At 45.8% G+C, this 143,084-nt stretch overlaps 4 protein-coding genes across 4 annotated transcripts in view; 1 reads left to right on the forward strand and 3 right to left on the reverse strand.

Annotated features, from left to right (window-relative positions):
• The first annotated feature begins 45,212 nt into the window (after positions 1 to 45,212).
• Positions 45,213 to 77,238, forward strand: PHGDH (phosphoglycerate dehydrogenase). Its single transcript, XM_044239020.1, has 12 exons — positions 45,213 to 45,460; positions 53,032 to 53,183; positions 54,853 to 54,918; positions 59,556 to 59,610; positions 59,711 to 59,809; positions 68,721 to 68,853; positions 69,298 to 69,446; positions 70,695 to 70,847; positions 73,675 to 73,807; positions 74,751 to 74,881; positions 75,799 to 76,036; positions 76,937 to 77,238. The coding sequence occupies exons 1-12, from the start codon at positions 45,323 to 45,325 to the stop codon at positions 77,089 to 77,091; spliced, it is 1,602 nt and encodes a 533-aa protein (XP_044094955.1). The 5' UTR covers positions 45,213 to 45,322; the 3' UTR covers positions 77,092 to 77,238.
• A 3,436-nt stretch (positions 77,239 to 80,674) lies between these two features.
• On the reverse strand, positions 80,675 to 101,663 carry HMGCS2 (3-hydroxy-3-methylglutaryl-CoA synthase 2). Its single transcript, XM_044239022.1, has 10 exons — positions 101,534 to 101,663; positions 97,104 to 97,558; positions 93,634 to 93,759; positions 92,901 to 93,065; positions 91,413 to 91,578; positions 89,380 to 89,550; positions 88,312 to 88,418; positions 84,948 to 85,073; positions 82,809 to 82,920; positions 80,675 to 80,991 (listed from the first exon to the last, which is right to left on the reverse strand). Exons 1-9 carry the CDS (start codon positions 101,635 to 101,637, stop codon positions 82,814 to 82,816), a joined length of 1,527 nt encoding a protein of 508 aa, XP_044094957.1. The 5' UTR covers positions 101,638 to 101,663; the 3' UTR covers positions 80,675 to 80,991; positions 82,809 to 82,813.
• LOC122900394 (heat shock protein HSP 90-beta-like) lies at positions 85,709 to 88,107 on the reverse strand. Its single transcript, XM_044239021.1, has one exon. It carries the CDS (start codon positions 88,091 to 88,093, stop codon positions 85,919 to 85,921), a length of 2,175 nt encoding a protein of 724 aa, XP_044094956.1. The 5' UTR covers positions 88,094 to 88,107; the 3' UTR covers positions 85,709 to 85,918.
• Positions 101,664 to 133,713: 32,050 nt separating the features above from the next.
• The window catches only part of REG4 (regenerating family member 4), an 11,869-nt gene continuing 2,498 nt past the window's right edge, over positions 133,714 to 143,084 (reverse strand). The window contains exons 2-5 of the mRNA XM_044236494.1: positions 142,716 to 142,813; positions 139,012 to 139,149; positions 137,321 to 137,426; positions 133,714 to 133,781 (exon numbers count right to left, since the gene is read on the reverse strand). Of these exons, the coding sequence (XP_044092429.1) occupies positions 133,714 to 133,781; positions 137,321 to 137,426; positions 139,012 to 139,149; positions 142,716 to 142,813 (410 nt within the window). The remainder of the gene's footprint in view (positions 133,782 to 137,320; positions 137,427 to 139,011; positions 139,150 to 142,715; positions 142,814 to 143,084) is intronic.

The following is a 143,084-nucleotide window of genomic DNA, read 5'->3' on the forward strand; positions in this document are numbered from 1 at the left end:
GCATTTGGTGGCCTGTCGCTGAGCTGTCGCGAGGTGCGGGAGGACTCCCGCGGTGAGAGCTGCCATTTCTTCGGATAGGGGGAAGTTTGGGGTGGGTTCTTTTTGAGTTGACTTGTTTTTTCAATAGATTTCTTTTTCTTTTTCCTTGTCTTTTTTAAACCGCCGGAATCCTGCTGGGGGCGGTATAAAGAACTTGACTGCTCACCAGGAATTCAGGTTCCTTAAGATGTGGGCGCTCATCCTTAAAACCGTAAGACCTGTTTTGTTTCCAGATCCTGACCCCGTGACATTGCTCTCTCCCATGTTGGCCTTGTCCCAGGCGTGTTTTCAAGAAAAGTAATGAAATTAAGAGATTGAAGACCAATTACATGAATTAACTCCAAGACACGTAAAACAACAACAACAACAACAACCTGTGCGGCAGACTTAGGAGCATGCTGGAATTTCTGTTCCTCTTTCTCTTGTTCGCCTTTAGGATTTGGTTTCGTCCGCCTTACAAACAGACGCGATGGCCACTGTATGGTCATCTGTATCAGGGGTTTAGGAACATTGGGCACTGGCTATAAGAGAGAACTCCACTTCCAGCCCAGGCTATCAGGAGTCCTCCACAAATTCCTGTCTAATTCTGGAATTGCATACCCAGGACACTCATGGGAAAAATCAGGGAAGGGCCACATGGAGACTTAGGAAAAGCAGTGCTCTCTCCTTAGGGAGGGTGATCAGAATGTAATGAATGGAGCTAGGAAAGGAAGAGTTCCAACATGCTCTAAAATGTGTTTGAAATGTAACCAGAGAGAGGGTCATAATGACCGTGGCTATCCATTCGGTCTCTCACATTTCAAATGCGCATGTGCACATTCAATGTGCACTTAAGAAAAGTGCATCCACGTTGCGGTTCTAGTTCTTTCTCTTGAGATACTTAACCACAGGGATAAGATGGGCTGGATCCATTTAAGGTGTAACGATGCTGAGAAGTGTGCAGATGTCATCAGCTACCTCCCCAAAGTTCCTATTACATGTCTCCCTGTTGACTGTCCACCTAAATTAATTTTTGTGTCATCTTAGCATTTGGGGGACCCTGCAAATCACTGCTTCCTAAGGGTTTGCAGTCTGGTAACATTCTTTTTTTTTTACATTTTTTTAAAAGATTTTATTTATTTATTTGGCAGACAGAGAACACAAGTAGGCAGAGAGACAGGCAGAGAGAGAGGGAAGCAGGCTCCCTGCTGAGCAGAGAGCCCAATGTGGGGCTCGATCTCAGGACCCTGGGATCATGACCTGAGCTTTAACCCACTGAGCCACCCAGGTGCCCCAGTCTGGTAACATTCTAATAAAACTGTCCCTCCCTCCACCACCACCAAGAAAAAAAAAAAAAAAAAAAAAGATAATTGATAATCATTTGGCAAACCCAGCGACCTCTTGTAATGTTCAGCTTGAAAAGAGGAAACACTTGCTATAGCATTTAACATGGCCTGCTATGCCCTCAGCAGAGCTATTTTCTGCCTTCCAATATAGCACACTCTTCTCATTCTCCTCCTACGTTTCTAAGTTAGCTCAATATGCCTAAAATTTCACTCACCTCCCTCCCATACCAAAACCGTCTCTCTCTCTTTTGTTGCCAACCCCGGTTAACTGGTGACTTCAGTAGGGATCTGTTTAACACTTACTACACTTAGTCACCATGCCCAGAGTAGACATATGTTAGCGTTCCACTGTAAGACATTCACTGACTAAGCTCTGTCTTAACCCTCAAGAAGTTCATACTCCTGGGCTCCATGCTGGGTGTAGAGCCTACTTTTAAAAAAAAAAGTTCATACTCCAGCTGACATCACACAGACAATTACCACATAACATTTAAGTGCTATAAAAGAACCGTACATAGAGGTTTGTGTTCTCAGAGGGTCTCACTCTTTGCATAAACTCTTTTGATCAGGCGAAATCAGGAATGGGAACAAGAGAGGCCGGGAAACACAAGTAGTAAATAGGGACACTCCGGGTGTGAAATTTGGTTGTGAAGGGGGTGGTAACTGGGAAGGAAATCGGGTCTAAGGGGAAGACTGTTTGCGGGCTTTCTGTTTGTTTAGTTTTTAAGATGAGAGCTCCTTGGGGATGCTTGAAAGCTGATGGGAAAGGTCTAGGAGAGAGGCAGAGGGTGAAGGCAGAGGAGAGAGAAAGGAGAAGAGATCAGGCATTCAACAAATACTTGTTGAATTAACTAATTCCTGTGACATATCATTGCTGAAGATGCTCAGATCGACATTAATAAATTGCACATTCCCAGCTAATATCGGCAGAGCCTGAGACCAGACAGAAATGACATTCCTTTCTTTCTCGTCATGCATCCTCCCCCGCCCTTCAAGCCCTCAGGGAGGGAGTAGGGAGTGAGGGGAGGGACACAAGGGCTCCCTGATGTTACAGGATGGAGGTCAAGTTTTCCAATTCTACAGCAGATTCCAAAGGCACAGAACAACTTCAGAAAAGTCTTAACTTCCCAGCCTATGTGTTTAATTTTTTAATTAAGTGAATATTTGGGATGCCTGGGTAGCTCAGTCAGTTAAGCAGCTGCCTTTGGCTCAGGTCATGATCCCATCGTCCTGGGATCCAGCCCCACACTGGGCTCCCTGCTCAGTGGGAAGCCTGCTTCTCTCTCTCCTGCTGCTCCCACTGCTTGTGCATGCTCTTTCTCTCTCTGTTAAATAAATAAATAAAATCTTTTTTTAAAAATAAGCAAATATTTTACCCTTGCCTTTTTTTCCCTTAACTTTGAGATAGAATAGGTAACTATACTCATCCTTACTTTTCAGAATGGGAATTGAACCTGGAGAGATTTGCCTCCATGTTTTAACAAGCATGAGGTGGACACCTGTTGTTTCCTTACCTATACAAGCATCCATCCTCCCCGCCCCGCCGCTTTTGTGGTAACAACACCTTTGGGGAAACAATCCCCTTTCCATCTTAGCCCTTACCGTTTTGAGAGGGGCTCTGCTTCAGTGGTGGATGCATAATCATCACCTACCAACTACCTTGTTCCATTGCTGTACAAAGGATCAGCTACTAAAAGAAGCAAAGTTGAGAAAGGTGGGCGTGTGCGCACACATACACGCACGCATGCACGCACATGCAACGTACAGACATACAGAGATGGAGATGGAGAACACAACGCACCAGCAAATCCTTAAGATACTGTTTGATCACTCCTGAAGGCAAGGTAACCCTAGATATTTTGTTAGATGAGCCAGAACATTCCCTTTTGGGCTTAAGCTATTTTGACTTCAGTTCCATCTCTTGCAGCCAAGAGGGTTCTCTACAGCGGAGTATGGGGTGTTACAGTGCAGATCCTTCAATGGGCAGCTAGTTAAGCTGAAGAAGGGTGAGAGGTGAAAGGATCCCTCTGTCCCAGGCTGGGGAATTAGAAATCTTTGTGATGCAGGTCATCAAAAACACCGAATAAAAGGTCTCCGGGTCCCAGCATTTCAAAGGTGGAGTTTTAGAGGTCTTGATGGACACACGTCAGCACTTGGACTGCTTGCAGTGTTTATAAATATTCCAAAGAAAGAGACATGCTCATGTTGAAACCGGCCTCTTCAGAAGCAGGAAGGAACAAATTACAGCCTGGCTAAAAGATGCTCCTTTTTGACTCTAGCCAGCAAACCCAAATGGTCAAGAGTCAGATATATTGAGCTATGCCAGGATGAAAAAAGGAAATTCTCTGCCCTTTCCAGAATAACAGCAAAGGCAGGAAGGTTAAAAAAAAACAAAAAAAAACAAAAAACCTCATCATGGAAAGACCGTCTCCAGGGTCTGCATCAGACTCCTGCTGTACCATCCCTGTCCGAGAAAGGGAAGAATTAACCCCATTTTAAGTAGGGTGACCATATAATTTATAATCCCAAATGGGACAATTTGGAGTGTGGGGAGGGGTGCTATTAATAATTACGCCCGAATGACAGCTCTAAAGCAGGTCACCCTAATTAAAAGAGCTCACCACTAGAATACAGCCTTGCATCAAGAGGCCAATCTGTCTGTCCTCCTCCATCCCAGTTCATCGTTCCGGTTGCCCCCAGGCAGAGGTCAGGATGGTGCCCATTAAACTGAAGACTGGAAAGGGAATCAACCATAAGGCTTTTCCTTAACAGACAGAAAGCTCCGGGCCAGGGTCTAGAGTGTAGATGAACCCCAGCACTGCTGAGTTACAAGAGCAAGTGGGTGGGAAAGCAGTTCAGTCCTGAGAACAGAAACCCTCCCCAGTCCCCACTGAGGTTGTGCTCAGCGATGAAAATAGTGAATAAGAATCTTTCTCAAGAGTTCAAGTGGAAACAGCTCCATTGGCTGTCATTGACAACTCAGTTCTTTTCACGGCGGGTAATTCTTGCTATTTCTAATTAGCAGAGTTGAACGCATCCTATAGGACAGCCTCGCGGCTGATTAGTTTCCCTTTCCTTTGCTACAAGTTGATTTGCCCTATTTTTTCTTCTACCACTTTACATGGACTGTGTGGGGGCATCACCAGATCTGTAGTTTAGCCATGAGCTATCAGAACAGAAGTCACTTAAAGGTCAAGGACCAGGAACTAGACCCAAAGTAAAGTTCTCTCCCCTTGGAGTGTGCGTGAGTAGCTTTTCATGTATGCATAGAATCATCACAGGCTATTAGGTGAGCACATTTTTAAAATCAAGTGTATGGAAGAAAGCGAGCCAAGAGATAGACTGTAGGACCCAGCTCTTATTTTTGGCTGGCTCAGCTTGCATTTCCCTTCTTAGAATAAATGCCCTAATTTTCCTTCAGAGAAACTGTCTGTCTCTCAGCTTTAGTCTTTGTGTAGAAGAGCCTTTCACCTTCCCCACCTCTACCTCTTAATCATGCAACTCCAGGGCTAGGTCTGTAACCCAGCCAGCCAGTCGGCACTCCCATAGACCAGGGAGGGATCCAAAAGGGGCAACTGACCCAGAAGCTAAGGTTAAAGAAACCCTTTTTTCTCTGTTGGAGGTGCTAATGGAAAAGACCGCAAAAACCTGAAGATGCTGGAGAAGGGAGGCTAGAGGTTGGAACCTGAATGCGGCATCAAAACAGAAAAGAGTGGAGAAGAGGGAAAGACAGAGAAAGAAAGAGAAGTTTATTTGAGGTCTTCAATTCACCCTATCCCTGTACTTGTCAGTTACATGAACGATTAAATATCCCTAACCATTACAGTGTTTATTTATCTATCTAATTGAATTGGATGTCTACCCACTTCAACAGAAACAGTTCTAACTCAAGTCCTCCGAGAATGTGTTTTGGTGTTCCTCATGGTGAAAATTCTCAGGCAAGGGGGAGGAGAGTGGGAGGCAAGAATGAGCTCACCTGGGCAGCTTATCAGTGAAATGTTCTTTTTCTCAGTAGACACCTGTACCGGCTCCCTAATTCCATCATCCAGGCTGGTTAGGACTGTGTGTGGGAAACTGACCGACCGCCTTCTAGGGTTGGATTGACACAGAACACAAGGATCAGTCAGTGCCCAACTGGGAAGAGACATGTTCTCATCCTTGTATTGATATGTTTGCTGAGAAATAAATAACAAAACAAAAGATTTTCAACCCTTGCAGTTATTGTGTAACTTGGTTTGTTTATTATTAGATAACATACAGCTCTGCTTTGTTTTGTTTTCTGGAGGCATTTATTTTCTTCTTCTCAAGCCCTAACTAAAACTTGCATTCCCACAGCCAGGCCTTTCTTTCCCCTCTGCCCAGAGCCGGCTGGATCTCCAGTGTCAGTCCCTATGTTTTTGTGGATAACTACTTCCCACCCTAACCCTAACTGTCCCTTCCTTATAGAGACCTTCTCAGACCACTCTGTCTACAGTGGACTCCCCTTCTTTCTCTCAGCCCTTTGTTTTCTTCATGTTTGAAACACTTTAATAAACTTTGTATTCCTGTGTTTTGTCTCTCTCCTGCAGCTAGCATGGAAACTCCCAGAGTTTCTGGTCTCTGTCTCTCTGATTCATACTTTTGTCCCAAGAGCCTAGCACAGTGCTCAGCTCCTACAATAGGAACTCAAAATGTATTTGGTGAATGCATTTAATGAAGAAATATTTTTTAAGCACCGGTGAGTAGCATTATTGTTCACTGTGGGCAACTTCTCTTAGATCCATTTATTTATTTATTTAAAAAGATTTTATCCATTTATTTGTCAGAGAGAGGGGGAGAGAGCACAAGTAGTGGGAGCAGCAGGCAGAGGAAGAAGCAGGCTCCCCAATGAATAGGGAGCTCAATGTGGGACTTGATCCCGGGACCCCAGGATCGTGATCTGAGCTGAAGGCAGGTTCTTAACCAACTGAGTCACCCAGGCATTCCCAGATCCACTTTTTTTAAAGTAAACTTTTTTTTTAAGAAGTGATTTTTTTTTATTTTTTTTTAAGATTTTATTTATTTATTTGACAGAGAGAAATCACAAGTAGATGGAGAGGCAGGCAGAGAGAGAGAGGGAAGCAGGCTCCCTGCTGAGCAGAGAGCCCAATGCGGGACTCGATCCCAGGACCCTGAGATCATGACCTGAGCCAAAGGCAGCGGCTTAACCCACTGAGCCACCCAGGCACCCTAAAGTAAACTTTTTAATAAAGTATAATGTATTAAAAAATGAAGAGTTCATTAAAGTATTCAGATATCAAAGACTATCTTATTTCCTAGAGCAGAATTTGGGGATGGGATAAGCGAAAGTATTTTCCATCTGATCAAAGGAAATAGAGGGAGGAGAAGGGGATGTTTTTGCTGGGATTTACTTGGCTGAGGGTTAGGTCTTGAACAATCTGCTTCCTACATATGTTTCTCCCAGCATGAGCCCAAGACTTTGTTTCTTTGCTGGGCTCCAAATAGCCTAGAACCTCTTACCCCTCATGGATGGGGAGATGAAGAAAATAAACTGTGAGTACTGGGAAAAATTAGGTTAAGGTAGGCTAAGGTATATCTTTCAGTCACCTCTGTACTTCAGAAACTAGAAAGTTATTTAGTTCACTAAGTTTTAAAAGATTTTTTAAAAAATTTATTTATTTGACAGACAGAGATCACAAGGAGGCAGAGAGGCAGGCAGAAGACTCCCTGCTGAGCAGAGAGCCTGATGCGGGGCTCAATCCCAGGGTCCTGGGATCATGACCTGAGCTGAAGGCAGAGGCTTTAACCCACTGAGCCACCTAGGCACCCCAAGTTCACTAAGTTCTTAAAACAAATCTGTATCTGATTTGATGGAGAAACTTTAGACACCCCCTCCCTAAGATTAGAAGCGGTATAAGAATGGACACTATCACTGCTACTCTTCAAAATGGTACTGGAAATCTATCCCAACGCAAATGACAAGAAAATCAAAGGCATAAACGTTAAAGAAGAAGCAGCAAAGCTGTTATTTGCAGATGATCTGATCATCTACATGGAATTCATCATAAACAAGGAACCATCTATTTATTTAACATTCACAAATAGGCTCTCTTTCACAAATAAGGAGGCTCCGGGTGGCTACATTAGACCGAGGTTATTCAGAAGTAAGCCTCAGAGGCTGAATTTAAGCCCAAGAGGCAAGCATGAGAACATCCAGTGTGGGATTGTAAAGGGCAGAGCCGGGAAGCTCCACCCAGCAGAGCTCCAGCCATGCCTGCGCCCTCTGTGCCCAGCGCTCCGCATCGGGGACACCAAAATGGCAGCCACAGGTAGTAATGGCGAATCTGGTGAAGGAACAATAACCACACGGGGAGAGAACTCTGTGACTGGGCTTACGTGGCAAGCAATCAGGGCCCAGAAGAAACTGGGCTTGTCAGGGGTTGGTTTCCCAGGGGTGACACCACCGCTGAGACTTGGAGAAGAGAAGTAGGTTTTGGGGGGGCGCTCCCAGCAAGGACAAACACCGAGGTGCCGTACTGGAGAGGGTGGGACAGGATGGTCCTGCAGGGAGTCAGAGGCTAGAGAATCAGGCACGGGCCCGGCTCCTGAATGTCACTGTGGGTCATGTGGAAGAGTGTGGACCGTGGACGCAGCACTGGGGTAATGAGACAAACTAAAAAAAGAAGCATCTCTAAGGGCAGACAGACTGGAAAGAACGTGGCTCAGCCCTCACAGGTTGAAGGAGGAAGTGGGGTTACTGTCTCTGCGTCTGCCAACTCCACAGCCAGCAATGATCACTTCCATTGTCATGTTCTTTTTCCAGTCCTTTACTACCAGTCACAGCTTTTTTTTTTTTTTTTGCAAACCATTCTTGTTTTATTTATTTATTTATTATTTTTTTTTCCAATTTATTTATTTTCAGAAAAACAGTATTCATTATTTTTTCACCACACCCAGTGCTCCATGCAAGCTGTGCCCTCTATAATACCCACCACCTGGTACCCCAACCTCCCACCCCCCCGCCACTTCAAACCCCTCAGATTGTTTTTCAGAGTCCATAGTCTCTCATGGTTCATCTCCCCTTCCAATTTACCCAAAAGCACATACCCTCCCCAATGTCCATAACCCTACCCGCCTTCTCCCAATCCCCCTCCCCCCAGCAACCCACAGTTTGTTTCGTGAGATTAAGAGTCACTTATGGTTTGTCTCCCTCCCTATCCCATCTTGTTTCATGGATTCTTCTCCCACCCACTTAAGCCCCCATGTTGCATCACCACTTCCTCATATCAGGGAGATCATATGATATTTGTCTTTCTCCGCTTGCCAGTCACAGCTTTTTAAAGGATGTTACCAAAACTTTATCCTATGCTGAATAAGGTTGCGTTAAGCCTCTGCCCACTTGGCTAGTACCCCCCCCCCACTCATCGGCTTTTCTCTTCAATCCTTGTGACTTCATCTCCAGTCAAGCAAGAGGGTCCCCCAATATAGCTTCAATGAAGCAGAAAAGAAAAATCCATTCATTCGACAAATGTTTATGGTGTGTTTATGGTGCAGGGATACCAAAGTAAATAAAATATGGTCTCTGCTCTGAAGGAGCTTATGGGCTTGAGTTGACCAAACAGATAATAACACCAAAATCAGAAAACATTATATGATACTCTGTGTCAACCTGTGTTCTCCCACACAGGAATCTGTCAGTCATTTAATTCTCTGGACAACACTATAAGGCAGGTTGTACGAGTTATCCCTGCCATCTTACCTGACTAGTGGGCTTGGGACACCCAATAGCATAGCTCTAGTGTCTGTGACTTCTCCCCTTCACTTTAACAGCTTAACAACAATCTAGTGTGATAAATGACATGATGTAGACATGTTGCATTAGAGAAGCATTCAGGGTACTACTGGTACCTAACCCAGCCTTTGGGGTCAGGAGCCATTTTCTGGAAAACTTTCCAGCCAAACCTGAAAGGGACAGTAGGAGCTAGCCAGGTGACAGAGAAAAGGAGGGAGGTGAGTCTGGGTCAAAGAAATCATAAGTGTAAAGTCTCAGGGTCCAGAAACAGCTTGGCACCCATCACAAAGCATCCTGAAAGGCCAAATGAGGCCTGGATGAAAGAGTGACAGTGGGGGCAAGGAGGAATAAAAGTTCAGTTGATTGACCTATATCTTAACATTTGGTGCTAGAAGAAAACATGTAGGCAAGACATCGGAACAGATTCTGGACAAGGTCCAGAAAATCCCGAGTTCAAATATCATATCCCTTTCAAGACAGGATGACTTTTTTTCGAAGCCAAAATTCGAATCATGTTTTTGGATTTGTGGATTCATTTAATGTCTTAGAAAAATATTTCTTGGGCGCCTGGGTGGTTCAGTGGGTTAAGCCGCTGCCTTCGGCTCAGGTCATGATCTCAGGGTCCTGGGATCGAGTCCCGCATAGGGCTCTCTGCTCGGCAGGGAGCCTGCTTCCCTCTCTCTCTCTCTCTCTCTCTCTGCCTGCCTCTCTGTCTACTTGTGATCTCTGTCTGTCAAATAAACAAATAAAATCTTAAAAAAAAAAAGAAAAATATTTCTTACTGACCACATGGAGTTCTATATTTAAACTTTCATCTTTGTTGAGAGGAATAGAATTGCATTAAAATACATGTAAAATTACCCCCTACAAGTCAGTTACTACCGTGACTGAACCATCATTCTTAAATTCAACATGAATTTATTGAGCACCTACTAGATGTCAGGCCTAGTATATAACACCAGAGGACACCTCAGTGAAGAAGACAGGTCCGTGACCTTGCACTATGCATACTTCAGCATATCATGAGTATCTTAGAAGTCTGGAACCATGGTTTTCATATTTGTAGAATATATAAAGTTTTTGGTCCAGGCATCTCATCTTACAGAAAAAGAAACTAAAGAGGTTAAGTGATTTACACACATTCATACAACTCAGTATAGTACAGTGTTGGGGACTTGACCCAGAATCACATACTTCCCAGTCAGTGCTCTTTCCAATAACACCCCACTCGCTTACGTCTCCTGAATCACGGGTTCAAGCAGAGTGTTTGTCGAGAAGCCTAGCGGAGCTGTAAGTCAGGATTCTCACTGGACCATTTCATGAGCAATCTAACATTCTCCCCCTCTCACGAGATAACAGCCTAGAAAAAGCCAACACTGTCCAATTTACAAAAATGTTTTCATGTTCATTATCTCATCCAAGCTTCAAGTGGCCCTATGAGGTAGACTCTGTAGATATTAATCTCCACACCAATGAGGAAATGGAGCTTTAGCATTTCCGTGACATGAGCATGGTGACAAACAGCCAGGAGGGCATGGCCAGTGGCCCCAGACACAATCCACAGAGGCACTGAAACTACCCGGGAATTAATCAGAGATTCCATGCCATTTAACTCAGATTTCCACCAACACTTTCAACACAAGTGATGAGATGTGAATGGTTTCTATTCTCACTCAAGGAGTAAGTGTCCTTGGATAAAAATATAAAAACACTCTCAGGTCTGTGGATATACCTTAGTGGAGATTTTCTGTGCTACACAGATGCATATTTCTTGGTGTAACTAGAGCCTTGTCCCAATCCCAAGAAAACCTGAGGCTGGCAGCTGAATTCTAAAGCCAGTGTATGACAAAGCATAGGGAATGAGAGCTTTTTTAAAGTATAAATTTAAATCCCTTCTTTATACCTCCCATGGAGTCATGTAATTGGAAATGGAAATGGAAGAGAAAACAAAGATTGCAGAAATGCGGTAAGTGTTTCATGAGTGTCAAAGCCAATGAATAAGTAATAGAAAGGAAATGTACAAAAATATGTTTGGGTTATAGATGATACAAGAGAAGTGTGAGTCCATCCTTGCTATTAAGGAATTAGAACAATAAGGTATTCAGATGAAAAATGAAAAGTCACTCTTCACATACCACGGGCGGTCTTGCTACTCCCACAGTGATTTGAGAAAAATATTTTTTTAGGAAATATATCTTGAACAAGACTGTGCAGTTATATCCAACTAAGATATCTCTGCCTTTGGTGAGTGTGAGTGACTAATGCTTTCCAGTTACGGGTGCTGGGAAAACTGCTCCACAAAAGATAATTCCAAACAAGTAAAATAGTCTGCTGTAGTTTGCACATATAATAAATCCCTTTATTTGAGCATAAAGAGAGATTTGGTTTTTCTTTTTTTTTTAAGTTTTATTTATTTCTTTATTTGACAGAGAAAGAGATCACAAGTAGGCAGAGAGGCAGGCAGAGAGAGAGAGGAGGAAGCAGGCTCCCTGCCGAGCAGAGAGCCCGATGCGGGACTCGATCCCAGGACACTGAGATCATGACCTGAGCTGAAGGCAGTGGCTTAACCCACTGAGCCACCCAGGTGCCCCGAGATTTGGTTTTTCTTAATGTAACTAACCATCAGGGTTCACCAGCCCGCCCTATTAAAGACTCCAAATTTGAAGGGATGCCAGTTAATCCAGTGTCTAGATCTGGCTTCCAGGCCTCAAGTCTGTAGGCTGAGGCTCCATTCTTTAACCCTCACCATCTGTCTTTTCCTTGAAATTCTTTGCTCCTTCCCTTCCCATATTTCCCACCCCAGATGCCCAGAGACCTGATAGACAGAGCCACAGAACACTCACGCTCTATGGCATTCAGATTTTTAAAGCTGAAATACAATCAATATACAATGTTATATTAGTTTCCGGTGTACAACATGTTGGTTCGACAATTCTGTACGTTACTCAAAGTCCACCTCGAGGAGTGCTGTCACCGTCTGTCACCATATGACACTATTACAAATTTTAGACTATGTTCCCAGGGCTGTACTCTTCATCCCTTCTTTTTATTTATTTATTTATTTAAAGATTTTATTTATTTATTTGACAGACAGAGATCACAAGTAGGCAAGAGAGGAGACAGAGAGAGAGAAGGAAGCAGGCTCCCTGCTGAGCAGAGAGCCCGATGCTGCGGGGCTTGATCCCAGGACCCTGGGATCATGACCTGAGCTGAAGGCAGAGGCTTTAACCCACTGAGCCACCCAGGTGCCCCCCCTTTTTTATTTATAACTGAAAGTTTGTACCTCTCAATCCACCCCACCCATTTTGCCTATCAGCCCACCCACTTCCCCTCCAGTAACAACCCGTTTGTTCTCTGTGTTTTAGACTCTGGATTTTTGTAGTTGTTGTTGTTCATTTGTTTCGCTTCTTAGGTGCCACGTATAAGTGAAATTATATGGTATTTGTCTTTCTCGGGCTGACGTATTTCACTGAGCCTCATACCCTCTAAGTCCATGCACGTTGTTGCCGCCTGCAAGCTCTCATTCCTTCTACGGCTGAGTGACATTCCAACGTGGGCACACATGCCGCATCTTGATTATCCATTCATCTACCGAGAGACTGCAGTCTATTTCTCGCTGTTTCCATTGGTTCATGAGATGTTTCGTGCAAGTTCTTGATTCTGTCTCCGCAGCGAGCCTCGAAGCTTCTTGGGGGAGGAGTCTCGCCTCGCCTCGTGCTTATCCTCACCTCCCTCCCCCCACTGAATGCCAGCGCTGCCCTGTGCGCAGAGTAGGTTCAGAAGCACAAGGAGTTGTGTAACCCTCCCCTCTCCCTTTCACAGAACTCAGAGTAACTGGTCAGCTGCGACGCGGACACCGCCCAGAGCAGATGGAGAGCTCATGTCTTCCCAGCATGGCAGTCAGTCTCGGTTGGCTCTCGGCCCTGTGGGCTCTCCTCTGTAAACTCACTCCTCTTTCCTGGTGCTGCTTCCCTAAGTAGACTTTCCTTGGTCTGATAGTCAGTACTCCAGCTTGCACTTAGTTCCTGGCTTAACTTTCTGGTCACTCTCAAGCCAGAAATCCTTTGTGCAGGACTTCAAAGACACTCTTCTCTCTTATTTCACTAACTTTGTTTCCTCTTCCTACTCCGGGATTCGCTGTATGACCTTCTGATTCTTCTGGCTGCTCCCGGAAGGCCCTTAATCTGTTAAGAATGGACTCTTGAATAGTTGCTTTAATCATTAACACTTATAATTATTTATACCAATTAGCCACACCAGCCCATGGGGAAGAATGGGAAATTCTTTCCTGGCATGGTTGTGCCTTACGTGTTTTGATTACACCTGTGTGTTCTCCTGCCTGGAAGAGAATCTGTAACTCTAGAGATAAAATAGTGCACTCCTCCACCCACCCTCCGTGAGATTTTTACTCATGGTCATTTGCTTTGGCTGTTGGATATAAACAAACCAGTTTAACAGCTCTAAAAGGTCAGCTGAAAAAGGGCGCAGTCCATCTGTGGACTCATTAAAAATGAATGGAAGAGTTATGGAGAGTTATTATATCTTATGTCAAGACCTTTTTTTTTTTTTTTTTTTGGAGGGCGAGTAGAAGGGAGTGCCAGGTGGGAGGTGGATAGTTCATTGGGATTGTGCCCTGAGACACTATCTGTTGGGATATTTGGGTTGATTCCATTTGGAGATGCCAGAAAATCAGAACAAGGGTGTGTGCCAGGCTGGGGTCTCAAAGTTAAGGATTATGTGAAAGATTTTGAAGGCACAGAAACCAGGGGAATAACTATTCTTTTTCGTTTTTTAAAGATTTTATTTCTTTATTTATTTGAGAGAGGGACAGAGACATAGAGAGAGGGAACACAAACAGGGGAAGTGGGAGAGGGAGAAGCAGTCTTCCTGCTGAGCAGGGAGCCCAATGTGGGGCTCGATTCCAGGACCCCAGGATCATGACCTGAAACAAGGCAGACACTTAACGACTGAGCCACCCAGGCACCCCGGGAATAACTATCTAAGAATTCAGACAGCTCCCTGTAGAACGCAGTCTTAACTAGAAGCAGGGATAAAACCTCACAGTCACCAGAAAACACCAGATGGTTCCAAGGACCATATTGAATTGTCTCACCAAATACAGAGGGAAAAGAGACAGGAGCTGTGAACCCAGAGTTCAGCGAACCAGCCTGGATTAAATGTCCATGGTTAATACCAGTAACTTCTCTATCTGTATGTTGTTCACATCAACCCAATTGCTCATCCTGCAGTAGAGTCAGTTTTTAAATCTGAAATCTCAAGTGTGTTCTGGACGGATGAAGAGCTGAGCAAGTATGGAGAAAAAAGGAATAGCTGGGAGGGACTAACCTCCAGCCCCAAGGTAACCACACCATAGATTAAAAATGAGCTGCGGATTCTCTTGGAGATAGCAGATGAAGGACCCTATTGTTACCCAAGAGAGTTTCCTACCCAAGAGACCCCAAGGCATTACACCAGCAGACTAGGACTCAGGATTGTTTCTCAACTCTGTCTCCAGTTTGAAACCACATGTCTGCTGTAAATGGTGTTTGGAGAGAAGGGAATGAGAAGAAATATCTGTTTTTTCTGCTTCATGCGTCGCTATTAAAATACAGGTACTGTGGGCAGGGTATCCATCATCTACTTTCTTGGTAACCCCTCAGATCACTGTGGGCCACTTTGTGGTATTGATGACACAGTCAGGAAGGATGGTTCATGCACAGCATGGGAGGACAGGGTCCAGTCAGTCCTAAATGTTTAGAGCTGGTGCCCTAAACATTTCCCTCTGGTACCTAGGGACAGAGCTTTGGAAAAATAATAGTTGGTGATTATTATGAGCTTCCTATTTGCCAGAGACTGAGCTAAGATGTATCTTTAAATGTATCTCCTCATTTACTCCTCACAACAAACCAACTAGGCATGACGACTTTTTCTATTGTAAATTTGAGGACACAGAAGCTCAGAGAGGCTCAGTAACTTGCCCAAGGTCACAGAGCTGGTAAGTGATAAAGTTAGATTTCGAAACTGGGTCTGACACTAGATCTCAGGCTGTTAATCACTGTGTTGTCCTAGGAAAAGCACCTGAAGGGAAATCTAATAATGCAGTCCTCGATTTAAAAAATAAGGGAAGGATGCTTATTTCTTTGCAACTTTTCCCCAGTTTTCTTCATCTGATCCCATTTTACACCCCATATCCAGATGGGCCAGGATTGTGCTTTCAGTGACATGCTGAGTTGTGGAGAAGGGTGAACAGAGTTTCTTTCCATGCAAGAATGCTCATCAGCCAAATGGACCTGCCATTACATAGTACCAACGTGGATGACACAGTCTCCCCGCGACCCTCCCTGGCGTGGAGCGAGGTGTGGACAGTCCTAGAGCTCAGAGCTCAGGTAGTTTATAACCTCCCATAGAAGATAAGACGTGCATATCTAAAAGATCGTCCAAGGCAGCATATGATAAATGCTAAATCAAGGAGAACTGCTCTCCAGGATGGGAGAGGGAGAGATCATGCCTGAATGTGCAGTCCAGCCAGGATTCCTGGAGACAGGAGCTGAAGGCGGGGGAGGGTATTTACCCGGAGGCAGTGGAATGAAACAAGAGGCCCGGAGTGAAGAAGCAAAGGGTGTGTTGGGAAGCAGTGGGAGCACCTGCTCCACTCCCGTGACACTCACCAGGGGAGGAGCAGGAGGGAGACAGGAATGGCAAGCTGAAATGAGATTGTGCAGTCCCAGAAACACTGAAAAGTAGTCTGGGTTTATGACAAGAAATAAGATCCACAAGATAAAACACCAAGCCCATGTGGGCACTGGATAAACTGGGAGGTTGTTGTACACTTAGGGCAGTAAAAGCAAGGGATCTGGAAAGAAAGTTGCCTCTGAGTCAAGGTCTAGGTGTGCCATTTACTAACAGGAGACTTTGGCTAGTTACTGAATTCTTCTGAGTTTCCATTTATTCATCAGTGAAATGCAAATAGTTCCCATCTCACATGGTTAGAGAGCAGGAGTCAGCAAACCCTTTCTGTTGTGAGCCAGACTGTAAATCCCTGAGACAACATATGCCATATGGTCACCACTGATGTCTGGTGAAGGCACATAGCAATACGTAGACAAATGACTGTAGCCATATTCCAGTAAAATTTTACTTACAAAAACAGTCAGTCAAATCTGACAAGTGGGTCATAGTTTGCCAGCCCGTTATTGAGGACAAGTGAAGTAATATCTGTAAAACATCTAGAACAAGATAGACTTTAAATAACCGTTCCCGCATCTACCAATGACTTTGCCCCCCAAAGTCTCTCTCCCCCCCATTACCACACTCTGATGTAGTTGATACATATGCATATATTCTTTACCATTTCTTTTTCTGCAGTGCTGACCATAAAATTTTCCCATAAAAATGGACTTCAAAACTAATCGATTATTTAGGGCATTATTTGCTAAGAGCATAAAGGAAAGGGATCTTTCTGGCCCTAATCATAAATGATAGCCATGTCCAGTCTCAAATCTGAGAGGGCATGAGGCAATACCCTCCCTTTTCTTGCCACTTAAGGCTAAGAAAAAAAGCACGGGACCTGCTGAACCCAGACTAGAACGGCATGAAGAATTTGGAATGAACGGGTGCCCCCTGGTGGAGATTTACAGAACTTGGTGGATTCTGTTTGACTATTCCAACTAGGATTAACCAAGATGAAAGTACTTTGTAAACTGTCTACTTTTTTTAAAAAAGGATTTTATTTATTTATTTGACAGAGAGAGATCACAAGTAGGCAGAGAGGCAGGCAGAGAGAGAGAGGGAGCAGGGTCCCCGCTGAGCAGAGAGCCCGATGCGGGGCTCAATTCCAGGACCCTGAGATCATGAGCTAAGCCAAAGGCAGAGGCTTAACCCACTGAGCCACCCAGGTGCCCCATAAAGTGTCTACTCTTAACATCTCCCCTCACATAGGACCTCATCTGATCAGCAACTGTGTTGTGGGATGATTGTGCTCTGGAGGAAACTGAAAACAAAAACAAACAAACAAAACAACAACAACAACAACAACAAAAAACGGTTAAGGACTGAGTTAAGGTCACACTCCATAAGGTGAAACAGTAGAGAGAGAAGATAGATGCTGCAGATGGACCCAGAAGAGGCTTACCAGAGCACAGAGTGGGAGATTTGCCCACCCCCACAGTTGACCCAACGGCCAACACCATGACAAATTAAACTACAGTTAGAAACCATCAGCCCACCTCGGTGAAGCCCATCCCACCGCAGAAGAGTTCAAATCAAGCTTGATAAGCTCTAGGCTAATGAGCCGTGCAGCTGATAAGCTCAACTACACCACGGGGATGACCTTGTGGTTCTTTACCTAAGTCATCGGAGTCAAGAGACACTCTTTTGCAGCTGGCTCATTATACCCTTCCCTCCTTGATGATAAGTCACTTGCTTAGTGGTGAATGAGTTTTGTTGACTATGGGACTAAGTCCAGGCATTGCAGAGTATACCTGGCCAGTCCCAAGTCTTCAGGTTGTCACCTAGGAAAGAACCAGAAGCACAAGGGGCAAGAAGTAAGCAGGACGATGCGAAAGGGAGAGAAACCAGCTCTGTTCCCTGCAGTAAAATCTCAACAAATTGCACATCTGATTCATCTTTAAACTTTTTGAATAACAGGATTTGCAAGGTAAATGAAGAGCATGACCAAGATCATGATAGGAAATGTTTAACTTAAGGGATCTGGAACAAAAACAAGAAAAAGATAACAGGTCTGAAGCAAGCTGAGTACAAATCCCAAAGAGTCTTTTTTTTTTTTTTTAAAGATTTTATTTATTTATTTGACAGAGAGATCACAAGTAGGCAGAGAGGCAGGCAGAGAGAGGGGGAAGCAGGCTCACTGCTGAGCAGAGAGCCTGATGCAGGGCTCGATCCCAGGACCCTGGGATCACGACCTGAGCCGAAGGCAGAGGCTTTAACCCACTGAGCCACCCAGGTGCCCCAACAGGAAGGTTTTTTGAACTGACTTTGAACCAAATGGTGTCATTTCCCCAGAAGAAGATTAATGGTAAAATTCTCGATTCTATCCATAAGTGTTTACCTTTCACTTATACTAGACTCTAGTATCAGCACAAAAGTATTCCAGGAGCAAATATTTCCTATGGCAGTATTTTATGTTTTTTGTTTGTTTTTATGGGGAGAGGGTGGTTTTTCACTGCTATTGGCTTTGTTTGTTTATTTTGGTGAAGAGTATTTTGACTTCAGGCTGTTCCTTATCTGGGTTTATTTAAGGATCGCTGCTTAAAATCAACATGCTCCCAGTGTGTTATCTGAGAACAATGAGCTAGTTACTGTTTTATTAATCTTTAGCTTTGTCTAATGACAAGGAGTCTCCCAGTTGAATGCACTTTAGCCAATTCAACCTCTTGTTTACTTCACCCTGCAGCTAATGGAAGGAGAATTTTCTCCGCTTCATTGATACCCGTTGTAAATTGGGTCTTCCATCTGATGCCAGGATCTTTCCCTATGGATCATCAGGAAGCTCAAGCTGTCCATAGCCAACGTCCAATCGCCTCTCTTTGGTGATGTCCTGTGGCTCACTTTCTGATCATCTGGATCACTTCCTGTGAGTCTTGCCTTTATGAATGTGACCTGGTATGGAAAGTCAACTGACTCCCTGGCTTTGGACTCTTCAAGAACTGGCTAGCTGTGTTTCCTGTTGGCCGGGAAGAATTAGGTCTGCCAGGTTTAGGACAGGCTCTTCAGTTGACTGTGGGTCCAAGTTTCTTTTAAGTCTCCATTTCTCAATTTTCTTGTCAAGCTGTAGCCAATAGGCTTGCTCCTAGTGATAAGCGAAGGTGTTCTCTAAAGGTCCTGTGTGTGCTCTGGGTGGATCATCTTCATAACTGCCATGGAAAATTGGGGAAAAATTAAAACAGATGTCCAGCTTTCTCTGGTGGAGCCTATTGTGGGTCCCTGAAGCCAGGTTGGTAGGGTGACCAATCATCCTGATTTGTCTGGGACTGAGGAGGCTTTGGGGACATGGGACTTTCTGTGCTAAAACTGGGAAAATCTTGGGCACATTGGGATGAGTTGGTTACCTTACCGGTTGGAAGGAACTGGAAGCTTGTCTGTAACTGGGGTTCAGAAACAAACACGCTATCTAGTGAACTGGAGAACCCTAATGGAGGCAGAACAGTAGGAACTCTCAACCAGCCCCTAGAGAACAAATGACCTAGAATAAGGAAGTATATCTAGGATAGGGTCTGAGCAGTAGCATCTGGAGTTAGAAGGAGCAGCTGTTCCATCCATCATGTAGCACAGTTATTTCTACCTCTCCTCCCAGTCCCTCATCATTCCCGGGTACCTGTGAGTCCTAGGAGGATGGACATGCTAGAGTGCAACTGTGGGGGTCTTCCTAAAAGGACTAGACGTGTGGATGTCCTGGCCAAAGAGACAAGAGCATAGAAGACTGGGAGAGAGAGACTCTGATGTCCAGAGAAGGACAGCAGTGGCAAGACCAGGACCCAGAGGTGATCAAAGTGACATTAGACAACAGAGGAGAGGGTTGGCAGGGGCTCTGATGATATATGAGGTGATGGTCTGACTTCTGGAGATCTCAGAGGGATCAGCCACCAAAACCTGGTGATTCCACTGAAGTTCTACATTTCTGGGGAATTCTCAGAAAGAGCTGGAGAAATGAACAGTGAGAAAAACAAAAGACTTCCAGCTAGTCAGCAGTGTGGGCATGAAGGATCAAGATTTTGATTATGATTATAAAGGGGACCATGGGCTATAATTACATAAAACTGCCTAATAAAGCTTGGAGGATAAAGACTATAATTACATTATATTTCTTTTTTTTAATATTTTATTTATTTATTTGACACAGAGAGAGAGCTCACAAGTAGGCAGAGAGGCAGGCAGAGAGAGAGAAGGGGGAAGCAGGCTTCCTGCTGAGCAGAGAGCTGGATGCGGGGCTCGATCCCAGGACCCTGAGATCATGACCTGAGCCGAAGGCAGAGGCTTAATCCACTGAGCCACCCAGGTGCCCCTTACATTATATTTCTTTTTAAAGTAAACTTTCCATTGAAGTGCACGTACTTACGGAAAACACGCTAATCACAGGGGTACAAGCCCTGTGAATTTTCCCAGAGAGAACACATCTGTGCAGTCAAAATCCAGATTCCAAACAAAGTGTTATTACCATCCCAGAAGCCCACTTGCGCCCCCTCCCGGTCACTGCCCCCTTCCTAAGAGTAATTGCCATCTTGGCTTCTAACACCATACATTAATTCTGTGTGTCCTTGAATGTTTTTGTAATTGGAAGTGCCCTTAACTCTCTGGTTTTCCTTCTTCCAACCAATGTTACATTTACGAAGTCCACCCATGTTTTGTGGAGGTTGTAATTTACTTATTGTCATTGCTGTGTAGAATTTCATTACCAATATACTGCTATTTATTTATCCATTCTACCTCTGTTGGGCATCTGGGTTATTCCCAGTTTGAGGCTGTTATGAATAGGGCTGCCATGGTCTTTCTACCTCATGCGTTTCGGTAAATACGTGATGCATTTCTCCTGAGCATTCACCTTAGAGGGGCTACTGGGTCATAGGGCGTATATGTACGCTCAGCCTTCCACAATAGTCTCAAAACAGTTTCCCAAAGTGGTCATACAACTGATACTCTCCCAAACAATGTTTGAGAGCTCTAGTCGGTTTATATACTTGGCCTCCCCCTATTTGTTCTTTCTTTTTGTTTTGTTTCATTTTGGCCATTCTAGTGGGTGTAAAATAAACATAAAACTCTTAGTTTCATTTTCAGATCTGGCAGGTTCCCTGGACTGCGCCTCCCAAGTATCAAGCTTTTTTTTCTGGAATTTGGCCAATTGGAGTCCTCGCTATAAATATCCAAATGAATCTCCGAGATAAATTCTCTTTCTGCATATGTTTGTAAGAAGATTTAGCTTGTAGGAAACGCACGCCCTTGTTTTGGTCTTTTCACTTTCTGAATGCGAGAGCAAAACCAGAAGAGAACAAAACTAAGGGCAGATGGAAAGGCGGTCTTGGAAGAACTTTTCCTGTTCTTCCTGAGCTGGTTTTTTAATAAGACAGCTGCAGGAAGACTCAATGCTAATACCTTCACTGGAGTACGCATCATCTTTTTAGATGTTTGGCTACTGTGACATAACATATGGGCCTTTCATTTAGTCTGCACATCTCAGAGAGGAGAAGGTTGCTGCTGGAGACCGACAGCCAGTATGAATAGAAGTGTTGCAAGGTTTTCCTTGTAACTGATCTTGAAAGGGAAGACTGTTTTTTCACAGACCTTTTCTCTAAGGGCAGCTGTGTTAATTTCAGTGGAACGCATCTGTTAGAACCAAATTACAGACAACAAAACAAGTCTGGGGCAGCCTGGGGGTTTCACGAGTCTCTACTTTAGAGATCAATACATAAAATGTGGATGTTTGGCTTTCTGTGTTTGTTTCCACCTTTGGCCTAGGGAGCTTGAATTCTGCCAAACAGTTTTCCCCTTTACATTAATCATTGACTGAGTTTGCTCTAAAATATTAGCGTACTTGGGCTTGTAGATCAGAGCATGGACAAGACTGAAAGGGAATGTGACCTAAAAATAACATGTTGGGTTTTTTAATAAACTGAAAACAGATTTATGCGTTTGTGCAAAACAGCCTTCACTCTTCCAGGCTAGTAACAGGGACAGTTAAGAAACTAAAAGCGAGGGGTGTCTGGGTGGCTCAGTGGGTTAAGTGGCTGACTCTTGATTTTGTCTCAGGCCATGATCTCTGGGTCATGAGATCGAGCCCGACATCAGGCCCCTGCCTGCTTAAGATTCTCTCTCTCTCTCTCTCTCTCTCCCTGTCCCTCCCCCGATTAAAAAAAAAAATGCAAGCAAGAATAAGTATTAGAGAGGATCTGGAGAAAGGGGAACCCTCTTGCACTTTTGGGAATGCAAATGGGTATTGAGGTTCCTCAAAAAGTTAAAAATAGATCTACCCTCTGCCGAGGGTAATTCCACTACCAGCAGGTTCACTACTAGGTGTTTACCCCAAAAATACAAAAACAGTAATTCAGAGGGATACAGGCGCCCTGATGTTTATAGCAGCATTATCTACAATAGCCAAATTCTGGAAGTGGCCCGAAGATCCATCCACAGATGACTGGATGAAGGAGATGTGGTATATATGCTCAATGCAATATTATTCGCCCCTTAAAAAAAATGAAATCTTGCCATTTGTAACAACATGGATGGAGCTAGAGAGTATAATGCTAAATGAAATAAGTCAGCCGGAGAAAAATAAATACTATATGATATTTCACTCATATGTGGAATTTAAGAAATAAAACTAACCAGCTAAGGGGGGAAAAAGAGAGAAAGGGACAAACCAAGACACAGACTCTTAACTCTAGAGAACATACAGAGGGTTATCAGCAGGGAGCCGGGGAGGAGGGATGGCTGAAGTCCATGATGGGGATGAAGGAGGACGCTTGTGATGAGCGCTGGGTGGGGCCTAGGAGCGGTGAATCACCATATTGTACACCTGGAACGAATACAGTGTTGTACATTAATATACTGGAATTAATTTTTTTAAAAAAGAAACTGTAAGCAAAAACCCATGAGCATTTAATGAGGAAGCACGGGAAATGACATGGGAAAGAGGTTAGCTGAAAAACATTTACGAGTTATGTTGTCTTGAGTATTTTCCTCAGGATCCCTTAGGTCTGTTGGGAAAGTCTGCGTTTGGCCGCAGGGAGCCAACTAGGGACACGGTTACGCCGTGGTCATCCGAGGGACAGCCTTTTCCCACCTGTTAATGTTACAGATTATGTATGATTGACCCCAGTCAGACTACATGCCTCTGGAAGGCAGGGATTCGTTATTCATTCAGAAAAACACACGAAGCACCTGCCAGACGCTGGGAATGGCAAGAGGCTTCGCACGGTCAGACCTTCGCAGGAACCCTTGTGGGGATACTTGACTAGTCTCATGCTCAGACCCCTCGCAACTCTTCTCCTTTGGAGACACCTTATACTTTCTGCTGAGGCCTCATGTTGTCCATCATGGATAGATGTGTGGGGTACACCCCCGGCGGTGGGGCACCAAGGAGTAGCTGATCAGTACTTCATGAGGTTAGGGGTAGGCAGGCAAGATTTCCAAGGGCAAGCGTTAGGTCTATTAGCTTTAACCAGACTTCTGCTCCTACAACAGTTCTTGACATTCTGTCCTGACCAGATTGTACATCTGGTCAGATCTCTGGCCATGGTGGGCCGAAGGGAGGGCAAATAGATATTACCTAAAGGTGCATCGGCCTCGTATCCCAGGGAATCCTAGGTCATGGTGTGTAATTATTCTTACATATTCTAGATTCAACTCGCTAGTATTTCATTGAGGGTTTTTGCGTCTAGATTCGTAAAGGATATTGGCCTCCAGTCTTTTTATGTCTTTGGTTTTGGTATTGGGGTATTATTACCCCATAGAAAGATGTGGGAAGTACTCCCTCCTCTCCCCTTGTCATTGTTATTATTGTTGTTGTTTTGGAAGAATTGTAAGTAATTGGTATCAATTCTTTTTTTTTTTTTTCAATGTTTGCCAGAACCATATTCTTTGAACCTGAAAGGGACAAACTAATTGTTCGTCAGAAAAAGAATTTTTTAATAGAAAGGAGACTGGCTCAAATTAAGAGTGGCTCAGATGTTTGAAAGGGCTTTTCATGATCTGATGAGACAGAACACAATAAAAATTTATAGTCCTATCCATTTTATGAACTTTCATATGAAAATCTTCACCCAAAATACCAATGAATCAAATGTGACAATTACCACTAATTGAAAAATCACAAGGACAAAACAGTTTAATTATCAAGGAGGTAAGGACAAAGTACTATAAAAAAGTCCATTAATATCAATAGTAAGTCAAAAATAAAAATCATACCAACTCAGTTGAGGCTAAAACAACATTTGATACAATGACCTTAAAGAAAGATGTCATTCAAAGGTGGTACAACAGCAGGAGTGAAGTTTAATGTTAACCAAGGACTTCGGGTGATAATGATGAGCCAGTGTAGGTCCAAAGATCGTAACCAATAATCCACTTTGGTGAGGGTTGTGGGATGTTGATAGTGGGAGAGGTTGTGTGTGCTGGGGGGCAGGATCTATGGGAACTCCTTGTACTTTCTGCTCAGTTTTTCTGTGACTCTAAAACTTTCATAAAAAATAAAATGTATTTCAAAAAGGAGCTACACATAAAAGAATGCTTCTTTAAAAACGATTTTTAAAAAATCTAACTTCAGACCAAAAGTCAACAATGTATTCCCTGGTGAATTACTGAAGGTCATCCCATTGTAATATCTACTATCTCCTGGATTACTGTCATCATTTTAAAGGTTCTGGCCAACACAGAACACAAAAATAAATTTCCTTTTAGAAAGGAGAACACAAAGAATTACTATTTACAAATGATAATATCCATTAAAGAACTCAGAGAAATAAACTGGAAAAAAAAGAAGTCAAAAAGAGTAAGAAAACAGAAAATACAAAGGCCAAACTTAAGGTAAATAGAATTTAATAATTTCTTTTGATAATAATCATAATACCTATATTAGGTGAATGCATGTTACATAGTAGGTACTGTGTAAGTGTTTCTCAATCTTCTTAAAACCCTTCAGCCATTAATTATTTACATCTCATAACAACTTTTATGAGGCATGTACTATGATTATCTTCATCGTATAGAGGAAGGAGCCAGGACTTAGAAAGCAAATTAACTTGCCCAAGGTCACAAATCTAGTCTGAAGCAAAGATACAATCAATCAGTATTGTTATTATGATGATTATTGAAGAATGTAAAAAATCAGATATTCCAAAATGGAAAGGTGACTAAGATTGTGCTTATTAATTTTTTTGTTTGTTTTAAAGATTTTATTTATTTATTTGACAGAGAGACAGCAAGAGAGGGAACACAAGCAGGGGGAGTGGGAGAGGGAGAAGCAGCCTTCCCCACCCCCTAGTAAGGAGACAGGCACAATCCAGGACCCTGGAGCATGACCTGAGTTGAAGGCAGACACTTCACGACTGAGGCACCCCGGCATCACTACCCACCCCTCTTTTTTTTTTTTTTCTTAAAGATTTTATTTATTTATTTGACAGAGAGAGATCACAAGTAGGCAGAGAAGCAGGCAGAGAGAGAGAGAGGAGGAAGCAGGCTCCCCGCTGAGCAGAGAGCCCGACGTGGGACTCGATCCCAGGATCCCGAGATCATGACCTGAGCTGAAGGCAGCGGCTTAACCCACTGAGCCACAAAAGCAAGTTGCATGGGGAGTTAGAGAGAAGGGAGTTGACGGAAATTGGAAGGAGAGGTGAACCATGAGAGACTATGGACTCTGAAAAACAATCTGAGGGTTTTGAAGGGGGTGTGTGTGGTTGGGGGAACCAGGTGGTGGGTATTGGAGAGGGCACGGATTGCATGGAGCACTGGGTGTGGTGCAAAAACAATGAATACTGCTACACTGAAAATAAATTTAAAAAATTAAAAAATAAAAGTAAAAAAATTTTAAAAAATTTAAAAATTGATATTTCTGCCAAAAAAAAAAAAAAAAGCAAGTTGCATGTATAGTAGGAAACCATGTTGCAATGACTGGATATATTTGGTGGGGGGTGGGATTCACTCCTGGCATCCAGTGGTTAGAAGCCAGCTGAATGTGCTACAATGCACAGAGCAATCCTCCAAAGAATTTCCTGGCCCCAAATACCAGTAGTGCCAAGGTTAAGAAACCCTGTTCTAGACGAATACATGCCAAACTCTTCACAGTGAGTATCTCCAAGAGTTTAATTATGTGTACTGGAATTATACCCTTTCTAAATCATTCATTTCTCTCTTTGCCTTTCTTTTAATGAACTTATTATCATCCGAAAAAGTGTTTTGAAAAGCTCTAAGCAGTTAGAATAGATGACATATTCAAAATATCAATATATTTAATCCAATGACACAGCAGATGAACAGCAAGGAACCAAGACCAGAACAGCTATGAGAAGAGAGACCTGGCTTGTTCCCAAAGGACGCTGCCGAACTGTTTAAAGAACTCAGGTAAGAAACAGCCTTCTATCCAAAAAGGAGGTGTTTGCGTCGGAAAGCACACCTCCCCGAAGGGGCAGTTCTCTCCTAAACTCACTTGGAAGGGCTCCCCTTTCAGAATAGGGTTGACAGGGCACCGGGCGGTGTGGGAGCTGGAGCTCCTCCCTGTCCAAACATCTCACCTAGAGTCCTGGAGGTTGGGGAAGGCCACAGCTGGAGATTTGATAAGATATAAGCGTACATGTGAAATAGAAGTCACGGTGCAATGTCCTTCCGCATGATACATTTTGCTCCTTCTCCCGCCCCCTACCCCGCCCATTCGCGTTGTGGTTTTTGTTACACTGGACTCTCCTGAGCGCCATCTGGTGGACAGATTTCTATTAACACGTCAAACGTGGCTCCCGTTTTCCCTACAAAGATTTCCAGTTCCATAAGCCACGGGTCTACACTTTAAGCTCCTCTCGCAATGGCACTATGTCTTATCTTCAATTCCTCAGCACCTTGCGCAACTGACAGATTATAGGCAACCAGAAATTGTTGAAAGAGTATATGCCGTTGCAGTATAAACTGAGAGTGGATACTGTAGTCAAATTGGAACCGTTGGTGAAAGAAGCAGCTGCAAATCAGGAAGGAGGCGTCTGGGTTGTAAAGGGTGAGTATGTTGCCTGCCACAGAGGAATAAGACAAACTCCAGGCCCGGGAGTCTCTGCGGCCCACACAGGGAGCCCAGCCGAGTTCTCAGGGACTCTAGGCAACTTCTGAGAGAGGGGACTCAGGCCCACCCCGTATAAGAGGTCACGAGGGGCTCAGCTGTACTGTGTGTGATTTAACTCACCCCTGCTTTTTCAGCTCTGCCCTGCCCCCCCCTCCAGACAGTGGGCCCCAGGGAAACCAATGAGCATGTTCCCTTGTATCAGGGACAGCTGCCAATAGTGGACCCAGGAGGTATGCATGGCCAGTGATGCAACATTTTCAGATTTCTCAAAAGAAATGCAAATCTTGATTATCACACGAAATCTCCGAATTGTCCAACACTGGCTCAAGTTACTTTTGAAACACGCCACGGACCAAAAAACAAACGTGTTTTTGACCAGTGTTAGTGACCCATCAACTAGAAGATCTCTAAGCTTCTCTCCACTCTTTTGACTCGCCGTGCCCACAGAGATGCATGGCTGGTTTTTAAATAGTGTCAGTTGATAATCCTAGCTCAGTGTGAACCTCAAGGTTAGGAGTGCTCTTTCTTTGAAGTCTCAGGACGATGAACTTCTCTTTAAGGAAAACAACAGGTCGTTTCTCTTTGGGTAGGATATTTCCCAGAGCAACCCTTCCTTACCCCTTAACCCCACCCTATCCAAACCCAGCTCTCTCTTGTGCTTCTTTCTGCTGCACATCTCTGCAATATGTTGTGCTGTGTATCTGAACTAGATCCAGCCTCTGCATTCTCATCTTTTTCCCAGGGTGCAGTCTTTCAAACTTTCTGTTTTCATTTACTTAGAAGCCTATGATGCTGTCAAATTAATCAAATTAATTTCAATCAAGCACTGTGTGCTAAGGCTATTGCATCATTTTGCCAGTTGGTCTTTAAAAAGAGCAGGGTTGGGCACCTGGGTGGGTCAGTGGGTTGGGCCTCAGCCTTCGGCCCAGGTCATGATCTCAGGGTCCCACGTGGGGCTGCTCAGTGGGGAGCCTGCTTCCCCCCTCTCTCTCTGCCTGCCTACTTGTGATCTCTCTCTCTCTGTGTGTCAAATAAATAAATAAATAAATAATCTTAAAAAAATGAAATAAAAAGAGCAGGGTTGAATGTAGACCCCAAGACACACACACACACACACACACACACTAATATAATACATGTATAATTATATATGCATGCACATTATAGATTACATGTAATGAATGTATATAATTGTTTATGTTTTACTTAAACTACATGCTTTCACCTTATTCACAGCTTGAAAGTTCTAGAGAACTCAATGTGGAAGGAAAAAGTTGATGAAAAATGTCTGACCCTGACCCCTAACTCACAATTACATTGCTGATAATTGTGGGAATGTTTCTTGAGTTTTCAGGCACAAGTCCCTAAGAGAATCTGACCAAAGCAACTGAGTCTTCTCTCAAAAAAAAAACAACACTCATAGGCATACATTTCCCAATGCCTGCACATAGATCACTAGGAATACATAGACCCCAGGTCAAGAACTCCAGCTAGATGAATGAGGAGTAAGGCAACTGCACAGAGCCTATAGATCTAATTTGAAACCTATTGACCATAAACTCTCCAAAAGTACATCCCACCTTCCAGCAAAATTGAAGCAGGATTCCAAGACACACTTTTTATACTGTCTTAAGAACTTGGGGTCCTGTACCATCCAAAGCTTCCCTGTGCCTTTATACCTATTAAGATCTTATCTGACCACTAAGAACTCCTATTTCTAACTTTATGCTTGGGTCCTATCTCCTCCAATTACTGTATCTCTCTTCCCTCCACTGGATTAGGATGGGGTTGGGTCAGAACCGGGGATCTGTTAGCATCAGTGTTGGGCTAACCATGAGAAGGCTGATACCCCCAAACCTGACCATTCTACCATGATGTGATAGGCTTCAGTAATAGGGTAACGTGAGGATATCCTGGAGCTAGTATCAGGAAAGTAACCAGGCAGGTGAGCGGTGCCTTGAGAAAGCCTGACAGGATATCTGGTGAGATCAGGAACCTAGCCAGGGAACGAAGGGTCTGGCCAGGACTATAATCTCTAGGATTTGGAGAAGAAAGACAGGAACTAGTATTCAAAGCTGGAGCCAAGGCAGAAAATTAGACACAGGGGAACAAAACAGACACCTAATTGCCGGTATTACACTAGAAAGTGGTGATTTAGAAATTAAGCACATTTTCCACAAACCAAAGGATAGATTCCCAGCAGGGCTAGCAGGAGACGGACTTGATTCTAAGTCAGTGAGCTTTGGTCTATAGTACCTTACATCCTTCCTAGGTATCAGTTCATCTCTGAGTTAAGGATGGGCCTGACTCTAAAAGTGGGGACCAAATGTACCTACTAGAGGGTCTCAAAGGTCTTGAGGAGACAGAGAGCCAGGCAAAAACCAAAGGACTATCACCAGCATTCCCACCTTTGGTAGTAATTTATGTAATAATCAGAGTGGGAAGTCAGCACGGAACATACCCTAAACCAGAAGTATTTAGGCTGGGGATTTTGTTTTGTTTTGTTTTATGTAATTTTTGTTTTCCATGAAGTAAGTAGAAAGATAGTAGTGTTGTGGTTATCAACATAAACTTTGGAGGTGGAATCCCTGACTTAAAACTCAACTCTGCCACGAGGTTAGTTGTGAGACATTGGCATGTGTTAAAAATCTCTAGATCCCTCATAGAGAGGTTAATAGAATCTCTATTATAGGATAGAAGGTAATATTAGTACCCGTCTCATGGCATTGTTATGAGTAATGGATGAATGTGCTTATAACAGTGTCTGGCACACAATAAATACAGGATATGTTGAAATATAATAAAGAAACTGAACACATTTATGACTCAGGCCCCCTCAATATGAATTCTGAGACTCAAATGAAATCTCTTGGACAAGGAGGTGCTCAAGAAATGGTCCACCATGGTTACAGTATTGGGTTGGATTTTGGTGGCAGACATAGGACTCCAGGGACCTACTGAGATTTGGCCCTAATATAGTTGGGTCTTGGTTTCTGGAATGTGAAGGGTCTGCCTAAGAATGAAGACTAAGAATTAATCCATCAAAGGGGAGAAGCAACTGGGAAAATTCACAAGGTAATGGAATAAAACATTATTTGCTCACACCATACAAACTCCTTGGACTTGTCAAATTTTAAGAAGGTTAAAAAAAGGAACACTTGGCTTCTCCAAATATTATTTAATCCCAGTTTGAGTTTTTCAACGTCAAGAGCCATGTTCAATTCTTGTTTGTATCCTTTGGTCAGCAATGTTGGGCAGTGCGGGGCTGGTTGGGGGGTTCTGCCCCACTTATTCACTAAAGACCCTGGGTGATGGGGCTTTACTATTGTCAACACATGACTTCCAAAGCCTCTCTGATCTCAGCTGGCAAATGAGTAGGGGAGAGAGGTTCATGTATCATAACATAAAATTCACACTCTAAATGATACATTTGGTGGAGCTTTCGGTAATTGTATACTGTCGTATAACCACTGCGATAATCAAAATATAGACATTTCCAACACTGAAAAGTTCCTGGTGCCCCTTTATATCTGGTCCCTTCTCCCAACCCTTAGCCCCAGGCAACTTTCTGCCAATAAAGATAAATTTTGCCCTTTCTTCGATTCCACATAAACGGAATACAACATGTAATATCTTGTGGCATGCTTCCTTTCCTCAGCATAACCCATGCTGAAGATTGGATTAGTTGTTCACTTCTTTCTATTACTGACAGTGTCTCGGTTTATGGATACACCATGATTTGCTAATCCATTCACACTGGATGGACATTTGAATGAGTTCCAATTTTTAGCTATTAGGAATAATGCTGCCATGATTTGCATACATCTTTATGTGTGCATATTATTTTCATTTCTCTTGTGTAAGTACCTCAGAGTGGGACCCACTGGGTCCCAGTAGTTTTGTAAGACATCGCTGTAGGGTTTACTAAAATGGCGGTGCCATCTTGCATTCCCACCAGTAATGTCTGAGACTCTAAGTTGTTCCACGTCCTTACCAATACTTGAAACTGTCAGTGTTTTTAATTCTAGCCATTCTAGTGAGTATGGAGTTTTCCAACAATCAAACAAAGACCACAATTGTTGCTAACAACTAGGGGCTGAGCATCCTTTCACAGGCTTTTTTAGTTTTTGTATGTTTTGTTTTGTTCAAATCTTTTGCCCATTTTTTAAAAAAAGATTTTATTTATTTATTTGACAGAGAGATCACAAGTAGGCAGAGAGACAGGCAGAAAGACAGAGAGGAGGAATCAGGCTCCTGGCCAAGCAGAGAGCCGGATGCAGGGCTCGATCCCAGGACGCTGAGATCATGACCATGACCAGGCAGAGCCTTAACCCATCAGGTTTCTCATTACCCTCATTGAGTTGTAGGAGTTCTTTATATATTCTGGATACAAGCTAAGAGTGCAGTCCTCATTATCCAGTACTTTCCAGTTTCTTCAGATAGCCGTGAAATGTTCAGACTTGATAGATGTTTTACGGGTGGGGGTGGGGGTGGGGGAGAGGTCCTGTAGCATCTTCATTTCTCGTTACAAGAAGTGGACCCTATGAAGGAGATTTTAAGGACCAGGACTGGAGTGGGGTCTCATAGATTCTGTTTGCCTTCTGTGCCTGGAATTCAGTCACGTGACAACGCCTAACTCCCATAAGGCTGGAAAATGTGGTCTGTCTGTGTACCTGTAGGATAGTGTGTCCTAGAGAAGAACAGTATTGATGATCAGCTAACAGGGCCTGCAACAGGGGACTGAGAAGGAACATGTAGTAGCAGGAATTCTATCTAGCCTAGGAGCATGGTTAAGTTTATTTCTAGATCCTTCCACAATAAATCATCATGCCATGTATCTACTATACACTAGACACTGGGCTATAATAACTGAGACTTTATTGGACACTTACTGAGTGCCAGACTTGTATGGCCTCTGTCAATGTTTCTTGATTGGTGAATGGACCTCACTTCCCTAGGGTGGCCTGAGGAATACTATCCTCAGCTTTCACTACTGCTATTGCGTGATGATGGTGTGTCTAACGATGCCTCCCCAGCTTGTCAGCCCCAGAAGAAGCAGGATTGTGAGTAATGAGGCTGCTTGCCAAGCACTCTAGTTCCCCCAAGGGGAAAGGATCACTGGAGAAACAGAGCATTATTAATATCCCCTGAACTTCAACAAGCTAGTTTTTCCACTCTCTGAGGTTAATTATTTGTGGGTTTCTGTTGACCCTCAGGGGTTTGGGTAAGCTTCCAGCTTACAAGCTGTCCCTTTGGTCTCTACTATATATCTGTATCAAACTCATGACTACCCATGGCACTCATTCTAGAACATTCACAGATCTATAGCTGCACTTTCAGAAAATTTCCTGTCCTGCCTCATGGTTTTGCCAGACTTACTTATAATACCCCTTTGATTTTTCAAATGGATTGGAGATGCTGCCTGTTATCATCTTTCTGTACAAAGTATCTAGACACAAAATATGTATAATAATGATAGCTAACCCTTGGTGGCCACTGTTGCTCACAAGCTGCTTCCATTTTATTCTATTCAGTCCACCCTCAGCACGAGTCATTTGGATGACCAGTGGTACAGCTACTCCCTTATTCACAGGCTTAATTTATCTTTTTCCTCACCCTACTCTCTTGTCCCGAAGGTTATCCACATTGAAATAGTCCAGAGACATTCAGTAACAACAGCCAGTGAGAGAAGCAAAAGCACCAGACAATACAAAGGTGATCTAAGACTCCATAATAATTCATACCTGAATGCTGTCCACACCCAGAGTCCCTCTTATATATTCCAGATAAAACCCACCACCAAATCAACTCTCTACCCCTTCCCTGCTTCCCTACCTCTTTTGGGATAATATGCACACTCCTTGATTGCAGGGCTATTCCTGACTTGGCCAGTGTCCATCCTCCTGGCTCATTACAAATCACTTTCCCCTCCCATCCTACGCTCCAATATTACAGATCTATTTGCCCTTTCCAGAACACGTCATGGTTTCTCACACACTCGTACTTTTAGGCATCCCATTCCCTCTGCATAAAGTGTGATGTATTTACTAGACTGCTCCTGTGGGCTTTCAGTGTGCAGCTCCACATCCCCAGCACCGGGACGTCCTCAGCCCGGCCTCACAACCCTGCCAGCTGATCTGGTTTCTACCAGTGCCTCTGAGATCTTGTTCACCAGAGCACTTCTCATGCTTTTCTGCAACAATGTCTCTGATTGCGGAGGCTGGGTGGCTCAGTAGGTTAAGCCTCTGCCTTTGGCTGGGGTCATGATCCCAGGGTCGGGGAGATTGAGTCCCACATCCCCACATTGGGCTCCCTGCTCAGTGGGGAGCCTGCTTCTCCCTTTCCCTCGACCCCTCCCCTCTGCTCCCATGCATGTGTGTGCACTCTCTCTCTCTCAAATAAATAAATAAGATCTTTTTTTTTTTTTTTAAAGAGTCACTGATTTACCCAACTGTGTGACCTACTCACTGCTAGCTCCTCAAAGCTACGGATTCTTTCATATTTTAATGGAGTCATAAATCTGAATAAACAAATATATGAATAATATTTACACCATATGCTTCAACTCTTTGGTTTGTTTGATTTGTAGTTGGGGTGACTTTTACAACTCTATACAGATGGGCAAGGCAAGAAGAGACACGGGATAAAGGAAAGAGCAATGAATAAAACGCTACGAGAAAAACAGTTTCAATGAAAACAGTTCCAGACTACAAGAAAATAAACAGTCACCTTTGAACACATTGGCCTTTTTTTTTTTTTTTAAATCAAGTATGTACTCTTCAAACACACCCAGTACAGTAGGGGTTGTATTTTCTCATCACGGAACAGTCATAACAAATAACACTTGGTTAGGATGCTTGCGTTCAAAGCATGTTCCCTTTATTTTTTTCAGGACCCGTTCACAACGACTGTTTTCAGATGACAACAATGAGCTGTGCAGAGGAGAAGTGATTTATCACAGATCCAATAGCCACTGTATGGCCAAACTGAAAGTCTATCAACTTTAATGATCAGATCGCTGATTATACCTTCTCTGCCTAGAAGAGAAGATAAAGAGTCTCTGTTTGCCTTCCAGAGAACACAAACGCATAAATGATTATGCACATAAATTAGACATTGTCTAATAACTTGCTATATAGATGGTTGGAGCAAATTGCTAATGAGCATATACTCGTGGACTTGACTCTAAAATTTACCAGTTAGCTTATCTTCTTTTCCTATCAATAGCCTGAATCCTGTGTCATTCTTTAAAAACCCCTCTGTGACATAAAAGGTTTTACCATGACCTCCTTTTCCAAATGAATCTCCTTTCTTTTCCAACAGAAAGCATTTGCTACAGGCAGACCAACCTCCGCCCTCTCCCCAACTTCACCTCCGCCAATCTCTAATGCCCATTGCTGCTTCCACATTTGTGCTTAGAACCCTCCAGAAAGGCTCACTCTGCTTCACTGCCCCTGCTATCCTATCCTATTCTATCTTATCCTATCTTACCCCTTTTTAAAGGCTCGGTCCACCATTCCATGAAGTCTTCCAGAAATGATAGTCCCCCGTTATCTAGTCCGCCTCTGAGCAAACCACCAAACATATGGTCCATAGTACTTAATAATAACAATAATAACACAATGTCTTACTAGTTTTCATATTGTCAGCGCTGACTACAGCTCATAACGAAGCCTCCAGTAAATCATTGTCCTATGAAAGAATAATGATTTTATTTAAGGCCACTGTGCTTTACCTGGTTTCCCCATTTATGCCCTGGCCTGGAATCTCTCTCCAGACAGTAAGCCGAGGCAACCATAAGGCTTTCATTATTGGCTTCTTAACTCTCAGAGATCACTGTCTTTTGTTCTAACATACATTGTTCCATGTATTTGTCTTTTGTTTTAGTTGTTTCAGGTAAGGGGTAAACCTGGACCCTGTTACTTCATGGTGGCCACCAGCAGAAGTCCTATGCAGCTTCTTTGAGCCTCAACTGTTTGTCTTTGAAATGGGGTTGATAATATCAGTTTGTTCTGCCTTATTGATTCATCACAGTTTTATGAACTACACAGTTCCTACATAAGTATATGATCTTGTTTGGAAAGATGAAATGTGCATACAGATAACTGTGAGAGAAGTAATATTAAGATTGTATCAGTCAGGGTGCCTGGGTGGCTCAGTGGGTTAAAGCCTCTGCCTTTGGCTCAGGTCATGATCCCAGGGTCCTGGGATCAAGCCCCATATCAGGCTCTCTGCTTAGCAGGGAGCCTGCTTCCTCCTCTCTCTCTCTCTCTCTCTGCCTGCCTCTCTGCCTATTTGTGATCTCTGTCAAATAAATAAATAAAATCTTAAAAAAAAGATTGTATCAGTCATTTGCACTTTAGTGAGAATGGTTAATCAGAGATTTTACTCAAACAGATTCAAAGTTGACACTAGCTTTAAAGATAGCAACCTGGTTTTTTTCCAGGCATTTATACTCTCTATAATACAAGATAAAGATTATATAGAAGAATAAGTCTAGATAAGAGTAAAGTAGTTAATGAATTATTCCAGATTACCCTAAAATACAACATTAAATATTTCTATGAGAAGGTAAAAGAACTGGACCTCAGTGGAAAAGAATACTACCTCTTTGAAGATTTGAGGACTTGGAGAGAGAGCAACTCTGGCCTGAAAATATCAGAAGATGACGTAAGAAGAGAGAAGAGTAATTCCAAGGTCAGGGTTATGAATGGGGAGTTTGCTGTCTGGAAGAGCAATGAAATGAAGAACCGGGAGAAAAGAAAGATTAATTTCTACAGTGCAGCCAATGCAAAGTGAATAAATGGAGACTCTGAATTTGTAACTTATGTCTCCCATATATATTTGGATTCTGAAATCCCCTGGGTGTTGTGCTGTAGAATGATCCTTGGGTTTGATAGCTGTTGAGGAAATCTGACCTTGGAGCCGATGTTTTTCGGGGGCGGGGGGGAGGGTTGTGCTAAGGTTTTGGTGCATGCTATAGACTGAATGTTTATGTCTTCCTAACAATCCATATATTGAAGTCCTAACCCCAGAGTAATGTTATTTGGAGATGGGGCCTTTGAAGGGGGTAGTTAGATTTTAATGAGGTCATGGGGACAGAGCCCCCATGTTGGGACTGATATTCTTATGAGGGGGTAAGGGATCAGATCATGCTCTCTGCTATGTGAGGACCAGCACAGAAATAGCCGTCTGTAAACTAGGAAGAGGGCTCTTACCAAGAACTCAGCCATAGTGGCATCCCGATCTTGCAAAACTTTGAGAAATAACTCTCGTTTCAACCATCCAGTCTGTAGTAGCCTGAGTTGACTGAGGCATTAACAGGAAAGTAGCTCTGTCCTCCACAGGTCTCCGATTCATTTGGATAATGACAGGAGGAAATGGGATGAAAGTTTCTGTCTGGTGTCTATTTAGAGATGCCTGTTTCGTCTTCAATGCCACTACCTGTGTGCATGGCAATCAACAAGAGTGATGGTGCCAGGGTCCTCTCCCCACCCAGGTCGGCCAAGACCCTAGTGGCATTGAGGGATCAAACTGCACCTTCTCTAGGCACTGGTCACAGTGCTTGAATCTTCAGAGGTGTGTCAGAAGACTGTCCTGAAAGCCCCAGAAGATTTCTATATTTAAATGTAGCTTCCAGGTCTTACATTACATTAAAATCTGAGAGGCTGAGTTTCCTGGTTCTTGCCCCCTTACCTCCCTTGGACTAGGCTGCTGGTGCTCACCATGATGATGCCAGAGTCTCTACCAGTGATGCAACCAAAGGTCTGGAAGGCACTGGAGGGACGCCTGACAGGCTCTGCTCTCCCATGGCTCACAACCAGCCCTGGAACTGGCTGGGGGATGGGCAGCACCTTGCCCTTCCTTCATATCCTCTTTTTTCTCTGGCCTCCGGCATCCTTTATCAGCTAACCAGGAAATAGATGTTTGAGGAGTGAGAGGAGGAGGTAGGAAATACCTCAAATCCCATCCACCCTGTCTCATTTAGGCTTAACTAGGACTACCTAGGAATTTTGTTTATTTGTTTGTTTTAATGTTACATGCCCTGGCTAATGAGAAACAAGATGGGGAGGGGTCCGCTATTGTTCCTTCTACCCTGTCTGTCTTCTAAAATTTCTTTGTGCTTCACTGCTTCTTCACTGCTACAGAGAGATGCTACTCCATCTCTCTGTCTGGATGAAATTTTGTTCTTTTCCTTCCTCGTGGTCTCCAAGTGTGCTAGTTTTCTGTTGTGCTTAACAAATCATCACAAAATCGGTGGCTTAAAACAACACACGTTTATTCTCTTGGAATTGTGGAATTCCGAAGGCAGAAATCAGTTTCCCAGGCCTGAAGGCAAGGTCTCAGCGGCGCTGGTTCCTCCCAGAAGCTCTAGGCTAGAACCCATGCCCTTGCCTTTTCCAGTTTCTAGAGGCCCCGCTGTGTATCTGGCTTGAGGCCCTTCCCCCATTTTCAAAGCACGTCATTCTAATCTCTGATTCCATCACCACACGGCTACTCTCTCCTGGGTCTCCCTGTGTCCCTCTGTGAGGACCCTTGTGATTCCATCACTCCACCCAGACAATCCATGATCATCTTCCCCCCACCCCAAACTCTGTAGCATAATCACATCTGCAAAGTCCTTTCTACCATATAAGGTAGTTTCCGGTTGTGGGCATTAGGGTGTGGCCATCTCTGGGGAGCCATCACAGACCAGCTTATCAGACCAAGATTCACGCTTCTCGGTAAATATCAACATCTCGGACAATTTCTCAGGCAACACAGAATCCTGATTTCTGCCTGTCGTCAATAGTTAATACCATTCGAGGGGCGCCTTGAAGAGGCCACTTTTGGGAAACAGGCTTGAGGAAAGACACCTGAGCAAGGCAGAAGGCCCCACTGTAACCACCAAGCTGAAGGCAAAGGGGTTCATTAAACGACGCACCTCAACATGGCCATTGAACCAATTACAACAGGCAGAGTTCCCAGAATTACTAAAAAAGTGGGAAATTCCCTATATCCCCATACTGTCTCACTCTGCCGTAGAGCAGTGGCCTCTCACCACGACCTGGCTGTAGATAGTCTCTCCTTAGCTCTCCTGCCCACTGCTCCCTTACAGCATATTCAATAAACTTTTTCTTTTGTTTTGCCTCAAGCGAATTCTGTCACCAATGGTCCTGCCAGCCCCAACCCAATTGGGATGCCCCACATTTGGTGATCCCCCCCATCCAATCAGAGTACCCCGCAAGGATGACTGGTTCAGTTGATAGAGCATGTGACTCTTGATCTTGGGGTCATGAGTTCAAGCCCCACATTAGAGTAGAGTTTACTTAAAAAAAAAAAAAATAGCGGGCGCCTGGGTGGCTCAGTGGGTTGGGCCGCTGCCTTCGGCTCAGGTCATGATCTCAGCTCCTGGGATCGAGTCCCGCATCGGGCTCTCCGCTCGGCGGGGAGCCTGCTTCCTCCTCTCTCTCTCTCTCTGCCTGCCTCTCTGCCTACTTGTGATCTCTGTCTGTCGAATAAATAAATAAAATCTTAAAAAAAAATAGCTACAACATGAAAGCCTATAGTATTGTTTCTTTTTTTTTTTTAAGATTTATTTATTTCTTTGAGACAGAGAGCACACAAGCATGGGGTGGGGAGGAGCAGAGGGAGAGGGAGAGAGAGAATCTTAAGGAGTCTCCACGCTGAGTGCAGGGACACACGCAGGGCTGGATCTCTTGACCTTGAGACCGAGCCAACACCTGACCTGAGCCAAAACCAAGAATCAGACACCTAACTGAATTTAGCACCCAGGCACACCGGTATTGTTATTTCTAAATTGAGTATACTATTTTAGAGAAAGGGGGACTTTTTTATTTTATTTTTAAAAACGTGAGGACAGCACAATTAGAAGTCTGACTAGAGATTTAAGGAAATGCTGTAATCATAACTTTACAAGCTATTGTCATGTAACTTTTGGTAAGTCATTTTACTTCTCTAAATTGTAAAGCTGGGCTAAATATGTGTCTCAGACTTACCAAAAAATAGTGGCACCTATACCATAGAATTGTGAAGGTTTCTTGAGTTATACTTAGCTAGCACTTTAAAATGATCAATAAATATTTGTATTATCACTATGACTATTTTTCACATTGCTACCATGCCTAATCCATGTAAATATGGGCATCTAACAAGAGTTTTGAGGGATCTTAGGAGGCCCAGGAGTAGGCTATAAAAGGTATGTGAATTCCAAAAACTGTATGCACAATTTAGAAGGTGAGTGGGTTTATAGCTTTCCTCAGCTTCTTATAGAGTTCAGTGACCTGAAGAGGTTTTGAGACATTGTAGTTAAAAGTATTGAGAAGAGAACCTGAGATCTCAGAGGGAAGCTAGTGCTATGTCGATCAGAGCTTTAGAGAATACCACTAGCCTAACTCACAAGAGACAAGAATATAAACCCAAATTCTCCTAGAGGGGAGGAAAATTTTTCATCTATTCCTCTAGATTGTTTTGGCTGGCCTAGTAATTAAATTCACATAAGACAGATTAACAGGAGAAAAAAATGTAATTATGTATGTGTCAAAGCCCTATTAGAATATGAGACCTAAGGTCAAATCATGTGATAGACTATGTACCCTCCTGAGCTAAGGAATAGGGTAGAGGCCTGAGCTTCAAAGGGGAGGAGGGTAATTCGCAGGATGGTAAGAAGAGCAAATGTTTTGTAATTTGTTGCTGTCCTGCCATGTGGATAGGTCTTTTAGATAAGAAGTCGTTTCTGCTAATAATCCTTTTTTCTTGAGACTGCTGGGCCCTGATTGCCTTTAGTTCCAAATAATCCACATGCCATAGTGCATGTTTTGGGGTCAAATACTTTGCTCCCCCTTACTCTTGTGTTCATGAACAGGGAGGTTGTGTATCTAGTGACTATGCCTAATTCCCTCAACCCTTGTTGCTTGACAGCATTCTCCTGCTGACAGGAGCCCTTTAAAACACAGCCTTTTGGGAAACCCTCCTACATTGTTGGCAGGAATGCAAGCTGGTGCAACCACTCTGGAAAACAGCATGGAGGTTCCTCAAAAAGTTGAAAATAGAGCTACCCTATGACCCAGCAATTGCACTACTAGGCATTTACCCTAAAGATACAAATGGAGTGATCCCAAGGGGCATGTGCACTCGAATGTTTATAGCAGCAATGTCCACAATAGTCAAACTATGGAAAGAACCTAGATGTCCATCAACAGATGAATGGATAAAGAATATGTGGTATATACATACAATGGAATGCTATGTAGCCATCAAAAGAAAGGAAATCTTGCAATTTGGGCCGATGTGGATGGAATTAGAGGGTATTATGCTGAGGAAAATAAGTCAACCAGAGAAAGACAATTATTATATGATCTTCCTGATATGAGGAAGTTGAGAGGCAACGTGGGGGGCTTGGGGGGGTAGGAAAAGAATAAATGAAACAAGATGGGGTCAGGAGGGAGGCAAACCATAAGAGACTCTTAATCTCACAAAACAAACTGAGGGTTGCTGGGGGGAAGGGGGTTGGGAGAAGGTGGTTGGGTTTTGGACTTTGGGGGGGGTATGTGCTATGGTGAGTGCTGTGAAGTGTGTAAACCTGGGGATTCACAGACCTGTATCCCTGGGACTAATAATACATTATATATTAATAAAAAATAAAAAAAAATTTAAAAAAAGAAAAAAAAAACAGCCTTTTGGCTTCTGCCTGTTTCTCCTTTTGCCACAGGACCTGACAATGAGATCTGGTGAGAAACAGATCCACTCAGCAATCCTTTACTGAAATCAAGGTATCTGGAAAATAAAATAGGTATTCAGAAGAACAGCAAAGGAAAGGAGTTGCAGAATCAGAAGGGATTTTTTTATACAAACTATGATAAAATCTGGAGAATTCTCCCTGTACCAAGTCAAAGTACACCTTGCTACTGACCACACCTGTCTGTCACATGCAGTCTCCCTCTCTTCTGGAACAGTGCTGGGTAAAAGCCAAGACTCACCTTGGACCATCTTTTTGAACACGCAGACCAGCCTTTCCATTAATATATTCTTCCTGCGGAAAAATTACAATACAATTCATTAGCTAAGAGGATTTTTTTTTTCTTTTTAATATTTGGTAGTATTTGGATGAAAGAGTATTTTTCTCTTAATTTTGATCTGGTTGTTCCCAAAACTTTTTCAGACATTTACCGGCTCTCAGGATGGGTTCCTTTCTCAGGAGGTTAACTTCATCCATTCATTGATTCCCGTTAGTTTCACTGTCCGAGAGCTGCCTTTTCAAATTCTGACTGTGTTTTACTGAGTTGTTCCAGGTGCCCAAAAAGGGACCCAACTCTCTGCTAATCGTTGTCATCATGTTTTTCACTGTCATCATTATCATAATGACAATCGAAACAGCACTGTAAAAAGGAGTCTTTTTGGTGTAAAATATAGAATGATCATTTTAAAACTTAATACTTCCCCTCCTTATAACTAAACTTCAGTGGTTTCCCATCCTACTTCAAATAAAATCTAACCTCCTCAGCCTGGTGGAGTGGTCAGCTGTGGGTGTCGCCAGCTGCCCTCCAATCCCCCCCATGAAGCTTCCTCAGGGGACCCACTTTCCTCTCAGTCTTTGCATATATTCCAGATGGAACTTTCCTCAGATGTGAAGTGGGTGCTTTCTTCAGGACTGACCAGTCAGCATATCCATTCCCCCGGCCTCAGGGATAGGTTCAGGGATGGAACCATGACCCCTGCTGACCCAGTGAGGATCAGGTATGAGAATATTGTGGCGGGCGCCTGGGTGGCTCAGTCATTAAGCGTCTGCCTTCAGCTCAGGTCATGATTCCAGGGTCCTGGGATCAAGCCCCGAGTCGGGCTCCCTGCTCCATGGGAAGCCTTCTTTTCCTTCTCCCACTCCCTCTGCTTATGTTCTCTCTCTCTCTCTCTCTCTCTCTGTCAAATAAATAAATAAAAATATTTAAAAAAAAAAGAAAGAAAGAAAACATTGTGGCAATTCTTAGAAAACGAGTACAATCTTCTAAGATTGCAAAACTGCTTAGAATTTTTGACTGAATCTTACAGTCTTTGTTAACTGGGGACATTCTTGCCACATCTTGCTTTTCTGGAAATGAAGCGAAGTCAGAGAAAACAGAGAAGGGGAGAGAGACAGATTGCCAATGACACCAGTCTGAGCTCATTTCTGTCTACATTTGATCTTCTCAGACACCTCGAACCAGTTTAAACTGAGTTTTTAATTCGTATCCACAGAAGTTCAGACTATTTACATGGCCCGAGTGCTCTGTCATCTCTTTTTAAGATTATTTATTTATTTATTTATTTGACAGAGAGAAATCACAAGTAGGCATAGAGGCAAGCAGAGAGAGAGAGAGGAGGAAGCAGGCTCCCTGCTGAGCAGAGACCCGATGCGGGACTCGATTTCAGGACCCTGAGATCATGACCCGAGCCGAAGGTAGCGGCTTAACCCACTGAGCCACCCAGGCGCCCCATGCTCTGTCATCTCTTGATCTCTGTCTCTCATCTCGTGCTTCATTCCCCCTTTCATCTCTGTGTGACAGATGATCTTTCCTACCCAAGTGACTTTATTCTCACTGTCCTTTTTCCCCCTGAATACTCTTCTAAATGTTCTCCCCTGGCTCTTCCTCCACCTTCAGATCTCAGCTTAAGTGCTGCCCTTCTCAGATATTTTCCTGACTGTCTGACTGGGCTGCACACAGCACATACACTCACGTGCTAGACCACAAGTCCCCGGAGGGCAGGCACCGAGTGTGACTTGTTCAGCATTGTTATCCCGGGCCGTGGCATTGCGCCTGGCACACAGTAAGTGCTACAGGAATATCTGGGAACAAGTTCCTTGAATGTGCCAGACTTGTTCTGCTTTACCCTCTGCCTAGAATTCTCTTTCCTCCACTCTTTGCAAAGTGACTTATTTCAGTGTCAGCAGAAGTATCTTTTTCTTGGAAAGACCCTTCCTGGTTGTAAAGTCTAACATGAATGCCCCCACATCCCAGCCTCTCTATCATGTCACTCCGTTTTGTATTCTTCATCATACTTTAACATCCTGAGGTTATCTTGTTCCATTTTTCACTTATTTATTTTCTGGCTCCAAGCAGAACATGAGAGCAGGGACCATGTTTGTCCCCTTCAAGGCTTCATTCCCAGGACCCTCAGCAGTGCCCGGCACATAATGGGCTCTCAATAAATATGTGTTGGTTGTCTGACTGACTGACTGACTGAATGAATGAATGAAAGCCAAGCATTACAGATTGAACTGATGTGAGTGCTTTGCATTTTGTCACAACAATCTTATGAAGTAAGCATTCTCCTATTAGCCCCATATTACAAAGAAGAAAACTAAGTCTAAGAGAAACCATGTAATTTGTCCAAGGTCACATAATCAGTAATTTCAGAAGCTGGGATTCAAAATCAGATGTGCCTGTTTTGCAGATGACAATACATTATCTACTTATCAAAACAGGTTTTATTACTCCTAATGTGACTTTGGAGATCACTGCCAGGCTCCAAGTAAAAAAATGGGATTCCTACCTCTCCCTTTTCCCTTTCTCCCATGGACCTTATCCTATAAAGACAGAGTAGCTGGACCGCTGTGGCTCCTGCCCCCTCAGATGTGTGTGGTGGGGCCTGGTGGGCTCACCACTACGCAAGGAAGCAGGGGAGGGCACATTGTTTGTGGGTTTCAGCTCCAAAAGACAGAGCTAAACAGGGGCTGGCCTGGGCTGCCCCTAGGACCTTTCTCCTAAACTCACTAATCAGAATGTCTCTCTACCCAAGGGGCTGGGGCTCAGGGAGGGGAAGGAGTGAGGGGTCTTAAAAGAATGGCAGAGTTATTTTCCTAATACTTCCAAGAAGGCCAAAGTTCCTATTTTATGGATGGAAGCCATAGCATGGGGTGGGGGAGATAATATTTCCTCTGCTTCTAGGCTGATTGTACAAGCAAAATTCTCCACTTACAGTTGATGTTGGAGGTAGGGGTGAACGGTGGGAATGGGGTGGAGGAAGGGGAGTGGTGCAGAGAGATATTATCTCCATTAGCAGTGCCAGGGTTCAGCTCAGCTAATGTAAGCAGATCCCACCTAAAAAGTCACTTGGGCCACTGTATTACTTTGGAGTGTGATTCAACTCCTCCCCAGGGCAAGGCCCCTGCTGGGCAGCCTGACCTTTCTGCACTAGGGGTTTCCGGGACCCCTAGGCATCTCCTTCAGCTAGTCTTCACGCCCTGGGCCTCTGTAAATGTCACTTCTTCTCTCCCTAGTTATTTCAAGATTAGACAATTGACAAAGAACAGCTTGAAGGCAGATAATATTTTACTTATCACCATCTCCTCAGGTCTTCTCAGAGTCCTGGCCTTCTAGGAGCATCAGAATGTCTTATGAAAGGCAGCGTTGCTGGAAGCCTTCTTGGTGCTCCCAGGCGAAGCTGGGTGTTTCTCAGGACCAGGGCGCACGCTGGCTGAGGATAGCTCACTGCTGGATAAACTGAATTCTCATTCACCTAGGAGCATGACTGCTTCTCCTCTGCTTCTGATCCTAGAGGGCCTTAAATAACCCCAAATGGATTCTCCCCCCCCCCCCCCCCCCCCGCCCCGCCAGTATTTCCAGAAAGAGGGGCATAGGATAGGCACGTTTTGTTGTGGGGTTTAAACATAAAGGAGTTAACAGCTGGGAAGTGTCTCCTTGGTCATATACAAATTAGATCAGACTGACATCATACATCCTTCTGTCTTTTCCTAATTAGAAATAAAGTGGAGGAAGAGGAGAATGGGGAACTTGAACGCAAATTCTGGCTGCTCTGAATGCATCCTGGTCCCTGTTCTCTTTCAAACTCATAATTCTCAAGGCATCGTTCATTTGTAATAAAGCACTGCTTTGTGAGGTCTCAGGAAGTTTCCTACTGGCTTTCGCTATGTAATTTTCCGGTCTGCCTTTGATACCCTCGGTGTCAGCCCACCAGAGGATGTCTCAGCCCCTTCAGTATCCAGGACGGTGCCTTGCACATAACAGATGCGTGCAGTAAACGCTTGTGAAGGAATTACTGAATACGTTCTTCGGCAGAAAGAAGTGAACCTGAAACATTTCTCTCAGGGTGAGATATGAATCAGCTAGTCAGCGCAAATTGTGTTTCCATGCTCACCAGGTGTAGGCAACGGCTTTCGCTGAGATTGAGAAATTCATCGCTGGAGAATAATAAAGTGGGCGGGGAACTGAAGGCTCGAGCCTCGAGGAGGAGGCGGAGTCTCCGAGAGTTAGAGTATTTTCGTCCAATCAGAAGGAGGCGGTAGGAGCAGAAGGGGGGGATAAAAGGGGAGCGGGAGATCAAGAATCCTGCCCACTTACACCAGCCCGGCAGCCGGAACTACAGCTTCTTAGGTGCTTCTGCCCCGCGAATAAGCGGCCGACTCCGAGGCCGACTCCAGCAATGGCCTTTGCAAATCTGCGGAAAGTGCTCATCAGTGATAGCCTGGACCCTTGCTGCCGGAAGATCCTGCAAGATGGAGGGCTGCAGGTGGTGGAGAAGCAGAACCTGAGCAAAGAGGAGCTGATAGCCGAGCTGCAGGTAGGACGAGCGGGAGAGAGACAAGGGTTCGTTGGCATCTCCTGCCGAAACCCGCCGGCCCGCACCGGGGCCAGCGCGCCCCGCCCCCACTCCCCGTCCCCGGTTCCAGTCTATCCTGGGGCCTTCCGAGATTGGGGGCTGGGGGAGGGAGAAGCAAACTGCGGCGAGCTGCAGGATGCAGACTTTGCGTTCAGTTTGCAACCGCGTGTTTCACGTTAGCTCGCCTCCCGCGAGCGCTGCAAAGTGCAGGCTGCTCCAGCTGGCCCCGCGGGCTGCCCGAGGGATGCCAGCGCGCCCCTCCCCGGAGCCTTCGCGCACAGTGGCCCTGGCAGCCCTGCACGGCGGGGGGAAGGGGCGCCAAAGGGGCTTCCGCGCGGGGAGCCCAGGGACCCGCGATCCTTCCCAGACTAAGTCCTGTTTAGTCTGGCCGAGTCCAGCTTTCCCGGGGGCCCCAGCCTGTCTCGTGGCCGCAAGGCGGCCGGGCTAGGGCAGCAAACGCCGTACCCGCTTTTCGTCTGATGCAAGACCGCCGCGCGTTTTCCCCGCCCCTCGGCCTCCAGGGAGTCGTCGGAGGAAGTGGGGGTAGGGGGCAGGCAAGGGGCGCCAGAGGTCCCCGGGCCGCCCACGCAGCACCCTCCCGCCCCCTCTCAGGGATTCGGGCTTAGTTCCTGCCCGCCTGCCGCACCGTTGGCCTCAGTCGCTGGTCAGGAATCAGACTCCGATCCCAAACGCCCCCAGGAAAATTCTGTTTCTTGGCAAATCGTTCTCAGGCATGTATCAGTTTGTCGTGCTGCATAGTTGCCTCCGTCTACTTCAGATCTTTCTCTCCCTGTTCTAAGGGTCCTGTTTGTAAGACTTGTGAGGTTTCTCTCCCATGTTTGTAAGGTGGTCTCGTGCAGGACATTTACTTTGTGAGCTCGTGACTCCAGTTCCCGTACCCAGCACGCCGGGGGCTGATGTCCCAGGTTCAGTGGATTCTCTCTCCCACAGCCCTGCTCTGCCGCCTACTACCAACCTCGCTCGACCCCGCCCACTTCCACCCCCTCCATTTTCTTCCCAGAGGGCCCCTTGAATGACACCACAGAGGCAGCTTTGCCGGAACCACGTGGAAACTGTGCTCCCTTATATCTGCTGCCGTGTTTCTCCACGATGCGGCCCCCACCCAGACCCCCTCCACCGTCATGGTGCTGTATCTGGGTACTTAAGACAGTAAGTCCTTTACTGTCCTCTACTTAGAGAAGCATCTGAGTCCCTGCCTTCAGGAGGCTTGTGGACTAGTTAGGGAGCCTGACCAACACCCCCAGGACACCCCAGGATTGAACAGGTGGCACAGTACTTGAGTACCAAGGGAGACCACCCAGCAGCCTAGCCCCTGCCTGCTGTTGCTCTGAAAGCAGAGAAAAGGGGATGATTAACCTAAATTGGGGGGGAAGACAGGGGTCACGACCTGACCCTTGGAGCAGGATGGGTGGGAGGCAGGCACCTTCTGCTTGTCCCCTCCTCTTTTGTATGCGTGTTGTCAGTGGCCTTGGCTCAGGGCAATGGCTAGAAGGCAGTGCCCCGGCCTCTAGAGCTGCCTGACCCTCACCTCCGCCAGATCGCCAGAGCACCAGGTTGGGAGAGTGGCTTCACTTGGGGCTTTGCAGCTTTCTTGTGGAAATTAGAAATCTGAATTTGTATGATTTCTAGGGGGGTGGGCAGGGGGGATAAAGGCAGAACTGAGAAGAAAGGGAGCCCTCTCCAGCAGTGGGTGGGGGGGTTCCATGAAGTTGGGAAGTTGGCTGGAGTCTGGCCTACAACTTGGAGGACATTTTAAAGGCACTGAAAACTCCAAGCAGGAGAGGAGGGAGGAATGTTTGTCTGCTGGCTGGTGTCATGGCTGGGCTGTGAAGGGAGCCCCTAGCCTTCGTCTGTCTTTGTAAAACATTCGCTTCAGTATGCAGGATAGCCTACCTGGGCAGCCTACTGGAGGGGCCACATGTCCACACTGTGTCTTTTCATTCTGGGTGGAGAGGTGTCCGCATTAGTGGCCCTTGCCTTTGCCCACTGAAATCTTTAATACCACTGGAGTCTTGAGCACACTGCCTGCCCAGGCCTGGCCTCTGTTCCCACACCTCGGTGTTCTGGGCAGACACGGTCTGCTCTCGCTCACTCTATGGTCTGGAAGTACAGTTACCACCTCCCCCACCCCCCACCCCCCACCCCCCCAGTTGAGAATGGTGCTTTTCGGACTCCAAGCGAGTCATCTCTCATTGGTGGATAGTGATGTTGGTTCACTGGGTCGTGATTAGCATTTTAAAAAACAAAATAAGAACTATCTGGAAGTGATGCAGATAGGCTCAGTAGGGTGCCTTGAAATTTGTTTCAGTTATGTGGGCAGTGGTGGTGCCTGTGTGGTTTGTTGAGTATAAAATCACGACTTAAACATATGTTTCTTACTATAAGTCTTAGTCAAAAAAGTTTGGAAAACACTGGCTTGGAACAGGGGAGCGTCGTGTTCAGAATTCACAAAACTCTTGGACTCTCAGCTGGAGGATTCTTTTTCTCCCTCTGCCCCTGCTCCTGCCCCAGTGTGCACACTCTCTTACTCTCCAAGCTAAAAATAAATGAATCTTTGAAAAAAATTTAGCAAGTTCTCAGCCCTTGCACTAGGGCTTAATTTGCAGAAGCTAAATAGACATTGACTAAATCAGAAACAAGCATATTGTACCAAACAGTTGCTTCCCACATTGCCTAGCTGGGTAACAATGACCTGGAGAATTTGGCTTTGCGTCTGATTTAAATTAGAGGCACCCGCCATGCTGGAGTCCCCCTCAGGGCCAAGTCTGTCGTCCTTGGGAAAGGAAGCATGTTTGAACTTGAGAGATGTGAAGGGCTTTCTACTACTGAGTTAGCATAGTTTTTCTGGAGCAACTATAGATCCAGCAGAAGAGTGGCCATTTTCCAGCTCTAAGGCAGCTGCGGAGAGCAGTGGAGAGCAGAATGGGTGAGGTTTTGAGAGGGGCCAAAATGGCCTGCAGGACCCGGGAAAAGAAAGTCGTAGTCATGGCAGACAGCACTGAGGATGTGGGAGGATGTGCAAAGGCCCACAGTTTGCATAAGTAGAGTAGAAGAGCAGGCAGCTTGGGGCCAAGCCTGGATGGATGCTGTGACCTGAGGAGGGTATGGTATGGGGGGAGGGGGAACGTGTTTTGAGGGGTCACCACTATGTGCTAATCGCATGTATCAGTTGGTGATGCAATTGAATGAACTGGGGGGTGGCAGAGTGTTAGGAGACCTTGAAAGCTAGTGTGTCCTGGCAGGTGGGATGTCGTGCTCCGTGTGGGTCCAGATCCACTGAAGGGGAGTCTCCAAAGGCAGATTCCCTGCTTGGGACAGGGGAGATCTGAATGAACATCTCTACTGGTCCCACTGGAGATTCTTCAGACTTCTGGCTTCAAAGTAAGCTTACTTCAGAGTAAGCGTCAAGGCTGGGCCTGTTCAAGGCTAGTCGTGATGTTTCTGTGCTTGTCCTAGGCCTGCGAGCTTGGGGTAGGGTCCTGGAGAACCTGCAGCTCCCACTTTGGAATACAGATTCCTAAGGTTTGGGGAGGGTGGTGGTGGCTTTTGGAGAAAGCATTCAAGGAGGCCAGATTCTTGGGGCCCCTCAGAAGAGGACTAGGGCCTCAGATTTAGGCTCAGGAACTTGATACTAGAGCACCAAGATGAGAAGATCGTGACCTTTTGGGTGGTCCTGCTCTAGGCCTGCTTCTTGTCAGTTGGCCCTTGGTCCCGCACTGATCTTTTTTTTTTTTTTAAGATTTTATTTATTTATTTGACAGAGAGAAATCACAAGTAGACGGAAAGGCAGGCAGAGAGAGAGAGAGAGAGGGAAGCAGGCTCCCTGCTGAGAAGAGAGCCTGATGCGAGGCTCGATCCCAGGACCCTGAGATCATGACCTGAGCCGAAGGCAGTGGCTTAACCCACTGAGCCACCCAGGCGCCCCCTGCACTGATCATTTTCAAGGAAGCTTGACATCCTCAGTGTGTTACCAGTGACCCGAGGTGCCAGAGCTGGCAGTGAAGGAATGCACCGTGAAAATGTGCTCGCACACCACCAAATTGCTCTCTCTGGGTTGTGCAATTTGTAATCCTTTTTCCCTGCACTCTCACCGACATTGACTATTACCATTTTTCATTTTGTCAATATGATGCCTGAAAAATCCCACGTTTTAAAATCTACATTTTATTATTTTTAAAAGATTTTATTTATTTATTTGAGAGAGAGACAGAGATAGCAAAAAAAACCCACCGTGACTGGGAAGGAGAAGGAGAAGTAGACTCCCCGCTGAGCAGGAAGCCTGATGCTGGGACTCGATCTCAAGACCCTGGGATCATGACCTGAGCCGAAGGCATACACTTCACCCGCTGAGCCACCCAGGTGCCCCCAAAATTTGTTATCTTGATATCTAGCAGTTTAAGTGTCTTTATAAATTACTGGCCGCTTTGTATTTTTCCTGTGAATTGCCTACTTGGACCTTCGCCTGTTTTTACACTGGGATCCTCAGCATTTAAAAAAATGATTTATAGGAAGCCTTGATTATTTTTGGTGATGAGTTTTGTTCTGTCATGTATAGTGCAAGGACTTTCCCCCATTTTAAGCCTATCACTTGTCTAACTTTGTTTATGGGATCTTTTCCAGGAGAAATTTACATTTGAAAATTGGTAGAGCATGCAACTCTTTTTTTTTCTTTTAAGATTTGATTTTATTTATTTGACACAGAGAGAGAGATCACAAGTAGGCAGAGAGGCAGGCAGACAGAGGGGGGAAGCAGGCTCCCCGCCGAGCAGAGAGCCCATGTGGGTGGGGCTTGATCCCAGGACCCTGAGATCATGACCTGAGCTGAAGGCAGAGGATTAACCCACTGAGCCACCCAGGCGCCCCTAGAGCATGCAACTCTTTGATCTTTGGGGGTCATGGGTCCTAGAGCTTACTTAAAAAAGAAAAAAAAAAGAACAATTGACATTTGAAAAGTTATCAGTATCAAATTTATCAGTATTTTCTTTAATGCTTTCTGGGATTTATGGCTTCCTTATGAAGCTTACCTATCCTGAGATCATAAAAATATACCCTTACATTTTCTACTAATGCTTATTACTTTAAAAAAATTCTTTAATTCTTCTGGACTTTTAAAAATCTGTAGAGAGGTTTTTTCCTAATACCTTTTATTGCATAGCTCTTCCTTTCCCCATCAGTTTGGCATATATGAGTCTGTTTGTCTGTCCCAGACATACATGGGTCTGTTTGTCAGGTGCCTATCTAGTTCTCTTGATCAATTTGTCAGTTTCAGAACATTTTTCTCCTGTCTCTCTCCTTATTCTTATGCTCATAAAACTCTTGAGTGCTGTCATATAGATCTGATGCCTCCTTATCACAGTCAAGAGAAGGTATTTCCCATGGTTGATTTTTTTTTATCATTTTTTTTTCCAATTTATTTATTTTCAGAAAAACAGTATTCATTATTTTTTCACCACACCCAGTGCTCCATGCAAGCTGTGCCCTCTATAATACCCACCACCTGGTATCCCAACCCACCCCCCCCGCCACTTCAAACCCCTCAGATTGTTTTTCAGAGTCCATAGTCTCTCATGGTTCATCTCCCCTTCCAATTTACCCAAAAGCACATACCCTCCCCAATGTCCATAACCCTACCCCCCTTCTCCCAACCCCCCTCCCCCCAGCAATCCCATGGTTGATTTTTGATCATGTTACGTGTTTGAATTATTTAGGGAATGAAGGTGGTGTGGGGAGAATGGTGAGGGTAGGTTTCCACCAGCCTCTCAAATCGCTGAATTCATGTATTCAGTGCAGTGTTTTAGCATCAGCTACAGAGATAATCCTGCTTTAGAGATATAAAATATAGATGAGGAGACCGAATTGGAGATCAGACACAGGACACCCAAACGTAAAAAACAGATGATTGAAAGGTCAGGGGAGGGTGCGATATTGAGTCCAGAGTTCTTGGTAAAGGTTTCATGGAAGAGAAGTTGACTGTGCCTTGCCAAGTTGGTAGTAGGTGGCCAGGCAGGGGGAGCCTTTTCTTTGGAGCCAAGTGCAGTGGACTTGAATGTGGGACAGTCAGCAGTGTCCCCGGCTGCCCAGGCATTGGCTGATGTTCAACTAGGCTGCTTTATAGGGAGGAATTCCAAGCACCCTCAAGATTTCCCTGGCCTTGGCCAGTGTTGGCAGTCAGCCCAGATGGGGTGGCTCCTGTTTGGTTGCTCTAACCTTTCCATGTCCGTGGCCTTGTATGTTCTGAAGTCACAGCATACGTGTGTACTTGTGAGTTTTGGGGTGTCTGGCACTGTGAGCCTCTTGAAGGGTAAGCTGTGACTTCTTCATCTTGGCTTGACAGAGTCTAGCATGATGCCGGATGCATACTGATCAGACACCTAGTAGATGGAAGGAGGGTGTGGGAAGGGCAGGAGGAGGGGACATGGGCATCCTTAATCTTGGTGGGCTTCAGTGTCTCATCTGTGAGATGGAGTCGGACCAGAGGCTTATCAGTGTTGTTTGGAGCATCACATTCTGAGGCTCTGTTTCCGAACTGCAGACCTGAAAGGGCTTGGGGAGACTGGGAGGGGTCCTGCATCTGGCTCTCTGTGGAAATTGCAGAGATGTTTACATCATTGGTGTCAGATCAGACGTGGGAATGACCCGAGGGTTCCAACCCTCTTATTTTATAAATGAAGACGAGGAGTGGGGGTGGAGTGACTTAGCACCGTGACCACAACCCCAGCGTCCTGGTCCCGTTTGCTGCTTTTGCAACAACACTTGCTTCCTTACCAACCTTGGACAGACATTTTGGGACAGATGTCCTTGCTTGCTCTGCATTTCTTGGGGACTCTCCTTGGGTGTTCAGGCCAACAACATCCTTATTCTGAGAAGATATCACTGGATTCTGGATTAGCCTAGGAAAGACTGTCTTGGGGGCTAGCTTAGCCCAAGAAAAGCAGCTATGATGAATCCGGAAAGTACTTATTTTTTGCATATGTATATTTTGAGTCCAAAATTGCTGGAGTATCTGAGCAGCTATAGACCAGTTTAATTGTTCTCCCTTCCTGCCCTTACTTCAGACTCTATTAAGTGTCTTTCTTTCAACAGTTTGTCTTTTGTTCATGTCTTAGTTATTCAGCCAGCCAGTACTTACTGAGTGCCTTCCGTGTGCTGGTCATTGGGGCTTTCAAAGTAGAGTTCAGTCCCACCTCGCCCCTTCAGCTTCACCGTGTCTGATGGCAGAGGTGCTGTCCACTGGGCATGAGGCAGAGAGCGCGTCTGGCTGTACCTGTCCTTTCTCATTTCCTCCTCACACAAGTGAGGAGACCTCGTCTCAGGGTCGTAGCTTATAGGGGATGGGGCTTGGATTTGACCCCAGGCCTGCCTGCTGGCATCCCTGCTGGGTGTGGTTGCCATCCGCTTCCTTTCTCGGAAGCTATCCACCCAGCCAGCATGCAGAAACACTCACTTTGGGCAAAGAGGGGCTAGGAGGTCTTGAGGACCCACTGTGGATCCAGATGTTTCTTTCGCCTCAGGACTGTGAAGGCCTCATCGTCCGCTCGGCCACGAAGGTGACTGCGGATGTCATCAACGCTGCGGAGAAGCTCCAAGTGGTGGGCAGGGCGGGCACGGGCGTGGACAATGTGGACTTGGAGGCTGCCACCAGGAAGGGTGTCCTGGTCATGAAGTAAGTCGTGGAGCTCGGCAGGGGTGAGGGTGGAGGCTCACCGTGCAGGGGGAGGGGAGCTCTTCGATTCAAGAAGGCGGGGTCATCCACAAGGATGCCTGGGCCAGGCTGAGTCTAGCGTGAGGTGGTCCGCGCTCACAGCATTGGGTTTCCCCAGGTTCTTGACAAGGAGGCTCCCTTTGTGATCTCAGATCCCTTCACAAACCTGCTCTGCAGACATTTGAACTGCAGCCTGGTTGGGAATCAGAAGAACGTTAGTGAATTTAGCTGCATTTCCTGCCCCAGCACTCTCTGTTTTTCTGGCTGGAGCCTGGTGTTCGTTAGCTCTGGCTTGCTTGGTCACCCGCCCCAGGCAGGTACACGGCGTTTGCCCTCTGAGTGGCTCTGCATTCTTTCCCTTCCTCATGGCCCCTCGCCCTTCGGCAACCAGGACCCCCATTTTTCTTTTCACACTCCGGTACCTAGAGGGAAAGGGTCCTCCCTAGAGCGGTTTTTGCAGAAACTCAGCGCAGAGGTTGTCACTTGCACGCCAGGCCTTACCCACACACGCTGCTTGTTCCCGTCTGGCACTTAGATGGTGTGGCAAGGTAACTGTAGCCCGCTTCTTCATCCCCAAGCCCATCCTCTTCCCTTGGGAGGCTCAGTGTCCTCAAAACCGTTCCCTCCCTTGCCTCCACTTCTCCTATAGCGTAGGAATTAATTGGTCATCGGGCTGAGGGGAATACCCAGCCGAGGGAAGGTGGAATGGCAGCCCTTCCTACCCTCTCGGGCTGGGTATGGAGGCAGCGCCCCCCAGCGCTGCAACCCCTCCTGCATCCCAGGACAGCCGGTTCGCAGGGTTAGTGAACTCTGAGAAGTCCATCTTGGACTTCTCTTTTCTTTTCTCTTGCCTTTTTTTATTTTTGGGGGGGAGGATAAGATCTCTTGACTTTTCCCTCCTTGTAGTCTTCATTTCCAGAGGTGAAAAGATCCAATAGAGGAAAAAGGAGGGTGAACATATATGTTAATAAATTATTCCAAAACAAGCAAACAAACAAAAGAGCCTTTGAGAAAGGGACAATAGTTTCATGGGTTTCAGCTCTATTCTCCTTTCTGTGAAGTGGGCCGAGTCAGCATGGCCCCGTGCGGTAAGGTGTTAGGAAGCTTTCTCGCTTCAGAACTTGCTGAGAGGTAGGAGGAGAAGTCAGACAGGTGGAGATAAAAATCCTAGCTTTGTTGCTGACAGAACCCAGGCTGGGCAGCTTGATGAACGTGTGTGGGCAGTGGGCTGACCTGAATTTGATAGGCTTGCTCACCCATCTGGGGCGCGGCCTCAGGACGAGTGATGGCTCGGAGCAGCGGGAATCTGTGTTCCCCATAGGCAGGTGGATCCTGAAACAGGAGGAAAACGAAATGCTGAGCCACACATGTATCTCCCAATCAAGTGAGGCACTTCTCTGCCTTGGGAGAAGTGAGCTTGGGGAGAGAGGCCGGCTGTTTTTCCCTAACTGGAGTCCCTCGGCGTGACAACATAAAGCCAGGGTGGGGGTTTTCCCTCCAGCCCTGGGATTAGGGCAGGTGTCCATCGGAGAGCCCAGGTGGGAGGCATAGGGTGGGGGTTTCTGTCCGGACAGGAATGGGAATGTGGGGTCTGGACCCACTGATGTCTCCTTCCTTCTTCCATCGTTAGCACCCCCAATGGGAACAGCCTCAGTGCTGCGGAGCTCACCTGCGGGATGATCATGTGCCTGGCCAGGTAAGTCCCCGTCTTCCCAGCAGAACCAGCCTCTGGTGCGTCCCTGTGTCCCCAAACAAAGTGACCTGGAGAAGGGTGGAAACACTTTGGCTGGGCACCGTGTGCACTATCAAGAACCTTCCAGGCCACCCGTCCTTTATGAAACACTTGATACCCTGTTCTGGCACACGAAGGTCAGGTGGCTTCTGGAGAAGGGGTCGGGTGGGGGAGGGGCGCTTGGCGTGGCTCTCCTTTGCGGTGTTGTCTTTCCTCCTCCTCAGCATGTTCTGCGGTCCACGCCATCCTCTGGCTTCTTGAACCTCTAAACCTTGAGCATGTGGTTTCTGCTTCCTGGAATATTCCTCCTCATCATCTTCCCCCCACCCCCAAGTCTTTCCAGTACTTTATTTTTATCATACTCATTATTAAAAATCCAACTTCACGTAGGTAGAAAACAGAAACAGCGCTCAACATATTTTATTTAGTTCGGAACATTTTTGAGTGAATTAATGCCAAAAGGTACCAGCCTCTGTACCTCAGAGACTTCTCATACCCCAGAGGTTCCCAGACTTTGCTGCACATTGATATCACCTGGGAGCTTAAAAAAATGCTAATGCCTGGCCTGCACCCCAGAAATGTGTATTTAGTTGGGATGGAGTGAAATATGGCATGGGGATTTTTTTAATAAACTTTTTTTGGGGGAGCTTTAGATGTAAAGAAAAGTTGTAAAGATAGTAGAAGGGCCCATACACCTCATACCCAGTCTTCCCTATTATTAATATCGGACATTAGTAGAGTAAATTGGTCCCAATCAATGAACTAACATTGAGATATTGATACATGATTTTTTTAACTTTTTTTTTTTAATTTTTTTTAATTTTTTAATTTTTTTTAAAGATTTTTATTTATTTATTTATTTGACAGAGAGAAATCACAAGCAGACGGAGAGGCAGGCAGAGAGAGAGAGAAGCAGGCTCCCTGCCCAGCAGAGAGCCTGATGCGGGACTCGATCCCAGGACCCTGAGATCATGACCCGAGCCGAAGGTAGCAGCTTAACCCACTGAGCCACCCAGGTGCCCCTGATACATGATTTTTAGCTACAGTCTTCCCCATCATCTTTATCCGAGTAACTCTTATTCTTTTTTTTTTTTTTTTTTTTAAGATTTTATTTATTTATTTGACAGAGAGATAGAGAGCACAAGTAGGCAGAGAGGCAGGCAGAGGCAGAGGGAAAAGCAGGCTCTCCGCTGAGCTGGGAGATCCCAGAACCCTGGGATCATGACCTGAGCTGGAGGCAGATGGTTAACCAGCTAAGCCACCCAGGCATCCCTGGGTAACTCTTATTCTTCAAGATTAAGCTCGACTGTTAGTTCATCTAGGAAGCTCTCTCTGGGTTCCCTGGCTGGGCCGTGTCCCTCACTGATTGCCCTGGCCTCCGGGGCTTACCTCTGTCGCTGGCTTTACATATCTTTATTGTGATAGAATGGAGTAAAAGCTGTACCTCCTGTGGATTCTTTTTTTTTTTTTAAGATTTTATTTATTTATTTGAGAGAGAGAGCGAGAGCATGAGAAGAGAGTGGTCAGCAGGAGAAGCAGACTCCCCGCTGAGCAGGGAGCCTGATGCGGGACTCTATCCTGGGACTCCAGGATCATGACCTGAACCGAAGGCAGTCGCTCAACCCACTGAGCCACCCAGGCGCCCGCCTACCTGTGGATTCTTAGCACAAGGGAATCCAGATGGTCAAATGTCTTGCTCTTGCAGCAGGAATTCTGGGGGTGTCGGCCTCGGCCTCTTGAGTAGAGGGGGACAGCCTAGGAACCACTGGGTATGGCACAGAATGGGCGTGAGTCTTCTCGTATTGGACAGTAGAATGACTGTATTGAGGACTGATGTTGAATAAACCATTCTGCTGTCCGTGGGGAGGGCAGGGAGTCTGCTAGGTCCCTTCACAGACCCTCAGTCCTGAAACGGAGGGACCCAGGCAACCAGGACTCTCCATCTCTACTTGGGCCTGAAACTTCTGGGGCTGAGAAATTACTCTTTCCCCCTCTCGAGACTTGTTCTCCCTCCTTCAGGGACAGGGTCTGCAGGAGTTGACCTGTGTTCTAACTCCTCCCCAAGATTTCTACCTGAGCTCCTAAGTATTCACTGCTACTCACCGGCCTGTGACGAGAAGAGGAAACTGGAGACAGGGAGGAGCAGGGCCAGTGTGCACTGTGGAAGGGACCAAGCCTGGAAGGGGCCCGTGAGCTGGCTGTCTGAATCTTCCAGAACATCTGGGCGGGATGGATTTCCTCTGGAGAAGCCTCAAGCTCTGGTTTCACTTGTGCTGTTAAATTCAGCGGTGTTTTTGTTTCTGTTTTTGAGTGACTGATCTGTAGCTCTCCATCTAATTAATTCTCTTACTCTTTTTCTGGCGATGGAAGGAAAGACTTGGGAGCCAGGAATGATTTTTGTCCTATTCCAGGACCAGCTTTATTTAAGAGAATAGGTAAAGGGCACACCTGGGTGGGTTAGTCGGTTAAGCATCTGCCTTTGGCTCAGGTCATGGTTTCAGGGTCCTGGGATCAAGTCCCTCATTGGGCTCCTTGCTTAGCAGGGAGTCTACTTCTGCCTGCTGCTCCCTCTGCTTGTGCTCTCTCTCTCTATATATGACAAATAAATAAATAAAATCTTAAGAAATAAAAATAAAGTGGAATGATTTCAAGGAAATGCCCCATTTCCAACCTCTTATCCAACAATTTCACTCATCAAAGATGCATCAAAATTAAGAACTAAGCACCTTATTAAGTAGGAATGGCCTCGGGGCATCTGGGTGGCTCAGTCAGTTAAGTATCTGCCTTCAGCTCAGGTCGTGACATGATCTCAGGAGTCCTGGGATCGAGCCCCGAGCCCCATGCCTGACTCCCTGCTCAGCAGGGAGCCTGCTTCTCCTTCCTCTGCTGCTCCCCCTACTTGTGCGCGCGCTCTCTGTCTGACAAATAAATAAAAGGAGGAATGGCCAGTCTGTCGTACCTTCTCGTGTGTCTGCTAGGACTGCTTTCCCAGCAGGGCAGTGACAGCAGAGTGGGCACTGTGGCTGGAAGCTTGAGAGCATTGAGCAATGTGGGTGGAGAGAGGGCCTGGATGGGCCTCACACTGGGGGACTTTGAACAGACGGCAGAAGCTCCTGGAGTGCAGGGGAACATCAGTGACACAGAAAGAGAGAGAAGGGAAGGCAACCTACATAGCTTTCATTTCACCCGCTTTACCTTCTCTTTCTGTTAAGTCAGGATGGCTACCACTGGGTTCTCGGTAAGCCCCTTGCCCACCTCATCGTCCTCCCCAGACGCCCGGTGAGCAGGCACCCTGAAGTGCTAAAGGCTGGAGAGGACCCACGACCAGCTGGAGGGAGCTGGGGATGTCCAGTGCCACCTGCCCTCTCAGATGGCACTGTGGACCCAGGAGGGCAGAGCGTGAGCCAGGCTTGGGAGGAGGCGGTTGGGCCCTTTCTCCCTTGGTCAGGGGCGGAGGAGCAGGCTCGCTTTGCTGAGCAGGGAGCACTTCCTCACGACAAGTCATTGCGCTTGGGACATGGCTGACACAAGGACCCTCTCCTGGGGCCTGATGGGCAGAGCAGCGGGATGGAGCTTCTTCCCCACGAGGCTCATCACTGAAGCTTTGGGAGTTTGCCTGTGAGATTGCAGGAGCACAGATCTCCCCTCAACCTGATCCTCAGATGGAAGCGTGTCCTGGCACTGTGTAGACATGAGAGAATGTTCTCTTATAAGATCTCAGTGAGATGGAGCATGGAAACAGTATGTTGGAGTCTCCCCGTCCTTACCACACGCACACGCGTACCTCCGTGTACACACGCCACTCTTGAGTTTGTGGCTGGGAGGAAGGATTGCTTTTAGGTACTTGGGAGGCTGACTGTGCCGGGGACGTGCTCGGCTCTGGGTCCATTCAGCTACTTCCGGAGGGATGGTGCCGTACAAGGGGTTGAAGCCCCAGTTGTCTCTCCGTGCAGCTAGGGTGAGCTTGACATGGGCTAAAGTGTGTCTAAGCGTTACTCATGGAGTGTCTGAAATAGAGCAGGCATTAGGACCCCCATGTTAACAAAGAGGAGGAGATGGGCTGGGGAGGGAGCTGCTTTGGGACAGGAGCTGCTATGGATTTGGGACTCATCCACCCACCCAGTCGGGCCTTAGATCACTGGGGCTTAAGAAACTCCCAAGGAAGAGTAAGTTCTCAGTTGTCCGCTGATACAGTGGAGGGTGTAGGTTGCAGCCTTGGATGGAAGAGCAAAGCGAAAATCCTTGGACTTCTGGAGCACCTGATGTTATCAGAGCCCCTCGGTACCCCCCCATTTCATTACCCCACGAGCCCTGGAGGGTTGGCTCTTTTTACCAGCCTGGAGTCACTCAGTGGTTGGGGTAGAATCAGAGGCTTGTCCCAGACCCCTGGGAGCTGGAGACAAAAATCCCAGGGCTTCCACATCAGGTCTTGCTGATGGGTTTCTCTCTTCTGAATTCCCTTGACCCTCCTCCGTGTCTCTGCCGCTGAGCTGCAGACCCAGCCTGAGCTTGGGGGAATGACCGTCAGAGAGGGGCGCTGTGCAGACCTCATGTCACAAGCCTCCTGCATGGGCCCACTGAGCCTGTGTCTGTCCTTGCAGGCAGATTCCCCAGGCGACGGCTTCCATGAAGGACGGCAAATGGGAACGGAAGAAGGTGAGTGGCCAGCCTTGCCTCGTCCCTCCCGGCTCAGCGGCCGAGGTCCCACTCATGGTACTTACTTCAGCCACTTTGCCTTTTGCTTCTCTGGTTGCAGTTCATGGGAACAGAGCTAAATGGAAAGATCCTGGGAATTCTTGGCCTGGGTAGAATTGGAAGAGAGGTGGCCACCCGGATGCAGTCCTTTGGGATGAAGGTAAGAGGTTGGTGAACCCCTCGGACGTGGAGCTTCCTCGGGAGGGGCAGCTTTGCTTGAGAGAAGGTGAAGGCTTTTTCCTCGGAGGCTCTGACCGTCCTTCAGAGTCCCTGATGAAGTCGGCGTGGGCGCTGGGGAGGGGAGTGTTGGCTGCCGTTCTGGACACCTGAACTCAAAGTCTGGGTGCGCTTGGGGGAGGTTCCTCAGCTCTGGGTCCCAGCAGAGCTATGGGGTCATGCAGCCTGCCCATCTTTTCCTCGCCTGCCACAAGGGCTCTTTGTTTGCCTGTGTCTGTTGCCTGTGATAATTCAGAGAAACAGGAGCAAATGTGCAGCCTTCTGGCCGAGCAGTCCTTCATCCATCTCCTAGCTCCGTGCCACGGTGATGGTGTGAATGCTGTGAGGTGGTGTTAAGGTGTGGTGACTTGATCACCTCACCTACTGCTCAGAAATCCTCCCTGACCCATTTCCTCCTAGGACCTGCTTTCATCCTGTTCTGGGAACTCCGTGGTTCTTTTGGTCGAGGGAGGGTTGTCACCGCCCTGAGGCCCATTCAGGAGACCTTGCAAAGGGGGAGGCCGTAGAGTCACAGGAGACAACCCGTTGGGGCCGGTGATTCGGTGGCCAGGAGTGCCTGTGGACATCTCCTTGTTCTCTCCTGGTTCACTGTTTGCTGTTGGGGGGATGGTGTGTTCCAACTGCGGCTGGGAAGGCTTTCGTGAAACAGAAAGGAGAACAGTTTTGACAGCCAGATCATTTCAAGGAAAGCTGACATAGAGCTGCAATGGCATTTTCCCTTTCTCCCCTTCTTCCTCCCTTTCTCCGTGTTGGCCCAGCTTCATAGAGTTCAAGGGAACCTTAGAGATTAATCCTTAATTTTATATTGACGTCTGCAGTTGGTCCGTTCTTGCACAGGCCTCCAGCAAATGGAAGGTAGACAAGAGCCCAGATAGGCTTCCTGTGATACCGCATTGAACATCTTCCTCCCCCTCCTGTCCTTGCTCCCCCACCACATTTATTTATGCTGGCCAGACCACTTTGCTCAGCCTCAGCACATTTTTCTAGATCCCTGGAAGAGGGGGAGGAAGCCCCGCAGGATCCACTGATCATGAGGACAAACCAAAGCCATGCCCTCCTGTGCAGGGCTGGCCAGGTGCCCTGCTCCACAAGGAGCGCTTTTCCTTCCTCTTTTGTGAGGGATTGAGGGAAAGGCTTAGCTCACAGAGAATTCTGATCCTCAAAAAGCAGTACACTCCGAGTGGAGTAGACAAACGGGAGGGCCTTGCTGAGGACACAGAGACTTGGGGAAAGACACGGCTCCCCTTTCTTTCCCCACGGCTTCTGCTGGCTCCCTGGGAGCCTTCGTTCTCAGGGACTTGAAACTTTGGGCCAGTGACTTACCCAGAAAGAAAGCCTTGCCTCATTTCCTGAGTTGTGGAGGTGACCGGTCACCTTCTTTGCTCATCTGGCCCCCTTCAGCAACTCTCAGCAGCTGCGGCGGGCTTCCGAGCGTCCCAAGGAGGGAGGCGCGTCCTCAGCCCTGGGGCATGTGTTCGATTCAGAGAGGTCTGGCGCCTGCTCCTGAATGTGAATCCTGGTGTCTGGGCAGACCAGGTTCCACCCAACCACATTCCCCGCGCGGCTTTGAGGGTGTGGGTGGTTTCCTCTGTCGCAGCACCTCGCCGCTCCCCTGCGGGTTCTTCTGTCCAGATGTCTCTGGGGGTTCACTGTAGGCTGTCTTGGTTCTGGGATGTGATCTTTGTAAAGCAGGGAAACATGCCTTGGAATGGTCACCACCCCCCCCTCCCACCCCCCGACCCTGCCAGCAGTCCTGGTCATTTCGGAGCGGCCCGGGTGGCCCTTTGACTGAGCTCCCTAACCTTTCTGGGTCCAGGTGAATTTTGCCTCGGGGCAGACAGATGACTAAATGACATCATCCAGAGCTCCTCCGTTGATATCTGAGCTGCTGGGGAAGAGCAAGGTTTTCTAAAGGGCAAGGGAGGAAGATTCTTGAACCATCTTGAAAGAGATGGTTTATGAGTGTCCAGGCTGGAAACAATGATAAGTGTTTGCTAAGCACAGGTTGTTTTAAATCGCCCTTATTCTCTCTTTGAAAACCAGTATTAAACTGATTGATCAGGGTCATCCTTAGGGCTCTTATAACTTCATAACTGGATGATTTAGGGCCCCTGCATGGCTCAGTTGGTTAAGCAACTGCCTTTGGCTCGGGTCATGATCCTGGAGTCGCAGGATCGAGTCCCGCATGAGGGTCCTAGCTCAGTGGGGAGTCTGCTTCTCCCTCTGATCTTACTCCCTCTTGTGTACTCTCTGAAATAAATAAAGTCTTTAAAATTGTATTTTAGTCATGTAAGATGTGAATAAATCCTCACAAAAATTGAAATATAGATTCTTATCTCCTTGATTACCACCCTAGTCCTGGTCTCACAGGTAACACCAGTTTGGTGTGTATCATCTTGGACTTTTTTCTCTGCGTTTACATGGAATGCATACAGTTCTTTGCCTCTAGAGGGATCCTATGCCTATAGAAAATAGAATATGGTACATGGTGTTAAGATAAAAATGTATGTCTTAGAACAAATAAATTTACCATATTTGTAAACTACTGCATGGAATTCTGTTGTGTGGACAAATTGCTTTTTATTTCGCCATTTCCTCAAGAATGGACATTTACATTGTTTGGAAATTTGGACTTGAGTAAGACATTGGTGAGATCTTTCATGATACCCTTGAGGTTAAGATGGAGACTATGAGCTTGGTGCTAAAGGTTTAGTAACTGACTGAAGGATAGCTCTGTCTCAATCTGGAGGGAGATGGTATAGGACGGTGCAGGACTCTGCCTTCTCCACTGTTTTCATCAACGGCCTGGGGGGCAGGAAGCAGGCAGAAGTGGGTAATTCTTAATAGTGTGGAATCAGATCCTAAGAGATAAGAAGGCTAGAATGATTGGCCATCCTAATAGGAAATTTAGCTAGAATCCCCATAAGTGCCCTAAAATGAGCCCCAACAGCAACTAAACACATATTGGATGTAGAGGTGTTGTTAAAAAGTTTTCCTAGGGCAGGAGACCTTTCATTGACAAAAATGCAGTGTGGTTAGTGGTGGCATGGCTGATAGAAAAGGTAATGTGACTTTTGGCCACATTAAAAGAAGTATGGCTTCCAGAACAAGGAAGGTGACCTTCCTCATGCTCTGTACATGTCAGACTCTCACATACTCTGTGAGACTGCAAGCTCCGGAGATGGAAGGTGGTGGTGAGAAGCTCATGTCTGTACTTCCTAAGGAAGGTTGAAGGCACTGGGGTCACTGAAGCCCCGTCGTGACTTGGGAGGCCATCAGATAGCTAACGGGCAGTCTGTAGAAGAGTCATGACGTCTGAGGAGTGGATCCAAGGAGGACCAGCAGGTATAAGCCAGAGGTGACAGAGCTGGGGACAGAGCTGCAGCCAGAGCTGGCCCCAGATGGAACGGAGAGAGTGAGTGTCCCACCCGAGCCTGGTTAAACACTTGGCCAGCATGTGAGGAAGAGCAGCGAGCATTGGCAGAGAGGAAGAAGCAGGTGGCTTGAAAGCTCTGATGTCTCCAAGCACGCATCATTGCCTATGGGCTACAGGTTTCTTTATCTGTGAAATGGTTTTTAGCAGAGAGTTCCCTGTGTGGCCATAGGAAATAGGGCAAAATTATTAAGGACTGTGGTTTATTACAGAAACTTGGGAGAACTCTGTAATTAAAGAGAGTGTGGACCCGGCGGCATAGGGAGCCCTGAGTAGTTCCGGCTCAGGGATCACTGCAAAGCACGTGAAGGTCATCTGTATTACCCCCTTCCCTCCGTGGCCCTGGGATCTTTCCCAGGCTGTCACCCAAGCTGTTAATCACTAATAAGGCTGTTAATGGGAGACTGACTGACCCCTTCCAGAGTGTCGTGATTTAAGAATGGACCCCTTTGTGCGACAGGAGTGATCGGCAGAGATGCTTTTGTGCTCAGATGTTGGGGATGGACTGCCCCCCGTCCTTTCTTTCTTTCTTTTAAGATTTTATTTATTTATTTGATAGAGATCACAAGTAGAGAAGCAGGCAGAAAGAAAGGGGGAAGCAGGCTCCCTGCTGAGCAGAGAACCCCATGTGGAGCTCAATCCCAGGACCCTGAGATCATGACCTGAGCTGAAGGCAGAGGCTTAACCCACTGAGCCCCACTGAGCCCAGGCGCCCACCCCCATTCTTTCTTTGTCTCTATCCAGTCCCTCAGGGAAGTAGGGATCCTAGGCCTTAGCTCTGATAGGGAGCTTAGCCACCCGGCTCCCCAGCGGTATCCGGGGTGTGTGGTGGGGTTGGTTGGAGGAGAGCCTACCGAGGCTGCCCCTCCCAACCGGCACAGGCCTGGAAAAGAATCTTCATGGGCCATCTGAGAGCACCTGCTGGTGTGCTCTGAGCCACATGGCCCAGATGTGGGTTTCAGGAGGATTCTGGCAGCCTGTGGCCTGCTGGTGGTCTGAGTCATCCGAGCCTGAGGCCGTATGGCGTTCCTTCTGCCTGAAGCTTTTTCTCAATCATGTTGCTGAAGAACAGGTTCTACACTTTGGAGACACAGCTCACGCAGGCTGGCATGGCCCCTAGAATGTGTTGGCCTAAGCTAACAGGCCCAAGCCAGCCAGGAGCTGAACCTTGTGTTCTCTTACGAAGGTCTTCTGTGAGGAGCAGGCCAGCATCTCTTACCAGTTTCTTGGAGGCCAGTGTTGTGATGAATCCAAAGTTAGCCCAGAGGGATGGACATTGAGCCCGAGATGCCAGGTGTCCCTGATTCTTTCAGGCCCAGCTAATGTTTACTGAGGTCTGCTCTGTCAGTTACTGTGCTCACAATGACCCTTGCGGGGTCAGTATCCTTACCCCAGGCTTACAGATAAGGAAACTGAGGCCCAGGACGCTTTTACGATAGGTTCAAGATAATAGGACTGGTAAATGATGGAATCCAGCTTAAAGTCCGAGTCTCCCCACCTCCAGTCTGGTACCCTTTGTCCTGCATCACCACCACCACCTTTGTTCCTGATCCATGTTGGTTAAAAGGTCACTGTGCTCAGCCTTACTCGGGATAGTAGCTCCCCAGGATGGCAGCTCCTAACACCTAGTCTGGTAACTAGAATTCCTGCTGCCCTAGAGTACTGATTTTTTTTTTTTTTTAAGTTCGTCCCAGAGCCTCAAGTTCTAGAAAGTACCTTAGGGACACAGCCAGGGAACCCTAGAGAAAGATAGTAGGTGATGGGGCTTCTGGGCCTTCACCTCTGCCTCTTTGGTCAGTTTTTAGATTGGGTTTCCATTTAAGATTTCATTGTGTGAAGGGGAGAGAGTTTGAATCCTAAGCCGAAAGACTTGACCAGAGGTAGTAAGAGGGTGTGCTAGTTAGGCTCCGTTGTTGGAGCCTCCTTACCATGAAGGCCCCCTCTTTCTCCGGCATCTACTGCCAAGCCAGAGGGCCCAGGGCAGCCGTGGTCAGCCTCTTAAGGCTGCCTTCTACGATTCCAACTAGGAGGTGGCTCTGGAGTACCTCTGGAAAAGCTAGGGTTCCCCGGCTGCCCAGCATCAGGAGTCTGTCCTGAGGCTGGAGTTCAAGTGGGGAACCCCTCCGTGGGTCTCCCTAAGGCTCCTCTGTAAGGATAGTCTTCCATGGTCCCTATCTGCAATTGTTCCACCTTCCGTGGATCGGGACTTCTGACCTTTCCCAGGACACGTCAGGACCCTACTCAGACACTGGTCTCCTGAGCCCAATGCTACTCTTTCCAGTCTCCACAACATGGTCTCCTGGTGTAAGAATCCCAGCTCCCGGCGGTGTTCGGCTCCCATCTGCTCAGGGTATCTCCAGTGAAAAATGAAAAGAGTTTTCTCAGTCGAATTCTTCCCTGCAGTTCTCTGCAGGTGAGCAAGAGAAAGCAAGCCGAGTCACAGCCTGTTGACCACTGTGGGAGACGCCTGTCTCCTTCTAGCTCATGTGCTCCCCATTAGCTGCAGGCACCCGCCACTGGGCCACCGGGCCTGGCTCGGCCCTCGGGACCCTTCCTCTCTGTGGCTCCATGTTGTTTCTTGGCTCCTGAGAGCCTGGAAAACCCAGAGTAGGGTGGACTCGCCTCCGTCGGGCTCGGCTTTGTGACCTCTGCTGGTATCTCCCCTCCTCTTCCCACTCACATGAACAAAGAACATCTGGATTAGAGATGAACGGGGCCATTGTTCCGGGCGGCCTCTGAGCCGGTGGCCAAAGACAACATGGAGGAGTCTGGGCAGGGGTCCTGGGATCCTCTCTCCTCTCCTGGACGCTTCATTGTCCCAGCTGAAATGAGTGGGTTACAGCTGAGGGGAACGGCCACGGGAACTGTGGTGGTCAGGAGCTTGAGATCCTACAGCCTCTCCCCCTATGGTCCAAAAGCTATACCTCATTCATAACCACATCCGTGTCCTCTCTGGAAGGGCTGAATTTTACATAGAAATACTCTTTGCCTTTATTTTCTAAGATGACTTTTCTCTTCCCCCACAAAGAGATTCAGGATGAGCAGGGGCAATGTTGCAAACCCCAGGAAAGCCTAAGGGAGAAAAAAAAAAAATGAATTCCACCACCCAGAGATGACCATGGTCAGAGTATCCTGCTTTCTGTGGGGTTGGTTTGTTCTTGTTCAATCCCTGGCCACCTCTGAACATTCTAGGATTCACCTGTAACCTTTTAGAGTTAAGGGAACTGCCTTTTCAAGGAACACTGAGTTGTTGAGTGTCAGAGCAGGGGATGACTCTGAAATCACTCAGCCAGCTCCTTTACTTTTCGCACTGAGGTCTCAGGTCTGGGCCTCCGGGTTCAGTTTCAGTGTCCGTACCTTGGCGCCTGTAGTTCTGTCCAGGTCAGTTGGCTGTCTTGCCTTCTTGAGGAGAGTGATGCCTTTGAGATTGTAATGGCTCCCCCACCTCTGTCCCCGCAGTCAGTGTGGCTGACGTGGACCCAGCTGATGGAGAGAGCCCTGGGGGGAGCCTCCCCCGTAGGCCACACAGAAAGTGAATTAAGTGTTTGCCGTAACGAGAGGTCCAGATACTTCCTGGCTGGTTATGGATTCTTCCCAGCTGCTGGTGTGGACGTGGTCATCTCTAATGCCTTGCCCTTGTTGGGGAGATGTGTGACCGGCACCCAAGACTGTTGCTATCTACTGCACCCCTGTTTTCTCAGGTGGGGCTGGGAGCCTCCTGACCTCGCCCCACATATGAGGGATGGGCACTCGGGGTGCAGGCTCTCGGAGCCAAACGGTGGTTCTTGTCCCCCCTTGACCATCTCCCAGCTTTGCCACCTTGGCTAAATCATTTCACCTCTCTGCCTTAGTTTCCTCAACTGTAAAACGGGGAAATCCTAGTGCTTAATCCATTGGGTCTGAGTTGAAAGCCCCTAACACACAGTAAACACTAAAGGAATGTTTACCATTAATAGCTACAACTACGTGACCTTCCTTCTGAGCTTTGGCTTTCCGACTTTCCTTCTTGCCCTTGCTTGTATCTGATGACCTTTGGCAAGTTTCGTGAGGCTGATGTAGTTTGTACCCCCCAGAGTTCCCTGCCTGCCTCCTTTGCTCCCTCCCTTCTCCGCAGCCTTAGAGAGGTCCCTCCTCCCCTGCCAGCCCAGAATAAGCTTCCTTCTGGGTCCTTCCCCATCCATGGTGCCTTTATGCCTCGCTTTTCCCTCTTCTTAATGTTTTTGCTCCCTGTCCCCGCCAAACCTGCTTTATTGAAAAGATCTATCCTGGGGCACCTGGGTGGATCAGTGGGTTAAAGCCTCTGCCTTCAGCTCAGGTCATGATCCCAGGGTCTTGGGATCGAGCCTCACATCAGGCTGTCTGCTCAATGGGGAGTCTGCTTCCCTTCCTCTCTCTCTCTGCCTGCTTCTCTGCCTACTTGTGATCTCTGTCTATCAAATAAATAAATAAAACCTTTAAAAAAAAAAAGAAAAAAGAAAAGATCTATCTTTAGTCCTTTAGACCTCCATATGGCTAGTCCCCAAGTTAGGCCTTCCAAGACTGGATGCATTTGAATGAAGCCTTTTTAAAAGGAACCTCAAGGGCGCCTGGGTGGCTCAGTGGGTTAAAGCCTCTGCCTTGGGCTCAGGTCACGATCTCAGGGTCCTGGGATCGAGCCCCACATTGGGCTCTCTGCTCAGCAGGGAGCCTGTTTCCTCCTCTCTCTCTGCCTACTTGTGATCTCTGTCTGTCAAATAAATAATTAAATAACATCTTTAAAAAAAAATTAAAAAAAAAATAAATAAAAGGAACGTCAAGAGGGGACCAGACTCTGCCTGCTGTTGTGTCAAAGTGCCCCCTCCCCAGCGACTGGGCTTGGTCTCCTTGATAACCCTGCTCTGCTCCCCTGCCCCCTCCTGCTTCTTTCTCATTCTGTGAAAAAAGTCAGGGGCCCTGCCTGCTTTTTGGCCCGAAGGGTCCTCAGCTGTGGCCAGCCTGTCCTCCCCCGTCTGGTCGTACCCTTTGAGCATGTCGCTGCTCCCCACGTGGCTGTCCTGCCTCTCCTGGGCTCCCTGCTTGCTAAGGGTTCCTGAGCTCCACCTTATCCAGCCACACACATGTACACACGCACACACGCGCACAATTGTTCCTCATGCGTCTGTTCGTGGTTAAGAGCTTAGAGGTAAACAAACCTCCCTTCGCACTCCGGGCCTGCCCCTCCTAATGTGTGAGCCCAACTTTTCTCATCTCTAAAGCAGAATGGTAGCAGCCCTTACTGTGAGCGGTAAGCTGAAATTCGGAAAGGCTTAGCAGTAGTGCTTGGTAGATGCTCAAATAATAGCCACCAGTATTAATAATACCAGTACTGATCAGGGACAGCGACATTCACTTGTGTCTTAGTCTCTCTCTCGCTTCCGGCCAGACCGTAGGGTACGACCCCATCATTGCGCCGGAGGTCTCGGCCTCCTTTGGTGTCCAGCAGCTGCCCCTGGAGGAGATCTGGCCTCTCTGTGACTTTATCACCGTGCACACGCCTCTCCTGCCCTCCACCACAGGTAGGTGTGTCCCCGTTTGTGGGTTGGCCACGGAAACCACTGCCCAGGTAAGGGTGGGCCCTCCGTCTGCGCCTTCCGCACACCCTAGGACGGACTAGGTCCGTCGAGCACGGAGGGATGCTTTGCTGGCTTTACCTGCCCCACACGGAGGAAAGATGAGCTAGCTGGAAACACATGAGCGGGCTGGATGTGCACGAACGGTGACCCCATGGTTTTTTCCTGGGGCCACTGCTTCCCTCCCTGGTTCCGGGATCTACTCAAAGCACTCACAGCTCAGGGACATTTAGGATGTTTCTAAACAGAGTTTGGTCTAAATCCAGAACAGGGACTCTGGCCCCAGAGCCAGCTGAGAAGGGAGAAGTGAGGCCAGAGAGGCTGTGGGCCCGTGGGGAAGGAGAAGAGGGAGGCACCCGGGGCCGCAGGAGAGCTCTTCCCTCCTTCCAGGCCTGCTGAACGACAGCACCTTCGCCCAGTGCAAGAAGGGCGTGCGCGTGGTGAACTGCGCTCGGGGAGGGATCGTGGACGAGGGGGCCCTGCTCCGGGCCCTGCAGTCTGGTCAGTGTGCTGGTGCCGCGCTGGACGTCTTTACAGAGGTGAGTGCCTGCAGGAGGGAGGGGAGCGCTGAGCAGAGGGGCCCAGGACCCAGAAGACCCAGTGTGCCCCTTTAAAGGGATCCGGCTTAAGGGCAATAGCATCCATAGCATACTGGAGAGGCAGCCATGTTGGCTTTCAGCAAAGCCAGATTTTAAATAGGACCCAGTTCCTGGTCTCAGGCTCCCTGGACTGCTGCCATGTGGGAATTCCACGGAGAAGGTGAAGCAAATCCGTTCTGAGGTTGAGGATTTGGGGCAGGATTTAATGTGTTGATACAGGTCTTTAACGAAATGAATCCTGTTGCCAAGAAGACATCCTACCCAGTTTCCGTTGGCTTTCCCTGCCTTCCTCTCTTGTGGGGAGGAAAGGCAGCCTGAGGACAATGGCTAGAAGCGTTCTCCTGTGTCCTGTGTGGACTGCTGTCCCTGCCTTTCTGTCGGAGCCAGAGATTCCGTCTTTGCTCACCTGTTTCCCTGCCTGCTCTTTTGCTTACCAAAGGGAATGATGGACAGTGCACGTCCACTCGAATCCTCTTGGCCTCTCTTCAAAGTCCTGCCACCAGCATCACAGATCCAGGGGAAAGAGTTCCCTGGTTCAGCCCCTCCCTTGCTGTCCCTGGCCTTCCTGTGGCCCATGGTACTGTGTGGACAGCACTCTTAGGCCCAGGTGGCCAGAGGAGGGGCCTGAGTGACCCCCTCAAGGGCAGTACGTGGTGCCCAGTAAGCAGAAGGGATGGAGAGGACACTGGAGGGTGGGCAGAGGTGCTCAGGGGGCCCACCTGTCGTGGTGAGAGCCAGGTTGGGACAGCTGTGCAGAGGGCCTGTGAAGTCTGACACCGTGAGGAGCTGTAAGTGCTGGCAGGATTCACGGGTGAAGGGAAACTCGAGGGAAAAACCAGTAGCAGAAACAGGAGCTTCCACTGGCTGAGAACCTTCTGTTCCTACACATATCACAGTGTGCACAAAGTGATACGAGATGAGTAGTATGAACCCATTTTATAGATGGGGAAGTCAAGGCAGAGAGAGGTGCAATTTACCCAAGGGCACATAGGTATAAGTGGGGACCCGAGAGGCGAATCTCGTCCCTAGCTCTGTCCACGGGGCTGTGGAGGGACACTGACGAGGAAGCCAGTCGCTCAAAACCCGTGACGTCTCTGGCAAAACCGAAATGGAAGGCGTCCTCCCCCTTGCCCGCATCCTCTCCAACGTCCCCTGGCAGCCAACGGAGAGGTGTCTCTTCCTGGGCAGGAGCCACCGCGGGACCGAGCCTTGGTGGACCACGAGAGCGTCATCAGCTGCCCCCACCTGGGCGCCAGCACCAAGGAGGCCCAGAGCCGCTGTGGGGAGGAGATCGCCATCCAGTTTGTGGACATGGTGAAGGGGAAATCTCTAGCGGGCGTGGTAAGTACGGCCAAGTGAGGCTGGGGCCCTGAGGGCAGAGGGAGGAGCAGGGGAGGGAAGGGCGTTTGGCTTTGGCAAACGGTGACAACTCTGGGAAGCAGTGGTGTGCTGACCAGATTCAGCGCTGGGAGCCAGAGATAAGCGCTCCTCTGGAGCCAGCCCTCTGTGGGTTGGCTAACAGAGGTGGCGGGTGGGGAGCAGCAGGGAGCGGCCTGGCCCTGCTATATTGTCGCTTTGCTGCCGAGATTGTGCTTTTCCCAGGGTCCAGGCTTCAGAGAAAGGCTCCTTTGTTCTCCATATGCCTTGGGAGTGAAGGAGTGTGGCTTGGGTGATGCCGGATGCCGTGGAGCGGCGGGTGGAGGGCTGGCCTCTGGAGAAGCCTGTCAGGGCCCTCTCTCACCTCCTAGGCTTGAACGTTCCTTTTACAGTATCCATCCTATAACTCTGGGCAGGGCGAGTCCCAGCCCCCACAGTGAACCCTCCAGGCCCCCTTGCTGTCCTCAGATCATGGCCTAATGTCCTTACTTTTTGTCTTAGCTCACACTGCACCCTTCCTGGCATGTTTCTCCCCCAAGCTTAACCTGACCTATACTTCCAGGCCTGTCTCCTCCATTCAGTCTTTGGATGTTCCTTAAGCTCCAGAGGGTACCAGATGCTGTCCTAGCCCTTCGGGGGACACAGATGAGTAAGGCAAGCATAGCTCTCCTTTAGGGGCTTGCCACCCCTTCACAAAGACTTGCTTGGTCTTCCCAGCCGCCTCCACCCTTTTGCAATGAACCACATTCTCTCTTGTTAAGATTTCCTAAGTTTGTGTCTTTAGATTCTGAATTCTCTGAGGTCAAAAAAAAGCCCAGGCTGTAAGCTTCTCTGCAGCTGTGTGGCTCTCTGGGAGAGAGGCGGGGAATGAGGCGGGGGCGGGGCTGAGACTGGTGAGTGAGCTTCCTGGCTGACCCTCCGCTGGGGATTTTCATTGCTGAGGACAGAACCATAGCAGGAGAGACACACACAGCATGCTTTGTTCAATCTGCCAGCCCTGGTGTGATGGCCCAGCTCCCCAGGCCTCCATGCCCTCTAAACACGCCCCCCCACCTCGCCCCCGGGAGAGTAAGGGAGCCAGCTCCTCCCCTGAAGGACCCCTCAGGGCCAGCCTGGTGGCAGCTGCAGGATGGTGGTCAATGACCATGACGACGATGATGCTTGGCCTGCCCATCTGTGTGCCTCTCCCCTCTCGGGTCCACGTCTCTTGGCTCCTCAGAGCATGGGACACTCTTTCATTCCCTTTGCCCGTATCACTTCTGAGCCACTCTCCCCAGGTGACGCGCTGAGACCAAGGCCAAGGCTTGGGTTGTGGCCAGTGCCAGCCAGTCAGGCCTTTGCCAGGCAGGCCTCTGCCCTCACTGTTGCAGCCCTTGGGAGTCACTGCGGTGGGTGGCATGTGAAGGGGATTCCTTGCCACCAAGCTCCGCCAGATGGAACTAGACTGTATCTATCCTCTAGCAGAGGTAAAATCTCGCAGTCAAAGTCATTAAGCTTGGGCAGATTTCAGTCTCTGGCCAAAGTGGCTGGTTGTCCTACAGTAGGCTTTTGGAAAGAAAGACATTTGTGTCACATGGGAAATCTCTCATTCTGTGTGTCAGAACCTTAGACGCAGATGAATGTAGGATCAAATGCGCTCAAGGGCGCCTGACTCTTGCAGCCCTTTGGCTGGCTTTCCAGACCTGCCGTGAGCATCCTGAGTGCAGGTTCCATGGGGGCTGTCTGGAGGTCATTTCCCTCCACCTGCTGTAGCCTCAGCCCAGCCCCCTGGCACTCAGGCCCGCCTCTCTGCTTCCAGCAGCTGGCCTGCCCTCATCCCACCTCCTGGTTCACTGCTGGTCTTTTCTGTGTCCTTCTGGAGAGGAGCAGGGGGAGACGCGCCGCGGGAGCCCTCAAGCAAGGCGGCTGGCCGCACAGAAGGGTCTGCTGGGAAGCCCTGCCCCCTTGACCGTTTTCAACACGGGCAGCCTGTTTGATTTGTATCAAACCCTGCGTTTAGAATTAAATCCTTCTTAGATCCTTAGGTTCTCTTTACACACTGACTCACAAAAGTGGTTAATGCTTAATTTGAAGCCAGACCATCATGAACCACAAGATGGAATTGCAGTTTTGACCTGCGACAAGCTGGCTTTGTTACCAAGCCCCTGGTGGGGATCCAGCTGTCTGGATCCTAGAGGTAACAACTTTAGAAGGACGTGTGGCTTTGGTCCCTGTCGGCAGCCCAGCATGCCTCCTGGTGGACTTCCCGTGGGCCAGTGTTTGAAGAGTGATAGGGTCGTTGAGGATATGTGAATCCAGCTTTATAAATTGTGCTATTTGGCCAAAGTAATTAATGACACTGTAAACACATACTCTCTTTTTTTAGTTGACATATAAATAAAAAGGAAGGCATCTTGGAGAGACCTAGCGTAGGTCCATTAGTCCGCGACTCAATATCCCTCTTATGTCAGAGACCCACCTTCATATTGTGCTGTCCAGACCTTTCCCAGCACAGGAAAAACCAGTCTTCTGTGGAGGGCATGAAGCAGGCACAGTTCAGTGGGTGAGAGAAATGCCTTTTTCCTGCTTCTGGCAATCTGGAATAGTCTTAGCCTTTTGTGTTCTTTCCTTGCTCTACAGCTCTCTCAAGCTAAAGGCACAAGTCATTGTCTTGTTTGTGCCTGATGGAAGTTGTCTCCACATTCGCCAATCCCAGCCACCGGGTACAAGGATGGCCCTGTGCCTTCTGCTCTCCAGGTGGAGCTGTGCCAGCCTCTTCCTGACCTCAGTTCTGTTCCCCTTTTCTGTGCAGGTGAATGCCCAGGCCCTCACGAGTGCCTTTTCTCCACATACCAAGCCTTGGATTGGTCTGGCAGAAGCTCTGGGGACCCTGATGCGAGCTTGGGCTGGATCCCCCAAAGGGACCATCCAGGTGGTAACACAGGGTGAGTTGGGGATGCTGCAGAGGGAGGGGTAGAGGGTTGTGTTTGCCGCAGGTCACTGTGAGGGGCTGGCAAGTGACTTGACCCTGGTCCTTGTGATTCCACGTCCCACATTCTGCCTATATGCGGTTCACTTGCTACCCAGTGGGGACACAGGGAAGGGTGCAGAAAATCACTGGGAAATATGTGATTTTCATAAGTCACATTTAAATAGTGTTTTGAGATAGACATGTGCTGGGTGCAAAAAGAAACTTCCACGAGAGACAGTTTTCATGGGAGAGGCAGCTGGTGGGTGGAGGGAGTCCCAGAAAAGCGATGAGACCTTTGGTGCTGGGTCTGACCCTGTTGCTTACCTGCCATGTGACTTCCCCTTCTCTGACTTTGGGCTCTTTGTGTCTAAAGTGAGAGTTGGGATGGCTGTCCTAGACCGACCGTGGGACAGTTCATACTCTGTGACATAGTGAGGCGGGTCCTCGGGCAGGTGGGTGGTCCTCGGGGGCCTCTGCTCAGCTGGTGAGCGGGAGTGAGGACAGCGCCCTAAATGTCTGACCTGAGGGTCTGGGTGAGCTCCCACCACTTTCACAGTGGTTCCAGCCTGTGCCGATGTAGTTGAGAGACTGGGGAAGGCTCTAGTTCCCGAAACCCTGTGGAGGCTTGTCCTCCCTGTGGTCCGTAGGGCATCTGAGCTCGGGGATGGTGAGACCCTGGGCATTGCCAGTGACAGGACAAGTCAGAGCTGGGGGATTCCCCAGAAGAAACAAGGCAGGGAATGGGGCACAATCACTGTCTGTCTGCCTTCCAGAGGGAAGCAGGACAGCCTCGGCCAGTTGGGCTTGGCACCCCCAAGGCAGTCAGGAGGCCGTGACCCGAAGCTAGGTGATGGTGATCTGCCGGCTCCAGCGTTGCTTAATCAACAGCGACCTCACGGTAGTTTCTCTGTCCCCAGGAACATCCCTGAAGAATGCTGGCAACTGCCTAAGCCCCGCGGTCATTGTCGGCCTCCTGAAAGACACTGCCGATCAGACGGATGTGAACTTGGTGAACGCCAAGCTGCTGGTGAAAGAGGCCGGCCTCAATGTGCGTGTCCCCCTACCCCCTTGCCTCTCCTGTTGGCGCTGTCCTTCTCTTCCTGCCTTTTCAGAGCGGGCTTCCAGCCCTGCTTGTGGACCGGGAGCCCTGGGCGCAGCTCCTGCTGTTGACATGGTCCGCCTGGGCCGGGCAGCTCGGATTTCTCCATCTGCCAAGCGGACGCATGGCCTTGCTCTGAGCCTTGCTAGAGTGAACTGAATGCTCGTGGAAGTGCTTTGTGCATAAGTGCCCCGCGCGTGCGAGGCGGTGGCAGCAGAGGCCCTTTATGGCTGGGGAGCGTGAGGAGCCGCGCTGTCTCTGGTGGGAAGCTGGGGGGTGGCCCAGCGGGCGGGGCCTGACCCCATGCAGGGCTCTGTTTCCCGCCGCCCCCAGGCCCCTGATCAGCTTGCTGCCTCGGAAGCCAGCAGTGTGTCCTCTTAGCATCTGCTGCCCTCACGCTGACCTTTCGGTGTCTTCCCCTCTGGTTCCCTTTTTGGATCACAGTCTGCATCCCTCAGCTTGTGGGAGCCGGCAGGAACTGTGGGCAGCAGAACCCTCCTGTCTCCCCTCTTCTGCTCCCCCCTCCACCAGGCCACTGACTCTGTGCAGGAAGCAGTGAGCTGGAGGGGCCCGGCTGCGTCGGCCTCTCGGACAGGGTGCCTCCTTTCCACCTCCTTCCCAGCTCCAAGCCCTCACCTGTACCTGGCAGATCCCTCCTGGCCTTCCCTTGAGAGAGGCCATGCACTGTCCCAGGAAGCTAATGCTCAGGACCACCAGGCTTGGCCCATTTGCCCTCTTCTCCGGCCCTGAATTGCTGAGCATGTTGGCCCGGCTGCAGCCCTACCAGTCGGCTGCTGGGTGGATGCAGAGGGTGGGGGCCATACAGCTGGGAGGACTGACCGTGGCTCCTTTCCTTCTCCCTGCAGGTAACCACCTCCCACAACCCTGTGGGGCCAGGGGAGCAGGGCTCTGGGGAAGGCCTCTTGACCGTGGCCCTGGCAGGTGCCCCCTACCAGGCTGTGGGCTTGGTCCAGGGTACCACGCCCGTGCTGCAGGCACTCAACGGAGCCGTCTTCAGACCGGAAGTGCCTCTCCGCAGGGGCCTGCCCCTGCTCCTGTTCCGGGCCCAGCCGTCTAACCCTGTGATGCTACCCACCATGATCGGTGAGGAGGGCTCTGTGGGGCTTGCCTGCGTCCCTGAAGAGGGGGCGAGTGTGCATGCGTGTGTGCGTGTGTGGGTGTGTGTGACAGAAGGGGTTCTCTCCTGGGATTGGACTCCATGGGCCTTGGCCTCCTTTAGCTCCATCTCCCGGTATTTCTGGATCTGCAGCATACAGAAGGTCTGTCAAGCCAGTTTCCAGAACCATCTGGGAAGGGGATACAGAGTGCAGAGGTAGCAGAGCCACGTGGCAGGGTAGAACCCCAGAGCCCCCGTTAACCATCCTGCTCACCGTCGTGAAGCTCACCGTGCAGACCTGCCTGCAGGGCTGTGTCCCAGGAACTCTGAGCCTTTGAGTGCAGATTTCCTTCTTCCGATCGCAGGCCCTGGGGGCCAGCCCGCCTGCCGCGTCAGGGCGTCCGCTCCAACAGTCTGCGGACATCGTGGACCTGCCCCAGGACCCTGGCTCTGGGGCCTTGGGCATTTTGGAGCACTTCCAGGTGTGGAAGAATGTGTCCACAGACCTCAAAAGGCCTAATTTCACCGTCCTTGCCAGTTGACCAGAGGAACCTTGCCCTGCTTTGCTCCTTTGCTCTTGGTCTGGATGAAATTGACGACTGGCGAGTCAGGAGATGGCTCTAACTCTAAGCAGTTTGTGGCTGGATCATTCTTTCCCTGCTGACCTGATGGTCAGGGTGCTCCTACAGAGTCTCTGAATAGTGAAAGAAGCTGGCCAGATGCCCTCTTGTTCCATCTCTTTGCTCTCTGATTCTGAGACCATCACTCCCCACCCCTCACTGCAACTTTGCTCACAGGGGTCCAAGGCTTCCGGCCCCGCTCCCAGCCTCTTGCTTCTCCTTCCCCTGTGCCCTCTGCCAACCAGCGGTTTTCCTCTCTACTTCCAGGCCTCCTGGCAGAGGCAGGCGTGCAGCTGCTGTCCTACCAGACCTCGGTGGTGTCAGATGGGGAGACTTGGCACGTCATGGGCATCTCCTCCCTGCTGCCCAGCCTGGACACGTGGAAGCAGCATGTGACTGAGGCTTTCCAGTTCCACTTCTAAGCTTTGGGGAGCTTTTCTGAAGAAACCTGCCCACTGTGATTGACAGAGCAGATCCACGTTCCTGAGGCTGACAGCTGCTTACTCTGCAGACCTTGGCTGACCTTCATAATGCAGCAATAACCACCCAATAAAGAGCCTGCCCCAAAAGTCCCTGCGTCTCTCTGTTATTACCCTGCAGATCCACCAGAGAGCAGCCGTGGGCTGTTGCAGCAGGTTCCCTGGCAGGAGGGTTGGGGATGTGGAGGGAGATAGGGGTGGGCAAAGAGCATGCCTAGGTGTGTGCTCAGAAGAGGGATCTCTCTCTTGCCTGTCTCAGGTTGTTCAGAGGCATCTTTATGGGAACCCAACTCAGTATCTCCGATTTGTGTGGTGTTTCGGATCCCTTCCTTCTGGGGGTATACACGCACGTTAATAAATGTATCAGCAAAGAGGCATAGCCCTTCATGCCAGACACTGGGCTGGGTTATTTGTCCCAGAGGAGGGTTAAAGCCCAGACCATTCCCAGTGAAGTCTCCGTCCGCTGGGAGGGACCGCACACAGAGGCCTCTGGGTGTGGTGGGGTGTGTGTGAATTCTGTTGAGTCCAGGGGAGTGATTTGAGCAGAGGATGGTGTCTGAGCTGTTGGGAAGGTTTCATAAGGGAGAGAAAGTGCATTAAGGTATGAAGCATGAGAATATTTGCCTATCTCACAAAGCCAGTTCCATATAGATTGGACAGTATATTACTTGACTTTAAAAAGAAATGTGATTTTTCTGAAACACGGCAGAATGGCACGCCTGAACCTAAGGGCATCAGCTTTAAGGGTCTCCCCTCCCCCCATTAGTAGGGGATGATCCATCCCCACCTTGGGCTGAATGGCATCTGCTTTTGAGGCTCCTGACTGGATGGAGAAGGTTGGACCAAGGCACCTGATGGGCATGGCGGGTGCAAACCCACCACTTTGGCCTCTTTGTGCTGCGATTGAGCAAAAGGTCCACGAGAACCACCAGGAATCAGCAGCTGCTCCGTGTCTGCAGTGCCGTTGGAGAAACGGGTGTGTTCTGGCCTGGCTGTAGCAGACCTGGAAGGGGCAGGGGGTGGCCTTCAAAGAATATTTAATTCTAAACCTTTGTTTCCTCTGTAAGAGGGATGGGGTGCCTCAGAGCTCCAGTGACAAAGGGATTAAAACGTTTCATCCCTTTGGGGGTGGACAGCAGGTCTCCCTCAGTCTCTCATTGAGTCCCTCGCACTAAGGAGACCTTCCCTTGAGGCCACTGATCCTATAACATTTGAGCTCAATATTCAGTCTCTTGGCCTCATTCTCCGAAATTCCCTGGACACACCATACTTGGGGCTCAGAGGTGGTCAGAACCAGTTCTGGGGGCTCAAATTACTTGAGCATCTCCAAACAGCCTCCTAGCTTTGGGTGGCACAGGCAGGCCCAGGACAGTTTCCTTGCATCCCTCCTGTCCTGTGGCTGGCTGTCCACATAACTCGGAGATCAAAAAGGGCAAGATTCTCACAATCCAGCTGGCGCCCCACAGAGGGGGCTGTTTCCTTGGTGTTGCTCTGTGGCTTCTGGCATTGCCTCCGTACCTCACTTTAGAGTGCCATGTCATTCCATGTACCTCGGCTAGGAAGCAGAGCTGTGACAGAAGTGGTGGGCTGGCCATTCTTCACGTCCAGTTTAATAGGACATGTGATACACTCTCTTTCGCGGCTCAGTGCCTTTAGCTGGTGATCGCTTCATCCTCTTCCCAGCCCCAAGTCAGCCAGGCAGGGCAATTTCTTGCCCCTGCAGGGAGGGTTTTTTGTTTGTTTGTTTGTTTGTTTTTTAACACTTTATTCATTTGAGAGAGAGAGAGAGAGAGAGAGCATGAGTGGAGTGAGGGGCTGAGGGAGAAGCAGACTCCCCGCTGAGCAGGACCCTGAGATCATAACCTGGCTCAAGGCAGACACTTAACCACTGACCCACCCAGACGCCCTTGCCGGGAGAGTCTTTGCCTGTCAGTGTTATCTGGACAAGGAAACAAATAGTAGGAGCAGGCCCGAGGGTGAGCATGGGACAGGGCGACTAGAAATCCTTCCCTCCTATGTTGACCTTACATGGAGGGGAGCGCTTTTGTTCAGCAGCCAGCAGGCATCCATTTCAATGAAGTGCTCCCAGAGCTGCCATAGGAAGGCCTAGGGCTCAGTACCAAAGCTGGTGAAGAATCGGACCCGAGGTGGCCCAGGAATCTCGGTCTGCGCGGTGGAGGCAAGGACCGATGGTGTTCTGAGTGCCTGGAGTTGAACCAGGGTTGATAATCACCTGGCGTACTTGGGGCACGGGCAGCATCCGTTCAACCCGTCAGCACCCTGACACCCTCATTGTCAGATATTCTCAGTCCCACATCGTGTCCAAAGGACTCCTGAGTGGAGGCACCGGGTGACATGAAGGGCCTGGTTGCTAAGGCCGATGGAGGCAGTTTCAGCACCAAGATCCCCCAGTGAGCTCCGTATGGATAGACGGCAAGGCCCAGAGACTTTTATCGTGAGTAGGGGCTTTTGCCCGTGACTCCGACACCACGCCAGAGAGCTTAGGGAAGGCATATGCTGTCTTGTGGGAATGCCATCTAGACTAAGGGCCTCCAGGCAGCTCGCAGGGGAGGAGCTACGGCTGGCAGAGGGGGCAGCTGGTGGAACAGGAGGCGTTCAGCACACACCTGGAGAGAGGGCTGGGGAAGTCAGCTGAACTCCTCCTGAGTTCTGAACTCAGATCGGGTTTATCTTGTATTTCCTGGTGCGTGTGGGGATGTGAACAGCCTTGGGCCAGCCGTGAAGTGGGCGGGCTCAGCATCTCGTTCCCTTCTGCCCTGTGCCCCCTTATCTCTGGCAACCCCCCTCCTAGCCAGCCCTGTTTCCCACCAAAGGAAGCCAGCTTCTCTTCTACAAAACGGGGCAGCTGAGGAAGCTTTTTAAAAGACCTGGTATCCTTCCTCCCCCTCCCCAGCTCAATTCCCACTGCCATGGACCCTTGCTACTTTATAAGAGGGTGCTGGAATAAGCAGTGACCTAACCCAAGGGAGACAAAGCAATCTCTAGCAGAAGAATTCCCTGCTAGGTATCAAAATGCAAATTTTTTTTGGCTGGGGGAGTCAAGAGCATGCCACATTAACCTCTGCTTGGTGTGTATTTGCCCAGAGACACTGGCAAGGCCTGGGCAAGGAGCTGCAGCCGCCCTTGAGGGCATTTCTGGCCTGGTCGACAGGTGGCGTCTTTAGAACAGGGAAGGAAGCTGGGCGCAGAGGCCGTGTGTCCCCACCTTTGTCCTCCTGTGCTTCTTGGAGAATGGAATGGGATGGGGACGGGGTGTGTGAGGTGAGCACTCAGTGGTGGGGGCAGGTGGGGGTCACGGAGAGTGTGGCCCTCAGAGCCGGGGGTTCTGGCAGTCTCCTGGGCATGTTAGCTGGTACCTGTTTTGAGCCCTGGTTTTCCCAAGCAATGCAGTGAGGGACTGCCTCCTTCTCTAACTTTTGGGTTGTGTTGTATGGGCTTAGTACCAGCTGCAACATCTAGAAACTGATGGAAAAACTTAAGAAATGAGTAAAGATACAACAGCACAGAAACCTAGTAATGATAATAATGGCCACAAGGGAACATGACAGGCAAAGTTATCTGGATTGTTTCCCCAGTTCCAGAGGGCAAGATTTCTGGGCTAGGTTTTCTTTGCATCCCCTCTTCCATAGAGGACCCCATGTGCCACCATTAGCCCTGAGAAAGGCAGAAAAGACTGCTAAGGACGGCCCCTCACTCCCCAAAGCTGCTGCTTCTGGGGACTCTGGTGTCCAATCCAATTCATTTCCATCTAAGAGTGGGCTTTTTAAAAGTAGGATCCATGAGCACAAACTCTGCTACTGTAGATTTTCCAGGAACCGTGGTCTGTAGAAATTAAAGAGACAAAAGAAAGACATTCAGTGTGAGCCTCATCCCAGGCATCCCTCCGGCCGTGCTCCCAGTACCTGTGTCTTGTCTGAGGTAAGACTATGCTGAGGGAGCTCCTGCCTGCATCATGAGGTCTGGGGGGCTCTGCTGCCAGCCCAGCTCCATGCTTGGATGCCTGAGCCACCTGTGTCCAACGTCACAGGAGCCAAGGGGCAGGGACCCTGTGATACATTCTGCCTAATGGAAGAGAGGGTTGGATAGGCTGGACGGTGAAGAGACACCTCCACAGAGTGGCACACTGACAGAAAACCTTTCATTCGCTTAAGATTTCATTGTTGTGAGGTCCTTGCTTGTGTGAGCCATCAGCACGAGACAAGGACCGGAGTCCCAACTTTCCTCCTCAGAGGTACAATGCTTGAGGACCATGAGAGGGAGGGAGCCTGATTTAGAAACTTGCCCTTGAAAATCCCAAATTTCTCTCTCTCTCCTGATGACTGAACCACCCATTGACACATCTAATTGCCTCCTCTTTGCCATTGACTTGCCCTTAAGAATCCTATTACAAGCCAGCAGGCACACAAATGACTTAGGGGCGGTGTCCAAGTCTGTAGCCCTGGATACTGAGCTTGGAATCCGACCACATCTGCAGCCCTGGCCTGTCAGGCCCCTTGTCCACCCTGCTGAGCACTTAACATCACATTAGAGGAGGCTGAGGGCATCCAGCCTATCCCGTGGTTTTCTTGCTTTGTCTGGGTATCTCCTTTTCCTGGTGGACTTCCTCCTCCTCCCCAGCTCCATATCCCACCCTCTGCAAACCTTCTTCTACCCTTTACCTACCCAGAGAAGGGAAACAATAAACACACACACATAAAGGAAGTATTTGGGGACTGTAATTAAGATTTACAGGTTGTTGAAGAAATGGCTTCTCACGCCTCCATTCTGCTTGTTTTAGCAACTTAGAAGATAAACTGAAGGTAGATGTCTGGGTCCATGAACTATATGATTCTAACTCTTGCCCCCACCCTTTTTTTTTTTTTTAAGATTTTATCTATTTATTTGACACGGAGAGAGAGAGAGAGAGAGCACAAACAGACGGAGTGGCTGAGGGAGAAGGAGAAGCAGTCACCCTGCCGGAACAAGGAACCCGACACGGGACTTGATTCCGGGATTCCAAGATCATAACCTGAGCTGACGGCAGACACTTAAACCACTGAGCCACCCAGACACCCCCAAGATTCTCCTTCTAAACACTTGATTCTCCTTTAACAAGTATTCCAACAAGTCTCCCATCTCCTCTTCAGGCAGTCCTCTTGCAAGAAACCACCCCCAAAACCCCTTCACTGATTTTCCAAACCTCACTGCTTTTACCCAGGTGAGGCTCCCTCCTCCCGAGGCTACTGGCCCCAACAGAATCCCCAACACTGCATTTCTTCGTGAATATGTAGGAACCTTTTCTCAAGTCATTCATCTTTGTTCCTACCTTACCCCTTTTGAGGAATGGGTTCTGTAGGTTTCCCTAACAGATGCCAGTTTGGTTTCTATCACATTTCTAGGGGAGCTTCCTATCCTGAGCAGATCAGGTAAACAGGTTGACTTTTCCCTGCATTCCAGAGTTTAAAACGTGCCCCTCCCCCAGCTTTTGCCTTTCCAGGGCAAAGAGCCCCACCGGTTCTGGGTGGTCCTCATGGTACAAACTCCCCACCCCCAATCATTTCCGAGCTATAGACCTTGTCTGGCCTGGTTACACTATTGGAACTGAATCTGTTTCCCAGAGGACAAACTTGATATCACTAACCCTACAGAATGTCACTTACCACCTTTAGACTGGTCGCCGGGCATACTTGCGACGATACAGCTCATCTACCCGCTCCAGGTACCACGTGCCGGGGAAAAGACTGCTTGTGTCGCCAGGTGGTGAGAAATTCACTGTGACATGAGGAGAAGCAATACTTACGAAGAGATACGTGACTTATTTGTGGAGCATAACAAATAGCATGGAGAACATGGGGAGATAGAGAAGAGAAGGAAGTTGGGGGAAATTGGAAGGGGAGGTGAACCATGAGAGACTATGGACTCTGAAAAACAATCTGAGGGTTTTGAAGGGGCAGGGGGTGGGAGGTTGGGGTACCAGGTGGTGGGTATTAGAGAGGGCACGGATTGCATGGAGCACTGGGTGTGGTGCAAAAATAATGAATACTGTTATGCTGAAAATAAATAAAAAATAAATTTTAAAAATTTGCAAAATAAAAAAACGTAAAAATATAAAGTATCCAGTTGTTAAAAAAAAAAAAAAAAAAGAGATACGTGAGGCTGGGAAGAGGAAAGAGTGCCAGGGATGCCTTCACCATGAAGCTCTCCTGGCTGCAAGGCTGGCCACCTGTCCTAGCCCCAGCAGAGCCCTGGACCAGCCCAAGAACCAGAGGCAGTCATCTTGGATCTAGTACATAAGCCTCAGTTATGAGAAATTTTACTGTAGGAGTATGACGTGTTTCTACATTAAACGTGATCTTCCTCTCCTGAAATCCTCACCTGCCTTGAGGTATGTATACCTCAGAGCTTCCTGTCTTCTAATAGACACTTCCTTCTTAGCCCTAAGTTCTCTGGCTCTGATTCACTGTCATATTTCTGTTCTTTGTTCAACAAAGTTCCTCTCAGAAGTCCTATTTTTACTTTAATTGTTTTTCCTCTTTGACCCAAGATGTCCCTGTTCCAGAGAAGATGGATGACTACTAGGCCTAGGTTTTCTGGAATATTCCCAGTTCCATGTATTCTGTCTCCCTTTCAGATCCCATTGCAAGCCACGTATCCAAAGTCTTGCTTAAGAAAATATGTTTTGTTTTGGTATTAAAACCACCATCTGGGGCGCCTGGGTAGCTCAGCGGGTTAAAGCCTCTGCCTTCGGCTCAGGTCATGATCCCAGGACCCTGGGATCGAGCCCCGCATCGGGCTCTCTGCTCAGTCCAGAGCCTGCTTCTCTCTCTCTCTCTCTGCCTGCCTCTCTGCTACTTGTGTTCTCTGTCAAATAAATAAAATCTTAAAAACAACCCACCATCTGGTCTCTCCAGTCATAACTTTTATTTTGTCTCCTTTTCCTTTGTTGCTTTTCTGGGCAATATTTTTTTCAAAGATTTTATTTATTTATTCAAGAGAGAGAGAGCACAAGCAGGGGAGAGGCAGAGGGAGAAGCAGGCTCCCCACTGAGCAGGGAGCGTGATTTGGGTCTGGGATCATGACCTGAGCCAAAGGCAGATGCTTAACTGACTGAGCCACCCAGGTGCCCCATTGGGCAATATTTTGTTTTTATGTTCGGTAGGGAAAGGGGGGCAGGTGCGCAGAGACAGTAATATGTCGATAATAGAACTTTTTTATGTACATGAACTCATTTAATCTGTGTGGCAGTCTTGCAAAGTTGGTATGATTTTAGAAATAAGACAACTGAGAAAACATCAGTGATTTCCCCAAGAGCTACTGGGGATCACAGGTCGGTTTAGATTTGAATATCCAGCTTCAAAGTCCGGTCTGCTTCAACGGTTGCATAGAGAGCAGTTTTATCTCCCATCCAAGTACTAACCAGGCCCCACCCTGCTTAGCTTCTGAGATCAGATGAGATCGGGCGCGTTCAGGGTGGTATGGCCGTAGACTAGAGAGCAGTTTCAAAGACCACCTGCCAGAAGTCCTTGGGACTGCATTTTCCAGGATCCTCTTTTGAGTGGTTAGCTACAATCTATCCTGGGAAGCCACATGCTACTGCCCACCTCTTCTCCACTCTGCCTCCTGCTTTCTTACCCAATTCTTGCCCCTTTGGGCATAACAGATTCTCTCCCAATCATATTGTCTAGACATCTTCGCTCTGGACCACTGTAGTCCAGACTTCTGATGAATCCCCGGCTCTCTGCCATCAGCATGGAATCTTAGAAAATTTCCATCTCCTCTCTTCTCGTCCTTTTTCTTACCCTTATGGTAGAATTGTTCTCTTTGGTCCATTATTTCTGTGAATTCCTGAGGAGACATACGCTTCCGGGAGGCGAGGCGTTTTGGAAGGTCTGACATACTAGACACCAACTTCTCCAGGGGGGATCCTGGGAAACAAAGGCAAAATCTGCTTATATCTGCTTCACTGTCATCGTCACTGCTGCCAATCACGAGTTTGATAGAGAGCCAGGTTCTGTGGAGGCTCCAACCCTGGAGGACAGTGTTGTGTGTGGCTTGGAATGTCGAGAAATGATAAAGGTCATCAAACATAATGTTAGTGAAACCTACTGGCAGACACACTCTTTTAGTCAAGGAATGTCCCGCAGGGTGTTTAGGTGCACACCCGCCATTACATCTCACAGAAAATAATCAACATATATTTATGAAAATTTCAAATCCATAAACTTCCCTTGAACTAATTGCAACCAAACTGCCATTAATTACCTCCTGCCTGAAGGTAATGGAACAATCTCCCATCCAAGTACTAACCAGGCCCGACCCTGCTTAGCTTCCATGCTGGAACAATCTGACTGGTTTCCCACTTCTGCCTTCATTTCTCTTCAATCTAGTTCCAAGTAGTAGCCCCACCAAATGCTTCAACTCCATAAATGAGACAAACTTACTCCATTGCTTAAATCCCTTCTGGGAGTTCCTCTGTTCTTTTTTTTTTTTGTATAAAACTGTATCTTCTTTATTTTGCATACTTTAATCTCAGAACAAAATAAACAAACAAACAAAAAAACACAATACACATCCAAACCCCTTGTCAAATAATCAGAAGGGATAGGGCTTTAGGGCCTTCTTTCCTGCCTCAAAGACAGGAGGAAGAAAAACAAAAACAAAAACAAAAACCACTAGACATCAGCAGAGGGAACCAGGTGAACAGGGCCACTCCCGGCTGCTGGGGAGCCATGGGGACACTATACAGAGGGCTCAAGGTCTGCAGGTAGAACTAATCTACTTCTTCCATGCAAGAGGCATCCTCATCACCCTCAAGGGGGGGGGGAATCTCATCAGGAACAGCAGCACTGGGTTCCTCTGCTGTCACTTCATCTTCATCAATGCCCAGGCCTAGCTTGATCATGCGGTAGATGCGGTTGGAGTGAGTCTGGGGATCCTCCAGTGAGAAGCCAGAAGAGAGCAGAGCTGTTTCAAACAGCAGCACCACCAGGTCCTTGACAGCCTTGTCGTTCTTGTCCGCCTCTGCCTTCTGCCGCAGCGTCTCCACAATGGGGTGGTCAGGATTGATCTCCAGGTGCTTCTTGGCCATCATATAGCCCATTGTGGAGTTGTCCCGAAGGGCCTGGGCTTTCATGATCCGCTCCATGTTGGCTGTCCAGCCATAGGTGCTAGTCACAATGCAGCAGGGTGAAGACACTAGCCTGTTAGAGATGGTCACCTTCTCAACCTTCTTATCCAAGATTTCTTTCATGAGTTTGCAGAGGTTCTCGAACTTGGCCTTGCTCTCCTCCATTTTCTTCTTCTCCTCTTCATCCTCAGGCAGCTCCAGGCCCTCCTTTGTAACGGAGACTAGACTCTTTCCATCAAACTCCTTGAGTTGCTGCACACAGTACTCGTCAATAGGCTCTGTCATATATACTACCTCGAAGCCCCGCTTTCGCACTCGCTCCACAAAAGCGGAGTTGGCAACCTGCTCTTTGCTCTCACCGGTGATGTAATAGATGGACTTCTGGGTCTCCTTCATGCGGGACACATACTCTGAAAGAGAAGTCATCTCATCTCCAGACTGGGAGGTATGGTAACGCAGCAGCTCAGAAAGGCGGCGCCGGTTAGTTGAGTCCTCATGGATTCCAAGCTTTAGGTTTTTAGAGAACGCCTCATAGAATTTCTTATAGTTCTCCTTGTCTTCTGCCAGTTCAGAGAAGAGCTCAAGGCACTTCTTCACAATATTTTTGCGAATGACCTTCAAGATTTTGCTCTGCTGAAGCATTTCTCGGGAGATGTTCAGGGGCAGATCCTCAGAGTCAACCACACCGCGGATGAAGTTGAGATACTCTGGTATCAATTCATCACAGCTGTCCATGATAAACACACGGCGAACGTAGAGTTTGATGTTGTTCTTTTTCTTCTTGTTCTCAAATAGGTCAAAAGGAGCCCGACGGGGGATGAAAAGCAATGCCCTGAATTCCAGCTGACCTTCTACAGAGAAGTGCTTGACTGCCAAATGGTCTTCCCAGTCATTAGTAAGGCTCTTGTAAAACTCTCCATATTCCTCCTGAGTATTGTCATCAGGGTTTCTGGTCCAAATGGGTTTAGTCTTGTTCAGTTCTTCCTGATCAATGTATTTCTCTTTAATCTTCTTTGTTTTCTTTTTCTTGTCTTTCCCACTATCATCCTCCTCATCTGATCCCACATCTTCAATCTTGGGCTTCTCCTCATCGTCTTTATCTTCTTCCTCCTTCTCCCCTTTCTCCTCCTCTGCCTCATCATCACTGACTTCTTTCTCTCGTTCCTTCTCCAAATAAAGGGTAATGGGGTAACCTATGAACTGCGAGTGCTTCTTCACCACTTCTTTGACTAGTCTCTCCTCTAAATACTCTGTCTGGTCTTCTTTAAGATGGAGAATCACTTTGGTACCCCGGCCAATGGGCTCACCATGGTCTACACGCACAGTGAAGGAGCCCCCAGCAGAAGACTCCCATGCATACTGCTCATCATCATTGTGCTTTGTGATAACCACCACCTTCTCTGCCACCAGGTAGGCAGAATAAAAGCCAACGCCAAATTGTCCAATCATGGAGATGTCTGCATCAGCCTGAAGAGCCTCCATGAATGCTTTAGTTCCGGACTTGGCAATTGTTCCCAAATTATTTATGAGATCGGCTTTGGTCATGCCAATGCCTGTGTCCACTAGAGTCAGGGTGCGTTCCTGGGGGTTGGAGATGATGTCAATTTTCAGCTCTTTACCACTGTCCAACTTGGAAGGATCTGTCAGGCTCTCATAGCGAATCTTGTCCAAGGCATCAGACGCATTACTGATCAACTCCCGAAGGAAAATTTCCTTGTTAGAATAGAAAGTATTGATGATGAGGGACATAAGTGCAGAAATTGCCCGGAAGGCAAAAGTCTCCACCTCCTCCTCTCCATGGTGCACTTCCTCAGGCATCTTAAAAGAGAAGAGCTGCACTACAGACCACAGTGGGAAGGGGCTGCGTCCAGCAACGACTCCGCAACAAGACCGCGTGGGGGTGACTCCGAGTTCCTCTGTTCTTAATCACAACATAATTCTGCCCAGATGGGAGCCTCAGTAGTGGGGAGGAAGAGAGTGGTTTCTTTGACCAGATGAATCACACCACAAGGGCCTAATAAAAAAATAGGACTCACCTGGAGAAGCATCCTTGGACACTTGAAATGAAAAAAAACTTGCTGCCAAGCCAGAGCCATAAGAAAAGGCCCCAATCCTAGAGCCAGCCAGGTCTTGGGCAGAGTACCTGCAGGGAAAGAAAGCAAAATCCAAGAAGCACACTGGCATAATTCTGCCCTTCAAATAAGCTACCACTTCAATCTAGTCAACCTCTTGCAAGTAGAAATGGGCTCCAGGCACCCTGCACAAAGAGGGGCTTTTGGAAGACCCTGGGGATAGACCCAGAGAGAAGAAAACTTATCAGGAGGAGAGTGGCTAAAATCCAAGATACAGAAGACCCATTGAGCACAACAGAATTGGGAGCTTCTTGTCACCTATGGGGACAAGATGAATTCAGTGAACTCTGGTGTTTGGAGGTCAGACCACTTCAAGGCTTCCATGTTTTCTGGTAATGTTTCAGCAATATCCTCATCGGTAATCATTTGATTGAGTTCATATATATCTATCTCCTATGTTATGTGCAGGTACTATAGTACAAGTATTTCCTATAAACCCCAGAAAATAGAGTATCAATAGAAATAACAACCAGTATCTGAGCACTTGCTGAGCTCTAGTGTTTTAATTCCTTTACCCACTGAGCGCTCATCAAAATGCTAGGAGGGACATATTGTTAGTGTATATGTTTTATAGATGGGGAAAATGAAGCACATAGGGATGAAGTGTTTTTCCAAGATCAAAGCTAATAAGTGGTATTGAAACCCCAGCTGTGGTTTCTAGTCTAAAGCTAGACTCTCTTAACCAATGTGCTTTACTAAGGCCAGAGATTTCAAATGGATGAGATAAAACTATGCACTGAAGTTCTCTTACATGCTTGCTGCATCCAAGCACACCTTAAACATTCTTTGACATCATACATCGTCACTTTGGAGACCATTACTTAATCCTGATAGTAGAGCTATCTACACATGTCCCTTTGAAAGAAGTTTCTTTCATTATCTTTCCTTCCTTAAGAATTTCTGAACCGGAAGAGGAACCAAATTTGGTTGAGCCCTCTGACCTTGACCATCGGGTGGGGGGGCAGTACTCACTGGGACAGAAGAGAGGCCAGACACCCATACAGGGATGAGGTGTACGTATTCCCATTGTGAGTGGAGAGGTAAAGGGAGGCCTTGGTCTTCTTGTTGAACATGTCCAGGGAGGCCTTTTGAAGTGCCTTATCCATGTCTTTGTTGGTGTAGGTTTCTTCCAGCGCTAGCCCCCTGGGAGGCAAGCAGAGGCATGGGCCAGGTGAGAGACCACAGAAGGGGAGGGAGGCAGCAAGGGGGAAAAGTAAGAGCTCCTGGAGAGACTTCTAGGCACATGTTGGTTTTGTTTTGTTTTGGTATGTTTGTTTGTTTTTTACAGAATATTTGGAAATATAGACCAGCACAAAAGAACAAAAACAAAACAAAAAACCAATGTCACTAATAGTTGTACCATTCAGAGAGAGCCCTAGGTCAGTTGTTCTTGTGGAATCTATCCCTGCCCTCAGAGGTTAACTAGAAAATAAAATCATGCTATATATTCCATTCAACATGCTTCCCTAACTAATTTTCTTTATGACATTAAATCAACTTCTCTAGCAATATTTTTAAAGGCTACAGAATGAGTCATGATATGATGTGCCCTAATTGAACCAATCTCCCCATCCTGTCCTCACCAGTTAAAACTCTGCCTCTTCCCTCTTACACATGGAGTTGCTGAACCAAAAAGTGTGCACGTCTTTAAGGCCTTGGCTTTGTGTATTCCTACTTCTTCCCAAAGCCCTTGTGTCAATTCACATACCTACTGTTGTCCATTTTCCTAGAGCCTCCTCCTTTTTAAAGATCTGAGTATTCAGATCTGTATAAAGTATAAAGATCTGAGTATTCAGATCTTTAAAAAGGCTATGTAGGGGGTGCCTGGGTGGCTCAGTGTGTTAAGCCTCTGCCTTTGGCTCAGGTCATGATCCCAGGGTCCTGGGATCAAGCCCCACGTCGGGCTCTCTGCTCAGTGGGGAGCCTGCTTCCTCCTCTCTCTCTGCCTGCCTCTCTGCCTACTTGTGATCTCTGTCTGTCAAATAAATAAATAAATAATATTTTAAAAAAAGAAAGGCTATGTAAGAAAAATGGTAGCTTCTTTGAATTTTTTACTAATGGGCAAGCACATTTGCAAATGGGATAATGTGCATTTCTTCTTTGAGGAAATTTCTGGGGCATATCTTCTACTCGTTTTCCTATTAGGGTCTCGGTTATTGATGAGACTTCCATGTGTTAAAGATTTTAACCTATTATCTTTGGCATATATTAGAATTTTCTTTCACGGGGCAGGTCTTCTAATAGTGTTTATGCTCACTTTGATGTTTTAGGTAGTGGCAGGCTTAGTAGTAATTAGTAATAGGGGCAGATGTTGGTAGAATACTCCAAAACTTGAACTAAACAGCTACCATACCAAAAGGGAATATTTTCTTCCCATTGGGAACTGTGTATTGAAGATTCTTCTATTCTATTCTAAATGTCTTGGAGTAATTTCTCAACAAACAGTATTCTTCTAAGGGGGGGAACTGGACTATCTCTGTTTCATAGATGGGGGAAATTAAGGCAACAGGAAAGACATTAATTCAACAATGGTAAGTGAGAATGAGACTTGATGCTCCCAAGTTGCCATCCTGTACTGTGATTATTTACTTCTAGATATTTCTGTCTATACAGACTGGAATATCATGGAGTCATATTTCCTATGGTATCCCTAGAGTTAAGTATGAAGCATGACATATAGTTGATGTTCACAAAATGTTTGCTGACTAAATGTTTTAGCTATACTCCCTTTCCCCTTTTTCTTATTATCTGAAGCTTCTGATAGCCAGCCACCTGATCTAGAGGTGCTGGTAAACTCCCCGTGTTTCCTGAGATAAAAGATGGGGGAACCCCATGTAGACCATAACCCAATAAGTCATGTATGAACTTGGTGTCCTTTCTATTGTGTTGGAAGATTGTTCTTTTCTCACCCCCATGGTTGGCTGGCAGTACAGACTCAAGGAGTAAGGAAATCTCATCCTTCCTCAGCCCTCAAGAACCTCCAGGGTTCCCCGAAGAGGACCCACCTGAAAGCCTCAAGCCCCTTATAGAGGCTGGTCTGCGTGTCGCTGCTGGCTGACAAGAAGTCATTGAACATCAGGCGAGCCAGGGATTTCTGGACCATCTTGCAGAAGGGCGTGTGAAAGATCATGAACTGTAAGTCATCAAGAGTGAAAGGCCGATTGATGCCAGCTGGAAGAGGAAGTGTGAAAACAAGGATGTGCCATGGCCAATGAGCCACTTAGACCTACACTCCAAGACCCAAGTGTTCCAAGGGACATGAGGTGTCCCAGGGAACCAGCTTTTACCTTCAGCAAACACATGTAAGTTGTTCATTCACTTAAGCACTCTACTTATGAAGAAAGACGGGAAACAAGCATTTTCTTCCTGTCTACTATTGCCAACCTTTACGACAGATAATTCCTCCAAACCAAACTAGTGTTGTGTTACTTTCTCTGTTTTTCAGAAGAGGAAACAGAGTCTCTAAAATATGAAGCTAGGTCATGTGTCCAAGTTTACTCAGCTTGAAAATGGCTGGCTTTGGATTTAGGTTCTGATGTTTCTGACTCTATAGACACCCCAGACTGTCTCTTAGAGCTGAGGGCCAAAGCAGCATCAATCAAATTCCACATAAGGTTAGGGAACAAAATGAGAATGCTGAAAGACTACAGAGCTGGTGAGAGCAGTTAGCCAAGAGCAAGTTTACAGTGGATGGAAGATAGGGAAGTCCAAGTCCACTGCCTACCTGTAGGGGCCAGCCGTGGTGGCTGGCAGCCCTCTCAGAGCAGTGGAAAGGGGCAAGAAGTGGCTCCTCAGGCCACTCCCTAAAGCATCCATGCTCTGACACTTCCACACGTGCCTTTTTCCACTGAAAACTGCCTGTCACAGATGCATTTCTGGTCATAATAAGAACCCTTTGATTTTTTTAGAGTGCTCTGAACTTTTAAAATAAAGTTTATTTCCTTTCTGATTATGAAAGCAGCACATATTTTCTTAGCGGGAGAACTCAGAAACTAAAGGTGAAAATAAAATTAACTTGTAATATTATCATCCAAAGAAAAATCAGCAACACTTTACTATACTGAAAATAGAGATAAGATTTCTCAACATTGGCCAGGCTTTAAAAGGCAGCAAACTACAAATGGTGAGTTAAATCACTCCTGACTTCAACAGAAACAAGTCTTAGCCCCAGTAGGATATGGTTACACTGACTCACCACAGTACCTCCCCAGGTGGCTCACAGTCACTGGTTTCCTACTGATGGCTTTGGTCCTAGCTTGTTTAATCTCTTGCATGCAGCTCAAGTAAGAGGCAGCTTCATACTTGAATTGGAAGCTTCTAGATGGACTCCTTTTTAGCATAGACCCATGAAAGGGTGTAAGAGAAAGGGGACATGAAGCCATGCTCTTGAGATCATTTTTGAAGGACAGAAGAAACCTTGTCTTAAGCTTTTAGGACCAACTCTTTGTCCCCTAGTAATAGAGTCCCCACATTCTGCCCTCTGAGCCCCATACCTTGTTTCCACTGGTTCTGGATTTTTTGACGGTATAACGTGTAACATCTGTCCAAGGCCCGTAGGTAGCACTGGATGGAGAGCTTCCCATCCACTATCGGGTACTCTGAAGCCGCATCTGGTTTGTAGAAGTCGTAAACATTCTCCATGTGGGTTCCTCTAAGCCCTGGCAAGGCACACAGGGGGATTCAGAACTGTATGATGTAGCCCCCATGGTACAGAGAGGATAGGGAGATATCTACTAACATTTCCCTGGTTTTTCTCTGCATGAGCCAACTCAACATCCCTCCCATGTTCAAATGGAAGCGAATAGATGGTTGCTCTTATATAAATGAGATCTATTATTTCCCTTTCCATACCTTTAAGGCTTTAACAAAATCTGGAATAGATGCCAAAAGTCTCAAAGGAGAATCTTTCTCCTTATACACAATTATCTTCTTTCATCTTCAATTGCCAGTCTAGCACCTTAAAGGTCCTGGTCTGCGGCAACAATGTTACTCATTCTATGCATCATGATCCCAATATGTGATGGTGAAGAAGAGGAAATCTTGATGATCCCTCTGTTCCCTTCCTCCATGCCCATTGCTCCCCACTCCAGCCTTCTGAAGGCATGTGATGGCATCCTCAAATCCACACTTCAGTCCTATGTAGGGGGTATGCCAACTTGGGATTGGGAACTATGCATTAGCTGTTCACAGTCTCTTGGTACCACATTTCCACAGTTTACCACAGACCTCTCTCAAGAGCCAGAGGGGCCTTGGGTCCAACCAGCATGGCCACAGCTCCAGCCCCACCTGTGGGGCGAGCATTACCACTGGGATAGACAGCAATGTCTCCGCAGACCACCATTGCATAGCGACCTGTAATGAGAGACAAGAAGTAATTATCTCTACTTGAGATCATGACCAAAATCTCGAGTGACAGAGTGCTTCCTGTGAGTCAGGCACAATTTTAAGTACTGAAGATAGAACAGTGAACAAAAAAGAAAAATCCTTTCACTCATGATCAGCCTATATATCAGGCACAGTTATTCTCTCTTCATCAACAAAAAAATGGAGGCCCAAAGATTTTAAGTAACTTGGCCCAAGCCACCCAGCTAATAGATGGTATGATAAGGATTCAGAATCAGGATTCCAAATTCACTGAAACCCAAGAATCTTCTTTTAAGTATTGTAACAACTCCAACTCCGACAAAAAGTATTGTTTTATATATATATATATATAGAGAGAGAGAGAGAGAGAGAGAGAGAGAGAAAGAGAGAATGAGAATGAGTTTGGAAACTATAGGAAAGTATTTAGAAGCTGTTAAAGAAAAGAGTAGTAAATTTGACAATCTAAAAATTCAAACTTTTTACAGAAACAAACTCGGACAAACTGGGGAAGTATTTAGAATACTTACAACCAACAAAAAGCTATTTTCCTTCATTTATAAAAGTCTCATAAAAAAACCCCCCAAAGTATGTAATGGGAAAATGGTCAATGAACATCCAAAAATACTGAAGCATTTTTATAATGAAAACAGGGCAAATCCTTATTTTTCCATATTAAATTGACAAAGATTAGAAAACTTAACAACACTTATCGTAGGGATATACTTTAGTACAACATCTCTAGGAACAATTTGGCACAGTCTTTTTTTAAAAGGATTTTTATTTCTTTGAGAAAGAGAGAGAGCTCGAGCATAAGCAATTGGGGAGGGACAGAGGGAGAAGTAGATTCCCTGCTGAGCAGGGGTTCCCAACCTGGGGCTCCATCCCAGGGAACTGGGATCACGACCTGAGCCAAAGGCAGACACAACCAACTGAGCCATGCAGGTGCCCCAATTTGGCACATTCTATCAAACTTTTATATCAACATATCTGGCAATTCCTTTTCTAGGAATCTATTCTTACAACACATTCTCACAAGCATGTAATGCTATTATGCAATGTTTATTAAAACATTTTTTAATAATTGCAAAAAATATACAGAACCTAAATATCCATCAGCATGGAACTAATTAAATAAAGTTTGGCATATTCATCAAAAAATATTGTAAGGCTTTTAAAAGATGAGATAGACTTTATACATATTGGTATGGGATGACCTCTAAGACATCATGGAGGTGAGGAAAAATATGTACAATGTTAAAAACCAAAACTGAATAGTTATATATGTGTATACTTGCAAGAACAAAGAAAATTCTGGAAGAATACATAGAAACCATTAGTGTGAAATTCTGGAAAGTGGTAATAGGGTATCAAAAGAGAACTTTTTCTTTGCTTTACACTCATTTGTGTATATGTATTTATTTCAACTATGCATTCCAGTTACTTCCACTAAAAAAAAAAAAAAGACAAGAAAAATGAAGTCTTCTGGACAATCTGAGGCTGTGCCACTTTTTCCTTTCCTCAAAACCTGCTGTCTCTATGGGGTGATTTGGAACTTCCTGGTGAGTCCCAAAACTGCCTTTGCTCATCTGAGAAACCCCAGCTGGATGGTTGGTCAGATCAAAGCAGACATCCCAACTACACTGGCTTTGCTTGGTCTTGGTGATTGCCATTAGCTTCAAGCTTAAATATGCCTTTTGTTTTGGTACAGACTAATGATTCACATCTCAATAGTTTATTTTTTCCTCCCTCTAAACAAGACATCCTGTTAAAGAAGGAATACCCTCAGCAGAATCTACTCATTGGAAATGACATAATTAAAGCTGATGATGTTCCCAAACAAGGTTCTGATTTTTGGTTAAAGGCTGGTGACTATCTCTTGCCCTTCATTTCTACTTCTCAACTAATTGCGTGGTTGGAAATATTGGTGGTGATGGTAGTCGGGGTTACCAAACAGGAAAAATGCTCTAAGAACAGATTTGATGATGTAGAGACTAGAACATTCCAAATCAATGGAACTGTTGATGGTGAGGCTCTTCAAGGCATTCCAAAACAATCCTGAATGAACTGGAGCATGTGGGTGGCTCAGTTGGTTGAGCATCTGACATGTGATCTCAGCTCAGGTCTCTGTCTCAGGTTCCTGAATTCTGGCCCTCGTTGAGCTCCATGCTGTGTGTGGAGCCTCCTTTAAAAAAAAATACTAAATAGGTGTGTGGAATTACACTGCACAGCAAACTGTCCAACTTTTCTTGGCTTCTCTTTGAAATAAAGAATATTGAATTAGATAATCTCCAAGGTTCCTGCCAACATTTAGAGTTTATAATTAATGTTAATTATGGCTTCTACAGTTTTAAATTCCAGTTTCCACTTAGCATACTAAGTGCCTTGACTGCCCAGATAATCTCTGTGGATCTCTTGTACAGTCCTTTTACCAGCCTTTCAAGGGAAATTGCCTAATAAAACTATGAGGCTTGAAGTGGTTAAGGGACTTGTCAGCAGTTATCAACAGAGCTAGATTTTGAACTCTCAACTTGTACTGTTTCCGTTGGATGTTTCTTGCTATCACAACAGGGTGTTCTTCCTCCAGTATAACATCCAGAGAAGATGTAAGAAACAAGGTAATGTTAATATGTTAAGCAAAAACCATGGGGTGCCCAGGTGGCTCAGTGGGTTAAGTGTCTGACTCTTGATTTCAGCTCAGGTCATGATCTCAGAATCGTGGGATCATGCATCAGGCTGCACGCTCAGCACAGAGTCTGCTTATCCCTTGCCCTCTACTCCTCTGCCCTTAAAATTAAATAAATAAATAAAATCTTTTCATAATTTCCTAGCAAGTAGCGAGGGAGTAAGAGAATATATACTCTGTATAATAGTCTATCCTGTGATTCTTTTTTTTTTTCTGTGATTCTTTGGGTCTCCTCCTACCAGCATGTTTTCCCCTTAATACCAAACTTGTTTAACTCTCTCTCAGAGGCTTAGGAGAACATTATGAGAAATAAGAATATATTGGATTTGGTTTGGCATCTCACCCCTGCCAAACACTGTGTAAGATATCAGATCCCCCATTTCCTCATGTGTAAATCAGGCATAACACCCACTTCCTAGGCTGTTGGAAGAACTAAATGAACTATGTGCCCATGCTAGCTAGTTAACAGGATACAGTTACACAAGTCTAAGTGGTAATCATCATTTGTGGTTGTTGATGACAAGAACAGCTGTGTGAGTAAGTTGTCCTTCCCTCCCTGATGAAACCACTGGGGAAATGGAGAAACAAAACTGAGGATTCAGCCTCTAACCCAGTTCCTTTCTTACATAAGGTCTTGGGAAGAACATACCATCCCAGGAGCTGGACTCTATCCAGTTGGCAGCATTGAAGAGGGAGGCAGTGCCACCGTAGCAGGCATTGGTGGTATCTATGCCCTCAATGTCAGTGTTTCCCGAGTCCTGGAAGAGCTCCATGAGCACTGTTTTGACAGCCTTGGACTTGTCAATGATGGTCTCAGTGCCCACTTCCAGCCGTCCCACAGAGTCCCATGGGAGCTGTGTGCGCTCCATCAGCCGCTGCACGACCGTCAGGCACAGGGAGTTGATGTCCTCCTGGACTGAGCAGAAGCCCATATGGGTTTGGCCCAAGCCCACCGTGTACCTCCCTGCTTCCACATTGTTAAACTTCTCCAGGTCTGTTTGGTCCACATACTGGGCTGGGAAATAGACCTCCAGAGCAAGGATGCCCACATCCTTTGGCCAAGTATCTGTTTTGGCCAAGGGGACAGCAGGGATGGTTGAAAACCTGTAATGGAGATAACAATAAAAATCCTATTAATGGTCTCCAGCCAGTCTCCTCAAAATATAATACAGCAATCATCTCTTTCATTTTTTTGTCTATTTTGAAGCTATATTATCAGATGAATGCAAATGTGAGGTGGTTATCTTTCTGTTAAATTAGCACTTTTAACCTTATTAAATGTCCCTTTTTATTCATTTTTGTGATATTCCTGTCACAAAATCTACTTCTCCTGATATTAAGAAAGCTGCCTTAGTTATTATTATTATTATTACTGTTAGCATGGTGTATCTTTTGTTGTCGTTTTATACTTTTAATCTCTCAGGTCTTTATATTTAACACACATCTCTTCTAAACAGCACATAGTGTCTTTTTTTGTTTGTTTTTTTAACAAGCCTTACAGTATTGGTGCTTTAATTGGAGTAACTGGTCCAATTATATTTATTGTAAAGACTAATATAGATGGGATTAAATCTACTGTCTCACTCTTTATTTCCATTTGTCTCACATGTTCTTTGTTTATTTCTTCTTTCCTGCATTCTTTTGGATTAAACAAGTATTTATTATTCCATTTTCTCTCCTTTTTTTCTTTTAGTAATGACCTCAGAGATTACAATATGCATGCTTGGTTTATTGTAATCTAACTTACATTAACACTTCTACTGTTTTCTGAACCGTGAAAAACCATACTTTAACTTCCTTTATCCTTTCCGTCCCTTTGAGCTATTGTTGTTATGTGGTTTACTTCTACACATGTTTTAAACCTCATAGGACATAACTTGAAAAATCTCATTCAGTTTTAAAGTGCTCCTTTCAAAAAGAAAAATGCCCCTCTCATCACTGCTTTTCTCCTTGTTTCTTCTTACTACACAAGAACACACCTATTGTTTTTTCTACTTTTTAAGGAAGCTTCCTGCTTGATTCCATCCTCTCTGCCTTTTCTGATTGGGCCTCCGAATATTTATGGAGCACATCCAACACAGTGTTGGGTTCCAGATGCACAGTAGAGAAGAAGGCATCCTTTGTGGCCACCAAGAGAGCATAGTCTAATGGAACAGGCAGCTATTCAACAGCTAAATACATGGTATAACAAACAAAGGCTGTGCGAATACAGAGGACAGAGAGAAAAATTCTACATGGGAGCAGAGAGAAAATGGGGAAGGGGTCAGTGGAAGAGGGAAAAGATAATCCGTTTCTTTCCTGGACCTACCCACCTCTCTTCTAATACCTGACTCCTAATATCTTGGTGAAATTCTGGAGTTTCTCCATCCAGCTTTAAGTACAGAAATCACCGGGTCCACCTCCAACTGTTCCTACATGAAAATACCTGAAATCTGGTTACTTTACTAATACTTTTCATTTTGAAGATGGTGAAAAAAATCAAGGCAAGCATTGGTGAAGTGTTGTGCTCAGAGTACCTTCATGGTTACTCATGTGTTAGAAATAGCCTGTCCTTTCACCACCTTGGGTGCCACCAAAGCACTTGTGAGTGCCACCAGAGTCCTTTGACTCATACCTAGCTATAGAATTCTAACCATTGTGAGTGACAGGATGGCTCCACAGGCCTATGCATTTAGCTCTATGCCACAGGAACTGTAGCTCAGATTGAGTGTGTCTGTCAATCACCCTGAGGATTCTGGACTTCTGGTAAATCCCAGTTCTCCCATCAGAAAGGTCGCTGAGACAAAGCGTATCACAAGATCATAAGACAGTGAGGCAAAGTATAAATGTTCACCCATATCTGATAAGAGAGGTTTGGAATTTAGTTATCTGCCCTATTTATTTGGTGTTCCCCAGATAATTGGAGTTTGTACTCTCAAATATTTGTGGAGAATCTTACCCAGTATGTCGGAGCTAATGGTTAGCCAGCAGAGGTCCTGCACTTGGCTGACTCTCCGCTCAGCCTCATTATCATTCTGTCTTCTCATTCTCCATTCTGCATTCTCATTCTCTCTCCCTTCCTCTCTTTCCAGTTAGAATTCTAAGCTTTCAAGGAGAGGCTCCAAGAATCAGCCACCTGTTAACTTTTGAAACTGTCTTAATAGGGGGCTATTTCTGGAAAAGGATTCTAGAGCCTTGAAGAAGAGCTAGCATGTAGAGGCTTCCAGAAAGATCAGACCACTGGAGTTAAGAGTGCTCTTATCTGTATATTTTCTCTAGGAAACTTTATTTAATCTAAAATCGGTATTGTTCTGAGGTTGCTTGGTTTAAGAATATGCATTAAACTTTTCTTTCTTTATTCCAATTCTCCTTCTGTTTCAAAATTCACCATTACATGCCAGGCACTGTGCTAGTGAGAGGCTGCCGAGGTGGAGAGAGTTGACAAAGAAAAGAGGAGGTCAATGATCTGAGGACTTCCTTGACCAGTGGGAGTAATAAAAGGGCACATACATGCATACCCCAGCTAGGACTCAGAATGTGATAGGACCTTAAGAGGAATATAGGCAAAATCACACCGGAGTTTGGAGGAAGCAGAGATTTCCTGTGGTTGGTAGGCTCAGAAAAATCTTCATGGAAGAGGTTACATTTGAGACTGACTTTGATGGGTGAGCGGAACTTCTGCTGATAAAGAACCGGAGCGGGGGTGGAGGAGGTGGTGGTCGCAGTGGGAGATGACTGAGCAAGTAAGGGCACCTGGTAGAGTGGAGAGTGAAAGTAATTAGGGACACAGCACATGTGAAAAGCAGGTGGGGATCGCCAAGCAGATGGCATCACTCTTCGTTAACCTGCAGGGAAGCATCGTTAACCATGTGATGGGAGCAGTTCTTGGGTTGGGTTGAGAGCCGAGGCAGGTTGCAGAAGAGGAGACCGATATACAGAGAAAGAGAGACTCATAGGAAAGATCCTTAATACTCTTTCAGACCACAGAAAACAGGATGAGCTGTGGGTACACTGGAAAAGGGTAATGTGTGAACCAAGGATGCCTGAAGGAGGGGCAGGTTGGATGAGTTCTGAGGTTTGTCTTGCTGGGCAGCAGCCCACTCTTACTTACTGAAACAAGCAAACCCATGTCAATCATTTCCTCTCAGATGCAAGAACAGGTCAAATGCTGAGCTGGGACATTTGGCCTGTCTAAAGAGGGTGAAGGAGGGTATGAACAATGGCAGAGAGTGAGGAAGAAAATAAGAAGGCTAAGGAGCGTCATCCCCTACTCCACACATTCATGAAGCCGGGTCTGGATCCCAGGAAAGGGAAGACACTGAGTCAAAGTCATTTTCCTAAGCCGTCATAGAGTGCAGTGTGGAAGTGGGAGAAATGGCTAGTCTCAGGGTACAGTGCATGGTTCGGAGATTGAATGCCCTAGCTATAGCTATTACCATTGGTGTTGGGAGGCTCTAAGCACATGGGCCAAGCTGAGGAGTGCTTACAAATACAAGGCATGAAAACAAACAAACAAACAAACAAAACAAATACAAGGCATGCATGTGTGCTTCTGTGCACAACACATTGCACACAGACATACACTCCTATATTAACACCCCATTTCCCCCTTTCACAAAATCAGAGGGCAGAGAAACAGGCTTCTGATCCCCAGTCCATTTGGAATCTTGCTGCAATGATTTGAAGCAGCTGGTTTGACCAACACTGCCATTGGCACAGAGCGCTATGGGTCTTGGCAGGAGCTGGAGGTAAAGGGGGAACGGTGGTGGAAAGAACAATGCCGGGGGCCCTGGAACCGATATTTCCACTGTTTCATGCCGCTGGGCAGTGAAAGATGTCACCGTCTATGAACAGCAGGTATCAGAGATTTGGGATCCTGGAATTCTAGCTGAGAGAAACCTACCATCTGTTTAGAGAGGAGGTAACTGAAACCCTAACAGGTTAACTTGGTCATGTAAGGCTGTGTACAAGCCTCGCCAACTTTTCACTGGGATTTCAGTGAGCTTTTCTTTATGGCAGGATTTCTATCTACCTATCTTTTACTGGTTCTGTGACACTTCTCAAAGTGTGGCCTGCACAGTCCCTGCGAACATGACTCACCTTTGGTGGGCTGTGGGAAGATGGCCAGCAGGTGAGATGAAGACGTCCTGCATTGCTGTCTTCACTTGCAAGACCCGCTTCACTGAAGTCAACAGCCGTTGCATTTCCAAAGGAACGAGCACAAAGCCAACAGTTCACAGCCCTTGGGAGAGTTGCCCAGCTGGGCCCCATTGGGCTTTATAGAGCTCTGAGACTCCTGCCTCTGGAAGCCCCGCCCCTGCTTATCGAGGCTCAGATGACTTCTAAAACTGGGCCAAAGTTCTCACTCAGAACATGGGCAAGTGGAAGGAAAATATCATCCCTCCAACTTGTACACAGCTGCCCTGATCCTAGGCACATGAGGGAACGGATGGCTCTGATTCCTCCTTTCTCAGGCTCTTGTGGTAGTTTTTCCTACGGCCAACCAGCTTGGACGGCTATGATCTTCCTTGTTGTCACACATCCTGGGGTAACCCTATTTGGCCTGTCTTGGACCCTAGCTCCTCATCGGGGTTACTCTTGCTCGCTGTTCCAGAATGCTCTCTGTGGGGTTGCCTGTTATTATTTTAACACATTATGCATACTATGGAACATCTTTCAAAACTGAAAGGACGAATCTTTTAATAGCAGTCTTTTATGTAGTTAGGAGTAGATATTGACACACAGGCAAAGGCACGCAGGTAGAGGGATGTGGCGCACACCATACCCCTCCTCTCTTTATTGCCACTCTTACACATGTATAGCTGTAAACAACCTCCTAGTGAGCTGTACAGGAGTCGCAAAGGGGTAACAAGGGCTCTCCTGAGGAGGAAAGGTCCACTTTACAGATGAGGCCAGTGATATGAAAGTCATGGGAAAGACATGACTTTCCCAAAGACCTAAGGGACTGTCTTTTGACTCCAGATTCTGGTCTTTCCACTCTGCTCTTCTACTTCTTTGTGAAAAGTTCCCTGCCATCTGATCTGCTAGTGAATTGCTCCCTCCACCCCTCTCTCACAGTACTAGTCTTCCTCTGTCTTTTATGAGTGCCATGCACTTACTCATTGGTTCACTCAGTAAAACTCCCTGTCTAATGTGACTCTTTGGAAGGCATGGAGAAGAACCAGAGTGGTTCTTGCTTTAGGGGAATCAGAAGTGACTTCATTTTCCTGCACACAGAGACCTTCTAGGTTCCCCCAGAAGTCCAAGTCTCCTGGGTCTTCTAACGTGTTTAGGTTCTTGTTTCCATACACCTTGGTGCATTACTGCTCTAACCCAATCTCCCAGCTCTCTCTGGCACCCATGCTCTACCACCGAGCCTTTTGCAAAGTTCTGTCATCAATTTTAAGTTCTTTATTTCCAATTCCTTTTCTGAAAATGACATTTGTTTCTTGCTCTGTCTCAACCTACAGCTTTCAAATCGTGGTTGGGCTCTTTGCCTGCCCCACAAAATCTACCCCCTGGACATAAGACATAAGATAAGACATAAGAACTCAGTATAAGGCACATATAAGACATTGATACTGCTAGAGAATTTTTCCTCTTCTTCTCTCAAAAGCCCAACTCTCTTCAAGCCCTTGCCATCACTCTGAGCCACCCAATGCCCTTCATTCTTGAGGTCAACTGACAGTCTTGCTCTACTCCCCTTGTTCATGAGGATGTGAATCACTGTCTTCCTCTCCACATCAATTCTCTCAACATTCGTAAAGATGTTAATCTCCGTATAGATAATTCATCTACTCTAGCCTTTCGCTTAAGTTCCCACTTCCACGTTCTTGTCCTCCACATAACTTTAGCCTCCCACTCTAAACCCATACTCTTGACCTTATCAGTGTCTATACCACCTTCTAAATTTTAATTTCATACAGTTAAATATCTAATAACCTCTATCTTTCCTACTCACTTAAAAGAACCCCACCTTTTTCTCTCACTGGGACCACCATTGGCTCCTCTACTTTTTTGCCATTTATCATACCTCTAAATGACTTCTTTTCTCTCTTTATGCAGCTCAGATTACCCATAGTGCATCATCATAAAGAGTCTCTTACACACACCTTGCCATGTACTCCCTCTGCCAGACTGGCCAAGCAAGCCATCAACTTTGGTGAAAGCCACTCTTGGTCTACTCTGTGCCTATATCTGAACAGCTAAGCATGACTGGAGAAAAACTCAGTACTGTACTGACTTGTTAGTTTTCAATTTATTACCACACATTTCAAATGGACTCCCAGCATAGCCTGACAATCCTACTACATTTTCCTAGTCCATTGGCTCTTTCAGTCCCAACAGAGCCAATCATATTTTCTCTTCTCATAATTGCTCATTCTTAGCTGCTTACTTTGACTACTGTTTCACTAAGAATACAGAAATAATCAGAAGGGAACTACCTGTCTTTCATTAGCAAATTCAGGAAGTGCCTGCGTTTATACCCCACACTCTGCCTTTCCACTTCTTATCTAGAGGGACAGTCCTTGTTAGGTTTAAGGCCAAGGTTACTACCTGTGCACTGATTGTATCACCTCTGGTCTACATGAAGACTGTCGTCCTGCAGTTATCCCCTCTCTTCCTGCTGATCAATTTCCCTTTTTACTAGGTTGTTCTTATAAGTATATAATCCCATTTTTAAAAATTCCTTCTTGATCCTAAATGTCTTACTGAGTGAACCACCAAATCTATGCTCTACACTATAGCAAAAGCTGTTAAAAATATTGTCTGTTTTCAAAGTTTTACATCCTTACCCCTCATTCTTTTTTTCCCCTTCTTCTTCTTTTTTGCTAGGACCAACTTGACTGATGCCTGAGACTCAGGTGCTACTGGAAATCGGGGGACCAGAACCTCCCACAGGATGTGTGACCTGGTGCTCTCTGTGGGAATGCCTCAGTGAGTCTTGGGGATGGGATTGACGCTTATATGACCAGCAGTTGGCCAGAGACAATCGCTTAGCTACTAGCTCCCTCAGTGTGTGTTATAGGATCACAGGTCCAGCAGCAGGGGCACATGGAAACTATGGGTCTCATTGATGATGGTGAAAGTGACTTCCACATATGAATGGAAGCTCTCCTACCCCCTCTTCTTCCAGTAGCCATTGGTGTCAAAGGACAGTTTGTAGATGCCTGCCTTCATTGGGCCTGGTGCCAGGGGACTTGGGCAGTGACCACCCAAGTTGGAATAGTTTTTCCTCAGCTCTGTCCACTACTGCCCAAGGTCCACAAACCTGGACAGGTAGAGATGGAAGCCCTGGGCTTGGAGCCCTGAGGCAGTGTCCAGCATGCGCATGGTTAGTGGGCTGCTTACTAGCTCCATGCCTTTGCCCTGAGCCTTGAGAGAGAGACAGGAATGAGTGCATGGGCCCCAGCCTTGTGTCCACATTGGCTTGGAGACAGCAGTCTTAGAGTAAACAGCCCTTGAGTACAGAGTCCCCAAGTGCGCCTGGACCCTGGAGGTGGTGTTGATGGGAGGGTCTTATTCTAAATTTAATCAATCCATTTAGGCTTTTGTCCCCAGAATCCCACTGAAGATCCTTTTGTCAAGATCATTAATGACTTTGTCATTGCCAAATCCAATGGTTGGTCCAAACTTTCAGCTTACTAGACTTCTCAGGAGTGTATGGCAAAGCTTCTCACTCCCTCTTTCCTGAAATACCCTATTCATTTGCCTTATAGGACCTGACATTCCCATGTTTTTCACCATACCACCTACCACTCCTCCCTGCTGCTTTTTCTCTGAATGTTGGAGTGCTCCAGATGGTTCCCATACACTCCTCATTTCACTGAGAAAATAGATGGAACTAATAAGAACATTAGGCTCAGAGACCGATATGCAAATATTCACACAGGATTATGGACACATAATAAACCATTCTGATAACATGGAAGACCAAAACCAGTCAATCTAGTATAAACTTCATTGGCGATATACAACAAACCAGGCACTGTGATAAGCACTGGGAATACCAGTGGAAAGATCAAACTTACTCCTTTCCGTTATTGAAGTCAGCATGTACTAAGTGGGGTTATGGACTCTGGGGAGGGTATGTGCTATGGTGAGTGCTGTGAAGTGTGTAAACCTGGCAATTCACAGACCTGTACCCCTGGGGCTAATAATACATGATATGTTTATAAAAAAATAAATAAATTTTTAAAAATTGCCTTGTGTCAGGTACTGTGCTAAGTACTTTTGTGCACTATTTCATTTAATCTTCACAACTGAGACTGATAATATTATAGCACCCATTATACAGATGAGGAAACTGAGATCTAGAAGAAATATATAACCACCTGTGGTTTTAGACCTAGGAAGTGGCCGAAATGGGCTTTGAATCTAAGCTATCTGGACCTACACATAATCTGAGCCAGTCTTCAAACCAGTTTTGACTGGTTTTGACCAATATTAAGTTGTTCCTTTGGAATAAGGGAAACTTGTAAGTCCAGGAAGTACTGGGAATACAATTATGTAAAGTATAAATTGGAGGACAAGGGGACAAAACACCACCAGGTCATAGCTTTCCACTGTGAAGGGAATTTAGTGGACTTAATCAAGTAATTGTACTTAAGTACAATCAAGTAACTGGCTTTTTCTATTAGTTGTCCCAAGTTTTGAAGGAAATAGATGACAAAATCTAGCTGTTTTATTTAAAGAAGTTACTCTCAAACACTTAAATGAAGTGTCCCATTCTGATACTTCCTAACTGAAAACAGACACTTACATTTTTGCTTTGAGATTTTTAGTTCCTGGGCTGCAGCTTTTCAGCTGAGTGTTGATTAATCAAAAATGAGTGTCATGTGCTTTTGGGTAAATTGGAAGGGGAGGTGAACCATGAGAGACTATGGACTCTGAAAAACAATCTGAGGGGTTTGAAGTGGCGGGGGGGTGGGAGGTTGGGGTACCAGGTGGTGGGTATTATAGAGGGCACGGCTTGCATGGAGCACTGGGTGTGGTGAAAAAATAATGAATACTGTTTTTCTGAAAATAAATAAATTGGAAAAAAATCTAAAAAAAAATGAGTGTCATGAGCTAGGTGAGCATTAAGAATCAGAGAAATTGATTATCATAGATTAAAAAAAAGTTTAGTTATCCAGGGGGAAGTCTTACAAAAACAAAGTTTGCTTTTTATGTAATTCTATCAAGAGTGCTGGTTTAGGAGAGCAAGTTATAAACAACGTTCCCAGGTAAATCTACCCTTCTAGCCATATCATCTCTTGTCTACCTTAGAAACTCACAGTTCTCAACAAATGTGCGGAAAATGCATTTACCCTAGGTTCCAGTGACTGATAAATTGAAGTGGAGATTTACACTTTATATCTCAACCTAAAGGAAGGATGCTTCCAGGATTTTAGGCAAATTATTTCTATGGACAGCCCAGGGCTAGAGAAATGTGTCTTTATGTTTTGGGAAATTAACCATGTTTATTTCTTAGTAACAGTAATACAATACAAGCATACTTGGTGCCTTATCTGTTTTGAAGCGCTTTCCCATGCAATCTATACTCACAACAGTTCTACAAAGTCGATTGGGTCATGGGGGCTTGGAGAGATGAAGTGCCCTGGCTGGTGGGTATATGATTAGTTTGTGGTAATAGCTAGGAGTAGAAATCAGTGCTGAGTTCCACTTCTAGGGCTCTCTCATTGCATCTACTTGTGGATTCTGCTGTGGGAGAGGAGGAGCCAATACTGCTTGTGATTGTGTTACTGGTTAGCCAATCTCTCACTTGCCAGGGCTTGCCTTTTATGATTGCGGAGAGTGATATTCAGACCTTTGATTCCAAAGCTTCTGAGTCTCAAGTTTCATGAAGGAGGAGCACTGAAGCTTGAAGTTAGTCCGTATAGATTCCTATCTAATTAGGTGAGAGGTCTGGAGAAAAATAGGGGAAAGGGCATGGAGTCTGATGAGATTTCCCAGAAAAACCCTGAGTGTTGGTGTTTTGTTGTTTCTGGAGTTTTACCCTTCCAGGTGTTACCTTGCATTTGTCATATCACCAAGGGAAGAAACCTAGCAAGAGGATGTGTAGCCGCAAGTGGGGAAGATTCAATGTCTGCGTGAGTGAGACACAGTGTAGTGATGGCACAGCTGCCCATGATTCTCAGTGAGCCAGACCCCAGCATCAGCTGTCATCACTTCTTTGGGTTTATTGTCAAACCTCTATCTTCACAGATACTTTAGCAGTTTTTTAAAAAAATTATGTTCCCACAGTCATTTTGTGTCAGTGACAAATAATATGTCACAAAATAACCTATCAATATAAGAAATCTTTTCTTTTTCTGAGCTCTCAGAATTTTGACAATTATCAAGTATTTGTCTTAATTAGCCCATTTTATATTTTCATAGCGTTTTGTGTTGAAACTTTTTCTACTCAGCAACATGGCAAACTGTCATAGATCAACCCGGAAAGCACTAGCAAAGTGAGTAAAAGCATGAACCTGAAGAACCGTTTCATAAAAAGCTGTGAGCAAACCCTGAGGAGTCTGAAGAATGCCAGATGGGTGTTGGGGATGGGGGGTAGGAGTGGAGGCACTGATGGGGGGTAGGGATGGAGGCAGGGATGAGTTTGGGAGCAGGCTGAAGCCTGGGGTGGAATATGGCTGGAGGTGGCAGTAGGAAGAGGTACATCACAAAAACCCTATCCTGGCGCCCAGTTCTTGAAAAGAGTTGCAGACTGACCATCATGCTCTGATAATCGCTCTGACAAACCTCCATTCTCAAACCCCCAAGCTGGTGGCCCAGTGATATTTTCTCCTGGTGCCATTGTTTCCTAACAGTTTAAATGTGAAACCTTAGGGGAGTCTTTTATTCTTCTCTTTATTCTTCCAAATTAATCCACAAATTCAATGCAACCCAATAAAAGTTTCAGGTGGATTTTTTGAGAAACTTGATATATTTTTCTGAGATATAAAAATAAAAATAAAGATCCAGATAACCAAGTTAAACTTAAAAAATAAAAATAGAACTTCCCTAAGACCCTGCAATTGCACTACTGGGTATTTACCCCAAAGATACAGATGTAGTGAAAAAAAGGGCCATCTGTACTCCAAAGTTTATAGCAGCAATGGGCACGGTTGCCAAACTGTGGAAAGAACCAAGATGCCCTTCAACGGACGAATGGATAAGGAAGATGTGGTCCATATACACTATGGAGTATTATGCCTCCATCAGAAAGGACGAATACCCAACTTTTGTAGCAACATGGACGGGACTGGAAGAGATTATGCTGAGTGAAATAAGTCAAGCAGAGAGTCAATTATCATATGGTTTCACTTATTTGTGGAGCATAATAAATAGCATGGAGGACATGGGGATATAGAGAGGAGAAGGAAGTTGGGGGAAATTGGAAGGGGAGGTGAACCATGAGAGACTATGGACTCTGAAAAACAATCTGAGGGTTTTGAAGGGGTGGGGGGTGGGAGGTCAGGTGGTGGGTATTATAGAGGGCATGGATTGCATGGAGCACTGGGTGTGGTGCAAAAATAATGAATACTGTTATGCTGAAAATAAATTTTAAAAAATTAAAAAAAATAAAAATAGCGAGGGAAACTTTGCCCAGTTGTACAAATCCTTAGTAGTAAAAACAGTGTGGTTCGGGTGCAAGAATATACCCCTGGGATAAAGTAAGCTGCTCAGCCACAGACTTGCATGTATATGGACATTTTTATGACACATACTGCACCACAAATCGATTGGAAGAGGATAGATTAGCTAATAGCTAATGGACTTTGTGGACCAAAACAAAGCTGAACTCAAATGGGGAGTTGGAGATCATTTGGATGTTCATCATTGGAGAGATAATGGGTAAAATGTGGTCAGAGGTACAAAACCAAGTACAATGAAATGGTTAGCAACAAATTAAGAATCATTTGGCTGTAAAGGAAGGAACTTGGCAGCCTGCAACTTGGCTGGTTCCAAGATCTAGGACATCAGGGCACAATCATTATACCTGTGGGTCATCTTTGGTTGTAACTTGATGAGAAAAGGGATTTTCTCTCTATGGTGAGTTGGGTTAGTCTGGCTTTTGACTGACCTGCAAACCCAGAATAAAGAGGCAGAATAAGTTTCCTCTTGTGCCCATTGGAAACTTTTTCCTTTCCTTTTTGAAATCTGTTTGTTTGGTTATGGGGAGGCAGGATCTAGAGCAAAAGTCAAGTATTAAGCCATTCAACAGAGTAAACAGGCTCAGAAAAATGAAATACTTTGCTCAAGTGGAGGACTTTGGACTCCTACTTCTATTAAAATTCTGGTGCCTGCTTTACTGCACTTTGCCTTATGGCACTTTGCAGATATTGCATTTTTTACAAATTGAAGATTTGTGGCAACCATGCCAAACAAATCTATGGGCACTATTTTTCCAACAGCATTTGCTCACTTCGTGTCTCTGTGTCACAATTTGGTAATTCTTAAAATATTTCAAACTTATTCATTAATATTATATTTATTATGGTGATCTGTGATCCGTGGTCTTTGATGTTACTACTGTAATTGTTTTGGGGTGCCACAAACCATGCCCATATGTGATGGCAAACTTAATCTATAAATAGTGTATGTTTTCTGACTACTCCACTGACTGGCTGTTTCACCATCTTTCTCCTTCTCCTCAGGCCTCCTGATTCTCTAAGACAAAACATTTTTGAAATTAGGCCAATTAAAAACTCTGAAATGGCTTCTAAGTGTTCAAGTGAAAGGAAGAGACACTTGGCTCTTCTTATAAATGAAAAGCTAGAATAATTAAGCTCAGTGAGGAAGATGTTTTGAAGCTGAGACAGGCCATAAGCTGGGCCTCTTGTATCAAGTGGTTAGCCAAGTTGCAAATGCAAAGGAAAAGCTCTTGAAGGAAATTAAAAAGTGCTACAGTGAAATGAGGGATGATAAAAAAGAGAAACAGTCTTATTGCCAATGAGGAGAAAGTTCTAGGGGTCTGGATAAGGATCAAACCAGCCACAACGTTCCCTTAAGAGCCAAAGTCAAATCCAAAGTAAGTCCTTACTCTCTTCAATTCCATGAAGGCTGGGAGAAGCAAGGAAGATGCAGAAGAAAAGTCTGAAGCTAGCAGAGGTTGGTTAGTGAGGCTTAAGGAAAGAAGCAGTAACATAAAATTGGAAGGCGAAGCAGCAAGTACTGATGTAGAAGATGCAGCAAGTGATCCAGAAGATCCAGCTCAGATAATTCGTGAAGGTGGCTCCGCTGAAGTGTAGATGAAACAGCCTTACATCAGAAGAAGATGCCATCTAGAACTTTCATATTTATAGAGAAGTCGATGGCTAGCTTCAAATCTTTGAAGGACAGGCTGACACTCTTATTAGAGGCTTATGCAGCTGGTAACCTTAAGTTGAAGTCAATGTTTATTTACCATTCTAAAAATCCTGGAAGCCTTAAGAAGCATGCTAAATCTACTCTGCCCGTGCTTTCTAGATGGAACAACAAAGCCTAGATGACAGCAATGTTTCAAAACCAAAATCTCATGAACATTTGTAATAAAACTAAGTGATATTGTGTCCCTAGGAGCCCCACAATACGAGCAGATGAGGATAAGCCTATAGTCATAGAACCTATGGTGACATCTGCAAGGGAGGAAGCAGAGGGCAGCAATGACCTGTTGGAGGAATCTGAGAACAGGATTCTTAAACAGCTAATGAGAAACCACCGGAGAGTAGGCAATTAGACAGAAGTGGCTCAAAATGAAAGTGGCTTTGCCACTTCAGTGCTGGTGAGTGTGAAGTCTCCCAGTAAGAAGAGCTGGAATGGCATAGTCAGTGGTGTTCCATTTAACTATTTAAAAACACAATTTGCATTGTTTGCCATTTCCCATGGTGTAAATGTTCCCATCATGGCTCACTGCATGCTACCAACATGGATACAAAGTCGGGAAGAGAGGTGCACAATCCATACTTGCAAGGTGGGAGCCAACCACGAACACTGGGAAAAACCAGAGCCCTTTTCCAGGAGTGGCGGCATACTGACTAGAAACTTATGGAATCAAAGTTCAGAAAGACAAGGACAACAGCAAAAAAGGGAAAAGAGGCAGAGATAGAAACTGGAGAATGGAACAGAGCCAGGAAATCTCAGAGAACAAGTTGCCATATTTTTTAATACTACAGGAAAAAAAGAGAAGAGGGAGATCTGCGAAGTTAGAAAAACTACTCTGAACCATGCTACCTTCTAAAAGTTCAGGAAAACAATCATTGCATAAAAATGAGCTATAGCTGGTCCAGCCACTCTGGAAAACAGCATGGAGGTTCCTCAAAAAGTTGAAAATAGAGCTACCCTATGACCCAGCAATTGCACTACTGGGTATTTACCCTAAAGATACAAATGTAGCGACCTGAAGGGGCACATGCACCTGAATGTTTATGGCAGCAATGTCCACAATAGACAAACTATGGAAAGAACCTAAATGTCCATCAACAGATGAATGGATAAAGATGATGTGATATATATATACAGTGGAATACTATGCAGCCATCAAAAGAAAAGAAATTTTGCCATTTGCGAAGACGTGGATGGAACCAGAGGATATTATGCTTAGCAAAATAAGTCAATCAGAGAAAGACAACTATCATATGATCTCCCTGATATGAGGAAGTTGAGAGGCAACGTGGGGGGTTTGGAGGGTAGGAAAAGAATAAATGAAACAAGATGGGATTGGGAGGGAGACAAACCATAAGAGACTCTTAATCTCACAGAACAAACTGATGGTTGCTGGGGGTCGGGGGTCGGGAGAGGGTGGTGGGGTTATGGACATTGGGGGTGTGTGTGTGCTGTGATGAGTGTTGTGAAGTGTGTAAACCTGGCAATTCACAGACTTGTACCCCTGGGGCTAAAAATACATTTTATGTTCATTAAAAAATTTAAAAAATAATTTAAAAAAAGAAAAGGAAAAAATGAGCTATAGAATATCAACCATAGACAAATCATGGAAAAAGCCCAAATTTCCATTGACTGATAAATGGATAAAGAAGATACACACACACACACACACACACTGGAATAGTACCCAGCCATCAAAAAGAATGAGATCTCCCTATTTGCAATAACATGGATAGAGCTGGAGAGTATAATGCTAAGTGAAATGAGTCAGAGAAAGACAAATACCATATGATTCCACTTATATGGAATTTAAGGAAAAAACAGATGAATGTTCAGGGAAGAAAAGAGAGAGGCAAACCATGAAACAGACCCTTGATGAGAAAGAACAAACTGAGGGCTGCTGGAGGAGAGGTGGGTGGGGGAATGGGTAAAATAGGTTATGGGGATTAAGGAGGGAACTTTCAGTGGGCACTGGGTGTTATATGTAAGTAATGAGTCTTAAATTCTATACCTGAAACTAAAATAAAACTGTACATTTACTGGAATTTAAATAAAAACTTAAAAAAGAACTAAATGAGCAACAAGAAAGTATCAAGGTAAAATCCAACAAAAATTATTCTAAGAAGTCATTTGACTTCAAGTTTCTCAAACCTGTTGCACATGAAAATCACCAGGGGAAATAAAACAAAAACAAAAACAGAAAACACTCTTCCCATGCCATTTGTTCTGGAGAGGAGGCCACACAGCTGACCACCAACAATGACTTAAAACCAACCTAATTGCTGATGTGGATAATAGCTCTCTTCAACATCCTCCTTCCACTCAGCCAACATCATCTACCCTCACACCTTTCTCCAAGTTGCTCAGAGATTTTTACCTGGAGGAGTGTCACGTGTCCAACTGCCCCATTCTAACCCCAAAATTACCCATTCTTTTTTTCCTCTCCCAAGATTTTATTTATTTAAGAGAGAGAGAGACATGAGCGGGGGAGGGCCAGAGGGAGAGGGAGAAGCAGACTCCTCACTGAGCAAGGAGCCCAACACGGGGCTGGATCCCAGGACCCTGGGATCATGACCTGAGCAGAACACAGATACCTAACTGAATGAGCCACCCAGGCAGCCCCCAAATTACTCATTCTATATACCGTTTCTTTATGGATCTAAATGAAAGCTGATAAATCTATGACAACACGTTTCAGAAATTAATTTCAGCTCAGCAGATAGTCTTTCCCCAATACTTTGATACAATAGCTCAGTTTTGCATGTTTTCACTCACTGACCCTCAGGGATCACCAGTACGGGGACTTTGGTAGGAAAAAGGGGAGAGGCTTTTGGTCAAAGGAGCTTTAACAGTTCAGATTCTTTGGTGGCAAACAAAAGAACCCTAAGCAGACTCAAAAGAAGGGCTGTTCATGGTCCTGAGAAGGGTAGAAACTGGGGACCATTTGGAAGTTGCTGTAGTATGGCTTCACGGACCACCTGTTTAGGGTACACATTAGGTCACTCAATTCCAAACAAATTTTGACTATCAAATTTTGGAGAAAGAAACTTTAAATGGTTTATATTGGGTCACATGTCCATTCCCTTGATAAGTAAGTGGAATTTTTATAGCTGGCAAGTCCAAACTATATGGAATTTCTCAAGAAGGAAAAAAACAGAAGAAAAAAATGCGAAGATTTCCACTAGGGTTCTTCCTTTAGATCTGCCTGGATGACTTGATGCACTTTGGTTGAACAAATTCTGAGTGAGTTATTCAAGATATTAAAAAAAGAAACACTCAGCCTGCCTGGGGTAGCTGGTTTGCGAGTGGCCCCTTTTCCATCCTGAACTACCCCTGACACCTGACCTGGAAGTTCTCTGCACTCACCTTAGAAAATCCCCTCAAATCCCACATCCTTGATGGAAGATTTCTGTGTGGAGAGAGAGAAGAAGGCTGTATTGTATACCATGCAGCAAACCAATTAAAATTCTCTTAAGAAACTACCCCCAAGAAGTAAAAAGTGCTGGAGAGGATATTGGGAAAAGGGAAAGCTTGCGTGCTGTTGGTGGAAATGCAAATTGGTGTGGTTGCTTTGGAAAACAGTATGAAGGTTCCTCAAAAAGTTAAAAACAGAATTGCCATATGATCCAGCCATTCCATTCAGTTTCCTGTGTACATACGTGAAGAAGATGAAAATACTAATTCCAAAAGATACATGAGCCCCCATGTTCATTGCAGCATTATTTTTTTTAAAGATTTTATTTATTTATTTGAGAGAGAGACAGTGAGAGAGAGCATGAGAGAGGAGAAGGTCAGAGAGCGAAGCAGACTCCCCATGGAGCTGGGAGCCTGATGTGGGACTCGATCCCAGGACTCCAGGATCACGCCCTGAGCCGAAGGCAGTCGTCCAACCAACTGCGCCACCCAGGCGTCCCTCATTGCAGCATTATTTAGAATAGCCAGTGTATGGGGTCAACCTTAGTGTCCACTGATGGGTGAATGGATAAAGAAGATGTGGTATAATTCACACATGTGCTCACACACACATGCTCTCACACACAATGCTCATACAATCAAAATATAAGAATGAAATCTTACCATCTGAGACAACATGGATGGAACTTGAAGCCATTGTGCTAAGCCACTGTCAAAGAAAGATAAATACTGAGTGATTTCACTTACATGTAGAAACTAAAACCAAAAGCCAGTCTCATAGATACAGAGAACAAAGTGGTGGTTTTCAGAGGCTCAGAGAAATTGGTGAAAGGAGTCAAAAGGTACAAAGTTCCAGTTATAAAACAAGTCACAGGACATAACAGAGAGCATGATGTTTACAGTTAATAATACTGTATGGAGGGGCGCCTGGGTGGCTCAGTGGGTTAAAGCCTCTGCCTTCAGCTCTGGTCATGATCTCAGGGTCCTGGGATCGAGCCCCGCATCGGGCTCTCTGCTCGGCGGGGAGCCTGCTTCACCCCCTCTCTCTGCCTGTCTCTCTGCCTGCTTGTGCTCTCTCTCTCTGTCAAATAAATAAATCAAATGAAATAAAAATACTGTATGGAATATTCAAAAGTTGCTAAGAGCCTAGATCTTAAAAGTCCTCATCGCAAGAAAAAAATGTAACTATGTGTGATGATGGATGTTAACAAGACCTACTGTGGTGATCATTTCACAATATGTACAAATATCAAATCGTTATACTATACACCCCAAACTAACATAATGTTATATGTCAACTATCACTCCATAAAAATTAATAAATGAATGAATGAATGAATAAATGAATAAAATGTAAAATGTTTCTCAAATCATAAAGAAATAAACAAGCTGCCCCAATGTTCATTATCAGTAGAATGGACAAATAAAACATTGTCTATTTGCAGAATGGGACACTACACAGCATGCGAATAAGTGAGCTACACTATATAACAACAATGGAGGACCTCACAAACACAGAGGTGAGTGAAAGACACCGGCCGAAAATGAGTACAGATGCTGCTCAACATGATGCTGGTGGTTGCCCTTTGGGGTGGGTGTCACGACTGGAAGGGACGTACGGGGCGCTCCCAGGGTGCCTGATCTGGGTCTCGGTTCTGTGGGTGTGTTCTGTTTGTGAAAGTTCACTGAGGTGTGCACTTTCGGTATGTGCCCACTGTTGTATACATATTATGTCTCTCAGTAAAAGTGAAAGAACACTTACCAGACGCTCCTGCTCTCTCCAAAGACCCTCCCGGGCTGCCTGGACAAGTAGGCCCTCTCTCAGGTCTCCTCCTTCTCAGCTCTCCGCTGTGTCCCTGCTGCACTGCTCATGCTCAGACATCTTAGCTCCTGCCACGGACATCCGTCTGTCCTCATTTTTGCACAGCTTCATGGAAGGTATGGTCTCCAATCTATCTTCCCCTGTATCAGGGAACAGCCCTATCTGGCCTTCTGGCCTCCACTGGTTTTTCCATAGTTCTTGTAAATAAAACGTTCTCTGTCCTGTTACATTTTCACCTGAAAAATGCATTTGCAAATATTTACAACTTTGGATTCATAAATTCTCTCTCCAAGGGATGGATTAGAAGAAGAGTTTCGGTATCCCATTAACTTCTAGTTCAAGCATTTCTTCATCTTACTTCTCTCAGTTCTCCGGCTCTCGGGGAAGCAAGATGAAAGCACCAGAGGTGATCACACTTGTGACATTTGGATCATCAAGTCACAATCTGGGCTCTGTCCCTATCTTCTCAGGCCTCCATTTCAGTGCCTGCTCCTGGTGTATAAATGCTTCTTCTCCCTGGCCCCTCACCTATGATCTGTCTGATTGAGGTGTGTACAGTAGGCGGGCTTCTGGAGTTCCCCAAAAGGATTAATGCTCAACTCGACCACAGTTTATAATTTGCTAACATTCCCTTTAAAAGCTGCCCCCTTTCCCTTTCTCAGTTTCCACACTCCCCTGGAGGTTTCTTAGGATTAGATCCCAAGTAGATCTGATCAGTCCCAAGTAGACTAGTTCCAAGTAGAATGGACCAAGGATCAGTCCCAAGTAGACTAGTTCCATGTGGATCTTTGTCTCTTGAGTGTCTGAGTCTGGAGGGACACAGACCCAGAAGCATACACATGAGCCCATGTGCCCATGAACACCTACATATACATAGTGAATTACATCAGTGTGTGGCAGACACACCCTAAGGTGACTCCCAGTGAATCATACCCCTTGTGTACTCCTCCCCCCTTGAATGTGGATGGAACCAGGGTCTTACTTGTAACCAACAGAATAGGGCAAAACTGGCAGAATCATCACTCTTGGGCTTATGTCATGTTATAGGAGACTAGAGAGATTCTGGTGTTGGTTTTGAAGAAGCAGACAACCACATCTGCGCTGTGTGTGGGGGTCACATGGCAAGAAATTGTGGTGGCCTCTAGGATATGGGTCTTGCCTCCAGACCATGGTCAACAGGAAAACAGGGCCCTCAGTCCTGCAACCACAAGGAGATGAATATTGCCAAAAGCCTGCATGAGTCTGGCAAGAGATTTTCCCATATCTTTCCAGATGGGAATGTAACCCAGTGACTCCAGGATTGCAGGCTTAGGAGACTCTGAGTAGGAACACCCAGCTAGCCATGCACAGGCTCTTGATCCTGGGAAATTCTGAAATAATAAATATGTGTTGCTACAAGCCCCTGAGTTTATGATACATTTTTATGCAGCAATAGGAAAAAAACCCTGAATTCTATCATGTGAAACCTTTTGATCCAAGATGGGGGACTCATTTATCCACATTCCCTACCCACGACCTTGCTGGCCAGGATCTGGCCTTTGGCCTCCAGGCCCAAATTCACCCTCGACTTGTTATCTGAGGACAGCCAACTTTGTCATCCTTTCTTGTTCCTCGTGAATTGTTTTCACTAAAAGTAAATATATGGATGGTCTAGCAGTTGTCTGGTGAATACATGTTTCTTCAATAATGCTTCTTTTTAAATTCCTTCTGGAGGACTTGATCCATGGAGCCAGATTTTCCCAATGTCAGGACCAGGTCAGGCCTCACAGGACCTTGTTCCATGGCTCCTCTCAAAAGTCTGTTGGGTTGCAACATGGTATTTAAAGTTCTTTTCTTCTTCCTGTGTATAAGTTAGCAACTTATCTTACAAAATCAGGGAATCCTTTAGAAAGCACTACAAGACTGAGACTCTCTCCTCTGCTCTCTAGGAACTTAGGAGAAAGTTAGCATTATTTGGCAGCTCTCTACATTTCCAAAGACTGTTCTACAGGCCTCCAAAGACTTCCAAACCGCTATGGGCTGGAACCAGCTTAGCCTTCTCTTGTTCTTGCTTTCTGATTTTCACTTTATCTAGCATTTCAGTGCTACTTCCAGTCAAGATTGAAATATTTCCTCCCTTGAGACAAGGTACAAGTGGAAATGGTGGGGCAGATACTTCTGGAATTCCAGCATTCCAGTCTGACTGAATGGAGGTTTGCCCATGTCAGCCCCCATTTCTGTAGGTTGGTTCCAGTGTGGGCAGTAGGCATGCTCCTGTGACTCAGGCCTCTGCTGTGTTCCCTGGAGGCCTGAGAAGAGGATTCATCTTTTAAGAAATTCAGAGACAAGAAGAGAATCCTCAAAAATCACTTTTAAGCTATTTATTTCCCTGCTCTATTATCACACTGGAAGTCAGAAAAATTAATATCCTCGTAAAACTGTGTTCATCCTCTCTTCTCCTGTGGATAACCATGCAAACGACTTTATATTTGCTCTGTTAAAAAAAAATCTACCAGGTGGTGGGTACTATAGAGGGCACGCCTTGCATGGAGCACTGGGTGTGGTGAAAAAATAATGAATAATGTTTTTCTGAAAATAAATAAATTGGAAAAAAAATCTTCAAGTGGGACTCCTTTGCAGTCTCATCACAGTCCACTGCTCTTCCAAAGTTAGCAGGGACCCTCGGCATCGGGGGCAGTCGTGGACATGGATCCTTTCCAGGGGCGGAATATTCACTCGGATACTGCTCTGCCGCTGTCACTCTTGGTCTTGCTATTCTGATTATCAGAGAGTGGTCAGGCAAGTCCAGGTGACACATGTGTCCACTGCCACAGGAAAAGCACTTTTGGTCCAGGTGTTGGCGCACACTTGGGCTCTAAGCTCCCCGCTGCCTCAGGCCTTCCTCCCATGCCCAACCAGTGTTCCTCCAAGAATAACCCCTGTGTTGGGAAAGCAGCTTCTAGGAGCCTGCAGAATCAGCCACAGGCTGGGCTGATGCCCACCATGCATTCTCCAGAGCTTGGCACTTTACCCCTGTGTTGATCCACCACTTTTGCCCATGACCACTTTGCTAATTGTGAATCTCAGGAACTTTAACAAAGTCTTGACATTTTCTGTTAAATCCATATGCCAGAACATTGACGGCCTCAGGCAATATACAATTACAATATGCTTAGAATAGCCCTTCAAGTGGGTTATTTCTTGAACTAGAAGATTTGCTGCAGGAGTCTAAGGGATATACATCACTGTGCTCCCAATTTAATACTTTCTTAACAAACAATTTCATTAAATCTACTCAATGATTCTTTTTTTTTTTAAGATTTTATTTATTTATTTGACAGAGAGAGATCACAAGCAGGCAGAGAGGCAGGCAGAGGGAGAGGAGGAAGCAGGCTCCCCGCTGAGCAGAGAGCCCGATGCGGGGCTCCATCCCTGGACCCTGAGATCATGACCCGAGCAGAAGGCAGCGGCTTAACCCACTGAGCCACCCAGGCGCCCCTACTCAATGATTCTTAAACAAAGTCTTGTTTTCTTTCCATTTTACAGAGGGGAAAACAGCCTCAGAAAAACAGATTGAGTTGTTCAAGGTCACACAGCTATTAATGGACAGATCAGGGACTAGAACCCACGTGCATCTGACAACAAAATACATGCTTTTTCCTTGTGTTTCTCACACTAGAGCCATGTGCCCCTCAGGCTCAATGGGAATAATTTAGGGAATTTGCTGGTTCTCTGAACAACTTCTCTAAAAGTGCATTTTCATTTTGATGACAGTGTTGGGGGGAAATGATAATTTTCTGTATAATATGCTTAACTGGTTTCTGAGTAATGCCTTGAGATTTTTCCTGCTGCATTGGCACTTACGGCAAAATTCATTGGTACCAAGTTGTGTTACTTGAATTACAAGCTAATGGGAGAAAACACAGACTGATTTCCCACGTAACGTGGTGTGGTGTAGAGGCCAAGTGTTGCTGCTTGGCTTGCACACAATGAAGGCTTTGTAGTTCGGATGCAGAAAAGCCAAGTGACATTTGAGCCACAAAGTCATTGTTGAACTCCAGAAGAATCAGAACTAAAGCAAAATATCCCAGGTTCCTTTTTTAAGCCTAGTTTTGTTGCAGCAAATCAGCATTCTCTGTTAAACCACATTAATGTGAATTTGAAGTTTATCAGATATATAGTTTTATTTCTACTTAATATGTCATTCTTACTTGGTTTTGTAAGAGCTACCGGCATAAAGCATATATGTCTATTTTAATGTTTAAATATACTTAGTATAAGAAGATAATTTTTATTTCAGTATGGTTGATACACAATGTTACTTTCGTTTCACGTGCACAACATAGCCTTCAACTCTTCTCTATGTTGTTATGCTCACAAGTGTAGCTACCATTTGTCACCATTCAGCACGATGACAATATCATTGGCTATATTCCCTGTACTGTGCCTTTTAGTCCCATGACTTATTCCTTCCATAAGTGGAAGCCTAGACCTCCCACTCTCCTTCACCCATTTTTCCCATTCGACCTCCCTCCCCCAGCAACCATCAGTTTGTTCTCTGCATTGATAAGTCTGATTCTGCTTTTGTTTGTTTATTCATTTGGGGTATTTTCAGATTTCATATATGAGTGAAACCATATGGTATTTATCTTTGTCTGTCTGACTTATTTTACTTAGCACAATACCCTCTAGGCTCATCCATGTTGTCACAAACGGTATGATCTCATTCGTTTTAATGGCTGTGTAATATTCATATAATATATTCATATACATTCATATAATATTCATATATATTCATAGACACACACACATACCATATATATGCACCACATTTCCTCTGTGGACCAGTGGGTTTTGTAATTTTGTGTTTACTCTTGACTCATGGCTGAATTCTAGAATTGAAGTGATAGGTTCCCTCTCTCTGATTCAGGATGTCTACATGTCAGAAAGATCTTTACATCTCATTATGTGAGGGTCTGATATTTTCTTATGGTTGTTATTAACAAATTGAATTATAAATCATCTTAAATGAAAGGATCTGTATTCTGATTAGCTTATTAAGATACCATAGTGCTTATATAAATTAATATTTCTAAGATTCCCAGAAAACAAGGAGATTTAACTTGTAATGTTTTTAATGTATTAGAAGTAAAAAGTATTCTTATTGATACTAAGTAAAAAATGTTTTAAGAATTCAAGTTCACATAATTTTGGTAGATTTTCCAAATTAGCTAGTTTAGTCATTTTGATTTAATAAAAACAGCTAAGTCTCCACTGCTGTTTCAGTGTAAAGTGTAGATTTTTATTCTATGTGGGTATAGTCTTCCCAAACTTATGTAGATTTACTGACCACATAGGCCAGGAATACTTCTTTTTTTTTTTTTAAAAGATTTTATTTTTTATTTGACAGACAGAGATCACAAGTAGACAGAAAGGCAGGCAGAGAGAGAGAGAGGGAATCAGGTTCCCTGCTGAGCAGAGAGCCCGATGCGGGACTCGATCCCAGGACCCTGAGATCATGACCTGAGCCGAAGGCAGTGGCTTAACCCACTGAGCCACCCAGGCGCCCCCGGAATACTTCTACTTAATGTACAAAGTTATGAAAAATATAGCTTTGTATTTTACCAAATTGATTTGTTATTCTGATAAAATGTGATTTCAACAGCAATTATGTTTTGTAGTATGTCAACTTGAAGATAATTTCCAGGATGTTTAAGTAACTAAACCTCAGACTGACATTAACTTGAATTAAGTAATGGATACACATTGAATACCTACCATTCTGAGTTAAGATGAATACTGAAACATTAATTACTAATCATAATTTTAAATTTTTATAATTTTGCTTCTTCTTATATGCTACAGGGAGACTAGATAATCTTGAGTCTATTAATGAATGTGTTCATTTTTGTTATTTTGAGAAGTTGTAGAAAGTATGGCTATAGAAAGTTGCATTGTATTGTTGAGCTCTGAAGGACTGCAGTGCAGCTGGTGGTGTAAGCTCAGTTGTCCACCCCCAAGTTTTCTTTGTGAATTTGAAGTTACCTTGGTCATAAGTTAGATTGAATATATGTGATGAGGCTCTATTTAACAGCAATAGTCTCAGAGAAATACAACTGTGTGCATACTTCTATTTGTCAAGGAAATGATGAGTATTATCTAAAGGACTATTTGCTTTACCTCTACTCTGCACTCTTGAAGCTTATTGAGAGTCCCAAGGAGCATTCCTTATGGATTATAATTATTAATATTTACCATATTGAAGAGTGCCTGGGCTCAGTCAGTTAAGCAACCAACTCTTAATTCAGCTATGGTCATGATCTCAGGATCTTGAGATGGAGCCATGTTGGGCTCCATATTGGGGGTGGAACTTGCTTAAGATTCTCTCTCTCCCTCTGCCACTACCCTTACTATACTTTCTCTCTCTCAAAAAAATTTACCATATTGAAAATTGAAACATAATTTTAAAAATGCTTACTTATTATACCAGGTGGTGGGTATTATAGAGGGCACAGCTTGCATGGAGCACTGGGTGTGGTGAAAAAATAATGAATAATGTTTTTCTGAAAATAAATAAATTGGAAAAAAAATAAAGCACAAAAAAAAAATGCTTACTTATTGCTTGGGGGGAGGAACAAGATAGCAGAGGACTAGTAGACCTAAATTATGTCTGGTCCCAGGAGTTCAGCTAGATAGTTATTAAACCATTCTGAACACCTACAAACTCAACAGGAGATCGAAGAAAATAATAGCAGCAATTCTAGGAACAGAAAAGCGGCCACTTACTGGAAGGTAGGACATGCAGAAAAGTGAATCCAAGGTGGGAGGATAGACCACAGTGGGCGGGGCAAGCTCCCAGCAGGTGGTAGAGCTGTGGAGCACAAAATCAGAACTTTTAGAAGTCTGCTCTGTAGGATGTCACTCCAGAAGCTAAGTAGGGGTGGAGCCCTTGCAGGAAAAGTGTGGTCTCAGGTCCCTCGGGGTCACAGAAAGACTGGGGGTGCCTAGGTGTGGCAGAGCTCCCAAGTGCCAGAGCAGGGAAGCTGGCTGCAGAGACAGAGCTGAGGGGTGGGGTCTGGGTTACCTTGAACCATGATCTGGGGCACAGTTGGCCACTGCTCTTCCAGCAGGAACCCCACAAGCGACAGATCCAGGGAGACTCACCTTCCTGCTCTGGGAGGAGCAGCACAGGAGCATGCTGCAGGAATCAGCTAGGTTTGGAGACTCCAGTGGGGCTGTGTGCCAGAGATAGAAATGCTCAGTCACAGGGTGGGTGAGCTTGGAGCATGGTGAGAGACCAGGGAGACCGTAGGGATTGACTTCTTTTCTCTGAGGGTGCACTGAGGAGTGGAGCCCTGAGCTCTCGGCTCCTCAGGGTCAGAGATTGGAAGGCCGCCATTTTCACCCCTGCCCTCCAAAGCTGTAGGGAAAGCATTCAGGGAACAAAAGTTCCCTAGAGTGAACCCAAGCAGATTGTTTAGTATGACCCCTGGAAAGGGTGGTGCAATTCCGTCTTCGGCAAAGACATTTGGGAATCACTGCAACAGGCCCTTCCCCCAGAAGATCAACAAGAACAACCAACCAAGACTAAATTCACCGATCAATGAGAACCACGGAACTCCAGAGCTCTGGGAATGTAGCATATAGAATTCATGGCTTTTTCCCCATGATTCTTTAGTCTTTCAAAGTTAAACTTTTTAAATTTTTTTTTTTTCTTATCCTATTTTTTAAAATTTTTAAATTTTTTAAATTTTTTATTTCTTTTCAGCATAACAGTATTCATTGTTTTTGCACCACACCCAGTGCTCCATGCAATACGTGCCCTCCCTAATACCCACCACCTGGCTCCCCCAACCTCCCACCCCCCCGCCCCTTCAAAACCCTCAGATTGTTTTTCAGAGTCCACAGTCTCTCATGGTTCACCTCCCCTTCCAATTTCTCTCAACTCCCTTCTCCTCTCCATCTCTCCTTGTCCTCCATGTTATTTGTTATCCTCCACAAATAAGTGAAACCATATGATAATTGACTCTCTCTGCTTGACTTATTTCACTCAGCATCATCTCTTCCAGTCCCGTCCATGTTGCTACAAAAGTTGGGTATTCATCCTTTCTGATGGAGGCATAATACTCCATAGTGTATATGGACCACATCTTATCCTATTTTAAAAAAAAAAATTTATCTTTCCTATTTTAACCTTTTTAAACTATTTTATTTTGTCAATACCTTTTTAAAAAATCTTTTAAAATTTTCATTGTTATAGTCATATTCTATCCCTTCATTGTATTTAACCTTATTTTTGTTTGCATAAATATAAGTTTTTCTTTCTTTAAAGTTTTGGGATACAGTTTCTTCTAACAGATCAAACTATACCCTAAATCTAGCATATGGCTCTGTTCTAGTCTCCATCCTGATCACATTCGCTTTTTTTTTCCCTTTTTTTCTTTTTTCAACCAACTTCTTATCTTATCAATTCCTTTTTTAGAATCTTTTTCAATTTTTATCTTTACAGTCATATTCCATCCTTTCATCATCTTTATTGTTATTTTTGTGTATGTATAAGTTTTTCTTTAAAATTTGGGGAGGCAGTTTCTTCTAGCAGACCAAAATACACCCAAGACCAAATGTGTGGCTTCTAATGTGTATCTATATATATTTTTTTCCTCTTCTTCTTTCTCCTTTTTATCCCCCTGGTTTTAGGTCTCTTCTGAATTGGTGATTTGGTTAGTGTATAATTTTCTGGGATAATTGCTACCCATTTAGTATTTTGTTCTCTTATTTATCAATTCTTATCTGGATGAAATGGCAAGGTGGAAAACTCATCTCAAAAAAAAAAAAAAAAAGAACAAGAGGCAGTACTGATGGCTAGGGACCTGATCAATATAGACATTAGTAAGATCTCAGAACCAGAGTTCAGAATAATGATTATCAAGATGCTAGCTGGGCTTGGAAAAAGTATAGAAGATACCAGAGAATCCCTTTCTGGAGAAATAAGAACGCTTTCTGGAGAAATAAAAGAGCTAAAATCTATCCAAGTGGAAATCAAAAAAGCTATTAATGAGGTGCAATAAAAAAATGGAAGCTCTTACTGCTAGGATAAATGAGGCAGAAGAGATAATTAGTGATATAGAAGACCAAATGATGGAGAATAAAGAATCTGAAAAAAAGAGACATAAGCAACTACTTGACCACGAGGGGAGAATTTGAGAGATGAGTGATAGCATAAGATGAAACAATATTAAAATATTGTTTCATATTCATATTCAGGATCCCAGAAGAAGAAGAAAGAGAGAGGGGGGCAGAAGGCATATTGAATCCAATAATAGCAGAGAATTTACCCAGTTTGGGGAAAGGAACAAGCATCAAAATCCAGGAGGCACAGAGAAATCCCCCCAAAGTCAATGGAAATAGGTTAGCACCCTGTCATCTAATAGTAAAACTTACAAGTCTCAGAGATAAAAGCAGTTCGGGACAAGAGGTTTGTAACATACAATGGGAGAAATATTAGATTGGCAGCAGACCTATCCACAGAGACCTGGCAGGCCAGAAAGAACGGGCATGGTATATTCAGAACACTAAATGAGAAAAATATGCAGCCAAGAATACTATATCCAACTAGGCCATCACTGGAAATAGAAGGAGAGATAAAAAAGCTTCCAGGACAAACAAAAACTAAAAGAATTTGCAGACACCAAACCAGCCCTACAGGAAATATTGAAAGGGGTCCTCTAAGCAAAGAGAGAGACTAGAAGTAAGAGAGCAGAAAGGAACAGAGACAATATACAGTAACAGTCACCTTATAGACAATACAATGGCACTAAATTCATATCTTTCAATAGTTACCCTGAATGTAAATGGACTAAATGCCCCAATCAAAAGACACAGGGTATCAGAATGGATAAAAAAACAAGATCCGTCGATACGCTGTCTGCAAAACACTCATTTGAGACTCAAAGACACCTCCAGATTTCAAGTGAGTGGTAGAAAACAATTTACCATGCTAATGGACATCAAAATAAAGAGTGGCAATCCTTATATCAGACAAATTAGAGTTTCAGCCAAAGACTATATAATAAGAGATGAGGAAGGACATTTTATTATATTTAAAGCATCTATCCAACAAGAAGATCTAACAATTTTAAATATCTATGCCCCTAACATGGGATCAACCAATTATATAAACCAATTAATAACAAAATCAAAGAAACACATCGACAATAACACAATAATAGTAGAGGACTTTAACAACCCCCTCACTGAAATGGACAGATCATCTAAGCAAAAGATCAGCAAGGAAATAGAGGCTTTAAATGACACACTAGACCAGATGGACATCACAGATATATTCAGAACATTCTATCCCAAAGCAACAGAATACACATTCTTCTCTAGTGCACATGGAACATTCTCCAGAATAGATCACATCCTGGGTCACAAATCAGGTTTCAACCAGTACCAAAAGACTGGGATCATTTCCTGCATATTTTCAGACCACAATGCTCTGAAGCTAGAACTCAATCACAAGAGGAAAGTTGGAAAGAACCCAAATACATGGAGGCTAAAGAGCATCCTTCTAAAGAATGAATGGGTCAACCAGGAAATGGTTGAAAATGAAATGAAAATGAAAATACAACTGTTCAAATTCTTTGGGATACAGCAAAGGGGTTCCTGAGTGGAAAGAATATAGCAATACAAGCCTTTCTCAAGAAACAAGAAAAGGTCTCAAATACACAACCTAACCCTACACCTAAAGGGGCTGAGGAAAAAACAGCAAAGAAAGCCTAAACCCAGCAGGAGAAGATAAATAATAACAATCAGAGCAGAAATCAATGAAATAGAAACCAAAAGAACAGTGGAACAGATCAATAAAACTAGGAGATGCTTCTTTGAAAGAATTAATAAGATTGACAAACCCCTGGCCAGACTTATCAAAAAGAAAAGAGAAAGGACCCAAGTTAATAAAATCATGAATGAAAGAGGAGAGATCACAATCAACACCAAAGAAACACAAACAATTATAAGAATATATGATGAGCAACTATATAGCAATAAATTTGACAATCTGGAAGAAATGGATGCATTCACAGAGATGTAAAAACTACCAAAACTAAACCAGGAAGAAATAGTAAACCTGAACAGACTCATAACCAGGAAGGATTTTGAAGAAATAATCAAAAGTCTTCCAGCAAACAAGGGCCCAGGGCCAGACAGCTTCCCAGGAAAATTCTACCAAACATTTAAAGAAGAATTAATACCTATTCTCCTGAATAGGTTCCAAAAACCTGTTCCAAATTACAGAACTGTTTTTTGGTAGAATTAATACCTATTCTCCTGAATAGGTTCCAAAAAACTGTTCCAAAAAAAAACAGAAATGGAAAAAAAACTTCCGAGCTCATTTTATGAGGCCAGCATTACCATGATCCCAAAACCAAAGACCCCATCAAAAAGGAGAATTACAGACCAATATCCCTAACGAACATGGATGCAAAAATTCCAGACAGAAACAGAAAATGTTGGAGGGGTACCTGAGGGGCTCAGTCAGTTAAGTGTCTGACTCCTGGTTTTGGCTCAGGACATGATCTCAGGGTCCCGGGACTGAGCTTCCTGCAATGCTCCCCACCCCACGTGAAGATGCACTCCACACTCAGCAGGGAGTTTGGTTGAGGATTCTCTCTCCCTTTCCCCCTGACCCACCCCCACTCGCACAAACACTCTGTCGCTCACTAAAATGAATAAATAAACCTTAAAAAAAGAGAAAGAGAATGTTGGAGTTGGAAGGGACTGGCCTCCATGGGCAAAGGTCAGTGGGCCTGCTCTGTTTGGCTCACACACAGCTGGGAAGAAATTCATGTAACTGCTAGTTTTCCAGCTCAAACTGCTTTCCACCAAGCCACTTCACTTACTCATATCTAACCAGACCCTGTAAGCATTTGAGTTTAACTGAGGACCCTCATTTTATAGACAACTGAGGCTTAAAAGAGACATGTGGCCCAGGTCACAAAGACTTACAATGGCAATGAAACTGAGAGACAGGCCATATGTTTTGGCATTTAGAAGAGGAAAAAGCCTTCTTAAACAGTCCTAGCAAAACCAGAGGAGACTCCTGAGGGGAGCAGTGGGGCACTTGGTCGGAAGCACGTGCAGACGTCAGTTAGCAGATGAAGGGGCTCTAGGATATTCATGACAGAGGACCTGATAGGTTTGAAGGGAGGGAGAGTGGTTAATCTCACTGGTCTCTCACTTTTCTTGGGGCCTTTGGAGTGTTAACAGATAACAGGGTGAAGGGACTTGGTATTGGATTAAGAAGGTAGTAGGAATGATAAAGAGAATGAGTGAAGGAATGAGGTAGAGAGAAGGAAATAAATAATTCTGATAGAGATGAGGTTGGGAGAGGAGACTAAGGTGGGGAACATGAACATAAGGGGTTTTGTAAATAAGTAGGTTTGGGTTTAGGGTTTTTTCAAAGGTGACATGTTATGGGACTAACTCAGCTGTATTGCTCTGCAAAAGCAGAAAAGTCACAGAACAGGCTTTCCAGCTGATTTTTTTCCATCCCTTTTGGGAAAGTTTTTCCATAACTTTAAGTCGCTTTTGTTGAGGTCGAATTTATATATTTTAAATTCACCCCTTTTAAGTGTATAGTGTGATGGGTGCCAACTGTAGACTGTTGCGTGACCACCCCAACAACCATGATCTGGAACATTTCTATCACCCCAAAGCATTCCCCTGTGGTCCTTTGCCACCAGCCCCCTTCCCCACGTACAGCTGCTGGCCGGCACTGCTCTGCCCTCTATCACTATAAGTTTTGCCTTTTCTAGAGTTTCAGAGAAGTGGATTGTAGCTTACAGCATGTAATCCTTTGTGTCTGGCTTCTTTTTCATAGCAGAATGATAATTTTTGAGATCTGTCCATGTTATGTGGATCCATAGTTGGTTTCCCTTTACCACCAATCAATATTCCATTGTATAGGTATGCCTCGATTTGTTTATCTGTTCACCAGTAGATTAGTCAATACCTTTGGGTTCTTCCCAGTTTTGTGCCATCATGAATTAAACTATCACAAAATAAAATGTAATTAACAGTTGCATATTGACCTTTCTGTGGACACGTGTTCTCTTTGTTCTTAGGTAAATAGTCAGGAAAGGACTGTTGGGTCATATGGTGAGTATGTTTAACTCTACAAGAAAGTGCCCAACTGTCTTCCAAAGGGACAGTACCCTTGTGCGTTCCCACAGCTATATCTAAGTGAGGGCTCTGGCCACTGTGTCTCTTCAAAAGAGCTTGGTAATTATGAGTCTTTTGCATTTTAGCCATTCTAGAGGATTTATTGGTGTATCATATTTGGTTTTGTTGTTGTTGTTTTGAATTAAATTTTGAAGTACAGTTTCTCAGGGTTTTTTTTTCTTTTATGGTTTTTGCTTAGTGTCCCAAGACATTTAACCCAAGATCACAAAGATTGCTGCCTATATTTACCCTTAAAATAAATGGTTTCTGACTTAATCTTCATGCCCTCAGGTTACTCTCTTCTGCTTTTATTTACCTAGTGAATACAGAGCCTTCAGATATTATAGTCAGTCTGACAGAAGTGTGTATTAAGTTTTTAAATTAATGCTTGGTGTGTCCCTCCACTATCCTGTCTGTGTTGCCTCCTATGTGCTTGTTTGTGCAATGCCAGGCAAATACACACACAGAATTTTCTAGAATCCAAGGTCTCTCATCTATAGTTGTCTTCCCATGCTCCTGCAGAGGGCATTACTTGGAGTCCCACAGTCAGGCAGTTCATAATGTGACTTCCAGAGAGGACAGTGACATTTGTTAAGCTCTTAGGTCAGGCCCCACTCCTAACAATTTTACATATTTTAACTAACTTCCTCAGATCCCTGAGGAAGAAAATGAAGGCTTCAGGCTCCCTCTAATACAGCCTGTTTGTGGCAGGGTCCAGGAGATCTGGAGTGGCCTAATTCCAAGTGCTTTGCTCTCCCCACTATAGTAAACCTCCCCAGGCTGTGGCTGGAGTCTTATGTGATTGAGCACATCTTGGGACACAATATCCACCTGATTGTTGTCTTTTTCGAATCCAATGTGCTTCCAGTCTCAATTCAGACATCTGATTCTAAAGTCCCATGGTGGGGCCTTGGGACAGAGTTTCCCAAAGAATTGCCCTTAGCCCGCAGGCAGAGACCTGCATGTGTCAGCCAGGCCACAGAAGAAGGTGGTGTAGTTTGTGCACTGCACAAATGTACACAGCAAAGGGGGCAAGTGAAGGCTGAATTCCAGCCTGCTTTTGTCCTGTGAGGTCACAGAGCTGTGTCTTCCCAGAAGATACTGTTTAGTTCCCACAAAAGCACTGTATCTGCTAACAGTGGCCCTGTCCTGTAGGGGAAGCTGTCTAAGCCATGGACTCCAGGGGGAATCACAGGTGCTGTCACTGGCTAAATTAATCACCATATCACACTCTCCTAGCGTTTTGATTGGCTAAGGACTGAGAACACAACCCATGTCGGAAGATTCTTGGCCAATGAGGCTTAATCTGGAGGCTTCCCTTTGAGGGCTGTGGGTCTCTTTTCCCAAGGTGAGGACTGGAGTTGTGGCAGACGATCTTGCAATTAGATGGGGCTTGATAATGAGGTTCATTCCCAGCAACAATGTAGAGAGAAAACCCTATTATATAATTTTGATGAGCCCTTGGTCAGGTTCTGCCTGAAGCCCATATCTCCTCATGGACCATGAAGTAACGTATAGTATTAAATTGTCTGTTTTGCACAGAGAGTCTGGCTTGTCAGTGTCTGACCAAGAACGCAGCAACTAGTCCATACATAGTGTACCCAGGCTCCCTCCCGGACTGCTTCCTGGGTCCGTACCTCCATCACAGTGCCTGCCACCCTCTCATACGACATTATTTACTTATTTAGTTAATTGAGTTTCTCCCTTCGCTCCTCCCGCTTGTTGAAGTGTATGCTCTATAACGGGATTTATCTGGTTTGTCCACTGATGGATGCGCAGTCCCCGGAACGAGTTCTTAGCACATAGCATGCATTCAAATAACATTCTATTGAATGATATACCTACTCGCTGAATAATTAAAGATTACTAAAATTCCATATGCACAACTGGAAACCAGCACAGCTCTAAAGTTAACCAAGGATCAGCCTTCTAATACAACACGTGGCTGCTTGTCCTTGTTTTGGAATGGCGTGAAGCGCACTGTGCACTGCGCGTGCGCAGCTTATAGGCATTCCCGCATATTTCAGGGAGGGTGCCTAGTGCTACGTCACCACGAATGTTTCAGGTTGGTGATACTATTTAGCTGGAACTGTTTTAAACATATTTTAAATATTTTTAATTAATGTGTTTGCAGAATGACTCTTAGATTTTACTTTGAGTTGGTATATCTGTTATTTGTCACTTTTGGGATTTTTATTTTGTTTCTCTTTACTTTGCTATCAGGAGCTCCTTTTCCTCAGGAGAGGATGAAAGAATTAGGGGGCACAGGTGGTCTATGGTATCTTTTATCTCTTATATGTGCCATAGTCAGGAGCCACTGAGAACTTCTACCTGTTTGGGATATTGTGATCCATGTTTCCTTTACATTCTGTTAATTCTTCCAGGAAATACCAAAGAATTTGATGCTTAATCCTGCAAGTTTCTTACATGGCTCCCATCAGTCTCACATTCCAGATTTATCTTCTATCTCTGATATAGAATCTGATACCTTTGTTTGTTTCTCTGATGGTGGCTGGACCAGAATACTGGTAGGAGTCAGTGGCTGGTTTTTGCTGAAGCTAATAATCAGCTTCGAAAGAATGGCCTTTTCCATTTGCCTGTCATCTTGCCTGAGCTCCCACGATTAAGACATTTATCCTGTGGGTTAACAAGCTTTTCATACTTAGAAAGAGCACCACAGGGACACCTGGGTGGTTGTCGGTTAAGTACCTCCCTTCCGGGTATTATAGAGGGCACAGCTTGCATGGAGCACTGGGTGTGGTGAAAAAATAATGAATACTGTTTTTCTGAAAATAAATAAATTGGGAAAAACAAACAAACAAACAAACAAACAAAAAAGTACCTCTCTTCCGCTCAGGTCATGATCCCAGGATCCTGGGATTAGGTCCAGCAATCAGCTTCCAACTCAGCAGGGAGTCTGCTTCCCCCCCCCATCCCTCTGCTCCCGCCCGCTGCTCATACTCTCTCCCCCTCCCCCTCTCAAATAGATAAATAAAATCTTAGAAGAAAGAAGAAGAAGAAGAGGGAGCAGCACATTGCTTCTGATGTCTTCTGATGTCAAAAGAGTGACAAGGGTGTGGGGGTAGGGAGGAAGAAGTGGGGGAGTGACTTGAGAGGGCCAGTTCTGTCTGTTCACTTCTCTTCTCCTCATTGCCCTCTTCTCTGAGCCAGCATGTGACAGCGGTCTCAGCCTGCTAAGGTTACAGGGGAGCAGGGGAGCGTCCTCAGTTTCGGGTATAAGACTCCGTGTTGACTGGTTGGCAGAGCAACAGGAGGGAAGCCAGTGGCCATCCACCTAGCCTGAACTGCGTGGCCACACGTCCTCTCCTCTCTGGTGCTTCTAAGAAATGCAGGTATTATAGAGGGCACGGCTTGCATGGAGCACTGGGTGTGGTGAAAAAATAATGAATACTGTTTTTCTGAAAATAAATAAATTGGAAAAAAAAAAGAAATGCAGGTATGATCACATCAAAGCCACATTTTATGTAACTGTCAAGTCCATATCATTTCTTCTTACATGGCCAAGTAGATTCCTGATTTAGGGAATCACAAATCTGTATGAGGGAAAAATTACCTTTTGAGTATTGGGGCAACCTCTCATAGGGGATCTCAAACCTCACCAGGCAAAGAGACTTGAGCAAGGTGACGGGGCTCTTAGTGGCTGAGGAGAAGGGAACATCAGGCCCAAGGTGGCTCCAGGCACCAACTGTGATTCTTGTCTTCCTTCCTCAGTTGCTGTACTCATGCTTAAATAAACCCCACCCATTCACCCCTGCACAGAGGTTGGCTAGGCACGTGGCCTCCCTCTCTCCTCTGGTCAGACCAGGGCTGCAGCTGGAGTGGGTTGGAGGGGGGCTATTCTGAGAAAAGGCAGGGACTTTGAGGAAGGAAATGAAGAAACACATGGGTATGTTTTCTGAGTCTTATTTCACTTTTTCATTCCCATTGCTGCCGAAGTGGAACAGAGCGATCTTCTATGCAGACAGCTATTTATTAAAAGATGGCCCTGGAATTGATGGTCCATGTCAGCCTAATAGGGACCCTACCAGTAAAGATTCCCCATGGTGAGGGGAAAACCGAGCAGGTGTCTGAGTGGGAGAACGTGGGCACTAGAGAAAGGGCAGAGGGGTGCAGAAGCTGAAGGGGGCTGGAGGCTCATTCCTGATTCCTGAGGTTCCTCCTCCTGTCTTCAAACCTTTACCCCTGACCACCCAACTCCTGGCTACTTCACCAGTCTCCCCCCCACTCCGAGACAACCTGATGTGTGGAGGAGGAAAGCAGAGGACCATGGAGACACATCTCGGGGTGACTTTAGAGCTAGAAGCCACTGTCGTACCAGTGTTGAGGACTTGGCCCCTCATAAACCTAGAACAGTGAGTGCAGCCGGGGCCCCAGCTGCTATGTTTACTCTGAGATGACGGTGAGATGCAGCCAGCGCACGCACAGGGAAGGGGGCAGGGGCTTGCACGATGTGGGCACAGCCTCGAAGCTCATCCTATGGCCTGTATTTGCACACGAAGTGCTGGCGGTTGCTGCATTCACTGCTCTCCCAGGTCAAAAAATCTGTAAGACAATAAACAAGCAGTGAAATCCATCTGGATCTGCACTGCATGTACCCGCACCACCTGAGGGTTTTGCCCGGAACACCGGGGAAGTTACTGCCACGGTTCATTTCATGTGTCGCTGGGCTGGGGTGTGTTCCCGGGTGTCAGGACAAACACCAGTCTACATGTGGCTGTGAGGGATTTTTTTTTTAAGCTGGGATTAGTATTTAAATTAGTTGACTCTGAGTAAAGCAGACAACCCTCCATAATGAGGAGAATCATCCAGTGAAAAGACGGAGTTTCAAGGAGCAAAGAATTCTGTATCCAAAGTGCCTCCGATGCAGCACCATGAAGTGAGTGGCTGTGGGGGGTCTCTAGTTGCGGGGCCCGCCCTGCACACATCAACTCTGCCAGCCCAACGATTGCAGGATCCACATCCTTGAAAGGAATCTCTCTGCCTACATGTGCATCCTGTAACTTCTGTCTCTCTGGAGAACCAGACGGTCCTACCGGTATTCACTTTGTTCCCAGAAAGAAAAATGATTTAAATGTCAATTGCAGAAGCCCCATGCCAGCATCCTTTCAGAGGGAAGGCAGAGCTTGACACGAGTCCACAAAAAGTGGGCGTCCTTTGTGTTTGACACAGGGTGCTGTGAGGAGGTGACGGTGATTTCTCCAAAGTTCACAGCTGAGGCACTAAGCAGGGCCTGTTTGAAAATCAAAGAATTGGAAGCTGCAGAGCCAGTCACAGCCCACAGGCCGTCCCTTTATGAAGAAGAACCCAGAGCAAGGAGGAGGTGGTCTTTTGAAAGTGAAACATCTTTGAGGAGCGTTTCAGCTGTGGTCACGCCCAGAGTCGCTCAGTCACGGCGTGGTGTGTGCCGCACAGAGGGAGTCTGGACGTCTGCCTGCCTCTGACCTGCGGTTCCCGCCCTGGTGCCTCCTCCTTCCTCAACACCAGAGAAGCATGTGGAGGCAACCACAGCCCTCCCCTCCAGGTTGCAAGAACCATGAGCTTACCCAACACTGGGAGAAGCACCTCCCCTTGTACGTATTCAGATAATTTGTACTCCTGGTTTGCCCTTTTTATGGCGGGGCAACTGAGGCACAGAGAAGTAGGAAATCTGTTCGAGGTCACAGAGCTATATGGAGGAACTGGAATCCCACCCCAGGCATTCAAAATGCAGAGCCCATGATCTTGACCCCAACTCCAGTGGATATGAAATTTCTCTCTGAATAGTAACACCCTCATTATAGTTATTAAATGTGTCAGAGAGGACCAGTAGAAATGTCAGAAAGCACTGGAAAGTGCAATTTGCCAGAGTCATAAGAGAGTTCCACTGTGCTGCAGAAAGGGAGTCAGAGGGCGGGGAGAAGAACCAATGGGACAAAATGCCCCAGAAGGGTCATTCAGAATAGATAGAACAGAGGAACAAGTCCCGTCACACATGGGATGTGTGTGTGTGACTGTGTTTTGATGCATTAGTCTTACATTAGTCTTTTGAGTCTTAAAGAAAATATTCAGCCCCCGAGTTGGTGGGGCTAAATCTGTTAGACAAATATAAAATGACACTGATTGCACCAGGGGAAGGCTCTCTAAAATTCTCTCCTCCACCAGTTTCTCGCTAATCCTTGTTTTGTTCCTTGTGCTCTTCTGGCTTGAGCACTTCTGGCCACTCAGAGCTGGGCTGAACGAGCCCGGAAAAGGAAGAGTCTGAAAGATCAGTGTTCTCAGGAGGACGTCAGGTTTCTGGGTCCCACTCAAGTGGCTTCGTTCCTAGAAACTTGCCCCTGTGAACGTGGACCAATGGGAAAGACTTGGGTTTGAGAACTTGGTCCTGCTGAAATCTCAGTCAGGAGAAGGAGTCTGGAGGGTATCTGGTCCATGGCTTCCCCAAAGCTGGTCCAGCCTGCAGCCCTAGAGTTGCAGATATTGTAGGTCCAAAATGATGCCTAGATTTTGTATTTTAAAAGTGTTCCTCAATCGATTCTCCTTGGAGCTTCTTTAGAAGCACTTTTGGCAGCTACAGTTGTCCACTTTCACTTGGTTAACTCTAGTGATGAAATTCTCACTACTTCCTGGGGGTAGCCCATTTGATTTTTGGGTAGTGCTAATTGTTCAAAAAATTTTCCTTTAATTTAGACAGAAATCCACATTTTGTTGGCTTCTACCTATCGGTCTCACTTGTGTTTCTTCCATCTGGGCTGTCCTGAGTCTTTCACAGCAGTGGTTGTGTTCTCTGCAAGTCTGTGAGAAGTCCTTCCTCCATCTGTGAGGAGACCCTCTTATCAGGAAGGGTCTAGACTAGGCCTCAGAGTTTGTGCCTTCTGTCTACCATTCATCCTTTGCTGTAGGAAAGTTTTCCCGCTCTTTTTTGTGCACATAAGCTTTATTCCTCATACGAGAGCCACTGCCTCATGTCCCTGAGTCCTCCGTCCTGGCCTTTTCCAGGCCAACTTCCCGCCTGGAGGGGTGTCCTGGTGACACCTTGGGACCTTTTAAATCCACCGGGATGTTGTCTTTGGCATCAAGTAGCCTCTTTTATCTTTGATAATCTGTTTTCTTGTTTTACAACGGAGATCTTCCATACCACTTACCTGCTGTGGTTCTCAAATATGAGTGATTTTGCCCCTAAGGGACATTTAGCAATGTCTGGAGACATTTTTGGTGGAAACAACTTGTGGTGGGAGGGGCGGTTCTACTGACGTCTAATGGTTAGAGACCAGGGTATCCTAAACCTACGATGACAGCCTTCATTACGAAGAGTTACCCAGCCCCAAATGTCATAGGTCCAAAGGTCGAAAATTCTACATTATTTATTTATTTATTTTTAAAATTTGACAGAGAGAGATCACAAGTAGGCAGAAAGGCAGGCAGAGACAGAGGGGGAAGCAGGCTCCCTGTTGAACAGAGAGCCTGATGCGGGGCTCGATCCCAGGACCCTGAGATCATGACCTGAGCTGAAGGTAGAGGTTTAACCCACTGAGCCACTCAGGTGCCCCCAAAACTCTATTAACATAACAAGCAAGGAATGAAAGCAGACAAGAGAAAGAAGGAGACTCATATGAATTTGCTCAGCCTGCCTCTGAGGTTCTGGGCCCTGTACTTTGGGGACAAAACTCAGGGCAACAAACAAAAGGGCAGAATTCAGGCAAAGAGGAGGTCTCCTGGACACCCCTAACCATCAAGAAGCCGGCAAAGTGTCCTCTATTTTTGTACCTGGTAGTCTGGGTTTCCTACAGTGTGACATCTTTCTCACTCATGGCTTGAATATAGTAGGATTTAAAAATAAATGTATTAAGGGGAAAGTGAGTGGATTTAAAGAACGTATTAAGTAAATAACTGAACAGCTGGACCTTGGGTATGGCCATGGTTATGAAGTGGTCACAGCTGACTGAAGGTTGGTCCACCATGTCTGCGGCAAGACCGCTGCCCTGTAGAAACAGAGTCGCTGGTGCAGTTGGGGGGACGGGGAGTGGATTCCATTTTTGCTCTTACAGGTGAAGCGCAGGAGCTGCAATTCAGAAAGAGGCAACGGGCAGTGCAGGAGAACTTACCGGTCTTGGAGCTCATCTCTGCACAGTACTTGTTCCCACGCTGGAATGCTCCAGACCAGCTCCGGTATGTATCCAAGGCTCCATCAATCCACTGCCACTGCTGTCTCTGCCGATGACCAGAGATGGAAGACAGTCAGTCTGCAGGCCTCCCTGCTGGGCGCTCCCCTCCAGCCATTTGGAAACTTGTAAAAATGTGTCACTGCAAAAACTGGGGAAGCCCAGAAATGTGCACCAGAATGGAACATGGAAAACTCACCGCACTTAGTCAGTGAGAGGAAAATGCCAATGTTTTGGCCTATTTCCTTCTGGTGTAAACATTTTTCTGGATCACAGTATTTTTACATGTTAACATATGAGATGATCTTGAAAATACCTCTTCAGTGGTGCATCTTGCTTCCTAAACTTTTTTAGATGGTAATGATGTACTAGAATTTGCCTTAATTCTGATGATGATAGTTACATTGTTTCCAATTTACTCCCATTATAAAGAATACTGCCATGAACAACTTTGTTTCTGGAGCTGTTTCTGTACTTAAACTTACTTCTTAGGATAGAAACCCAGAAGCAGAATGAAGAGGTTAAAGGACATCATTTGTTGAGGGTACTGATATATATGGTCAAACTACTTTCCAAGCACTTTTCAGTTGTAGGAATTTAAATCCCCATCTACTGGACAATTTCTTTTTATCCCTAAAAATAGTAGGCATTAAGGGTAAGCTTAATAATTAATACATTGAATAATTAAGCAAAAGCTTTGTGATCTGACAAGTGAAGTTACATTGCTATTTTAACTTGCATTTCTTTGATAACTAGAGACATTGCACAATTTTTAAAGGGTTTTATGAGTTATTTACTCTCTTCAGTTATGAATGTAGAAAAGTAAATTACCAAAACAAATCTGGTATAAATAGATGTAAATATTTGTCTGGACTCTGAAGGACAGAGTTCTGATTGATAGCAATGTGAATACATAAAAATGTATAATGAATTGTATAAAATACTGGCAACATCTATGGCAAAGTTTTGGCAAGAAACAGGAGATTTCTTCTTGCGTTTCTGATGTCTGCTTGGGTTAATGATAGAAGTGCCACGAAGAATCTGTAAACTGCAGGTCCCACATACCTCTGCAACCAGCCCAAAGACCTCACATGCCATTCTTTACAAGGAGGTAGTGATGGAACGTGAAACAAGGGCCCAGTGAAAAAAGTTATGGATGACATAAAAAACACAGTAACATCTAGGAAAAAGCTTGGCTGAAAGTTCCTAACTTTAACTCAAGATCTAATGAGTATTATTAAGCTGGGGTCCCCTAACAGTGGTGTGTGTGTGCATGTGTGCATGTGTAGTGTGTGTGTGTGTGTGTATACACACATACATAGGTATATATACCTATATATACTTACAAACTGTTTTTAAGGCTCTGAAAAGCAGGTCATGGAATGTTCTAAGATTTGGAAGGAATTTATTTAGATAGAAGTTCTATAAAACGATGCCACAGAGGGCATTTCCTCCACAGAGGGACAGAAGGGAGACCCACAGCTTGAGGCTTTGGCCTCTATGGATCGGAGGCAGTGGCTGAAGGAGACCCATAACCCACGCCCCTGTCAGTAGGGCTGGAGGCCATTTCCCAGGCTAGGGACTATCTATCCAGCTTTCTGCAGGGGGCCTCTGTGGGCCAAGTCTGAGGTTACCTTTTCTGGGTCGTGCAGGCCGATCCATACAGGCTGGATTCTTTGGTAGTCACGTATGTAGTTCGCTACCATGGAGGCTTCGTTTTCATTCTGGAGAGACGCCAGGTGGGCTCCGTTTCCATAGGACTGACACTCGATCTGTGGGCCGGATGTAGTGCTCATCACCTCTTGAGTTTTAAAAGCGTCATCCTCACCCCAGAACCCCAGGGCACCAAGCGACAGGGAGTGCGCAGCCCCACCTGCTCCAGAAGTTGAGATCTACACCCCGTGATTCTGCCTGTCTCCAGAGGAGAAAACACAATTGCCCCAAGCGTGGAGTCTCAGAGGAAGAGGCAGCTGGAGGCAAGGTCGTGAGCTTTAGGGTCCGTGGACGTGCCTGGGGTCCTCCTGGTCTTGCCTCAAGTTACTGTATGTGACCTTGGCAAGTCACATGACCTCTCTGAGGCTCACAATGCTTATCTGTCAAGTTGAAGAAATAAATCACTCTGCTACGCAATGGACTTGTGGAGGGAAAAAATGGCTATAATTAAATATTCTAATTCTGCATTTCAACAAACCTAAGAAATCACTGATTATAAAATGTGCCCTTCGTTTCATGTTCCACTAGAAAAGAAAGAGAGAAAAAGTCAGTGCCACTTTCTTTAAGGGAACACTGATTTCGGAGGTGTTTAGACGTGATAAGGATGCGTCTCACACCAGAGAGAATAGGGCAGTGCTCTTCATGGAGCACCTCCAAAATGATGAACACCTCAACACGCTACCCCCATTGAAGCTTCACGCCGATCTCAGGAAGTAGAACCCACCTGTAGTTTATGGTGGAAATGCATGATCAGAAAAGGGTGTCAGACTGAGTTGCCCAAGAAAAGAGCCCCAGTCTACATAACTCCCAAGTTCGATGTCCATTCTATTTTACATCATTTATTATTTATTAAATTATTATGAAATGATTCTGGCTCTATCTTGCACAAGAAGAGTACATTGTAAATTGTAAACAGTGTTCTGTACATTATCTTTATCTGGTACCCAGATAAGGAATAGTGTGGATTGTCCAAAAATCTGTGATGCTCCCTCCAGGAGTGGGGAGATGCCTCAGATATTGGTTTAGAATTGAAGATCCCGTGTTCATGACTTTCTGATTCTAGATGAATGTGCCCGTCTGTTTGCTTGTCCTGAGCAGTAGCCACAGGATTTAATCTAGTTGGGGTTTTGAGTATCTTCATCCCAGTTAAACCAGACCAGGGGCTGGTGTGGGAGCGTGGGACTATCTTATCTCTCTGTTGCAACTTTTTAAAACTCAGCTCCAGACCCAAGTTTGTTTTACTGCCGTATGTCTTTTTTGATCCCAAATTCTTGTTCTTCAAAGATGCTGCCTTCATTCCTATGCAAGAGAACGTGATCTGGATTTTTCTTATCACTTCCTGAATGATAATCCCCTTTTGTTTCAGGTATTGGATGGAAGACGTGGCATAACCGTTCCCTAACCGGAAACTTACTGTTCAGTTAAATAAGACAAACTTTTACATGTACGTGTCTTATAGCTAGATAGAGATACCCACTTATTTCATGCTCTTTGGGGGTTGTGTTACAGGAGATGCCTACATGGTAAAACTTAATTTAATACAACGTAACTGGATTAAAACATGGCTTTGGCTGTGGTTGCTATTCCAGTGCTTCCCTTTGGTATCCTGCTCATGATGAGATGTGGTTAGAGTTGAGTGTTTTTGCTGGCCTCCCATTTGCCAACCACTTCACAACACCAGAATGCTTCCAGACCCCTAACTTCATTTGACTTTTGAACTTGGGAGGCATGGAAGTCAGAGAACCAGTCAACATTTACTGAGATTGCCAGTCACCAGGGATTCCTGGGACAGAAGGGAAACGGGCTCCAAGTGGTTCAGTGAGCTTTTCCTCCAAGTTCCAACTCCTGTTAGGGAGGGAATTTGGCCTGGAACCCAGACCTCTCTGCCTCTCGTGTCCGAGATCAGATGTACCCACCATTTTCATGGTCCCCTTCACACCAGGACTCTCAAGAACTGAGATCGACCCTCAGTACTGGCAACTAGTCAAGCTAGCCGCAGTGGCCATGGTAAAGTTTTCCAGCACTTTCTCTGCATTCTGATCAGGAGTAACCGGTTAATTCTGCTAAGGCCCCAGATCAATCGTGTAGACTGTTTTTGTCTTGAGAACCTCAACTGAGTACTTAGCATGTGTCATAGGCTCTTTGAAGTTATTTTAAGGAATCCTTCTGAGAAGCCCATGGGGTGAATTGTCATCCCCATTATAAAACAAGAAAACCAGTCAAGTGAGGTATGACTTAACTTTGTAAGGCACTGTTAGGATTGAAACTCATGTCTGTTTTACTCCCAAGTCCTCCAGGTTTCTTCCCCTTTGTGTTGGCAGAATTCGTGTTGGAATCTCTGGAGACAGGCAGAATGGGTGGCCTTCCAAGATTTCTTCCAGTTGCTTCTCAAGAATTGAGGAAAAGTTCATTGCTCTCCACCAGCTTTCTTTCATCGAACAGTGTCTGGGAAACCTCTTCTTCATTTAGTGTTCTCTCTCTCTCTTTCTTCCTCTCTCTCTCTCTCTCTGTAACTATAATGCACGTAAGCCCAGAAAGCATTGCATTGGGGCTGAATTCCCTGGGTTTGTTCCACTAGTTACTCTGGGTGTGACCTTGGAAGAGTTAGTCATGATCACACTGCATGGAAATGTTCTGTTTAAATACCACACAATCTTGCACTGGTCCTGCACTTTTTTTTTTTTTTAAGAATTTATCCATTCATCTAACAGATGGAGATCACAAGTAGGCAGAGAGGCAGGCAGAGCGGGGGGAGGGGGGAAAGCAGGCTCCCTGCTGAGCAGAGAGCCTGATGTGGGGCTCGATCCCAAGACCTTGGGACCACGACCTGAGCTGAAGGCAGGTCCTAACCTACTGAGCCACCCAGGCATCCCAATCCTGCACTTTTAAGGCCACAAATGACTTTGTATCCCTAATAGCTATCACTTGGTAAGTGCTCTGTCATTGCTGAGTTAGTTATATACAGAATTCTGAGGCCATTCTGGGCCCGGGTCACACCACATTTTCCCATAAGGTGCCCCCAACTAATCACATCAGTTCAACAACCACAACCCAGAGAGACAGCAGCATGGGCTCCCCACAATCCTCTGAGGTAAAGTGGCTACTTGGGTCTCTTCTAGACAAAGCCTCAGTGAAACAAAACCAGTCCATTTGTGGGTGGTGTAGACAGTGAAGCCTTCCATTTGTTTAGTCTGCTTCCCTTTCTGTCAGGGGTTTCTGAAGACCATGCCCCAGGCCTGCCTGCACCCTGGTCTTTCTGGTAAATCAGGTACAGCAATTCAATGATTCTTTCTAAATGTCTTTATCTTCTCATTCTCCTGTTTGTGTATTTCTGTCCTTCCTCTGGACAGTGACCTCCTTGAGGGTAATGGCTGTTTCTTGTTCATTCTTATGTCTTGACAGTCCATCTAGGGTCTGGGCATAGAGCACAGGCCCCAGCAATGCTTTGAGAACTGAATGAGAAGAACATGCCACCTCCTTCTCCCCATTTCAGCAGCCCCGTGACTCCTCAGAATGTCTCCTCAGAAGGACCCTTAATTCTGAGTCACATGAGACTCAGAATTAAGGGTCTGGGTGGCCCCTGGCTTGAGAGGTACCTGTCCAAGCATGGGGCAGGATTTCTTACCTCAGCCTCAGACCAGCTCCTCAGTTTCCGGAAGTATCCATAGCAGTTAGACATGTAGTAAAACCATCCAGGAGCACAGCTGGGTCTCATGAGGATTTCTGCAGAGACATCAAAGGGCATCACAAATTAGGACGGCACAAACAATCACGTCCCACCCTGTGAAGTTTCCAGAATGATGGGGAGGCTGGGTACCCTGAGGAAGGACCCTGCCACGCTCCCCAGACTTTGTGCCATTAATCTTTCTTTCAGCCTTCCCCAAAGGGAACTATGGTCTTTATAAGGCTAAGTGCGCATTGGAGAAAAAAAGGAGACAACTGGATTCTTTGAGGATCACTGGACACTCGTTCTGAACTGGGAGACTGATTCCAG

The sequence above is a fragment of the Neovison vison genome, chromosome 2 (genome assembly GCF_020171115.1).
Source record: "Neovison vison isolate M4711 chromosome 2, ASM_NN_V1, whole genome shotgun sequence".
In the NCBI taxonomy this organism is placed as follows: Eukaryota; Metazoa; Chordata; class Mammalia; order Carnivora; family Mustelidae; genus Neogale; species Neogale vison.

Bases quoted from the DNA above. Each gene is read 5' to 3' on its own strand.
- LOC122900394 (XM_044239021.1), bottom strand. From the start codon at position 88,093: ATGCCTGAGGAAGTGCACCATGGAGAGGAGGAGGTGGAGACTTTTGCC.
- HMGCS2 (XM_044239022.1), bottom strand. From the start codon at position 101,637: ATGCAACGGCTGTTGACTTCAGTGAAGCGGGTCTTGCAAGTGAAGACA. The intron at 97,559-101,533 runs GTGAGTCATGTT...TCTCCATTACAG, and splicing joins CTTCCCACAGCCCACCAAAG to GTTTTCAACCATCCCTGCTG. The intron at 82,921-84,947 runs GTAAGAAAAAGG...CTCATGTCACAG, and splicing joins AGAACAATTCTACCATAAGG to TGAATTTCTCACCACCTGGC.
- PHGDH (XM_044239020.1), top strand. From the start codon at position 45,323: ATGGCCTTTGCAAATCTGCGGAAAGTGCTCATCAGTGATAGCCTGGAC. The intron at 45,461-53,031 runs GTAGGACGAGCG...CTTTCGCCTCAG, and splicing joins AGCTGATAGCCGAGCTGCAG to GACTGTGAAGGCCTCATCGT. The intron at 53,184-54,852 runs GTAAGTCGTGGA...TTCCATCGTTAG, and splicing joins AAGGGTGTCCTGGTCATGAA to CACCCCCAATGGGAACAGCC.